Here is a 144,179-nt window from a genome sequence, read left to right as displayed (position 1 = left end):
CAACCAGGCGGTTTTACATAGGAGGATTTGCCCAAGCATTCCCAAGAACAGTGAGCTGGGGGATAATGGCGCCGCAGACACTGCCAGGGAGTGAGGGATAGACAGATATGCAGCTCCAAGGCGGGAACATTTGCGGGAAATGGTGCCCTGGGGCTGGGGCTCCAGATCTAAGCCTTATCCCCTCTGCTGGCAAAACCACCGGGCACTGCGGGCTACTTGTAAAAAAGGTTTAGAGAGAAAACCTGACCTGCACCCATGCCCTGGTGATCTGGTGGGATCGCCTGTACTGCCACAGTGTCCACCGCCAGCGCGTGCGGCCCGCCTCCCACCGGCCGCGCCGGATCGCGATAAAGTGCGGGTCCCGCGAGCGGGACCCACTTACCTCCTCCCGAAGTGCAGCCACGCGATCCAGGAGAGCCCCAGCCGTGTGTGACTAACTTGGAAGAAAACCGGAGCCTCCTGCTGTAGGTACCTGGCAACCAGGGCATGGTAGTGTACAGCGCCGCTGGGGGAGAGATGGAGCTGCAGCAGGCAATGTCTACTGACATCCAGCACAATCTGTGCCTCTGCTGCAGCCCTTGTAGTCTTCTTTTTTCCTCAGAAGCTTTTTCTAGAGCTGCTGTGAGCGGCTCTTCCTGTCACATGCTTGCACTGCAAGCACCAACTACAAACTGAGCTCCTGTGCACGGAGGCGGGCTGATATCGAAGGCGGGGTGATATCGGAGGCAGCGCTATGCATCTTGGGAACAAGGTCAAAGCTTTTGAGCCTGTTGGTGCTTCGGATCAAGATCCTACTCTACACCCCCTATGTCTATCCTTGTGGAGCCCAGTGTACCCCGCAGCAGAAAAAAAAATCCCAGCTGATTTTGCCAACAGAAAACTACCTTACGAACACTCGACCCCTTTGAATTTCTACAAATTTGTCACATTCTATGCTCCCTACCTTCACTCACAGTACCTTACCCCCTTTGAAAAAAATAAGATTTTACTCACCGGTAAATCTATTTCTCGTAGTCCGTAGTGGATGCTGGGACTCCGTAAGGACCATGGGGATTAGCGGCTCCGCAGGAGACTGGGCACAACTAAAGAAAGCTTTAGGACTACCTGGTGTGCACTGGCTCCTCCCACTAAGACCCTCCTCCAGACCTCAGTTAGGATACTGTGCCCAGAAGAGCTGACACAAATAGGAAGGATTTTGAATCTCGGGTAAGACTCATACCAGCCACACCAATCACACCGTATAACTCGTGATACTATACCCAGTTAACAGTATGAAATATAACTGAGCCTCTCAACAGATGGCTCAACAATAACCCTTTAGTTAGGCAATAACTATAAACAAGTATTGCAGACAATCCGCACTTAGGATGGGCGCCCAGCATCCACTACGGACTACGAGAAATAGATTTACCGGTGAGTAAAATCTTATTTTCTCTGACGTCCTAAGTGGATGCTGGGACTCCGTAAGGACCATGGGGATTATACCAAAGCTCCCAAACGGGCGGGAGAGTGCGGATGACTCTGCAGCACCGAATGAGCAAACTCTAGGTCCTCCTCAGCCAGGGTATCAAACTTGTAGACTGTTGCAAAAATGTTTGAACCCGACCAAGTAACAGCTCGGCAAAGTTGTAAAGCCGAGACCCCTCGGGCAGCCGCCCAAGAAGAGCCTACTTTCCTCGTGGAATGGGCTTTTACAGATTTAGGGTGCGGCAGTCCAGCCGCAGCATGTGCAAGTTGAATCGTAGGAGCACCCAGCTTGTTGGGTGCATACAGGATAAATAGCGAGTCAGTTTTCCTGACTCCAGCCGTCCTGGAAACATGTACTTTTCAGGGCCCTGACTACGTCCAGTAACTTGGAATCCTCCAAGTCCCAAGTAGCCGCAGGCACAACAATAGGTTGGTTCACATGAAAAACTGATACCACCTTAGGAAGGAATTGGGAACGAGTCCTCAATTCCGCCTTATCCATATAAAATACAGATAAGGGCTTTTGTATGACAAAGCCGCCAATTCTGATACACGCCTGGCCGACGCCACGGCCCACAGCATGACCACTTTCCACGTGAGGTATTGTAGCTCCACGGATTTAAGTGGCTCAACCCAATGCGACTTCAGGAAATCCAACACCACGTTGAGATCCCACGGTGCCACTTGAGGCACAAACGGGGGCTGACTATGCAGCACTCCCTTAAACTTAACCCAATTTTAGGCCCATAGTCACCTCTGTAGGAAGTGCAGAAATCGACCTAGCTGAAATTTCTCCTTTGGGGCCTTCCTGGCCTCACAGCACGCAACATATTTCCACCATATGCGGTGATAATGGTTTGCGTTCACTTCTTTCCTAGCTTTAAATAGCGTAGGGATAACTTCCTCCGGAATGCCCTTTTCCTTCAGGATCCGGCGTTCAACCGCCATGCCGTCAAACGCAGTCGCGGTATGTCTTGGAACAGACAGGCCCCCTGCTGCAGCAGGTCCTGTCTGAGCGGCAGAGGCCATGGGTCCTCTGAGATCATTTCTTGGAGTTCTGGTTACCAAGCTCTTCTTGGCCAACCCGGAACAATGAGTATAGTTCTTACTCCTCTCCTTCTTATTATTCTCATTACCCTGGGTAAGAGAGGCAGAGAAGGGAACACATACACCGACTGGTACACCCACGGTGTTACCAGAGCGTCCACAGCTATCGCCTGAGGGTCCCTTGACCTGGCGCAATATCTTTGTAGCTTTTTGTTGAGGCGGGACGCCATCATGTCCACCTGTGGCCTTTCCCAACGGCGTACAATCATTTGGAAAACTTCTGGATGAAGTCCCCACTCTCCCGGGTGGAGGTCGTATCTGCTTCTCAGTTGTCCACTCCGGGAATTAACACTGCTGACAGTGCTAACACATGATTTTCCGCCCATCGGAGAATCCTTGTGGCTTCTGCCATCGCCATCCTGCTTCTTGTGCCGCCCTGTCGGTTTACATGAGCGTCCGCCGTGATGTTGTCTGACTGGATCAGCACTGGCCGGTGTTGAAGCAGGGGTCTAGCCTGACTTAGGGCATTGTAAATGGCCCTTAGCTCCAGAATATTTATGTGTAGGGAAGTCTCCTGACTTTTCCATAGCCTTGGAAGTTTCTTCCCTGTGTGACTGCCCCCCAGCCTCGAAGGCTGGCATCCGTGGTCACCAGGACCCAGTCCTGTATGCCGAATCTGCGGCCCCCTAGAAGATGAGCACTCTGCAGCCACCACAACAGCGACACCCTGGCCCTTGGAGACAGGGTTATCCGCCGATGCATCTGAAGATGCGACCCGGACCACTTGTCCAACAGATCCCACTGGAAAATCCTTGCATGGGACCTGGCGAATGGAATTTCTTCGTAAGAAGCTACCATCCTTCCCAGGGCTCGCGTGTATTGATGCACCGACACCTGTATACGTATTAGGAGGTCTCTGTCTAGAGACGACAACTCCTTGGACTTCTCCTCCGGGAGAAACCCTTTTTATCCTGTTCTGTGTCCAGAACCATACCCAGGAACAGTAGACGCGTCGTAGGAACCAGCTGCGACTTTGGAATATTCAGAATCCAGCCGTGCTGTTGTAGCACTTCCCGAGATAGTGCTACTCCGCCGAACAACTGCTCCCTGGACCTCGCCTTTATAAGGAGATCGTCCAAGTACGGGATAATTATTTCGGCCATTACCTTGGTAAATACCTCGGTGCCGGGGACAGACCAACGGCAACGTCTGGAATTGGTAATGACAATCCTGTACCACAATTTTGAGGTACTCCTGGTGAAGAGGGTAAATAGGGACATGCAGGTAAGCATCCTTGATGTCCAGTGATACCATGAAATTCTCCAGGCTTGCAATAATCGCCCTGAGCGATTCCATTTTAAACTTGAACCTTCGTATATAAGTGTTCAAGGCTTTCAATTTTAGAATGGGTCTCACCGAACCGTCTGGTTTCGGTACCACAACATTTTGGAATAGTAACCCCGGCCTTGTTGAAGGAGGGGTACCTTGATTTCACCTGCTGGAAGTACAGCTTGTGAATTGCCCCCAGTACTACCTTTCTCCGAGGGCAGCAGGCAAGGCTGATGTGAGGTAACGGCGAGGGGGAGTCGCCTCGAACTCCAGCCTGTATCCCTGTGATACTATTTGCAGAACCTAGGGATCCACCAGTGGGCAAGCCCACTGATCCCTGAAGTTCCCGAGACGCGCCCCTACCGCACCTGTCTCCACCTGTGGAGCCCCAACGTCATGCGGTGGACTCAGAGGAAGCGGGGGAAGATTTTTGATCCTGGGAACTGACTGCTGGTGCAGCTTTTTCCTTCTTCCCTGGTCTCTGTGCAGAAAGGAAGCGCCTTTGACCCGCTTGCTTTTCTGAAGCCGAAAGGACTGTACCTGAAAATACAGTGCTTTCTTAGGCTGTGAGGAAACCTGAAGTAAAAATTTTTCTTCTCAGCTGTTGCTGTGGATACGAGGTCCCAGAGACCATCCCCAAACAATTCCTCACCCTTATAAGGCAGAATCTCCATGTGCCTTTTATAGGCAGCATCACCTGTCCACTGCCGGGTTTCTAATACCCTCCTGGCAGAATGGACATTGCATTAATTCTGGATGCCAGCCGGCAAATATCCCTCTGTGCATCCTTTATATCTAAGACGACATCTTTAATATGCTCTATGTTAGCAAACTATTATCCCTGTCTGAGAGTATTAATATTATCTGACTGGGTATCAGACCACGCTGCAGCAGCACTATTTATGCTGAGGTAATTGCAGGTCTCAGTATATAACCTGAGTGTGTATATACAGACTTCAGGATAGCCTCCTGCTTTTTATCAGCAGGCTCCTTCAAGGTGGCCGTATCCTAAGACGGCAGTGCCACCTTTTTTGACAAACGTGTGAGCGTCTTATCCACCCTAAGGGATATCTCCCAACGTGACCTATCCTCTGGCAGGAAAGGGTACGCCATCAGTAACTTTTTAGAAATTACCAGTTTCTTATCGGGGGAACCCACGCTACTTTACACACTTCATTCATTCATCTGATGGGGGAACAAAACACTGGCTGCTTTTTCTCCCCAAAAATAAAACCCCTTTTATGTGGTACTTGGGTTCATGTCAGAAATGCGTAACACATTTATCATTGCCGAGATCATGTAACGGATGTTCCTAGTGGATTGTGTATATGTCTCAACCTCGTCGACACTGGAGTCAGACTCCGTGTCGACATCTGTGTCTGCCAACTGAGGTAACGGGCGCTTTTTTGAGCCCCTGATGGCCTTTGAGACGCCTGGGCAGGCGCGGGCTGAGAAGCCGGCTGTCCCACAGCTGTTTTACGTCATCCAGCCTTCTATGTAAGGAGTTGACATTGTCGGTTAATACCTTCCACCTATCCATCCACTCTGGTGTCGGCCCCACAGGGGGCGACATCCCATTTATCGGCCTCTTCTCCACCTCCACGTAACCTTCCTCATCCCACATGTCGACACAGCCGTACCGACACACAGCACACACACAGGGAATGCTCTGACTGAGGACAGGATCCCACAAAGTCCTTTGGGGAGACAGAGAGAGAGTATGCCAGCACACACCAGAACGCTATATAATGCAGGGATTAACACTATAACTGAGTGATTTTTCCCCCAATAGCTGCTTGTATAAACAATATTGCGCCTAAATTTAGTGCCCCCCCTCTCTTTTTAACCCTTTGAGCCTGAAAACTACAGGGGAGAGCCTGGGGAGCCGTCTTCCAGCTGCACTGTGCAGAGAAAATGGCGCCAGTGTGCTGAGGGAGATAGCTCCGCCGCTTTTTTATGGATTCTGGCAGGGGTATTTATCACATATATAGCCTCTGGGGCTATATATTGTGATGATTTTGCCAGGCAAGGTGTTTATATTGCTGCTCAGGGCGCCCCTTCCCCAGCGCCCTGCACGCATCAGTGACCGGAGTGTGAGGTGTGCATGAGGAGCAATGGCGCACAGCTGCAGTGCTGTGCGCTACCTTGGTGAAGACTGAAGTCTTCTGCCGCCGATTTTCCGGAACACTTCTTGCTTCTGGCTCTGTAAGGGGGCCGGCGGCGCGGCTCCGGGACCGAACATCAATGGCCGGTTCCATGCGGTCGATCCCTCTGGAGCTAATAGTGTCCAGTAGCCTAAGAAGCCCAAGCTACCACCAGTTAGGTAGGTTCGCTTCTTCTCCCCTTAGTCCCTCGCTGCAGTGAGTCTGTTGCCAGCAGATCTCACTGTAAAATAAAAAACCTAAAATATACTTTCTTTCTAGGAGCTCAGGAGAGCCCCTAGTGTGCATCCAGCTCAGCCGGGCACAAGAATCTAACTGGGGTCTGGAGGAGGGTCTTAGTGGGAGGAGCCAGTGCACACCAGGTAGTCCTAAAGCTTTCTTTAGTTGTGCCCAGTCTCCTGCGGAGCCGCTAATCCCCATGGTCCTTACGGAGTCCCAGCATCCACTTAGGACGTCAGAGAAATATGTAAAAACTGCACTCTCACCAAAGGCTTAATTTCCCAACTCTATGCCCTCCTACTAGATGCCACCCTTCCCCCTTCCAGACCCCATGAAATTGCTTGGGAACGAGATCTTGGACCTCCCCCAGAAGCTGAGGACTGGGACAACACGCAAAGAGCTCTATTGCAACCAATATCAAAGAGACAGCATACAAGATTTATGATCGTTGATATTACACTCCTGACAGACAAATTCTTTCCTTCTCCAAATTGCTGGAGGGGTTGTGGCTGTAGAGGTACTATGGTCCACATCTGGTGGACCTGCTCGATCATTGCCCCTTTTTGGGATTTAGTTCACGCCCTCTAACTCCCTTCTGGAAACCCCTGTGCTGAAAGATCCTTGAGTCTTTCTACTGTGTTATCCCCCCCCCCCCCTCTCCTGGCCCTTGATACATTTTCTAAAAAAATAAGATTTTAAACCTACCGGTAAATCTTTTTCTCCTAGCCCGTAGAGGATGCTAGGGATTCCGTAAGGACCATGGGGTATAGACGGGCTCCACAGGGGATATGGGCACCTAAAAGAACTTTCTAGTATGGTGTGCACTGGCTCCTCCCTCTATGCCCCTCCTCCAGACCTCAGTTAGAGAACTGTGCCCAGAGGAGATGGTCAACACGAGGAAAGGATTTTGTTAATCTAAGGGCAAGATTCATACCAGCCCACACCAATCATACCATATAAACTGGAATACACATAACCAGTTAACAGTATGAACAAACAACAGTACCGGTCCAAGACAGAGTCTAACTGTAACATAACCCTTATGTAAGCAAAAACTATATACAAGTCTTGCAGATTTTCCGCACTGGGACGGGCGCCCAGCATCCTCTACAGACTAGGAGAAAAAGATTTACCGGTAGGTTTAAAATCTTATTTTCTCTTACGTCCTAGAGGATGCTGGGGACTCCGTAAGGACCATGGGGTTTATACCAAAGCTCCCAATCGGGCGGGAGAGTGCAGATGACTCTGCAGCACCGACTGAGCAAATGTTAGGTCCTCATCAGCCAGGGTATCAAATTAGCAAAAGTGTTTGACCCCGACCAAGTTGCTGCTCGTCAAAGCTGTAATGCCGAGACGCCCCGGGCAGCCACCCAAGAAGAGCCCAACTTCCCAGTGGAATGGGCCTTTACTGAATGCGGTAACGGCAATCCAGCCGTAACATAAGCCTGCTGAATCACGTTACAGATCCAGCGAGCAATAGTCTGCTTCGAAGCAGGCGCGCCAATCTTGTTGGCAGCATACAGGACAAACAATGCATCTGTTTTCCTAATTCTAGCCGTCCTGGCTACATAAATTTTTAAGGCCCTGACTACATCCAGGGACATGGAATCCTCCAAGTCACTCGTAGCCACAGGCACCACAATAGGTTGGTTCATATGAAATAAAGACACCACCTTGGGTAAAAATTGAGGACAAGTCCTCAATTCCGCTCTATCTACGTGAAAAATCAAGTAAGGGCTCTTGTAAGACAAGGCCGCCAATTCTGACACCCGCCTCGCAGATGCCAAGGCTAACAACATGACCACCTTCCAGGTGAGAAATTTCAACTCCACCGTTTGAAGGGGTTCGAACCAGTGTGATTTAAGGAACTGCAACACCACGTTCAGGTCCCATGGTGCCACCGGGGGCACAAAAGGAGGCTGGATGTGTAGTACTCCTTTTACAAACGTCTGGACTTCTGGGAGAGAAGCCAATTCCTTCTGAAAGAATATTGAAAAGGCCGAAATCTGTACTTTAACAGAGCCTAACTTTAGGCCCATATCCACTCCTGTCTGTAGGAAGTGGAGAAAACGACCCAGATGGAAATCTTCCGTAGGAGCATTTTTGGTTTCACACCAAGAGACATATTTCTGCCAGATACGGTGATAATGTTTTACCGTCACCTCCTTCCTAGCCTTTATTAGAGTAGGTATGACCTCCTCCGGAATACCCTTCTACGCTAGGATCCGGCGTTCAACCGCCATGCCATCAAACGTAACCGCGGTAAGTCTTGGAACATGCAGGGCCCCTGCTGTAACAGGTCTTCCTTTAGAGGAAGAGGCCAGGGATCTTCCGTGAGCATCTCCTGAAGATCTGAGTACCAGGCCCTTCGAGGCCAGTCTGGAACAATGAGTATTGTTTGTACTCTTTTTTGATTTATGATCCTCAACACTTTTGTGATGAGAGTAAGAGGAGGAAACACATAGACCGACTGGAATACCCATGGTGTTACCAGAGCGTCTACTGCTATTGCCTGAGGGTCCCGGGACCTGGCACAATACCTCCGAAGCTTCTTGTTGAGGCGTGACGCCATCATGTCTATTTGAGGAACTCCCCAGAGATCCGTTATCTCTGCAGAGACTTCTTGATGAAGTCCCCACTCTCCTGGATGGAGATCGTGTCTGCTGAGGAAGTCTGCTTCCCAGTTGTCCACTCCCGGAATGAAGACAGCTGACAGAGCGCTTACGTGATTTTCCGCCCAGCAAAGAATACTGGTGGCTTCCGCCATCGCGACTCTGCTTCTTGTCCCGCCTTGGCGGTTCACATGAGCCACTGCTGTGACATTGTCTGATTGAATCAGAACCGGTAGGTTGCGCAGAAGAATCTCCGCTTGTCAAAGGCCGTTGTATATGGCCCTTAGCTCCAACACGTTGATGTGTAGACAGGACTCCTGGTCTGACCATAGTCCTTGAAAATTTCTTCCTTGGGTGACTGCTCCCCATCCTCGGAGGCTCGCGTCCGTGGTTACCAGGATCCAGTCCTGAATGCCGAACCTGCGACCCTCTAGAAGGTGAGCACTTTGCAGCCACCATAGAAGAGACACCCTGGCCCTGGGGGACAGTGTTATTTTTTGATGTAATTGTAGATGGGACCCGGACCACTTGTCCAGAAGATCCCATTGAAACGTCCTTGCATGGAACCTGCAGAAGGGAATGGCCTCGTAACTTGCCACCATTTTCCCCAGAACCCAAATGCATTGATGAGTTGACACTCTTTTCGGCTTCAGTAGTTCTCGGACCATGTTCTGGAGGTCTTGGACTTTTTCCAACGGGAGGAAAAATAGGATTTTGGTACTTACCAGGTAAATCCTTTTCTTTGAATCCATAGGGGGCACTGGAGTACTCTTGGGATATGGACGGCTTCCGTAGGAACAGCACTGAATATTTAAATTTAGAACACTCCACCCCTCCATATCCCCGAGTACCTCAGTGTTTTTTACTGAGCCGAACAGGTACTATAGAGAGGTTGACAATGGAGTATTACATATAACATAACGGACAATAACGAAGTTGACACATAACGTTACTGACAACTAAACAGTTGACACCCTAACCAGCACGTGATAATTTGAACCAGTCGGTGAAAGTGTGTTACCATAAGATCCTCAGAACTCACCACAACTAGGTAAAACTGCTCTGGGTGGGCGTCCAGTGCCCCCTATGGATTCAAAGAAAAGGATTTACCTGGTAAGTACCAAAATACTATTTTCTTTTTCATCCACTAGGGGTCACTGGAGTACTCTTGGGACGTACCAAAGCTTCCCCCGTGGGCGGGAGAGCTGTTTGGCACCTGTAACACTAGGCGGCCAAAGCAAGATGCTGATGCCGCAAACGTATCAAACTTGTAAAAGCGCACAAACGTGTGCACTGAAGACCATGTAGCCGCACGACAAAGCTGCGTCGTAGAAGCTCCCCGACCAGCTGCCCATGAAGTTCCCACAGAACGTGTGGAATGAGCGGTTACTGATGTAGGCGGCTGTAACCTAGCATGAAGGTAAGCCTGACGTATGGTCAGTTTTATCCATCTGGATAAGGTTTGTTTAGACGCTGGCCAACCCATCTTGGCAGCATCATAGAGAACAAACAACGTATCCGTCTTACGAACTGAAGACGTTCGGGATACATAAACGCGTAATGCGCGTAAAACATCCAGAGTTCCAGAATGTGCTGTCAACACAGGAACTACTATTGGTTGATTGATGTGAAAAGATGACACTACCTTTGGTAAGAAAGCGGGATTCGTCCGAAGTTCCGCTCTGTCATCATGAAACACCAAATACGGTGACTTGCATGACAAGGCACCCAAATCCGAAACACGCCTTGCCGAAGCTAAGGCTAGAAGAAAAATTGTTTTCCAAGTGAGAAACTTTATATCCACTTGCTGTAAGGGTTCAAAATATGAAGACTGTAAGAAATCTAAAACCAGATTCAAGTCCCATGGCGCTGTAGGTGGAATGAATGGAGGCTGTACTCTGAGGACACCTTGGAGAAAAGTGCGTATAGACGGCAATAGAGCCAATCGTCTTTGAAAGTAAATTGACAAAGCAGATACCTGCACCTTTAGTGTAGATAAACGCAGTCCTCCATCTAACCCTGTTTGTAGAAACAACAAAAGGCGGGATAACTTGAAAGATGATGTCGGAAACTTCCGAGCTTCACACCAACCTATATAGGCACGCCATATTCTGTAATAATGAGCTGCCGTAACCGGCTTCCTAGCTCGTAACATGGTTGGTATAACCGATTCTGGAATGCCCTCTCTTCTTAAGAGGGCGGTCTCAACAGCCACCCCGTCAAACGCAGCCGCGCTAAATCGGGGTAAAGGAACGGACCCTGTTGTAACAGGTCTGGACGTATTGGGAGCGGCCAAGGATCGTCTGCGAGTAGTCCTTGGAGATCCGAGAACCAAGCTCTCCGAGGCCAATGAGGCACCACTAGTATGACTGTGACAGACTCTCTTTTGATCCGTTTTAGCACCAGAGGGAGCAACGGAAACGGTGGAAACAGATACACAAGACTGTACGGCCACGCGACAGTGAGAGCATCCACCGCCACTGCCTTTGGATCTCTCGTTCTGGACACATACTGGAACGTTTGGTGATTGTGTCGAGACGCCATCAGGTCCACCTGAGGATAACCCCATCGCTGGACCAACATGTGAAACACTTCTGGATTTAATGCCCATTCGCCTGGATGAAAATCCCGACGACTGAGATAATCCGCTTCCCAGTTGTCCACTCCCGGAATGAACACGGCCGACAATATCACCTGGTGGCATTCCGCCCAATTGAGGATTCGAGCTACTTCCCGCATTGCCATGCGGCTTCTCGTTCCTCCTTGTTTGTTGATGTATGCGACCGCCGTCGCATTGTCTGACTGCACTTGGACAGGCTGAGAGCGAAGCATGTGCACTGCTTGTCGTAGCGCATTGTAAATTGCGCGGAGTTCCAGGACATTTATAGACAGCAATCTTTCGTGATCCGCCCAGAGACCCTGGAGCTGATAATTTTGAATTACCGCTCCCCAACCTCTGAGACTGGCGTCCGTAGTTAGAATTATCCAATTCCAGCCTCCGAACCGTCTTCCTGCGGTTAAATTGTGTTCCTTGAGCCACCAGAGCAGAGACACTCTTGCCCTTGGCGACAACCTCACCCTGTGGTGAATCTGCAGATGCGAGCCCGACCACTGGGCGAGCACATTCAGTTGAAATGGACGCGAGTGAAATCTTCCAAACTGAAGCGCTTCGAAAGCTGCCACCATTGTGCCTAAGAGGCGAATGCACAAGTGTACAGACACTGTGCGTGGCTTGAGCACTAATTGTACTAGATGGCGTAGAATCTGTACTTTCTGTTGTGGTAGGTAAATTCTTTGATTGACCGTATCGAGAATCATACCTAGGAATTGAAGGCGTTGAGACGGAATTAGATGTGATTTCTTGAAATTGACAATCCAACCGTGGTGAACCAGTACCTCGTACGTTAGTAGCGCATGTTGGAAAAGCATCTGTTGAGACGGAGCTTTGATGAGCAGATCGTCTAAATACGGAACTATTGTCACTCCCAGGGATCTGAGATGAGCTATCATCACAGACATCACTTTGGTGAATACCCGAGGCGCTGACGACAGGCCAAACGGTAGAGCCTGAAACTGGTAATGGTTCTGGCGTATTGCAAACCGTAAGAATTTCTGATGAGGCTGCCACATTGGAATGTGTAAGTACGCATCCTTGAGATCTAGCGCAATCATAAATTCCTTTGGCTCTAAACCCGCAATCACCGAACGCAAAGACTCCATCTTGAATCTGTAGTAAGTTACGTACTGATTGAGACCCTTTAAGTTCAATATTGGTCTGACTGAGCCATCCGGCTTCGGTACCACAAACAGACTGGAATAATAACCCTGACCCTGCTGATGTACAGGGACCGGAATCAAAACTGCTGAATCCAGTAGGGACTGAACAATTTGTAGAACCGCACTCTTGTCGTCCGACAGAGGCAATCCTGTCTTGAAAAACCGCAGAGGCGGAAGACAGTCGAACTCTATTTTGTAACCTTTTAACACTAAATTGCGGATCCACCCATCCGCGGATGTGTGGAACCACGCCAAATGGAACGTCTGAAGGCGTGCTCCCACAATCGGAGAACCGAGATGGGCTGGTAGCCCATCATGCCACTGGTTTGTCGGTAACCTTAGCGTCCTGGCGACTTGTGTTGGTTTGTTGGAAACCACGTCCACGTCTAGCAGGCGTGGCTGTTCCTCTGCCATGTCCTCGAAAGGACTGAGGTCTAAAGGATTTGAACGAAGGTCCAGCGTACCTCCTTCTTGATACCGGTGGAGGCAATGGTAAGAAAACAGACTTACCTCCCGTAGCCTCAGCAATCCATGCATCCAATTCAGGACCAAACAACTTCTTGCCATCGTAAGGCAACGCCTCTATACCACGTTTGACCTCTGCCTCCGCATGATAAGCACGCAGCCAGAGTGCTCTTGGTGCCGTAACTAGCGACGATGAAATACGAGAAGTGAGCTGACAGACGTCAGTAGACGCTGTACAGAGATACTCTACAGCCTCACTCATTTGATTTGCAAGAAGTATCAGGTTTTCATCATGTAAAGCAGATTTGAGTTCTGTAATCCATATTATGAGCGCCTTAGTGACCCAGATGCCAACCAATCCAGGTCTCAGCATCACACCTGCTGCTACATACATGGACTTTAGCATAGTTTCTATCTTGCGATCTGAAGGGTCTTTAAGCGTAGTAGCTGCTGGCACTGGTATGGTTAATTTCTTGGTAAGCTTCGACACTGACGAATCAACTATTGGTGGATTCTCCCATGTACATGTTACCGAGTCTGGAAACGGGTAACTAGACTTAAATCTGCGAGGTATAGAAAACCGTTTATCTGGATTCTGTCGTGTTTCTACTAACATCTGATTAAGAGATTCCGAGACAGGAAAACTTATTGGAGTTTTTTGTCGTTTAGTAAATACGACCTGATCATTTGTGAGAGGCTCCTCAGTTTCAGTAAACTTCAGAGACTGACGTACCGCTCTGATGAGATCATCAATGCCGGAACTGTTAAAATTAGAGATGAGCGGGTTCGGTTTTACTCGGTTCTCAAAACGGCACCTTATTGGCTCACCGATGTCACGTGTTTTGGATAGCCAATAAGAAAAATCCGGATAAAACCGAACTGGCGTTAATTCTGGTGTTAAATCCGAACCCGCTCATCTCTAGTTAAAATCCTCACTATCTGACTCCACTTCGCCCTCCTCACCCTCATCTTGTTCCGTGAGATCTGGCATGGAATCGTCAGAATGCAACATAGCAGAAACTGGAAAATCATAAGACATATGAAATTTATCCCATTTACCCAAAATGGATTTGGACCTTACGCAAGGCTGAGAGGCCTCCGGTAGTTCTGGCGGTCTCACCCTAGACTCAGATCTTGCCGTTTCCCGCTCCTGTCGAGCGGCGGTCAATTCTGATTGTAACCTATCCAGTACATTTACTAACATTTCCCACGGAGGGTTCGGTGAGGAAATTGGCTGTAAAACTGGAGCAGAAATCGTATTCTGAACCGAATCCACAAAACATACTGTACATGTGGTAGATCCATCCGGTAACACACTGCTACAGACTTTACAATTATGCTTTTTAGTTTTTGCTGGTGCCTTACTCATTATGGCGACAGACAATACAATACACAAAAAACAGACACTTGCACGACTCAGTAAAATAGTAGTAAGGTGTCTCTGTATATATATATATATATATATATATATATATATATATATATCTGGCCAAGTGCAGTACACGTGGCCAGTACTATGAAATGTGATCCCAAATTCCCACTAACACCCCTGCGCCTCCGGTGGAGTAGAGATGTAGTACTGGAACGTTCTGGAATCACAGCAGGAAGACACAGGAAGCATGGTTAAAATGGCTGCCATGCATACACTTATAATCACAGTGCAGGTTCTATTCATACTGATATTATAAAACAGCCTGTATAAAATCCCTGCCAGTATAAAACAGCATTATATATATATATATATATATATATATATATATCTGGGTCATACTGCTGATGTTGCTGCTGTCCCTTCTCCCCCGCCCCCCCCCCCCCGCGTCTGCTCCGTTGCGGATGCAGTGCGGGCCGGGCATTGTGGTGCCGCCTGCGGGACCTGGAAGCGGGACTGGGAGCGCGCTGTGAAGCGCTATGATTACCGGGCAGAGCAGCGGTGGCTTGAACAAGCGGCGGCCGGGCTCTGAGAAGCGGCGGCCGGAGCTGGGCGGGCTCTGAGAAGCGGCGGGTGGAACAGCGGGCGGCTTCTGAGACGCGGGGCCGGAGCAGCGGTGGGGCCATGAGAAGCGGCGGCCGGAGCAGCGGGCGGGCTATTAGACACGGCGGCCGGAGCAGCGGCGGCTCCGTCAGCAGAGGGAACGCAGCGGAAGCTGACCGCCCCGCTCACATACCTGCACTTCTTGTGATGAGGCTCCGACGGGGCTTCTCAGTAAGCGCCGGCCAGCCTGCAGGAGATCTGTGTGTGTGGCTGTGAGGGTGCTCTTTTAGAGAGGACCGACACGCCCCTGCTGCTATCAGCAGCTTGCACTATCCCTGACCCTGCCTGTTGGAAGGGGGAAAGGGATGTGTATAAAACATAAAAAATAAATAAAAATGAAATATTCAAAGTAATTGTGGACCCAGCCACAAACGAACTGTTGCTATCGAGCACAGAAAAAACACTGAGGTACTCGGGGATATGGAGGGGTGGAGTGTTCTAAATTTAAATATTCAGTGCTGTTCCTACGGAAGCCGTCCATATCCCAAGAGTACTCCAGTGACCCCTAGTGGATGAAAAAGAAACTTTCTTTTGTTCCGTGTCCAGTATCATGCCAAGGAAGGCTAGTCGAGTTGTCGGAAACCAACTGTGACTTTGGTAGATTGAGAATCCACCCATGTTGCTGAAGCACTCTCTGAGAGAGTGCCACGTTCTCCAGTAATTGCTCTCTTGATCTCGCTTTTATCAGGAGATCGTCCAAGTATGGGATAATTGTGACTCCTCCCTTGCACAGGATCACCATCATTTCCGCCATTATCTTGGTGAAAATCCTCGGGCCGTGGACAGCCTAAACGGCAACGTCTGAAACTGGTAATGACAATCCTGTACCGCGAATCTCAGGTACTCCTGATGAGAGGGATATATGGGGACATGAAGGTAAGCATCCTTTACGTCCAGTGACACCATAAAATCCCCCCCTTCCAAGCAGGCTATCACCGCTCGGAGCGATTCCATCTTGAATTTGAATCTTTTCAGATACAGGTTCAGGGATTTTAGGTTTAAAATGGGCCTGACCGGGGGGCGTGGCCACGGCAGCACAGGAGTAGGAAGCAGATCCCGGGAGCTCCCTGGATTAAACATCCTCCTGTAATATCCTGGCCCCTTTGGTGTGCCTGAATACCCAGCTTTTCTTCCCTACGCTGCAGGGCACCGGCAGGCGATTTCCCCGCTCTCCCCGGGGTCTGTACGGCCGAGGAGACATACTTCCGGATTTGCGGCCTATACCTCCTCCGGATCCCCGGCCTCAATTTTGGAGATTCCCGGCCGTGCTGTGCACGGGGCCTCAGAGACGGGCCGCTGTCGCTGCTGGACGCCGCGGGGCAGTGTGGGGACGACGGCTGGTCACCCTCCTACTTGTGGGCTGCAGATCGGAGCCCTGACCCTTCGGAACGTACCCAGCAAATCCTGGAGGGAAGAAAAGGGCACTGTGTGTGGCGGCCATTTCGTGGATAGCTGCATGTACGGCCCCACTGCTCTGGACTGCTGCTTCCAGTCATAGAGGGAACACTCTCACTTAAAGGCTGCCTGATATGTAACTGGTGAGTGACTTCTACCTCCTGGGATCAAATTACACTTTGACTTCAGTTGCTGTCTTATTTTACATACTAAATAACTGCATCGCTCCTGCTCTCACCTATATTCTGGGACGCTGCCAGTACTTTCTTTTACATTTGCCTACTACTTTGGAGACCAGCTGCGGATGTGTTTCTGCTTATTACAACCCTAAAATTCACTCATTGCTGAAGTCTCCTTCTACGCTTTTGACCTGAGATTATACCGGAGTGTCTGTTAATACCTATTGTCCGTCATGGTTCGGGACGGCCAGCGCACGGCTGCGGCGAAGCTGGAGAAATTTGCCAGACAACCTAACCCACTAAACCAACGGGCCTCGCAGGCCGCTTCGCAGGGGGCCTCTCCGTCCCACTCCTACTCCCCATCTGCAACAGCTGCTGAATCCCCTAACACACCCGCAGCTCCATCTCTTCAACAAGTGCTGGAGGCAATAGCTGGATCGGAACAGCGTCTTTCAGATAAGATGGAGAAAGTGCAGTGTGATCTCTCACTGCTTCGGCAGGACGTCCAGCGCATACGAGAGTGGGAGAGGCAGAAACCCGTGTCTCGAATCTGGAGGATATGTGCGGTCCTATGAAACAATCTATTTCCACGGTAACCCAGCAAGTAACATCCCTTCAATCCAAATTACTAGACATGGAGGGTCGGCTGCGTAGAAATAATGTGCGATTTGTGGGCCTGCCGGAGAAGGAGGAGGGCTCCCAGCCTGAGGTCTTCCTGGAGTCATGGCTTAAGGAACTGTACGGCGCTGAATCCTTCACGGCACAGTTTACGGTGGAGCGTGCACACCGGATACCATCTCGTCCTCTACCTCCTGGCGCCCCTTCATCGCCAAATTTCTGCATTATAAGGACCATGACTCGGTCCTCCGGTTGGGACGCACAAAAGGCCCCCTTACCAGAAACGGGGTTACCGTGTCTGCTTTTCCTGATTTTGCCGCGGAAGTCCAGAAGGATCGAGCCCAGTTTATGCCTATCAAGAGGCGCCTCAGAGACCTGAACGTCTCCTACTCTATGCTATTCCCCTCCCGACTCCGGGTGGTAGCGGACGGGGAAACCAAATTCTTCAATTCCCCTAGAGAGGCGGCCCAATGGCTGGACAGATATGCTCCGGGAGCGCGCCAGATGGCCCCGGATTGAGGCCCTGCACTGTCTAATGATCGGTTGGGACCACCAGAGGCATCTACCCATTGTCCAGGGAGCCCCCCCTTGGCGTTGGTGGCTCAGGACTTTTCTTTTCTTTCTCTTGATCGCTTGACTTTGGTTAAGGGTTTTGTTTAGTATTTAGCCCTTGAGAGATAGAAATGGTAGTTTGGGATTTAAGTATGCCGAAGTTAGGGGTGGTATACGGGGAGGGGGGGAGAGTTCAGCGAACAGCTTGTTGCTGTGCCTTACACAAGTTTTTTTCTTTCTATAGTTTGTTATTTTTCTCATGCTTAAATTTGTTTTGGAGTACATTCATTTTGATGTGGGAAGTATGTCTGATGCATTGGGTACTGTCGATTAAGAATCAGGGATTGAGTAGTATAGCACTGTTATTACCCTCACTAACAATTTCCAGGAATATTCGCTGGACTGTATCTTTAGGTTACTACATAGAATATTACCAGATCTATGGCTAATTTTAAATTTCTGACATGGAATGTTCGAGGTTTAAATAATAAGATAAAGCGTTCCTTAGTATTAACTACACTTCGGAAATATGGCCCGGATGTTGCATGTCTCTGCGAGACTCACTTGGAGGGGAATAGGTTACTGTCACTTAGAAGACCCTGGGTGGGCTGGGCCTATCACGCTTCTCACTCCTCTTCCTCCAGGGGTGTGTCAATCCTGATAAAGAAATCGGTCCAATTTGAGCTGGTATCGGTCAAGACTGACAAATACGGTCGATTTGTGTTCCTTGAATGTAGACTAAGTTCCCAACCCTACTACATACTGGCGGTTTATATCCCCCCCCATTCTCGTACGATGTACTACAGCAAGCCGCTTCATTCATAGCCTCCTCTCCGGACACCCCGGTAATCTGCTTGGGTGACTTTAACAATGTCATGAATTTAGCTTTAGACAGATGGCGCTCTCCGCAGGCTGCTGGGGTCCGCTCTAGTCCTACTAAATTTGCTGATTTTCTGAATAATTTGCAGTGGGTGGATGTGTGGAGAGCTCGGCACCCTACGACTAGACAGTTTTCATGCTTCTCTGGCACGCATGGTTCGTTCTCCAGGATCGATCTGACCCTAATCTCCCCCGTTCTTCTCCCTAGGGTGGTTGACGTCCAGTACGAGGCCCGGGGTATATCTGATCACTCCCCTATGGTGTGGACTCTCGCTATGGTGAGCCAGAGGGGTCAATCTTAAACTGCATCCTTCCTGGCTGCTGCAAATAGGTGACTGCTCTGACCAGGTGACTCAGTGGGAGGGATACTTTACTGACAATGTAGGCTCGGCCCCCGGAACAGTGGTTTGGGATTAATTTAAGGCATTCCTAAGGGGAACGTATATTAGACGTATTTCTGCCCTCAAAATGTCCTGCAGGGAGAGAGAGCGAGTCCTTGAGAGTGACGCCAGGGATTTGGAATCTAGATACTTGGTGGATGGCACCCCTGCGCTGAAGGTACGCTGGCTGGCGGCCCAGTCGGTATGGGTGGCTCATCTGTCTGATAAAAACTCGCGCTCGCTTCTATTTCAGGCTACTAATATTTACATGCAGGGCGATAGGCCAGGTGGCCTGTTGTCTCGATTGGTGCACAGTGACCGCCCAGGTTCTACAATTGCTCAGATGACCGGTAGCGATGGCGCCCTTGTGAACACCACGCCGGAAATTGCGCAGCTATTCCGCTCCTACTATGCTGAGGTCTACAGTTCACAACTGGTAGACTCGACATCAGACCTCTCCGCTTATTTAAGTAATATTCCCCTACCCACACTCCCCCCGGAGGCCTCTGAGATGCTGGAGGCACCCTTAACTCTGGAAGAGGTAACGGCGGCTATTGGCTTGTCTCCCAGCGGCAAGGCACCGGGCTATGACGGCATCCCCTCAGAGGTATACAAGACCCACATTGATTTCTTCGGTCCTAGGCTTCACAACCTGTATTCTGATATTTTTGTTAATGATCAACTTCCCCCCTCTATGGCGGAGGCGATTATTATAGTTATCCCGAAGCCCGGAAAAGACCCTAGATCCCCAGAATCCTATAGACCGATATCATTGATTCCCACTGACGCTAAGATCCTGGCAAAGATTTTAGCAGTTCGACTCAACACCGTAATTACTTCCATTATCCACTCCGACCAGACCGGCTTTATGCCAGGGATGTCCACTTCTATTAACCTACGTAGATTATATACCATTTTACAAATCCCATATGACTTCCCCTCTGACTCGGTAGTGGTCTCACTGGATGCCGCCAAGGCATTTGACAGTATCGAGTGGTCCTATCTATGGGAGGTCATGACAGCTATGGGTTTCGGGCCTAATTTTATAAAATGGATTAAATTGCTTTATCAGCACCCGACTGCCAGGATCTCAGTGAATGGCTATATCTCTCCCTCGTTCCGCCTGTTTCGCGGGACCAGGCAGGGATGTCCTCTGTCCCCAACCTTGTTTGCCCTGGCCATCGAACCCTTGGCCTGTCTAATAAGGTCCCACCCAGGCGTGGAGGGCATTCATACCGGCCCTCGTGAGGATGGGATTGCCCTTTACGCTGACGACATGCTGTTGTTTCTGCAGGATTACACCAGGTCTATGCCTACAGTGTTGCAATTGATTGAGGAGTTCGGTGTATATTCAGGCCTTCATATTAACTGGTCTAAATCCTTCATTATGCCTGTGATTGGCCCCCCCCCTGCTGCTCGTAAAATCTCCCTACCGCTATGTTGGACGGCGAAATTTAAATATCTTGGGATTCAGGTAACCAATGACCCCTCTGACTTTACACCTTTGAACCTTGATCCGATCATGCAACAAATTACTCGTAAATCCAAGACTTGGTGTAAGCTTCCATTGACTGTATCTGGCAGGGTCAGCCTCGTAAAAATGATAATACTACCTAAGATTCTATATGTGGTTCTGCAATCCCCTGTATATATTCATCCATCCTTCTTTAGAAAATTGAATAGTGTCCTGTCTTCTTTAATATGGGCTAGCAAACGTCCTAGAATACAGCTGAACACGCTCACCAGGCTGCGCTGCGACGGAGGTCTGGCCTTGCCAAACTTTCAGATGTACTACTATGCCGCTCAGCTGTCTCATATTAGTGCATGGGTGCAGGATACTGGCGTCACTTCTCTACACTGGGTATTTGTCCAATGCTACTTCCCCGACTTATCCCCCCTGCAGGTGTTGCTGAGTGGGAGCTTGGCCCGGTTCCTCCCTCCTCTTATATACCAAGCCATGAAGGTGTGGCAGGCACTAAAAATTCTTTTGAAATTTGATGGATTGGACCTGGACACCCCCCTCTGGTATTCTAAATGGCTCCCTGAACTGTATGCGCTCGAGGGGAGGGAAGTTTGGGCCCCTAAATCAGTGATTTCCATAAATCACCTTTATACGGATAATACGCTCAAATCCTTCCAACAACTAAAAGATGAGTTTAATTTGCCTAACTCCTATTTTTTTAGATACCTCCAGCTCAGACATGCCTTGCAGTCCCAATTCGCCAATTCCCCCCCTAAAATTATACCATTTCCCATTAAGACCTTTGTAAGTATGCTAGGTCGAGTTAAGATGATTTCCCATGCCTATGGTTATCTACTCGCCAAACTCCATATAGATCCTTTGACACGTCTCCGTGTCAAATGGGAGCAGGATCTGGGCCCCATAGATGAAGAGAACTGGGCCCTTGCTTTGGAAACTCCGTGCACGGTTACCAAATCCATCAGGTATCAACAGATACAATACTTCCTTTTGCATAGAATATATATGACCCCGGCCAGACTGGCCAAATTCGGGACGGGTCGTGTGGGTGACTGCCCTAAGTGTGGGATGACTGCAGGTACTTTTTGGCACCTCATTTGGGATTGTCCGGTGTTGCGGGCTTTCTGGGCGGGGGTCGGATCGATTCTGGGGAACACAGGGGTGGACGAGGCCATGCTTACTCCGCAATTTTGCATCCTGGGAATGGGTAGCTCTGACTTTGTGTCTGTTCCAGAGGGCCTATATGCTCGCAACATATGTGCAATGGCGAAGGTGAGCATTGCGAGACTATGGATGGCCCCTAAGGGCCCTACACTCCCCGCTCTTAAGGCACTAATAAACAACACTGTTTTTAAGGAACGATACATTTATATGAAACATAATGCCTCCGCTAAATTTGAAAAAATCTGGTCTCCATGGCTGGAATCCATATACTCCGTCCCAGACCCTACAACTTAATGGTGATAGGGTTACTAACAGGTCCTGGATTTGCCAAGTTATGATCTTCTAGGGCCATAGGCTTCCCTCTCACCCAATGGGTTGTGAATGAGAGAGTGGCTCTGTGCCCAGCTGGACAGGGTAGGATTTAGAGTGCTAGTATCCCCCAATGCGTCCTCTTCCCCATAATGTTTTTTGTCTCTTTGTTTTTTTATTGTTGGGGTTCTCTGTGTTTGGTTTCTGATTGTTTTCTTCTCTTTTAAAGGGTTTTACTCGGACGGGTTGTCCGTAAGTGTTATATTTGAGGGGGGGGGGGGGGGGGGGGGGAACAAAACAAAGTATAATGTGATTTCATGAATACTAGAGTGTACGGATAATGCAAAATAATGGTGTATGTATAACTGTACATTCCTATGCGCCTATAAGCAAATGACATAGTTTGAAAATAAGTCGAAAGTGAATGCTGTTCCCCGATGAGGACATGTCATTACGTGTTTAATGTGTTCCTGTTATGCAATGTCTGTATGCAAACTACTCTCCTTCGAAATAAAAAAATTTTATTTAAAAAAAATGGGCCTGACCGAACCATCCGGCTTCGGGACCACAAATAGGGTTGAATAATACCCTTTTCCCTGTTGGCTCAGGGGAACCCGGATAATCACTCGCTGTTGACACAACGTTTGAATTGCAGCTAGCACTACTTCCCGCTCTGGAGTAGAAGCTGGTAAGGCAGACTTGAAAAATCGGCGTGGGGGCACCTCTTCGAATTCCAGCTTGTAGCCCTGGGAGACTATTTCTATCACCCAAGGGTCCACGTCTGACTGAACCCAGACTTGGCTGAATAGTCGAAGGCGTGCCCCCACCTGAGCGGACTCCCGCAGGGGAACCCCAGCGTCATGCGGTGGACTTAGCGGAAGCCGGGGACGACTTCTGCTCTTGGGAACCAGCCGCAGCAGGTGTCCTCTTGCCTCTACCCTTACCTCTGGCGAGGAAAGAGGAGCCCCGACCTCTTCTGGATCTATGCGACCGAAAGGACTGCATCTGATATTGTGGGGGTTTCTTTTGCTGTTGGGGAACAAAAGGTAAAAAGGTCGACTTAGCTGTAGAGATCAGTTCCGCGAGGCCGTCCCCAAACAATACATCACCTTTGTAAGGTAAAACCTCCATATGCCTTTTTGAGTCTGCATCCCCCGTCCATTGGCGGATCCACAAGGCTCTTCTTGCCGAAATAGCCATAGCATTGGCTCTTGAACCCAGTAAACCAATGTCTCTTTGAGCGTCCCTCATATATAAGACTGCGTCCTTAATATGAGCTAATGTTAACAAAATTGTATCTCTATCTGGGGTATCAAGGTCAGCTGACAGTGTATCTGTCCAAGCTGCTACTGCACTACATACCCATGCCGACGCAATTACCGGTCTAAGCAAAGTACCAGTATGAGTGTAGATAGACTTTAGTGTAGTCTCTTGCCTGCGGACCGCGGGGTCCTTGAGGGCCGCTGTGTCAGGGGATGGTAGCGCCACCTTCTTGGAAAGGCGTGTTAAGGCTTTGTCCACTGTGGGAGAGGATTCCCAACGTACCCTGTCCTGTGTAGGGAAAGGGTACGCCAGAAGAACCCTTTTGGGAAACTGCAGTTTCTTATCTGAAGTTTCCCAAGCTTTTTCACATAACTCATTAATTTCATGGGAAGGAGGAAAGTTTATAACCTGTTTCTTTCCCTTAAACATGTGTATCCTCGTGTCGGGCACCGAGGGCTCATCAGTGATATGTAACATCTTTTATTGTAATAATCATGCACTGAATACTTTGTCACCCTGGGGTGCAACCAAACTTCATCATAGTCGACACTGGAATCAGAGTCCGTGTCGGTATCTGTGTCCCTTATTTGTGAGAAGGGACGTTTGAGACCCCGACGGGTCCTGTAAGTCGGCACAATCTGTAGATTACCTGCCGACGCTCTGGACTCTGCTTTGTCCAGTCTTTCATGCAGTGAAGCTACACTAGCATCTAACATATGCCACATATTCATCCAATCCTGAGTCGGCACCGCCGACTGAGACACACCACTCATCTGTTCCACCTCCTCTTTGGATAAGCCTTCCGTTTGAGACATGCCGACACATGTACCGATACCCCACACACACACTGGGATATAACTATAAGGGGACAATTCCCCAAAGAAGGCCCTTTGGAGAGACAGAGAGAGAGTATGCCAGCACACACCAGCGCCAACTGACCCAGGGAAAAAAAATTCAGATAGCGCTTTTACTTATAAATGTATACAGAATTCCCCACTCACTGCGCTTTAAATATGTGCCCCCCTCTCTTATTTTCAGCCCTCTGATGCTCAGCAGGGGAGAGTCTGGGGAGCCAGCGTTCTCTGCAGCCTCTGTGGAGAAAATGGCGCTGGTTAGTGCCGAGGGATCAAGCTCCGCCCCCTCGCGCAGCAGGCTTCTGTCCCGCACGATATTTTGAATAAATTGGCGGGGAATCGTAGTTTACTGCCCCGCAGCCTAACTACATGCTTCTTGCCTAAAAACGAGATTTATTGTTGCCCAGAACGCTCCCCCCGCGCCCTGCACCCATCAGTGCCATGTGTGTGTGTAAATGTGGGAGCAATGGCACGCAGCTACCTGCTGCGTGCTTACCTCATGAAGATCTGAAGTCTTCTGCCGCCTGACGTCTTCATATGATCTGTCATACTCACCCGGCTTCTTTTTTCCAGCATCTGTGAGGATGGCGGCGCGGCTCCGGGACGAACCCCAGGGTGAGACCTGTGTTCCGACTCCCTCTGGAGCTAATGGTGTCCAGTAGCCTAAGAAGCAGAGCCCTTAACTCTTAAGAAGTGGGTCTGCTTCTCTCCCCTCAGTCCCACGATGCAGGGAGTCTGTTGCCAGCAGAGCTCCCTGAAAATAAAAAACCTAACAAAATTCTTTTTACAGAAAACTCAGGAAAGCTCCTGTAATGCACCCTATCTCCTCTGGGCACAAGATCTAACTGAGGTCTGGAGGAGGGGCATAGAGGGAGGAGCCAGTTCACACCATACTAGAAAGTTCTTTTAGATGCCCATATCTCATGCGGAGCCCATCTATACCCCATGGTCCTTACGGAGTCCCCAGCATCCTCTAGGACGTAAGAGAAATTGGCAATGCACATCTTAACAGCAGCAAAATCACGGCTTGCTCTAAATTGGGGGGAAAAACTCTCCCCCTCCTCTCTCTGCACTCAAATCCAAATTCTGGCATATTGCAGCAATGGAGAAAATATACGTTATGGTAAGAACTTACCGTTGATAATGGTATTTCTCCTAAGTCCACAGTATCCACAGGATAACAATGGGATATGATGAAGCGACAGCAGATTTGAACCAATCGGTCAAAGCTTTCCGGTTAGCCAAGCCCTGGCCTTCGTCTTTACCAGAGACAGGATGGTACAAAAACAAAGCAAAACAAAAAAAAACACACCTTCGAGGAGGGTACTTCTTGAAGGCAAAAGCAAAACCTAGTGATACCGCTTCCCGCATCAAGGCATCTGTTGTAGACTGCTGCCAGATCTGTGCAAACTGAGGTAGTCGGTCCCCCAGGAGGAGGTCCACACCATCAGGCTGAAGGCTTATCCATTTTACCAACCGGTGCTCTGGTAGCCCAATACATTTTAGTCCTATCATACTTGTATTTGGACTGCCTGCTATCACTTTTACCTTTAGCATTTCCTTGAGACCGAAAGGGCTGAAAAGCCGGAACTTTAGGTTTGAAATTATATGTGGAAGGAAACTTGATCTTCTTGGAGTCTGCTTCTAACTTCAAAATATCTGTCGATTCTTTACCAAAAAGAATATCTCCAGAAAAGGGCAAAGATTCCAAAACCTTCTTTGATTCTGAATCAGCTATCCACGTACGTAGCCAAACTGCTCTGTGAGCAGCTAATGTTGAAGCTGATGCCCTGGAGGCAATAGTACCCATATCCAATGCTACTTCTTCCACGAACATTGCTGCCTGTTTTATATGTGCTATATGGGATTTTTGCTATCTAGATGGTATTCAAAAATCCCCCTCCAATGCATCAGCCCAGGCAGCCACCGTCTTTGCCATCCAAGCTGAAGCCATGGCTGGCGTTAGGACTGCCCCAGAAAGGAAAAAAAAATAGTTTTTAGAAAACCATCCACTCTATCCGTGACATCATTTAATGATGTTGAAGGCAAAGGTAATGTAGATTTTTGCACTAATTGAATCACATGTGTATCTACTTTAGGAGCCACCTTCCTTTTTAAACAATCCCCAGCTGGAAGAGGTTAATTAGAATTCCATTTCATAGAATTCTTAACAGGTGTAGCCCAAGCCTCTTCCATGATTTCAATTAGCTGCTCTGACCCAGGAAACGCCATCTTAACTGTTTTGGGACATTTAAAGGAGGATTTTGGTACTTACCGATAAATCCATTTCTCTGAATCCTCTAGGGGACACTGGAGTCCTATACAGTAGGGGTGTGAAGCAAAATCTAAATTAGCAGTAGGGGTGTGAAGCACAATCTAAATTAGCATTGTCTGCACAGCCGGCTCCTCCCCCTTCACATCCCTCCTCCCTCAGTTTGAAAAATTTGACTGAGAGAATAGGACATGACACTATAGCACATGGCGAGGAACCGAACCGTACAACATATCAAACAGCGGCCAAGAAGTCTTAACCGAAAAAAAGGAACGCTGTTTATACGAACTGTTTTAAAACAAGAACTTAGAACACAGCAGGTTTGACAGCATCGAGGCGGGCGTCCAGTGTCCCCTAGAGGATTCAGAGAAATGGATTTATCGGTAAGTACCAAAATCCTCCTCTCTCTTTCATCCACTAGGGGACACTGGAGTCCTATACAGTAGGGGACGTCCCAAAGTTTTCCCCCAGGGAGGGAGTGCTGTCGGTGGCCTGCAAAACTAAACGTCCGAACTTAGATTCTCCGGATGCAAAAGTATCAAACTTGTATAATCTTGCGAACGTGTGGGCTGAAGACCACGTCGCTGCTCTGCAAAGTTGAGTAGTGGAGGCACCTCTGGCCGCCGCCCACGAGGCACCCACTGATCGGGTAGTATGAGCACCCGTCTGAACCGGAATCTGTTTGCCACATGAAATATAAGCCTGCCGAATGGCAAGTCTAATCCATCTGGACAAAGTCTGCTTAGAGGCCGGCCAACCCCTCTTTGGCCCATCATTAAGAACAAACAAATGGTCCGATTTTCGGAAAGACGACGTAACCTGTACGTATACCCGTAAGGCTCGGACAACATCCAATGACACGTCCTCATCTGTGAGACCCTGGAAAGATGGGACCACTATTGGCTGGTTTACATGAAAACCCGACACCACCTTCGGAAGGAAGTCTGCTCTTGTACGGAGTTCCGCCCTATCCTCATGAAAAACTAAGAAAGGACTCTTACAGGATAAGGCTCCCAACTCAGAAACCCGCCTAGCCGAAGCCAAGGCAAGTAATAACGTGACCTTCCAAGAAATATATTTCAGGTCTGTACTTGTCAACGGCTCAAAAGTCAGTGACTTCAAATATTCTAACACCAAACCTAAGTCCCATGGTGCCGTGGGAGGACAAAAAGGGGGTTGAATCCTCAGAACCCCCTGTAAAAAGGTTTGAATCTCTGGCAAGGATGCTAACCGCTGTTGAAAAAGGATGGAGAGAGCCGAAATCTGAACCTTCAAAGAGCCCAATCTGAGTCCTCCCTCTAGACCGGCCTGAAGGAACAGTAGAAGTCGCGATAAATGGAAGTTTGATGAATTCCATCCCCTTTCCTGACACCAAGCCATGTACCGTCTCCAAATTCTGTAGTAGTGCCTGGCTGTGACCGGCTTCCTAGCGGCAATCATTGTAGGAATGGCCGTTCGTGGGATCCCTCTGTCTCTTAAGATCCGGGTTTCAATAGCCACGCCGTCAAACGTAGCCTGTTTAGGTCGGGGTGCAGGAACGGTCCCTGAGATAGCAGGTCCTCTCTCTGAGGTAACCTCCAAGGATCCTCCGCCAGTAACCCTCGCAGGTCGGTGTACCAACTCCTGCAGGGCCAATCTGGTGCGATTAGAATAACCCACACTCGTTCCCGCTTTACTCTTTTCAGAACCCTGGGTATGAGTGGGAATGGTGGAAATATGTAAACCTTCCTGTAACACCACGGAAGTTTCAATGCGTCCACTCCTTCTGCTGCTGGATCTCGAGTTCTTGACACATATCTGGGCAGTTGATGGTTTTGTCGAGACGCCATTAGGTCCACCTGAGGTAGACCCCATCGTCTCACAATCATGTTGAAAATCCGTGGATGAAGGCACCACTCCCCCGGATGCATGTCCTGGCGACTGAGGTAATCTGCTTCCCAGTTCTCCACACCTGGAATGAACACTGCGGAGAGAATGATGTCTCGTCCTTCTGCCCACAACAAGATCTTTGTGGCCTCCTTTAACGCCATCCTGCTCTTTGTTCCTCCTTGACTGTTTATGTAAGCCGTCGTCGTGACATTGTCTGACTGAATCCTGATGTTTTGATTCATGACTAGGTCTTCTGCTAAGAGAAGGGCATTGTAGACTGCTCTTAGTTCGAGGATGTTTATGGGTAATTTGCTTTCCTGTAGCGTCCATCGTCCCTGAAACTGATGGTCGTCTAGGACGGCCCCCCAACCTCTGAGACTGGCGTCCGTCGTCAAGATCTTCCAATCCCAAATGCCGCATTTCTTGCCGGCTGAAAGGTTCTTGTGTAAAGACCACCATATCAAGGAGACCTTACTTGTGGTTGAAGTCGAATTTTCCGATGGAGAAGCCAGTGTGAGCCTGCTCCCTGAGCAATGAGGTTAAATTGGAATGGTCGTGAATGAAGTCTGCCGTACTGGAGGGCTTCGAACGACGCCACCATCTTCCCGAGAAGTTGCACACAGAGGTGCAGAGAAACGGTCTGCGTGCTCAGTACCTGAGCCACCAATCTCTGTAGGTCCTGTACCTTGTTCTCTGGTAGGAACACACGTAATAGGACCGTGTCCAAGATGAGACCGAGGAATTGAATCCGTTGAGTCGGTATGAGGTTGGACTTTTTGAAGTTTACAATCCATCCATGTTGAATTAGAAATTGATGGGATGTCTGGACATCCTCGAGCAGTCGATTCTGAGATGGAGCTTTGATCAGTAAATCGTCCAGATAAGGTATAATCGTGACCCCCAACAGTCTCAGTCCTGCCACCATGATCTTTGTGAAAATTCTTGGGGCTGACGCTAGACCGAACGGCAAGGCCCGGAATTTGTAGTGCTCCGCCACCAGTGCGAACCGTAAGTAAGCCTGGTAAGGAGTCCAGATTGGGATATGCAGATATGCATCCTTTATGTCCATGGATACCATGAATTCGCTTGGTTCTAAGCCTGCAATAACCGATTGGATTGATTCCATCTTGAATTTGTAGACTCTTAAAAACTGGTTGAAAACTTTTAAATTGAGAATTGGTCTGACCGTCCCGTCTGGTTTTGGCACGACAAAAAGATTGGAATAGAACCCTGTTCCTCTCTGAGAAGCGGGAACCAGAATAATGACCTCTGCTTGCAGCAATTTTTGAATTGCTGCCCGTAGTGCCCTTGCTTTTTGAGGGCACTGAGGCAATCCTGTTGTAAAAAACTGACCGTGAGGCCTCTGTTGAAATTCCAGTTTGTATCCCTGAGAGATCAAGTTGTTCACCCAAAGCTCTGGTGAGGTTTTGGCCCAGATGTCCTGAAAACCTTCCAGTCGGCCGCCCACCAAGGGGGACCCCAGGTGAGCTGGGAGGCCGTCATGCCACGGTCTTGTCAGCAGGTTTATCCTGCTTTCTGGTTGCTGCTTGCGAGCGGCCTCTACCTCTGCCCCCGCGTGCCTGTGTACCGAAACCCCTACCTCGGGCTCGAAAGGACTGTGATCTAAATGACGTAAACGATGGTCCCGAATAACCTCTCCTAGTTTGTGGAGCAGTTCTCGTATACGGAGTAGGCAGAAAAGTGGACTTCCCCGCTGTAGCCTGCGAAATCCACTTGTCTAATTCCGGTCCGAACAGCATTTCACCCCCAAAGGGGATGGATTCTACCGCCTTCTTGGTCTCAGAGTCACCCTGCCATTCTCTGAGCCATAAAATCCTCCTAGCCGATATGGCCGATGCAGATATGCGCGATGCTATTCTGCTAATATCCTTAGAAGCTTGATACAAGTACGATGCAGATTCTCGAATGTGTTCCGCCAGTTGGGTAATCTCTTCTAAGCTATTTTCCTCCTCAATAGCTTGTACAATACGCCCGGACCATGCACCCATGGCCTTGTTGACCCAAGCACAGACTATCGCAGGTCTCTGCGCTGCACCAGCTGCAACAAAAATTGACTTTAACGCAGTATCAACCTTACGGTCTGACGCATCCTTTAAAGTGGTCACGTTAGGAATTGGTAAAATTGTCTTTTTTGACAACCTTCCTAGGGAAGCATCCACTACCGGCGGAGTCTCCCACTTGTCCATTATACCCTTAGGTAGGGGATAAGTTACTTGAAAACGTTTCGGAAATTGAAACCGTTTGTCAGGTTGTTTCCAAGCCTCCTCTATCTGAGATTGGAGGGATTTAGGAATAGGAAACACTGCTGAACGCGGCTTCTGGGATTCGAACAAATCGAAGTCCTCCGGCTCCCGTATTTGCTCGTCCTTAAAACTTAGGATCTCTTTTACCGCTTCAATTAAGGAGTCCAGACCTGAGATTGCAGAGTCCTCCTCTGGAAAGTCGGCGTCTAGGTTAGGTTCAATTAACTCACCTTCCTCCGTATCAGGAGGAAAACTCTCTTCCTCCTCTGATTCTTGTACCATAGGGAGAGTTCTTTTAACCGCTTTGCGCACACTCGTTTCTACGGGTGCGGGCGGCGTTAACCTGATGAGGAATTCCTCCATCGTCTTTGAGAATCCCGCAGCCCATTCTGATTGCTGCTTGCGCGACTCAGCCATCTCTATTGAGATTCTATTAGCCAGGTTGTCTTCCCATACCTTGGCCAGAGCACTGCTCCCGGGTGGAGCGTCCTTGTCTAAGCAGGAGTCGCACACCCCGGAGCTGCCAACCCGCGTGCTCTTCTTGTTACATTTCGTACAAACATAACAGGTCTTGGAGGTCTTGGCCGCCTTAGACATGCTGTTTAGAAAACCCTATACTAGGGTAGCCCGCCGCACTTTCACCCTTTAAACTAGGAAGAGAAAGACTGGGAGATGACGGAAGCGAAGGTATTGGATCCGGCTGGAATTACCTGTCCTTTTCGTATATAAAAGGAGCAGGTCAATAACTTTACTTAAATTAACCTTAATAAAAAATTAAAGAAAAAAAAAAAAAAAATTAAAACACCAGCCGACACTCAATTCTCACACCCCAACTGTAATCAGCTACGATGTTAGAGTTGGTATTCGCTTGCTTCCGTGTATTTTCTGCAGGATCTTTGAAATAGAAGTCCCTTGAAAATATAAATAGTAAAGTTGATTACTTTTCAGGAGATCCTCATCTGTATATATATTTTTCACCAGCAGAGGGAGCAGTTACCTAATGATCTCCCTGCTATTTTCTACTATGCACTATGCAGTCAGTGCAGCAGGGGGAGCTAGTTCTTTCTTAAACAACTTCCCTTATGTTATCTACTGGGGTGAGGGGGGAGGTTATTACCTCAGCCTGGCGCCATAATCAGTACACTTGTCCCCACCAATGTCTTGCAAGACTTTTGCAAATATATCTATATACTGCTGTTAAAGGAACCCTAGCCATTAGGCTATACGAGTTCCACTTGCTGCTGCCTCGGATGTACCTTTATACCAGTCCCCTTCCGCTGGCCGGCGCGCGCCGAGTACACTCTCTGGCGCTCTGTGCAGACACTATTTTGGCGCGCTCCGGACCCGCTGTCCGGCGCGCGCCTGGACAGCTTCCCGCAGCGGCGCCCAAGCTCCACTTCGGCTGTCAGCTCTCTCGCTGTGCAGCGCGCCGCTCTGCCGTCCCTCCCTGCTCACAGGGAGGAAAGGCCAAGTCCCGCGCCGCACTCTGCTCCCGCCGCTGTAACTGCTGTGAGGGACTATTTATACCGAAGTCAGCATTACAGTTAGCTATTACAGGAGGCAGCTCCTGTACAGTGAGAGGCAGCTTACAACAGAGATCATTACAGGATCTCAGCAGATAGCCCAGTCTGTGACATTTCTGGTCTCTCCCTGCTCACTATAAAATAAATAAAAATACATTGAGGGACCCTAACTCTTCCTTCTACCAGTACTCACTGTTAGAAGTCTTGGAGGATCTCCTGTGGAGAGAGGCAGGTCCCTTCAATAGGGATCTTTGTCTCTCTGATATTAGGCAGCCTTGTCCCCCTTTTATTAGGGTTACGCAGCCCCTTTTAGTATCTCTTGTCAGGAGCTCTGTGCTCCCACGTGCTTCACCTCAAGCACAATTTTTCAAACTGAGGGAGGAGGGATGTGAAGGGGGAGGAGCCGGCTGTGCAGACAATACTAATTTAGATTGTGCCACACCTCCGGTTCAAGGCTTCACACCCCTACTGTATAGGACTCCAGTGTCCCCTAGTGGATGAAAGAGAAATACAGGTGCCTTGGTTTATAACACAGGCTCTGCTGAATCCTCTAAGGCAGAGGTTCCCAAACTGTGTGCCGTGGCTCCCTGGGGTGCCCTGGGTTGGTGGTCCAGGACCAATTCAAATTATTAATGGTCAATATAATAGGCAAAACCAGTGCTGGTGGCTGCCAGTCATAAAATATGTGGCCAAACAGAAGCAAATCTTGTCCCTCACCACACAACTGACCCTAAGGATGACATATAAACGCGATCTACTTAATGTAAGATTTCTTTCTAAATTTCTCAATAAGTTTTGGCCTAGGGGTGCCGTGAAAAAAATTCTGATATACTAGGGCGCCGTGATTCAAAAAAGTTTGGAAACCACTGCTCTAAGGATAGAATGGCTTTCATTGATTTAAATAACTCAGCTATATCCACTGAGCTAAGACTTTCCTCCTCATCTTCGTATGCCGAAGTAGAATTGAGCTTTCATCCTCCAATGAATCCTCATCTGAACCATGTGTAGCCTGTGAGGATGAAGATTTACTTATCACTAGCTTATCAGCCTGTTTCTTTTGAGAGGCTGCTGCTGGAAGTGACACAAGAGAAGGTGGGAAGCTGCATATAAGGATTAATCGTGTAACCTATCCCCGGTACAGGAGTTGGAGGAATTATCCGATCAGCTATACTGGATAAAGTATGTGCAAACATAGCCCAAGGTGGATCAACCTGCACCTGAATCTGCCTTGTATTTTTCAAGAACCCCTGGTGAAAGCTAAAACAATTTGCACATAAACCATCCTGAACCAAATCCTGAGAGGATAAACACAGCTTTGCAAGACAAACATTATATGAGTGTTGGTGTTGCTGTGAGTGTACCTTCCTCACCTTTGCCGCTCTTAGACATGATAAATCATCAACACTTCCACAATGTACTACACAATTTGTGACTGTAATCACTTTAAGCTTTTTAAAGTGACATATAATCCAACCCTACCCATGCACCAGCAGCATTGAAGATCGGAATAGAACAAAACTGACAGAATATAGTAAAATCAGCAATCACACTAGTAGTCAGTCACATGTTATACATTAGTATAATAAGCAATATGAGCACATCATCAACTACATTTGAAGTATGTAGGATAACATATTACTGAATCATGTTTAAACAGATCTACCGTGTTCAGACGCTTTTCTAAAGAAACCGTAAACGTATACAGACTTATATGCAATAGGCACTTATCTAACTATTCATACTCAAAAAGGTAGAGACTAGTGCTGTATTACCCGTACTCAGAGTGGGATACAGGGAGACTCACCTCACTTCCAGGACCAATCAATATGTTAGCGAACGCCGAGTGGATTCAGACGCTACTAGTGTACACTGCCGCTCCATGAACCTATAGTAAACACAGACGCACCAGTCACACAGCCGCTTATGCTGCAACTGGGTCCCCTTCGTGTACAGCATCTAAGACGGTGGTAGGAAACAGTTCATGGCGGGAGACTCGGAGGAAACTGGTCATGAACCGGGGGAAGGGGGGTTCGGCGGCCAGGAGAGCGTCTGACTCAACCCTAGGGATCGCGGCCTCATACTATTCCTGGTGCCTATGATCCTTAAGGCCTAGCACTGGTGCACCCGAGGTGGCAGCCACGTCAGCGACTGTTTGGTAGTCTCCTCCCAAAACAGTGCGGCTGTCTCTGTATTCCCCTTCTAAGCGGTACTGATGCCTTACCTCCTACCCGTGCTCCGGCCACAGCCTGGTAACATCAGCTGGACCTGCTAGTATATCCGACACAGACGCCCGCTGAAACAGCACTGTACTCGTGGGTAAGCGATGTCGCGACCCAGCGGAGAGTTGTTGGAGCGACTCTAAAGGTACATATAAGACGCTTTTTAGAAAGATCACTCAAGAAAATATAGTAAGACTATAAAAATAAAATAAAGCTTAGGGCTGCTAAAAACCAGCAGCCCTCTGACCATGGTCTGGCTCCTGCCGCACCAAACAAAAAAACGATTTGCCTGAGTCAGGGATATATGGACGGGCCCGTTGCATGCTGGTAGGCCGAGAAGCTTTGACAGATTGGTGAAAATCCGCTGTCGCTTCATCATATCCCAATGTTATCCTGTGGATAACCTGTGGACCCTGCCTGAGAAAGGGCTTATTTGGCATGACTGCAGCAAAGATTTATGAGGACACATCTGTATGTAATAACTGCACGCACATACATACTGTACATAGTGAAGAGATTTAGAACTCCCCCAGGAGAATAACCAAAAATGGTACAAAAGGTAAGTGGTACACTGACAGAAGTTTAAAAAATGTTTAAAAAAACCACCCATACATTTCAGCCTTTTCAGGGAACAAATAGGTTAAAGCTGTCTGTAGGGATGAATAGAGGCGTGTCTGCACTACGAAGAACCGCCAGTGGACTACTGATGACTGGATGGTATTCTGGAAAAAGTTATCAAAATGTAAACAAAAAAAATTGGTTTGTCATGCAGGGTTTTTGCACGCGATTAAGTTGGGAAAAAGATATTCATTGTAAGGGATTAACTAAGCGGCAGCTTGTATAAACAGAGGTGAAATTAAAAGGTACAACGGTCATTAGGAAAGACCTAAAAAATTTAATTACAAACAAAACCCCCCACATTAACTATTTAATCTCTTCAATATTACAACCTCATACAGACTGTGGGTTATTCATTTTCTTTTTTTGCTTTGGTTTTGGCGTTTGAGGGGCTTTTTGGGCAGATTTTGTGAGTTTCAGGATAGATTTGCCAGGTGCTTTCTTGGGAGTCTTTTTAAGAATGCTGCGTCTGGCTGCAGAGTTCTCCTCAGTCTCCTTCCTCAGTGGTTTCACACGGAGCTCTTTTTTATGCTTGCTTGCAATTTCGCTCTCATTCTTGTCACTGTCAATTATTTTGCGCTTCTGAGCTGAAGGTTTTGGAGTGGACTCTGTAAACCCTTTTCTTTTTTCACCTGCTTTCCACTTTTCTGCTGGTGATTTTATGGTGCCCAATTTCTGTAAAAGAATAAAAACATTTTTTTTTTTTTTAATTATTGACAAAGCCTTCCAAATGGGTGGGATGGGTGCAAGGCTGAAGAACTTTGCACACCACAAAACACAGCTAAAGACACATACATAAATCAACTGGGGGGAGAGGGCACAAGAGAAGGTCACTTACAATCAGAACATTTGAGTAAAAGAAAAGGCATGACAGCTATCAATGAAGGAAGCAAAAAAAAAAAAAAAGGACCATGAGAATATATAATAGAAAATTTCCATATTGGCCGTACACATAAGTACGGGACTAAATATTGTTTCATCCTTAATTTGCATAGCACTAGGTCACTAGCAAAGTCTTCTGTCAGCCTTGCAGCAAGACCGGCTGGAAGCAGTTGCTAGTGACATGCGGAAGCGCACAGCCACTGGTACACACTGACCGATGTAGGAGACAAGTCGTGCCGACACAGCAGATCATGCAGACAACGCGCTATTGTGTATCTGGCTTAAAAAAAAAGCAGGATATGGACCAAGCTTTCCTCTCAGCAAAAACTCAGAAATTAGCAAAACAAGAAAACAATGACTCACAGTACAAGACAATGTAAGACAAGTACATGGTATTTAAACATTTCTGTAACAGCAGACAGGACGCTGAAATAAGCATCAAGGTAGCAAAAACAGAGGGTTAGGTTCCATTGTAGGGAGTATGAAGCAGAAGATAGTCTAAGTAAGAGAAGGAAAAGCACATGAAGGAAGAGGACCCTGCTCGTGAGAGGTTACATCCTGAATGACGATTAATATAAAAGATGAAGGCTTTTGTAAGCCCACAGTGCAGGTTCTTTAAGGGTCTTACAGAACAACCAGATGATGTGGCTAATGGAACATCAATCAGACAGAGAACGCAGATTCCATAGAAGGTTATTAAATTGCTAAGTGTATACACAACTAATTGTACTTCACGCAGCTGGAAAAACTAGTGCAGTCAGTAGGAATGGACAAATGAAACCAGAAAATACAGCACCTTCCTGACAGTCTCCACATACCAAATGGAATCAGAGGAAGTAATCAATCTCCCCTACCCAATTGACCACTTTATGGTCTTGCCACATTCCAACATAAATCAGTAATTATTTATGCAGTACCTGCAAAAATGACCCCTTTATTCTTCACGTTTCCAGAAAACAGGATATTGGTACTTACCGATAATTTCCTTTCTCCAATTCCATGGGGAACACTCGCGTTACGCTGGGGTATAGAAAGGTGATGAGTGAAGCCTTACACTTTAAATATTCCTAAGAATATAAGTTGGCTCCTCCCCCTCGCCTTTAAGATTAACAAAGTCCGAGCGCAATCCGAGAGCAGAGTAAAGTCACAGGAGTGAAGAGAAAAGGAGACCCAGGACGCCAGCTTCCGGGGTCAGGAGAACCCAATTCCAAATGCCAAATTGGCAACCCACCCTGAGGTGGTTGGCGTTCACCCACAAAAGCAGGGAGAGGCAGATTTATGGGGAAAGACAACAAATCTGAAGGTGGGACCCCATCCACTGGGACACTAAGATCAACTAAAAAATCCCAGAATGGAACCTGCCGAACTGAATGGCCTTGAAGGAGTCCAATATCTTGCCCAGCAGGCAAATGCAGAGGTAAACAGACACGGTCCAGTTGATTCTCAAAAGAGGTCTATGTCCTGGAGTGCCTGAACCTTGCCTGGAGGGAGAAACATACTGCAAGAAAGTGTTAAAAATCATGCCCAGAAACTGAATTTACTGAGACAGCACCAAACTGGACTTCTTAAAATCCACCCGTGAGTAATGAGAACATGATGCGTCAAAGTGACCTGACTCCTCATGCCTCTGCTGACATATCATTAATGAGAAGGTTGTCGAGGTAAGGCACAATGGTCACTACCAGATATGGCAGGTGAGCAAGCATCACCTTGGACAGAAAATATTGAGACCAATAGCATATGATCTAGTAGCAAATCAGTGTAATGTGTAAGGCCTCTTGCATATGGTTCTAGATATATTTACAATCGGGGGTGGGGGTGGGGGGGGGGGTGGAAGGGATATGCAAACACTGATACAATGATATGAGCAAGATAAAGAGCAAGAGAAGATGAAGTGTCAAAATACAAAGAAAACCGCTTTTAATAGTATTGTTCTATCAAATTTCGTTAAAATAGCAAAAATAAGTTAAAAAAATAAATAAATAATGTTTAAAAAAAAAAAAAAAAAGGAGGATTTTGGTACTTACCGATAAATCCGTTTCTCTTAATCCTCTAGGGGACACTGGAACAGTCTTATACAGTAGGGGTGTGAAGCTTGCAACCGGAGGTGTGGCACAATCTAAAATTAGCATTGTCTGCACAGCCGGCTCCTCCCCCTTCACATCCCTCCTCCCTCAGTTTGAAAAATTTGACTGAGAGAATAGGACATGATACTAGAGCACCTGGCGAGGAACCGAACCATAACATATCGAACAGCGTCCAAGAACTCTTAACCGAAAACTAACGCTGTTTGCACGAACTGTCTTAACAAGAACTTTGAACACAGCAGGTTGACAGCACCGAGGCGGGCGTCCAGTGTCCCCTAGAGGATTCAGAGAAATGGATTTATCAGTAAGTACCAAAATCCTCTTTTCTCTTTCATCCACTAGGGGACACTGGAACAGTCTTATACAGTAGGGGACGTCCCAAAGTTATCCCCCAGGGAGGGAGTGCTGCCGGTGGCCTGCAAAACTAAACGTCCGAACTTAGAGTCTCCGGACGCAAAAGGTATCAAACTTGTAAAATTACGCGAACGTGTGGGCTGAGGACCACGTCGCCGCTCTGCAAAGTTGAGTAGTGGAAGCACCTCTGGCAGCCGCCCATGAGGCACCCACTGATCGGGTGGTATGAGCACCCGTCTGAACCAGAACCTGTTTACCACAGGAAAGATAAGCTTGCCGAAAGGCTAATCCATCTAGACCAGGCTTGTCCAACCCGCGGCCCGCGGGCCGCATGCGGCCCAGGTCGGCTACTAATGCGGCCCAGTGCAATTTTTTATTTTTTAAGAAATTCTGAAGCTTCAAGTTACCCTGCCGGCGCTTGCGGCCGGGGCACGTCACAACGGTGACGCCAGCGCGCTTCACCCGCCCCATCCATTTTTTTTTTTTTTGCAGAGTACAGACACCACATGTGAAGCTGAGCCGGCCCCAGCAGGCTGTCAGCACATCCTGATTGGATTGCTGCCTCTGGGACCAGCACCAGCTCACGCCCTCTCCGCTGTCAGTCACAGTGTAGCCCTCCTCCGCTGCATAGCGGCACACGTGACTGAGCAGCAAGAGAGTAGAGGAGCCCAGCGGAGAAATTGGTTCTACAAGAACTCGCAAGTGAGCCGGGGGGGGTGTCTGAAGTCCGTGGCCGCGCCGCTGTACAGTGTCCGGGAGGGAGGGGGGGGGGGGGGGGGGGAGAGAATCGGGATCTGAAGTCCATGGCCGTGGCCCGCGCCGCTGTACAGTGTCCCGGGAGGGGGGGGGGGGGGGGGGGGAGAGAGAGGAAGTCTGAACCGCTGTACAGTGTCGGGGGAAGGGAGGGTCTGGTCTGAAGTCCAGCGCCACGCTGCAATACAGTGTCCGGGGGGTTTCTTGGGAGCTGGAATGGACTTGATGTCCAGCGCTGCAGCAGTAAAATGAGGCCGGCAGTGTCTAAACTCCACAGTACAGATTGGTTCGGGGGGAGGGGGTAACGAGGATGAAGTCAGGTGCCACTGCAGTACAACGTGTCCGGGAGGGGGGGCAGCACGGAGCTCAGCCCAGCGGGAGAATTTGTGGGCCCTTGAAGAAGCACAGTGTGGAGGGGGGGGGGGGGGGGGAGGGAGAGGAGGGGGGGGGGGAGGGAGAGGAGGAGGAGAGGAAGAGGACTACAGAGTGCGTGTGGGGGGGATGCATTGGTGGCTGAGAAACAATGTCAAACATCTCACTAACTTCATGTCCAAGTAAGTTTAATATGTTAACTATGTTTTCTATGGTATTTTTGGATGATCAGGTATCGTTACTGTTATTTTATTTTATGTGCGGCCCAAACCAAATTTTCATCTTCTAATGTGGCCCAGGGAAGGTGAAAGGTTGGACACCCCTGATCTAGACAAAGAATGCTTATATGTTGGCCAACCCTTCTTTGGCTCATCAGATAGAACAAACAAATGGTCCGACTTTCTGAAGGACGACGTAACTTGTACGCATACTCGTAAAGCTCGGACAACATCCAAGGACACGTCCCCATCTGCGAAAACCTGGAAAGATGGGACCACAACTGGCTGGTTAACGTGAAACCCAAAATACACCCTAGGAAGGAAATCTGCTTTTGTACGGAGTTCTGCCCTATCCTCATGAAAAATTAAAAAGGAGGTAGCAGCTCGGCATAGTTACAAGGCCGAGACTCCATGGAAGAGCCCACTGATCTTGTAGAGTTGGCCTTCAGAGACCTAGGAACAGGTAAGGCTGCAGACACATATGCCTGTTGGATAGTAAGCCTAATCCAATGAGCAATGGACTGCTTTGAAGCAGGGCAACCCATTTTCTGCGCATCATAATGCACGAACAAGGAATCAGTTTTTCTGACCAGAGCTGTGTGCTTAACATAGATCTTCAAGGCACGCACAGCATCCAATGCTACCGGAGGAGCAGAAATGTCAGAACTGGCCGGAACCACAATAGGTTGATTTAGGGGAAACGCGGAGACAACCTTCAGCAGGAACGGATGTCTAGCCCAGAGCTCCGCTCTATCCTCGTAAAAGACGAAGTACCGACACGATAAAGCCCCCAGTTCTGAGACACGTCGAGCAGAAGCCAGGGTCAGTAACATCACAGTCTTCCACGTGAGGTACTTGTCTTCTACAGTCAGCAGAGGTTTAAACCAGGAGGACTGTAGAAATGCCAACACTACATCCAAATCCCAGGGTGCCATAGGCGGCACATAAGGTGGTTGTATGTGGAGTACCCTTTGCAAGAAGGTCTGACCTTCTAGCAACACAGCCAATTTCTTCTGGAAGATAATTGAGGGATGAAATCTGGACCTTAATGGAACCCAGACGTAAGCCCTTATCCACCCCAGCCTGCAGGAAACGTAAGAAACGTCCCAAGTGAACTGCAGGCGGATACGTGCGTTCCTCACACCAAGAGACATCTTCTCCAGATATGAAGATAGTGTTTTGACATCACAGGTTTCCTGGCCTGAACCATGGTAGCAATAACTTTCTTGGATAGGCCCTTGTGAGCTAGGATGTTTCGCTCAACCTCCATGCCGTCAAAACGAAGTCACCGTAAGTCCAGGAAGACGAACGGTCCTTGTTGAAGAAGGTCGCTTCTTAGTGGTAGAGATCAAGGGTCTTTGACGGACATGTCCAGAATATCCGTGTACCACGCCCTCCGAGGCCAAATCCGGGGCAATCACAATTGCCTAGACACCTTGATTCCTGATTCATTTTAGCACCCTTGGGAGCAATGGAATCGGAGGAAACAGGTAGACCAGCCGGTAAGGCCAAGGCGATGCCAGTGCATCCACTGCCTTCACCTGAGGGTCCCTGGACCGTAAGCAATACCAGTGAAGTTTCTTGTTGAGACGAGAAGCCATCATGCCTATTTGTGGGCAACCCCACCGGTCTCCGACCTGCTGGAATACCAGATGGTGGAGCCCCCACTCCCCCGTGTGGAGATCGTGATGACTCAGGAAGTCCGCCTCCCAGTTGTCCACACCCGGAATGAAGATAGCCGACATTGCTCTTGCATTTCTTTCCGCCCAGAGGAGTATCTTTGACAACTCTCGCATGCAGGCTCTGCTTTTTGTTCCTCATTGATGACCGATATACGCCACTGCCGTGGCATTGTTAGACTACACCTGGATTGCGTGATCCTTGAGCAGAGGAGGAGAGGCCTGAAGCAAAGCATTGTAGATCGCCCGAAGTTCCAGAATGTTGATCAAATGGAGGGCCTCGTGGGTTGACCACCTGCCCTGGAACTGCGCCCCTTGTGTGACAGCTCCCCATCCCCGTAGACTTGCATCAGTCGTGGGGAGGGTCCAATCCTGAATCCCGAAACTCCGGCCTTCCAGGAGATTGGAGAACTGTACCCTCCACAGAAGGGAAATCCGAATCATCCGGTGCATCTGTAGATGCGATGCGGACCACTTGCTCAGGAGATCCATCTGAAACATTCTGGCATGGAACCTCCCATACTGGATCACCTCGTATGAGGTAACCATCTTTCCCAACAATTGTATGCAAAGATGGACGGACACTCGAGTAGGTCCGAGCACCATGCGGACCATCTCCTGAAGTGTATTAGCCTTGTACTCCTGCAGAAACACTTTCTGGACCACAGTATCCAGCAACATCCCCAGGAACAAGAGCCTCTGAGTTGGCTCCAGGTGGGACTTCCGTAAGTTGAGGATCCACCCATGGTCCAACAGAAGATGGATAGTGCGGTCGATATGGAGCAACAAAAGCTCTTTGGATCGTGCTTTTATCAGAAAATCGTCCAGATAAGGGACAACATTGACCTGCTGGACCTGGAGTTGGAACATCATCTCAGCAATCACCTTCGTGAATACCCTCAGGGCTGTGGACAGGCCGAAGGACAGTGCCTGGAATTGGAAGTGATTGTCCAGAAGGGCAAACCGCAGGTACGCCTGATGAGGCGGCCAAATCGGAATATGGAGGTAGGCGTCCTTGATGTCCAAGGAGACCATAAATTCCTGTTCTTCCAGGCCCGCAATCACTGCTCGCAGGGATTCCATCTTCTACTTGAACACCTTCAAATAAGAATTCAAGGATTTTAGATTTAAAATAGGTCTGACCGAACCATCCGGTTACGTAACCACAAACAGGTTTGAGTAAAACCCCATACCGCATTGCGGTAATGGTACTGGAACAAAGACGTAGGACTGGAACAACTTTCGGATGGCCTGTTGCAACATAACCTGCATATCCTCCATAGCTGGTAAGCTTGATTTGCAAAATTGTTGGGGAGGAGTACTGTCGAACTCCAGCTTGTAGCCCTAAGAAACGAGATCTCTGACCCAGGTATCCTGGCAGGAAGTCGCCCAGATGCGGCTGAAGTGACGCAGTCGAGCTCCCACCTCAAAATCCCCTCGGGGTGGGCACCGTCATGCTGAGGACTTGGCGACGCAGAACCGGTGGACTGTCCCTGAGAGCTGGTGCTTGCAGGTTTTCTGGACTTACCTCTGGTACCTCTAGTTGGACTGGAGGCACCTCGGGCCTTAGATCGAAATCTGTGAGACAGAAAGGACTGGACAGATGGCCGCGGATAGGAGCGTCTCACTGGCGGGGCACCAGACGGGAGAAACGTGGATTTCCCAGCCGTAACTTTGGAAATCCAGGTATCCAATTCAACCACAAAGAGCCATTCCCCCAAAAAGGGGAGGGATTCCACACTATGTTTGGATTCCGCGTCCGCTATCCACTGACGCAATCACATGGCCCTACGCGCCGACACTGCCATGGCAGAAGTCTGAGCATTAATGTTGCCCATCTCCTTGAGAGAATCACAGAGAACACGTGTAGTGTCCTGAATGTGTTTTAGGAGGGTTACCATAGTAACTGAGGGCATATCCCCCGAGAGGCTCCCCTGAATTTGAGTGGCCCAGGAATGAATGGCATGGGTCATCCAGCAACCCGCAATGACTGGCCTTTGTGATATACTGGCTGCCGTGTATATAGACTTTAGGGTAGTCTATCTTCCTATCCCCAGATCCTTCATGGTAAAGGAGCCCGGGGCAGGCAGCACCACTTTTTTAGATAGGCGAGAGACTGATACATCCACCCCAGGGGATTCCTCACAAAATTTTCAACCTTCAGGAGCAAATGGGAAAGTGCGCAAAAACCTTTTGGACACTTGCTATTTTTTGTCTGGATTTTTCCAGGCCTGTTTGCATAGGTCATCTAACTCTGCAGAATCAGGGAAAGTGACATTAGGCTTGTTTTGTACAAAGAAAAGCAACTGCTGTGACGCAGAATCCTCTAAAGGGAGCTATAACACGTTCCTTATAGCCAGAATTAGGGGTTCAATACCCTGAGCAGAAACGGCATCCCCACTAACGGGATACAGGTCATCCCCATCCTCCTGTATATCAGCATCTGTATCAGAGAGTAGAGCAGGTAACACATGCTTCTGTGGACCTGCATAAGAGAGCGGGGGGTGGGGGGATTGTGCATCTGCCCTAGCTGCTAAATCTGCAACAGCTTGTCGTAGTAGCCGAGTCTTCTGCACATTAGCAGTGAGCTGGGATGACATATCTGGCATGATAGTCTTAAGAGACCCTAACCATGGGGGCTCTGGTCCCTCTCCCCCAGCCCCTTCACTGATTTGTGAAGACTGACTGCATTGTACACATGAAACAAAATCAGTAAATAATGGAGAATCTAGTGTGAAATACACTGCACAGCTTGTGCTTACCCATGTTTCACAGTAAGCACAAAACATACACAATGTTATATTGCGAGCCTGCACTACTGTATGAGAGAGAGAGAGAGAGAGAGAGAGAGAGAGAGAGAGAGAGAGAGAGAGAGAGAGAGAGAGAGAGAGAGAGAGAGAGAAGACACCAGCACACCCCGAACTGCACAGTCCCAGTGAGGCTGTCAGCTCTCTATAATACAGTAAACACTAACAATTTTTATCCTAAATAGGATCCAGGTAGTGTACACAAGCGGCTCTCCTCCTTTGCTACACTCCGCACCAGATATCCAGCGTGGCTGTAGTGAACCGCTGAACAACAACCCATCAGGATGGTGGTCCTGCAGCGGGGAAGCTGCTCTGCACCTCGTAAGGCCGGTGACCGCCCCTCCCCCCAAGGTGCAGGTATGCTGCTGCTTAAACAGCATACCGAAAATAACAAACAGAAAAAAAGAAATTGAAGAAAATACTCTCCTGAGGGCACTTTTTTCTAAACTGCCTGTGGGAGGGGGCATAGAGGGGAGGAGCCAGCACACCCAGTTGAAGAAATTTAAAGTGCACTGGCTCCTTTGGACCCCGTCTATACCCCATTGTACTAGATTCCCCAATATCCCTTATGGATGCTAGCAAAAACGGGTTAAGAGCAAGTAAGCGTCTGGACTATTTTTTTTTTTTTAATACTAATGTTTCCGGATCACTCAACTGAATAGGCAAAAGTGTCTAAAAGCATTTTTCCCCCCAGAAAAAGCAAAGTCTCCTGAGACTCCGTTATGTCAGAATCTGAAAGCTTAAGTACCTAGCGGACAGCCCTAATAAGGGACTCAATCCCTTGGGTATCCCATGAATCCATCTGTGGGGGAAGACGCCTCATCTAGATCGGGATCCTCCTCAACTTCCCCTTCCTCCTCCTAATAAAAGGATTAATCTCCTGTCTGGAGGACCGAAGGGAGTTGCCTCTTATGGAACAGTCACCTAGCTGAACTATACGACCTTCTAGACGAAGATTCCATCATGACTAAACCCTGGGCCCAAGCTGGTTCCGATATCTGAGAAGATGGCAGAGATCCTGCAGCGACACTTTCTGGGAAGCAATCCCCTTATCTAAAAGGGCTGGAACTGAAGTAGCCTTTTCAGCCATCTATGACTAGGGAGGGCAGGGGAGGTTATATATACATACACTATATATATATATATATATATATATATATATATATATATATATATATATATATATATATATATATACATACATATATACATACACATACATATATACATATATATATACATACATATACATACACATACATATATATACACACACACACAACCCCCACACACTTAAGAGTGCAAAACAGTGAGCTCATGGGTATCAGTAATGACAATGTAGAAAATACAGTACAGATGAAACAAGGTAGCACAGAGAGCTACCCCTACTAATTTAACAGAGGCTGCAGCCCAGCACTCCTACAGCTTCACAACACCACAGTATAACTCAAAGACCCTGCTGTATTGCAGAATGAGCGCTGGTCAGCTAAACAGCTGTCCTCAGGGAGCTGCTGTAGTGCTGCATGTGTGGAGTCAAAATGCAGATGTGCACAAGAGAAAGAGAGAAGAAAGACCGCCTCCCTTCTGGGCTTCCAGGTTGGCGGGCCAACTGAGTACTTCCAAATGGCAGAGGAAACCCCCAGCCACTGTCGCCTGAGCAGGGGCACCCTTTTGACTGTTGGCCTTGCTCACTAAGAGAGGGTACTCACTTGTTTTAATAGCAATCAATTATTGAAGCCAGGATGAGGTTTTATAACATAGCTGGCCTGCATAATGATTTCTGCAGTACAGGGGTGATTACACCAGTGTACACTCTGCTTTCAGATGGGAGTACCCAAGAGTCTAAAGTTGCCAGCATACTTTTAATGATCTACCCTCATTTCTTGCTTTTAAAAACTTTAGTATAGTTCTCCCAGCATAGTGTGGGGTATAAGGACATCTTCGCAAACTTGCACAATGATGTATTAAAGTCCTGCAGCCTAACGGGCACCAAACATCATCAACTATTACAGGGAACTTTTTAGGTAAGGGACACTCGTTAGAAACCCTCAGTGTTCAGGACTCCTAGCAGTTAAGCTAACTGAAGAAAATATTTAATAAAAACCATGAAACCACTTCCTGTGCCAAGGACACCTAAACTAAAACATTAAGTTCCCTACAAAGATACGAGCATCCTGAAATTCTTCCACCTGTTGGGAGTGTACTATATACCCCAAAACTGGGGATAAGGAATAACATTGCTTAAAAGTGCACTAAAATCAAAGCAACAAATCTTCATGGGGTTCATGTAACAGAACAACCAATGGTACTTGCCTTCTTTCTGTCTTTCTTTTTACTAGTTGGCTCCTCAATAGGAACCAGCAGAGGAATCTCATCATCTTCATTCTGCTGTTTGGGAGAAGTCACGGATTCTTCTCCATCATTTGCTACAGCTTCATGTGCGTCTCCAGTGACAGCAGTTACTGGCTTGTTGTCTTTAGCGGATTTCTTCTTCGGCTTCTTTTTATAAGGCTATGGTAAAGTAGAGACACAAAAAAAAAAAAAAAGTTACCATCACTGTACAAATACCCAATATGTGATCATCATGAAAAATCTATTATATAATGCCCTTAAATTCTGTCTCCACAGTTGTGCACTACAGTTGCAAAAGGTCCCTGGCAGTTGTAGAGACACAGACAACTTGCCTGCCCCACATGACTCGATGCCACCTCCTCCATGAGGATTGAGCCGGCTCTCCGTGTCCGGAAGGCACACCTGCCTCTGTGACATGTTCCCCCGCCCGACACAGGGACTTGGACTGGCTCCCCATCCTGAAGCCCCACGTTTCTCTGTGCCGTGTTCCTCCGCCCATCACAGGGAATGGGCCAGTTCACTATCCTGAATGAGTGTGTGAGATGGACGACCAATATAAACTGGACATGAGACAATTGTATGTATTTAGAGAAATTACTTTACATCGGAGATCTGGGTTGCGACTGCAGCCAACTCTGCATCAGCGCAATGCATCAACTACTTAACCTCACAATCCCCTGTAGCATCTTGCCAAAGACTGCACCATTCAGACAACAGATCTAGCACTACTAGGCTGCAGGCCCTATAATTCAGATCGGAAAATTATTTTTCTTCTTGTTGCCCCAAGATCATGACATACCTTCCAGATGTCCCTCTTTAGGGTGTGATGTACAAACTTCCATTAATTTGCCATCTTCAAAACAAATGTGGCTTCTTCGTTTACAAGAGCTTCCATTTAGTATATTTGAACTTACTGTTCATTTGTAATCAAATATACATTCATTGTAACTACTGTATCATTGACACTGCAGTTACCCTGTTCACATTTCAGCAAAGTACATGATTTCAACACTATCGGGGTAATCAATTAGGTCTGATTTTATTTCACCTAAGCGAAAAATTCAGCAGGAGCAAAAAAAAAAAAAAAAAAAAAAAAGAAGGTGGATCAGCGAATCCACGTTTTCTCAACAGCGCCGGAGAAAATGTGGGCGTTTTCCGCTGATTTTGAGGCATTTTTTGCCAATGCCTTTTCACACAAAAAGAAAAAAAGTGAAAAGGCACCGGCAAAAATTCCTTTAAAACGGGCCTCAATTGAATAGGCAGGAGCAAATTCACTAGCTCCGAGATTACTGGAGCTAATCGAATACCCCCCTAGGGGCAGATTCAATTGTAGCGCGTGCCACCTGCTGGCCGTCTGAAGGAATGGCGGGCTTCTATCGAAGCTGTTCAATTGTTACTCCGACAGACAACCATTAGCCGAGGCAGACAAAATTGTGTTAAAAAATTCGTAGTGCCCATTCAGCCTTTTTATGGGTCTATAAAGAATTAATCCATATGGTGCTTGACAGTACAAATCAGTTTAAAACATTATAAAGAGAAGCACAAAATAAGTGAATCTCCCAGGGGTTTAGTAAAAAATAAAATACATCAGTAAACAAAACAAAAAAAAAAAAATACATGCAGCTTTAAAACATACAACTGAGGCTAGAACCAGTTAAAGTATCTGGTGTCAAAGTCGAAAAATATCCTGATACATATGCCTTGTACTAACCCCTCATGCACATGCCCGCTGCACGTGCACACGCTCTGCCGTGCGTGCATATATCCGCAATTTGCGTAAGATCGCTCCGGCGATCACGCGCGGTGTATGCGCATTTACGGTAGAGTTTGTAAGCGTCTAGCGTGCGACTCGATCATAGCATATTTAACTCATATAGCGTATATTGTAGTGAATATTCCCCTTAACAATGTCAGCAAGTATGTTTAGTTTAAACGGTTCTTGGACAGAGAGATTCCTCTTTGCATGATAGGAAGGGTCAGATAAAGGTTGAAAGGTGGTGTCTAGTATCCAGCTGTAGAGTATTTTAATAGTAACATTTCAGTGTTGGTTAGGAAGAGATTGCTCGCTCCTGCGTATAGTTATGTACAAAAGTAGTTTATAGACATTTACTGTATTTGCTGTTCATTATCCATGCGGGGGGAATCCAGAGGATACCACCCACTACAGCAGTTGGGGAGAGACACAGCCCACCTGTTCGAACCCACCTATGACCTTTTGTTATAATGCAGAGACACATTCCTGTGTCCAATGAACCATGAGATTATAGGGACCATTGTATTGTTACTGTATGCTGTGTATATAAAGACCACCATTGCCTGTCCAGTCACTCACTCTCTCTGCAAGGTTTTCACATTGAAGGCTGAGGGCTAGATCCAGGACGCGCTTGCGAATCATTCCCACGTGTGTAAGTTCTCTGTAGCCATTTTGTTATCCATCGTGTTTGCCATTTATGTTCCATTTTGTTATCCTCTGTGTTTGCCATTTGTTCTCATTGTGTACTCTTCCTGTTTGCTTGTGTTTGCGATCATTCGCTGTTCTTATTATTCCTTGTTATTCTGTTTAGATTTTGATGTTAGTTTTGTAGTGTATAAGCTGTACTGTTTTTCCCCTTTTTACTCTAAAAGAATTATCCACGAGGGTGTTAGAGCCTAAGTGGTTTTTAAATCCAAACCAGGTCTTGTGTTTTCAGTAGTTACTGTAAAGGGTTTTCTGAGCGTCTCAATCGCTCAAACAGCTTTTCATATTATCAAGGTTAATAAGCATTACATCGTTAGAGTATTTCATTGCCAAGGTTTAAAGTGTAAGCATACCCTTTCGGTGTGTTGTTACTAAGGGTTACTGTGTAACATACCGTGAGCGCACGTGTCGCTCGTGCGTCGCGCCCACGGCCTAGCGTCTGCTACGCTAAGTGCATACCCTTACGGTGCTCAGTGCGCCAATAGCGTACGTAGTCCATAATAGAATATAGCTTAATGTTTATAGGAAATAACTGACTTTATCACTGGTTACTATATATTCATACTGAATGTCACAATATATTGCAATTATGTTTAAAGACTTATTTCATATGATACAAATTACCTCCAATGTAATTCAGAACTGTGGAGGCTCCAGTCGTAGTGCATGGCTGAAAATGCTGAATAATTCGGGCAAACATGTGATATGATTTGTGACACCCACTGTGGTGTATTAAGGTAAGTGGAGGTCTACTTTCAGTAATGTGTGCGCCGGGTCCAGCGCTCCAATAGGAAAGGAACCCCCAATTAGATTACCACAGTGGATCTATGGTAGATTGGCCACATACAGCCAGTTGCGGGTGCCGCTGAAGATGCGGTGCAGTTGCCGGACACGCTGTAGATCAGAGGGCGGCAGCAGACTTGCAGCAGGGAGCGGGTGCGTCCGCAGCCGGAGTTTGAATCACGCTGTGGGCACTGCTGTTTGATGTCTCTGTGAGAAAGTGAATCCATGCAGCAGAGGAAATGTGTTGTATTTATGCGAAAAGGAGGCTTTCCAAATTTTCCTCCAAAATGAGTCCAGGCTATAGTAGTCACGCTGTTAGGCTAGCAAAAGGTGGTAGCACTTCACAAATGAATGAGCCTGTATCCTTAACGCGTTTCAACGCCAGCAGGGCATCTTTTTCAAAAGGCAGGTTCTAGCCGCTTTGCGTGGCTAAACCTGGAGCTGACGGGCACCTTAATTAGCAATGGGTGTCTAATCAGAGCAACAATTGAATAGCTCTGATAGATTCCTATTGCTAAAGATGCCCAGCAGGGGGCACAACAACTGAACCAGCCCCTTAGAGCTGTATTCAAGTAGCTGCAGTAGTTTACTACAGCTAATGGATTTGCCGGGGTCTAAATCTATCCAATCAGCCCTGATACCTAGCATTTATGGGAGACTATGCTTTGTGTGCCAGAACATAATCACCGATAACAAGTCCTCAGAGCCATGATAACATGGATCAGGATACTTATCCCGGATCCCATGAATTACGCCCAAAAACCGGGTAATTTTTTTGGCCGTTCAATTTATTTTCTTTTTAAATATATACATATAATTGGATAGCCCGATGATGACCATTGGGCTAAAATTGCGATAATAGCTCTTTTATTAGGTCAAAGAAGTACAGCATGCAATTGGATATACCTCTTAAATACAGTAAACTGAAAACACAACAAGTAATAAGTAAACAGTAAACAAATAGAAAAAAAAATAAGATTTTAAACCTACCGGTAAATCTATTCTCCTAGTCCGTAGACGATGCTGGGGACTCCGTAAGGACCATGGGGTATAGAAGGGCTCCGCAGGATAGGGCACCTAAAAAGAACTTCGACTATGGGTGTGCACTGGCTCCTCCCTCTATGCCCCTCCTCCAGACCTCAGTTAGAGAACTGTGCCCAGAGGAGATGGACAATACAAGGCAGGATTTAGAAATCCAAGGGCAAGATTCATACCAGTCCACACCAATCATACCATGTAACCTGGAACATACATAACCAGTTAACAGTATGAACAAACTACAACAGTAACGGTCCAAGACCGATGTCAACTGTAACATAACCCTTATGTAAGCAACAACTATATACAAGTCTTGCAGAGTTTCCGCACTGGGACGGGCGCCCAGCATCCTCTACGGACTAGGAGAAAAAGATTTACCGGTAGGTTTAAAATCTTATTTTCTCTTACGTCCTAGAGGATGCTGGGGACTCCGTAAAGACCATGGGGTTTATACCAAAGCATCCAATCGGGCGGGAGAGTGCGGACGACTCTGCAGCACCGACTGAGCAAACGCTAGGTCCTCATCAGCCAGGGTATCATACTTGTAGAATTTAGCAAAGGTGTTTGACCCCGACCACGTCGCCGCTCGGCAAAGTTGTAAAGCCGAGACGCCTCGGGCAGCCGCCCAAGAAGAGCCCACCTTCCTAGTGGAATGGGCCTTAACCGAATTTGGTAACGGCAATCCAGCCGTAGAGTGAGCCTGCTGAATCGTATTACAGATCCAGCGAGCAATAGTCTGCTTTGAAGCAGGAGCGCCAATCTTATTGGCCGCATACAGGACAAACAGAGCCTCTGTTTTCCTAATTCTAGCCGTCGTGGCTACATAAATTTTTAAGGCCCTGACTACGTCCAGGGATCTGGAATCCTCCAGGTCACCGGTAGCCACAGGCACCACTATAGGTTGATTCATATGGAACGACGAAACCACTTTAGGCAAAAATTGCAGACGTGTCCTCAATTCAGCTCGATCCACATGAAAAATCAAGTAGGGGCTCTTGTGTGATAGAGCCGCCAATTCTGACACTCGCCTTGCTGATGCTAAGGCCAACAACATTACCACCTTCCAGGTAAGAAATTTCAACTCAACCTTGTTAAGCGGTTCAAACCAGTGTGATTTTAGGAACTGCAACACCACGTTCAGGTCCCATGGTGCCACTGGAGGCACAAAAGGGGGCTGGATGTGCAGCACTCCCTTTACGAACGTCTGGACTTCTGGAAGAGAAGCCAATTCCTTCTGAAAGAAAATCGAGAGGGCCGAAATCTGTACCTTAACAGAGCCTAATTTCAGGCCCATATCCACTCCTGTCTGTAGGAAATGGAGAAGACGACCCAAATGAAAATCTTCCGTAGGTGCATTCTTGGTCTCACACCAAGACACATACTTTCACCAGATACGGTGATAATGTTTTATCGTCACCTCCTTCCTATCCTTTATTAAAGTAGGGATGACCTCTTCCGGAATCCCCTTTTTTGCTAGGATTCGGAGTTCAACCGCCATGCCGTCAAACATAACTGCGGTAAGTCTTGAAATACACAGGGCCCCTGCTGCAACAGGTCTTCCCTCAGAGGAAGAGGCCAGGGGTCTCCTGTGAGCATCTCTTGTAGTTCCGAGTACCAAGATCTTCGAGGCCAGTCTGGGACAACGAGTATCGTCTGTACTCTTCTTCGTCTTATGATCCTCAACACTTTCGTGATGAGAGGAAGAGGAGGGAACACGTAGACCGATTCGAACACCCACGGTGTTACCAGTGCGTCTACTGCTACTGCCTGAGGGTCCCGAGACCTGGCGCAATACCTCCGAAGTTTTTTGTTGAGGCGTGACGCAATCATGTCTATTTGAGGAGTTCCCCAAAGACGTGTTACGTCTGCAAAGACTTCTTGATGAAGTCCCCACTCTCCTGGATGGAGATCGTGTCTGCTGAGGAAGTCTGCTTCCCAGTTGTCCACTCCCGGAATGAAGACAGCCGACAGAGCGCTTACATAATTTTCCGCCCAGCAAAGGATCCTTGTGGCTTCCGCCATCGCAACTCTGCTTCTCGTCCCGCCTTGGCGGTTCACATGAGCCACTGCTGTGACATTGTCTGATTGAATCAGAACCGGTAGGTTTCGAAGAAAACTCTCCGCTTCTCGAAGGCTGTTGTAAATGGCCCTGAGTTCCAACACACTGATGTGTAGACAGGACTCCTGGTCTGACCAAAGACCCTGAAAATGTCTTCCTTGTGTGACCGCTCCCCATCCTCGGACGCTCGCGTCCGTGGTAACCAGGATCCAGTCCTGAATTCCGAACCGGCGACCCTCCAGCAGGTGAGCACTTTGCAACCACCACAGGAGGGACACTCTGGTTCCTGGGGACAGAGTTATTTTCCGATGTAAATGTAGATGGGACCCGGACCACTTGTCCAGAAGGTCCCATTGAAAAGTCCTTGCATGGAACCTTCCGAAGGGAATGGCCTCGTAGGCCGCCACCATTTTCCCCAGAACTCAAGTGCATTGGTGAACTGACACCCTTTTCGGTTTTAGCAGGTCTATGACCATGTTCTGGATGTCTTGGGCTTTCTCTATTGGGAGGAAGACCTTCATTTGTTCCGTATCCAGTATCATACCTAGGACGGTAGTCGAGTTGTCTGGATCAACTGTGACTTCGGTAAATTTAGAATCCAACCGTGTTGCTGGAGCACTCTCAGAGAGAGCGCCACACTGCTCAGCAATTTCTCTCTTGACCTCGCTTTTATCAGGAGATCGTCCAAGTATGGGATAATTGTGACTCCATGCTTGCGCAGGACCACCATCATTTCCGCCATTATCTTGGTGAAAATCCTCGGGGCCGTGGAAAGTCCAAACGGCAACGTCTGAAATTGGTAATGACAATCCTGTACAGCGAATCTCAGTTATTCCTGATGGGGGGCATATATGGGGACATGAAGGTACGCATCCTTTATGTCCAGAGACACCATAAACTCCCCCTCCTCCAAGTTGGCTATTATTGCTCTGAGAGATTCCATTTTGAATTTGAATCTTTTTATGTACAAGTTTAGGGATTTCAGATTCAAAATCGGTCTGACCGTACCGTCCGGTTTCGGGACCACAAATAGGGTTGAATAGTAACCTCTTCCCTGCTGGTGCAGGGGAACCTTGATTATCACTTGCTGTATACACAGCGTTTGAATTGCAGCTAACACTACATCCCGTTCCGATGTGGAAGCTGGTAGGGCCGATTTGAAAAATCGGCGCGGGGCACCTCCTCGAATTCCAATTTGTAACCCTGGGAAACTATTTCCAACACCCAGGTCCGAACTGACCCAGGCCTGACTGAAAAGTCGAAGACGTGCCCCCACCGGTGCGGACTCCCTCATGGGAGTCCCAGCGTCATGCTGTGGGTTTTGGAGCAGCCGGGGAGGACTTTTGTTCCTGGGCACCTGACGAAGAAGGTGCTCTCTTGCCTCTGCCCTTACCTCTGGCGAGGAAAGAGGATCCCCGACCTCTTTTGGACTTGTGCGACCGAAAGGACTGCATCTGATAGGGTGTTGCTTTCTTTTGCTGTTGGGGAATATATGGTAAAAAATTTGATTTACCTGCTGTAGCTGTGGAAACCAGATCCGTCAGCCCATCCCCAAACAATACATCACCCTTATAGGGTAGTACTTCCATATGTTTTTTTGGAATCCGCATCACCTGTCCATTGGCGAGTCCATAAAGATCTTTTCGCTGAGATAGACATGGCATTGGCCCTAGACGCTAGCAAACCAATGTCCCTTTGAGCATCCCTCATAAATAAGACTGCGTCTTTTATATGGGCTAGAGTTAGGAATATAGTATCCTTATCCATAGTATCAAATTGATCTGTCAGCTCATCTGTCCAAGCTGCAATTGCGCTACACACCCATGCCGACGCAATCGTCGGTCTTAACACAGCACCCGTATGAGAATAAATACCCTTTAAGGTAGTTTCTTGCCTGCGATCTGCAGGGTCCTTAAGGGCCGCTGTGTCAGGAGACTGTAGCGCCACTTTCTTGTACAAGCGCGTCAGGGCCTTGTCCACAGTGGGGGGTGATTCCCAAATCTCCCTGTCCTGCTTAGGGAAAGGGTAAGCCATCAAAATTCTTTTGGGGATCTGCGGTCTCTTATCCGGAGTCTCCCAAGCTTTTCCAAAGAACTCATTTAATTCAGGATATGCGGGAAAATTAATAATCTGTTTCTTTTCCTTAAACATGTGTACCCTTGTGTCGGGGACCGAGGGTTCATCCACAATATGCAACACATCCCTTATTGCCACAATCATACACTGAATGGTTTTAGTCACCCTAGGGTGCAATTTTACTTCGTCATAGTCGACACTGGAATCAGAATCCGTGTCGGTAGTAGTGTCTTGCGTTAAGGGACGCTTTTGAGACCCCGACGGGCCCTGTGAGTCGGTCCAATCTGAGGATTGACCGCCTAATGTCCCCCCTAAACCAGCCTTATCAAGCCTTTTATGTAAAGATGCCACACTTGCATGCAACGTATGCCACATGTCCATCCAATCTGGAGTCGGCACAACCGACGGGGACACCACTCATTTGCTCCACCTCCTCCTTGGAGAAGCCTTCCGCCTCAGACATGTCGACACACACGTACCGACACCCCACACACACAGGGAGTTACCTATAAGGGGACAAAACCCCAACCAGGCCCTTAGGAGAGACAGAGAGTATGCCAGCACACACCCAGCGCTTAAAAACACTGGAATATATGACCAGACAGCGCTGTTATATGTATATAATTGTAATCTCCACTCACTGCGTCGCCAAAGTGCCCCCCTCCTCTTTTTCCCAGCCTGTGAAGCTCAGCAGGGGAGAGAACAGGGAGCCAGTGTTTCCTCATGCAGTCTCTGTGGAGAAAATGGCGCTGGTTAGTGCTGAGGATCAAGCCCAGCCCACCCGACGGCGGGCTTCGGTCCCATCAATTTTCTATAGAAAAATGGCGGGGGTTACCGGATTTACTGTGCCACAGCCTAATCCATGCTAATCAATGCCAAATATGAGGAATATTGCTGCCCAGGGCGCCCCCCCCTGCGCCCTGCACCCTTCAGTGCCTGCTTGTGTGTGAGAGACTAGGAGCAATGGCACGCAGCTTACCTCATGAAGATCTGATGTCTTCTGCCGCCTGAAGTCTTCTTTGCCTTCTCATACTCACCCGGCTTCTATCTTCGGCATCTGTGAGGACGACGGCGGCGCGGCTCCGGGACGAACCCCAGGTGAGACCGGTGTTCCGACTCCCTCTGGAGCTAATGGTGTCCAGTAGCCTTAGAAGTAGTGCCCAACTTAACAAGCCAGCTCTGCTTCTCTCTCCTCGGTCCCACGATGCAGGGAGCCTGTTGCTAACAGGACTCCCTGAAAAAAAAAAAACTAACAAAATTATTTTTCCACAGAAAACTCTGGAGAGCTCTCTGCAGTGCACCCATTCTACTCTGGACACAAGATCTAACTGAGGTCTGGAGGAAGGGCATAGAGGGAGGAGCCAGTGCACACCCATAGTCAAAGTTCTTTTTAGGTGCCCTATCTCCTGCGGAGCCCGTCTATACCCCATGGTCCTTACGGAGTACCCAGCATCCTCTAGGACGTAAGAGAAAAAAAGTTTTTTGTGGTCAACAACTTCAAAAAATGTTAACTGGTTAAAACATGCTCACTTACTTTCTTTACCATTGCCTTCACCATTTTTAGTTCTTCCAGGCTATCAAAGGAAGAGTTGAAGACTGGAAGAGCCACAGAAGTCTGGGTTTTCAAATGTAGAACTTTAATGTTTTTCCATTTCTGAAAGAATGGAAAAAACTGGGTAAGAGCCCAAAACATTAAGCATCCCCTCCAAAACATTAAGCATCCCCGTCCGTCACTGGCATTGATGACGCCACTTAATATTTATATAGCACCTACATATTACTAAAAGCTTTGTGGAAAATATTTACCCTTTCACACCAGCTCGTCCCAGTTGAATTTACAATTGATATTTCTATGTGTACACACGGTGAGATTCGGACTTAACCGATTCTCACTGTGCGACGGGGGGCCGGGTCGGCACTTAGCCAGTATCGCAAGCACATAATGAGTGTGCTTGCGATCCTGGTACTGTGCGATTTTGGCTAAGTGTCAATCTTGACTATCTCTTCTATAGAGATAGTCGAGATTGACTTGCCTGCACAGTCTATTTTTTCTGCCGATGCCGACCGCGCGTGGCCGCGCATCGGCATCGGATCGGGATCGCAAGGTGACTGTCACCTTGCGATCTGCACTATCTTTTCTTCCGATTCGGACTATATAGTCAGAATCGGAAGAAAAGATCTCACCGTGTGTACACACCTTTAGACAAATACGCACAAGTGTGAGAAGAAACAGAAGCACTCTGAACACAGAATCTAGACACAGTGGCCTGGTTGGAACCAAACGAATAAATGCAACAACGCTAACCACTGTGCCACAGTAACGCACACTTCTCTTAAGAAAAAGGTAGGTAACCTTAATTCCATTGTTTCGGGGTTAAATTATTAAACAAAAAGTATTAATTACGTCACTATCCGAGGGACACAAGCAGTATTTGAGGAACCCTTAAATATAAAACAAGTGCTTATGTTCCACATGTCATAGTACACTTTTCCGTGGTCGCTCCCATAGGTGGTGTCAAACAATTAGCGCTATCCTAAATATTTACTCTAACATTCAATATAGATATCAGAATATGCTACCACTAGAAATTACTATTTGCTCCTACAAGGCTTTACATTTATTTTGTCTAAAAAGAGGATTTTGGTACTTACCGATAAATCCATTTCTCTGAATCCTCTAGGGGACACTGGAGTCCTATACAGTAAGGGGTGTGAAGCCTTGAACCGGAGGTGTGGCACAATCTTAAATTAGCATTATTGTCTGCACAGCCGGCTCCTCCCCCTTCACATCCCTCATCCCTCAGTTTGAAAAATTTGACTGAGAGAATAGGACATGACACTATAGCCCATGGCGAGGAACCGAACCGTACAACATATCAAACAGCGGCCAAGAAGTCTTAACCGAATAACTAACGCTGCTTGCAGGAACTGTTTTAACACGAACTTTGAACACAGCAGGTTGACAGCACCGAGGCGGGCGTCCAGTGTCCCCTAGAGGATTCAGAGAAATGGATTTATCGGTAAGTACCAAAATCCTCTTTTCTCTTTCATCCACTAGGGGACACTGGAGTCCTATACAGTAGGGGACGTCCCAAAGTTTTCCCCCAGGGAGGGAGTGCTGTCGGTGGCCTGCAAAACTAAACGTCCGAACTTAGATTCTCCGGACGCAAAAGTATCAAACTTGTAAAATTTCGCGAACGTGTGGGCTGAAGACCACGTTGCCGCTCTGCAAAGTTGAGTAGTGGAAGCACCTCTGGCAGCCGCCCACGAGGCACCCACTGATCGGGTAGTATGAGCACCCGTCTGAACCGGCACCTCTTTGCCACAGGAAATATAAGCCTGCCGAATGGCAAGTCTAATCCATCTGGACAAAGTCTGCTTAGAGGCCGGCCAACCCTTCTTTGGCCCATCATAAAGAACAAACAAATGGTCCGACTTTCTGAAAGATGACGTAACCTGTACGTATACCCGTAAAGCTCGGACAACATCCAATGACACGTCCTCATCTGTGAGACCCTGGAAAGATGGGACCACTATTGGCTGGTTTACATGAAACCCCGACGCCACCTTCGGAAGGAAGTCTGCTCTTGTACGGAGTTCCGCCCTATCCTCATGAAAAACTAAGAAAGGACTCTTACAGGATAAGGCTCCCAACTCGGAAACCCGCCTAGCCGAAGCCAAGGCAAATAATAACTTGACCTTCCAAGAAAGATATTTCAGGTCTGTACTTGTCAACGGCTCAAAAACCGGTGACTTCAAATATTCGAACACCAAACCTAAGTCCCATGGTGCCGTGGGAGGACGAAAAGGGGGTTGAATCCTCAGAACCCCCTGTAAAAAGGTTTGAATCTCTGGCAAGGATGCTAGCCGCTGTTGAAAAAGAATGGAGAGAGCCGAAATCTGAACCTTCAAAGAGCCCAATCTGAGTCCTCCCTCTAGACCGGCCTGAAGGAACAGTAGAAGTCGCGATAAATGGAAGTTTGATGAATTCCATCCCCGTTCCTGACACCAAGCCATGTACCGTCTCCAGATCCTGTAGTAGTGCCTGGCTGTGACCGGCTTCCTAGCGGCAATCATTGTAGGAATGGCCGTTCGTGGGATCCCTCTGTTTCTTAAGATCCGGGTTTCAATAGCCACGCCGTCAAACGCAGCCTGTTTAGGTCGGGGTGCAGGAACGGTCCCTGAGATAGCAGGTCCTCTCTCTGAGGTAACCTCCAAGGATCTTCCGCAAGTAACCCTCGCAGGTCGGTGTACCAACTCCTGCGGGCCAATCTGGTGCGATTAGAATAACCCACACTCGTTCCCGCTTTATTCTTTTCAGAACCCTGGGTATGAGTGGGAATGGTGGAAATATGTAAACCCTTCTGTAACACCACGGAAGTGTTAATGCGTCCACTCCTTCTGCTGCTGGGTCTCGCGTTCTTAACACATATCTGGGCAGTTGATGGTTTTGTCGAGACGCCATTAGGTCCACCTGAGGTAGACCCCATCTTCTCACAATCATGTTGAAAATCCGTGGATGAAGGCACCACTCCCCCGGATGCATGTCCTGGCGACTGAGGTAATCTGCTTCCCAGTTCTACACACCTGGAATGAACACTGCAGAGAGAATGATGTCTCTTCTTTCTGCCCACAACAATATCTTTGTGGCCTCCTTTAACGCCATCCTGCTCTTTGTTCCTCCTTGACGGTTTATGTAAGCCGTCGTCGTGACATTGTCTGACTGAATCCTGATGTTCTGATTCATGACTAGGTCTTCTGCTAAGAGAAGGGCATTGTAGACTGCTCTTAGTTCGAGGATATTTATGGGTAATTTGCTTTCCTGTAGCGTCCACCGTCCCTGAAACTGATGGTCGTCTAGGACGGCTCCCCAACCTCTGAGACTGGCGTCAGTCGTCAAGATCTTCCAATCCCAAATGCCGCATTTCTTGCCGGCTGTAAGGTTCTTGTGTAAAGACCACCATATCAAGGAGACCCGTACTTGTGGTTGAAGTCGAATTCTCCGATGGAGAAGCCAGTGCGAGCCTGCTCCCTGAGCAATGAGGTTCATTTGGAATGGTCGGGAATGAAGTCTGCCGTACTGGAGAGCTTCGAACGACGCCACCATCTTCCCGAGAAGTTGCACACAGAGGTGCAGAGAAACGGTCTGCGTCCTCAGTACCTGAGCCACTAATCTCTGTAGGTCCTGTACCTTGTTCTCTGGTAGGAACACACGTAATAGGACCGTGTCCAAGATGAGACCGAGGAATTGAATCCGCTGAGTCGGTATGAGGTTGGACTTTTGGAAATTGACAATCCATCCATGTTGAATTAGAAATTGATGGGATGTCTGAACATCCTTGAGCAGTCGATTCTGAGATGGAGCTTTGATCAGTAAATCGTCCAGATAAGGTATAATCGTGACCCCCAACAGTCTCAGTCCTGCCACCATGATCTTCGTGAAAATTCTTGGGGCTGACGCTAGACAGAAACGGCAAGGCCCGGAATTGGTAGTGCTCCGCCACCAGTGCGAACCGTAAGTAAGCCTGGTGAGGAGACCAGATTGGGATATGCAGATATGCATCCTTTATGTCCATGGATACCATGAACTCGCTTGGTTCTAAGCCTGCAATAACGGATTGGATTGATTCCATCTTGAATCTGTAGACTCTTAAAAACTGGTTGAAAACTTTTAAATTGAGTATTGGTCTGACCGTCCCGTCTGGTTTTGGCACGACAAAAAGATTGGAATAGAACCCCGTTCCTTTCTGAGAAGCGAGAACCGGAATAATGACCTCTGCTTGTAGTAATTTTTGAATTGCTGACCGTAGTGCCCTTGCTTTTTAAGGGCACTGAGGCAATCCTGTTGTAAAAAAATTGACTGTGAGGCCTCTGTTGAAATTCCAGTTTGTATCCCTGAGAGATTAAGTTGTTCACCCAAAGCTCTTGTGAGGTTTTGGCCCAGATGTCCTGAAAACCTTCCAGTCGGCCTCCCACCAAGGGGGACCCCAGGTGAGCTGGGAGGCCGTCATGCCACGGTCTTGTCAGCAGGTTTATCCTGCTTTCTGGTTGCTGCTTGCGAGCGGCCTCTACCTCTGCCCCCGCGTGCTTGTGCACCGAACCCCCTACCTCGGGCTCGAAAGGACTGATCTAAATGAAGTAAACGATGGTCCCGAATAACCTCTCCTAGTCTGTGGAGCGGTTCTCGTATAAGGAGTAGGCAGAAAAGTGGACTTCCCCGCTGTAGCCTGCGAAATCCACTTGTTCAATTCTGGTCCGAACAGCATGTCACCCCCAAAGGGAATGGATTCTACCGCTTTCTTGGTGTCAGAGTCACCTTGCCATTCTCTGAGCCATAAAATCCTTCTAGCTGATATGGCCGATGCAGATATGCGCGATGCTATTCTGCCAATATCCTTAGAAGCTTGACACAAATATGAAGCAGATTCTCGAATGTGTTCCGCCAGCTGTGTAATCTCTTATAAGCTATTTTCCTCCTCAATAGCTTGTACAATACGGCCGGACCATGCACCCATGGCCTTGTTGACCCAAGCACAGATGATCGCAGGTCTCTGCGCTGCACCTGCTGCTACAAACATTGATTTTAACGCCGTGTCAACTTTTCTGTCGGACGCATCTTTTAAAGTAGTTACGTTAGGAATTGGCAAGATTGTCTTAGAAACATAGAAACATAGAATTTGTCGGCAGATAAGAACCACTTGGCCCATCTAGTCTGCCCCTTTTTTTTTTTTTTATATTATTTTTTTTTTATCACTAACCTTATTTGATCCTTATTTCTTTGTAAGGATATCCTTATGTCTATCCCATGCATGTTTAAATTGCTCTACTGTCTTAGCCTCTACCACCTCTGATGGGAGGCTATTCCACTTGTCCACTACCCTTTCTGTGAAATAATTTTTCCGCAAATTTCCCCTGAACCTCCCCCCCTCCAGTCTCAGTGCATGTCCTCGTGTCCTATTGCTTCTCTTCATTTGGAGAATGTTTCCCTCCTGGACTTTGTTAAAACCCTTCATATATTTGAAAGTTTCTATCATGTCCCCCCTTTCCCTTCTCTGCTCCAAACTATACATATTGAGATTTCTTAGTCTTTCTGGGTATGTTTTGTGATGTAGGCCATGCACCATTTTAGTTGCCCTCCTTTGTACAGTTTCTAATGTATTAATATCCTTTTGAAGATATGGCCTCCAGAACTGAATACAGTATTCTAGATGAGGCCGTACCAATGACCTATACAGTGGCATTATTACTTCTTTCTTTCTGCTGCTGATTCCTCTCCCAATGCAGCCAAGCATCTGACTAGCCTTCCTCATTGCCTTGTTACATTGCTTACCTGCTTTTAAGTCATCTGAAATAGTGACTCCTAGATCCCTTTCCTCCTCAGTAGTTTTCAGTATAGTGCCATTAATACTGTATTTAGCTTTAGGATTTTTGAGACCCAAGTGCATGATTTTGCATTTTTGGGCATTAAACTGTAATTGCCAGACTCTTGACCATTTCTCTAGTCTACTTAGATCCTCAATCATTTGTTTTACCCCACCTGGTGTGTCTACCCTGTTGCATACCTTTGTGTCATCTGCAAAAAGGCATACTTTCCCTTTAATGCCATTTGCAATGTCACCAATAAAGATATTAAAAAGCACTGGTCCAAGTACAGATCCCTGGGGTACTCCACTGGTAACATTTCCCTCCTGTGAATGCACTCCATTTACCACAACTCTCTGTTTTCTATCCTTCAACCATTATTTAGCAGTCTGCGATGTGGAACTGTATCAAAAGCCTTACTAAAGTCTAGATAAGCTATATCCATGGCTCCACCTTTATCCATCACTTTAGTCACACAATCAAAAAAGTCAATAAGATTTGTTTGACATGATCTCCCCCCAGTGAATCCATGCTGTTTGGGATCCAGTAAATTGCCGGATTTGAGATGATCTACAACTCTTTCTTTTAAGAGTGTTTCCATCAATTTCCCTACTACTGATGTAAGACTCACTGGTCTGTAGTTGTTTGCCTCTTCCTTGCTTCCACTTTTGTGCAGTGGGACTACGTTTGCTCTTTTCCAGTCCCCTGGAATTTCTCCTGTAGCTAATGACTGGTTGAATAATTCTGTCAATGGTGCTACCAGCACCTCTTTAAGTTCTTTTAGTATCCTTGGATGTATCCCATCTGGCCCCATAGATTTGTCCACTTTCAGCTTTGAGAGTTCTGTTAGGACCTTCTCCTCTGTAAATGTACTTGTTTCATTTTCCTGAATATCCCTGCAACTTAACTGTGGCCCCTTCCCCTCTCTTTCAGTAGTAAATACTGAGCAAAAATAATCATTAAGATGATCTGCTATTAAATTGTCTCCTTCAACAAGACTCCCAGTGTCCGTCTTTAGTTTTATAATTCCGCCTTTTGTTTTTCTCTTTTCGCTTATATACCTAAAAAAAGTTTTGCCTCCTTTACCCACTGACTGGGCCATTTTCTCCTCAGCTTGTGCCTTTGCACATCTGATTACCTTCTTTGCCTCCTTCTGTCTAACAAGATATATTTTTTTGTCTTCATTATTTTGTGTCTGCTTATATTTCCTAAAAGCCATCTTTTTTGCTCTCACAATATTTGCTACTTCTTTTTCAAACCACACTGGCTTCCTTTTCCTTGTGTTTTTCCTAACAGTTTTGATACAAAGGTCTGTTGCCTTCAATATTGCACATTTGAATGTTTTCCACCTCTCCTGCACTGTTTCCAAGTTCCTCCACTCTGCCAAAGAATCGCTTACACATTTTCCCATCCCTACAAAATCTTCTTCGACAATCTACCTAGTGAAGCATCCACTACCGGTGGAGACTCCCACTTGTCCATTACACCCTTAGGTAGGGGGTAAGTTACCTGAAAACGTTACGGAAATTGAAAACGTTTGTCCGGTTGTTTCCAAGCCTCCTCCATCTGAGATTGGAGGGATTTAGGAATGGGGAACGCTGCTGAACGCGGTTTCTGGGATTCAAACAGATCAAAATCTTCTGGCTCCCGGACTTCCTCTTCCTTAAAACTTAGGATGTCCTTTACTGCGTCAATTAAGGAATCCAGACCCGAGATCGCCGAGTCTTCTTCAGGAAAATCGGCATCTAGGTTGGGTTCAATTAACTCACCTTCTTCCGTATCCAGAAGAAAACACTCTTCCTCCTCAGATTCTGGTATAATAGGAAGAGTTCTTTTAACAGCTTTGCGCACAGTCGTCTCAGCGTGTGCGGGCGGCGTTAACTTGATGAGAAATTCCTTCATTGTCTTTGAGAATCCCGCAGCCCATTCCGATTGCTGTTTGCGGGATTCTGCCATTTCCTTGGAGATTCTATTAGCAAGGTTGTCCTCCCATGCCTTAGCTAGAGCACTGCTCCCAGGTGGAGCGTCCTTGTCTAAGCAGGAGTCGCACACCCCGTGCTCTTCTTGTTACATTTCGTACAAACATAGCAGGTCTTTGAGGTCTTGGTAGCCTTAGACATGTTTTTTTTTTTTTTTTTAAACCCCTTATCAGGGTATTACACAGCGCTTTCACCCTTTAAACTAGGAAGAGAAAGACTGGGAGATGACGGAAGCGAAGGTATTGGATCCGGCTGGAATTAACTGTCCCCTTTTTTTATAAAAGGAACAGGCCAAAAGTAAATAAAAATAAAACACCAGCCGACTCGCAAACCTCACACCCCAACTGTAAATCAGCTACGATGTTAGAGTTGGCTTGCTTCTGTGTATTTTCTCCGGGATCTTTGAAAGAGACGTCCCTTGAAAATATAATTTGTAAAGTTTGTTACTTTTCAGGAGATCCTCATTGTAAATATACATTTCACCAGCAGAGGGAGCTGTTGTCTAACTCTCTCTCTACTATCTTAATGCCTGCACTATCCAGGCCGTGCAGCAGGGGGAGTTAATTCCTTTATCCTTAAACTTTCCCCTGTGTACACTACTGGAGGGGGAGGACCCGTCCCTCACCTCAGCCTGGCGCCAAAGCGAAGCAACATGGCCCCCATTGCTTAAGTTCATATAAAAAAACTGGCCTGCTGCACTGTTATTCACATTTATGTTTATTTCTTACTGGCCGCTATACAGCCCGCTCGGGACCCGCCGGCTGGTGCGCGCGAAGGGTCTGTCTCCCCTAGCGGCGCCTGTGCTCTTCTCCGCCGCCCGTGGTTCTCTGTAGTTATGCAGCGCGCCCTGGAGCCGCCGGCTGGCGCGCGCGAGGGTCCGCCTGCCGTAGCGGCGCCCGTGCTTCCTCTCCGGCCGTGGGTCTCTATACTGTGTAGTGCCGCTTGCCGTCCCCCCTTGCTCACAGGGAAGACAGACTGATTTTCGCGCCGCACTAAGGGTCCCACGCGCCGCTTTTTTTTTTATAGCAAGCTATACTAGAGGGTTTAGAGAGATTCTTTTTCTACATAAATAAAGAAAAACAAAACAAAACAAAAAACTTTTAGTACTGGAAGACCCTAGCCTAAGCCTGTACCAGTACTCACTCTTAGTTGAATATTGAGGATCTCCTGTGGAGAGATGCAGGTCCCTTCATTAGGGATCTTTGTCTCTCTGCTATCAGGCAGCTTTGTTCCCCCTTTTATTAGGGTTACGCAGCCCCTTTTAGATTTTCAGTCAGGAGCTCAGTGCTCCACGCTGTTGTGCCTCCAGCACAATTTTTCAAACTGAGGGATGAGGGATGTGAAGGGGGAGGAGCCAGCTGTGCAGACAATGCTAATTTAAGATTGTGCCACACCTCCGGTTCAAGGCTTCACACCCCTTACTGTATAGGACTCCAGTGTCCCCTAGTGGATGAAAGAGAAATAACAATGTTATTCCTGGTGAAAATCAGAATGTTACCAGACTTTGACATGATGGAACGGTTTTCATGGTCTCTCAGCAATAACTATGTCAGTGGTTCTCAAACTCTGTCCTCAGGACCCCAAACAGGTCATGTTTTCCAGGTCATCTAGCAGGTGCACAGGTGTGTTCATTACTAGCTGACACGCTTTAAAAGATCCACAGGTGGAGCCAATTATTTCACTTGCGTTTCTGTTAGGAGACCAGGAAAATACACACTGTTTGGGGTCCTGAGGACAGAGTTTGAGAACCTATGAACTATGTTATACACAAGATGTACGCACCATTGGAAACTTCTCAGCCAAGGCTTGAGCAACGGTGAGTGTGTTTTCAACAATATCAGCAACTTCCATGCCAGTATGACCCACACGTACTGTGCTGCAAAGTGAGAAAATAAAAGCGAGAAGCAATGAGATTGACTTGTCAATATCTGATAGGCAGCACTACTTTATTTCCAAATAACTCACTAGCAGCAGCCTTTGTTGGTTATATGAAGCTGTGTGCCCTGGATATAGCGATTCAATTCAGTAGCCAGGTGCTTGCTCTTCAGATTCACAGATTGGGGCTCTCTGGAAAACCAAGAATTGCACACTGGTTATAAGAAATTGCTTCCTTAAGGTACAATTTAAAGTATATTGTTAATTTGCAATACATCAGAAATGTACCAAAGGTTGTTTCCTGTTAAGAAAAAGCTGTATTATTAGGGTACAAAATATGTTGACGGTACCACCTATAAGACTGCATAAACTGTAGGAATAACGCTTTCACAACGCTGCTCATATCGGACAAAAAACATAGGTTACATCCCTCATAAATGTTTATATAAAGGTTTATTAGATTAACTCCTTAGATCATCTTTTTCCCCTTCAATCTTCATTTTCTGTTCAGTATGAGCTGTAATTACCAGCTACCTGTTTCAGGATGTCACTCACCTCTTTTCCTTGTAGAAATGTTTTCCTATAAGGGATGGCAGTAGTCTGCGGATTCTATCGTCAGAGAGAAAAAGGTCATGATTGCTCAGCAAACGGCGCTTTGCTTCGAAAGGCTTATACTCCTTTTTCAGTTTTTTAAGAGGAATGACCTGTAACACCACATCCAATAAGCATATTAAATTAAAGCTTACTTTTGATTAACTCTCAAAAACAAACAAATGGGAGGGATTCAATTCAATGCAATGTTATGCTATGCAGGGTATCACTGCAATTTGCATCTTTGTGCACAAATCAGCCACATCAAGATTCCCTCCAGCCCTCTATAGGGGGATGCCATTGAATTTCCCCCAAGTACTGTAGTAAAGGATTGTTGCAATTACATAGTACCTCCAAAGCACGTAGGGTTAAAATGTTAAACAGTGCAAAAGGAAAAACAAGTACACCCCATCATTAAAGTCACCCATCTATATTATCCCCATTTGCTGCTGAGCACTAGTAGGACTCACCATCCGCATATACCTAAAAACTGCAGATGACAAGTCTCACTCGTCATCCACAGCAAAATGGCTTGCACCAACCTACCTTCCTCCCAACTGGCCCTCCGAGTACAGGGTTACAGGTGCCAATCCCAAACCCATAACATCGGCATGCTTGTCTCTTTTTTCCCCTTTCTTCAAATACTTCCCAAATCTCTGGCAATATTGTAAGGGGGGTGGGGGGTGCATTTTAAGCTTCTCTGTCACCCAGACAGATTAAGGCACCATGAACAATAACAAGCAAACAATAACTTTTTCCACATACTGATAGGTTGTTTCATTTTTAAAATAGTAGGCCTTGTTGGGCTACCATATTCCTCCCACCGAAAAAAACGTAAAAATCCTGAAAACCTGCTTTCATCTATTTTGGAATGGTGGATTATTGGTGAATAAAGAACGTAAAAAAAAAATAAAAAAAGGTAAAACAAAATAAAAAAAACCCATCATGTTTGCTTTTGATTCCCTTTCTTGAAATTTCAATAAAAAAATACTTATTGGCCATTTGGGTTAAAGTTTATGGATGTGTTAGAATGAGTAAAAATGCCAACGGCATTTTCTGAAAATGCTAAATGGGTATATTCAATTGAAGTCGGATCCATAGTTCCGACCAGGGCTATTCAAATGGCCATCTCAACCTGTGCCACATCCTCCTGCATATGCTGTGCTTTAACCGCTGCTCTCCCCCGTCTCCTCATCTCCTCCTCTCAGCTCCCTCATCTCAATCTGACTTTTTTTTTTTAAGTTGGATTGAGATGGTCGGAAAGGGGGCCAAAACGGATTTGGCCCCGTTTCCAACAGAAGCGCGCGGATCAGCAGCTAATCCGCCGAACCACGTGCTTTCCGACAAGCCGAATTCCCCAACTTGTCGGATAATTTTGGGATACATTGAACAGGTCGGAACCTCTTCCAACCTAAAAAAGTAGAAAAATTCCGTCTTTCCGATAGACGGCAGATCTCAAATTCAAATGAATATACCCCTATATGTATCATGTTTTATATAAATGTTTTAGCAACCTGTTTTTATACCAGTAATACATTTTCAGGTATTCAACTTGATGTCAGTTTCCTGAACATTTTATAACTTATTGTGTAACATTGAGTGACCATTTGCAAAAAATAAGATTTTACTCACCGGTAAATCTATTTCTCGTAGTCCGTAGTGGATGCTGGGGACTCCGTAAGGACCATGGGAATAGACAGGCTCCGCAGGAGACTGGGCACTCTAAGAAAGAATTAGTACTACTGGTGTGCACTGGCTCCTCCCTCTATGCCCCTCCTCCAGACCTCAGTTAAGGAAACTGTGCCCGGAAGAGCTGACATTACAAGGAAAGGATTTTGGAATCCAGGGTAAGACTCATACCAGCCACACCAATCACACCGTATAACTTGTGATAACTTACCCAGTTAACAGTATGAACAACAACAGAGCATCAGACAACCTGATGCAAACATAACATAACCCTTAGTTAAGCAATAACTTTATACAAGTATTGCAGAAGAAGTCCGCACTTGGGACGGGCGCCCAGCATCCACTACGGACTACGAGAAATAGATTTACCGGTGAGTAAAATCTTATTTTCTCTAACGTCCTAGTGGATGCTGGGGGCTCCGTAAGGACCATGGGGATTATACCAAAGCTCCCAAACGGGCGGGAGAGTGCGGATGACTCTGCAGCACCGAATGGGCAAACACAAGGTCCTCCTCAGCCAGGGTATCAAACTTGTAGAACTTTGCAAAGGTGTTTGAACCCGACCAAGTAGCTGCTCGGCAAAGTTGTAATGCTGAGACCCCTCGGGCAGCCGCCCAAGAAGAGCCCACTTTCCTTGTGGAATGGGCTTTCACTGATTTTGGATGCGGCAAACCAGCCGCAGAATGAGCCTGCTGAATCGTGTTACAGATCCAGCGAGCAATAGTCTGCTTTGAAGCAGGAGCACCCAGCTTGTTGGATGCATACAGGATAAACAGCGAGTCAGTTTTCCTGACTCCAGCCGTCCTGGCTACATAAATCTTCAAAGCCCTGACTACATCAAGCAACTTGGAGTCCTCCAAGTCACGAGTAGCCACAGGCACCACAATAGGTTGGTTCAAATGAAAAGATGACACCACCTTCGGCAGAAATTGCGGACGAGTCCGTAATTCTGCCCTGTCCATATGGAAAACCAGATAGGGGCTTTTACATGACAAAGCAGCCAATTCTGACACACGCCTAGCCGAAGCTAAGGCCAATAGCATGACCACTTTCCACGTGAGATACTTTAGCTCCACGGTCGTAAGTGGCTCAAACCAGTGAGATTTCAGGAAACTCAACACCACGTTAAGATCCCAAGGTTCCACTGGTGGCACAAAAGGGGGCTGAATATGCAGCACTCCCTTTACAAACGTCTGAACTTCAGGAAGCGAAGCCAGTTCCTTTTAAAAGAAAATGGATAGGGCCGAAATCTGGACCTTTATGGACCCTAATTTTAAGCCCATAGTCACTCCTGACTGTAGGAAGTGCAGGAACCGGCCCAGCTGGAATTCCTCTGTAGGGGCCTTCCTGGCCTCACACCAAGCAACATATTTTCGCCATATACGGTGATAATGTTTTGCTGTCACGTCCTTCCTAGCCTTTATCAGCGTAGGAATAACTTCATCCGGAATGCCTTTCTCCGCTAGGATCCGGCGTTCAACCGCCATGCCGTCAAACGCAGCCGCGGTAAGTCTTGGAACAGACAGGGCCCCTGTTGCAACAGATCCTGTCTGAGAGGCAGAGGCCATATGTCCTCTGTGAGCATTTCTTACAGTTCCGGGTACCAAGTCCTTCTTGGCCAATCCGGAACAATGAGTATTGTTCTCACTCCTCTTTTTCTTACGATTCTCAGCACCTTGGGTATGAGAGGAAGAGGAGGAAACACATAGACCGACTGGAACACCCACGGTGTTACTAGTGCGTCCACAGCTATCGCCTGAGGGTCTCTTGACCTGGCGCAATACCTTTGTAGCTTTTTGTTGAGGCGGGATGCCATCATGTCCACCTGTGGCAGTTCCCATCGATTTGTAATCTGTGTGAAGACTTCTTGATGAAGTCCCCACTCACCCGGGTGGAGGTCGTGCCTGCTGAGGAAGTCTGCTTCCCAGTTGTCCACTCCCGGAATGAACACTGCTGACAGTGCTTGCACGTGATTTTCCGCCCAAAGACGAATCCTGGTGGCTTCCGCCATCGCTACCCTGCTTCTTGTGCTGCCCTGGCGGTTTACATGAGCCACTACGGTGATGTTGTCTGACTGAATCAGCACCGGTTGGTTGCGAAGCAGAGGCTCCGCTTGACTCAGGGCGTTGTATATGGCCCTTAGTTCCAGGATATTGATGTGCAGACAAGCCTCCTGACTTGACCACAGCCCTTGGAAGTTTCTTCCCTGAGTGACTGCCCCCCATCCTCGGAGGCTTGCATCCGTGGTCACCAGGACCCAGTCCTGTATGCCGAACCTGCGGCCCTCGAGAAGGTGAGCACTCTGCAGCCACCACAGAAGAGACACCCTGGCCCTGGGGGATAGGGTGATCAGCCGATGCATCTGAAGATGCGATCCGGACCACTTGTCCAACAGATCCCACTGAAAGGTCCTCGCATGAAACCTGCCGAAGGGAATGGCTTCGTATGACGCCACCATCTTTCCCAGGACTCGCGTGCAGTGATGCACAGACACCTGTTTTGGTTTTAAGAGTTCTCTGACCAGAGTCACGAGCTCCTGAGCCTTCTCCGCCGGGAGAAACACCTTTTTCTGGTCCGTGTCCAGAATCATGCCCAGGAAGGGCAGACGAGTCGTAGGGATCAGCTGCGACTTTGGAATATTCAAAATCCAGCCGTGCTGTTGCAACACTTCCTGAGAGTGCGCTACACTGATCAGCAACTGCTCTCTGGACCTCGCCTTTATGAGGAGATCGTGCAAGTATGGGATAACTGACACCCTACTTTTGGAAGAGCACCATCATTTCCGCCATTACCTTGGTAAATATTCTCGGTGCCGTGGAGAGACCAAACGGCAACGTCTGGAATTGGTAATGACAGTCCTGTACCACAAATCTGAGGTACTCCTAATGAGGTGGATAAATGGGGACATGCAGGTAAGCATCCTTTATGTCCAGAGACACCATAAAATCCCCCTCTTCCAGGCTTGCAATGACCGCTCTGAGCGATTCCATCTTGAACCTTTTCAGGTAAATGTTCAGGGATTTTAAATTCAATATGGGTCTGACCGAACCGTCCGGTTTCGGAACCACAAACATTGTGGAATAGTAACCCCTTCCCTGTTGAGGGAGGGGAACCTGTACCACCACCTGCTGGAAATATAATTTGTGAATTGCCGCTAACACTACTTCCCTTTCTATGGGGGAAGCAGGCAGGGCTGATTTTAGGTAACGGTGAGGGGGCATCACTTCGAATTCCAGCTTGTATCCCTGAGACACAATCTGTATAGCCCAGGGATCCACCTGTGAGCGAACCCACTGGTGGCTGAATTTTCGGAGACGCGCCCCCACCGCTCCCGGCTCCACCTGTGGAGCCCCAGCGTCATGCGGTGGATTTAGTGGAAGCCGGGGAGGACTTCTGTTCCTGGGAACTAGCTGTATGGTGTAGCTTCTTTCCTCTACCCCTGCCTCAGGCAAGAAAGGACGCACCTCTGACTTTCTTGCCTTTTTGTGATCGAAAAGGACTGCATTTGGTAATACGGTGCTTTCTTAGGCTGTGAGGGAATATATGGCAAAAAATTTGACTTCCCAGCTGTAGCTGTGGAAACTAGGTCCGAGAGACCGTCCCCAAACAATTCCTCACCCTTGTAGGGTAAAACCTCCATGTGCTTTTTAGAGTCGGCATCGCCTGTCCATTGCCGAGTCCACAGGACCCTTCTGGCAGAAAATAAGAATTTACTTACCGATAATTCTATTTCTCATAGTCCGTAGTGGATGCTGGGGACTCCGAAAGGACCATGGGGAATAGCAGCTCCGCAGGAGACTGGGCACAAAAGTAAAAAGCTTTAGGACTACCTGGTGTGCACTGGCTCCTCCCCCTATGACCCTCCTCCAAGCCTCAGTTAGGATACTGTGCCCGGACGAGCGTACACAATAAGGAAGGATTTTGAATCCCGGGTAAGACTCATACCAGCCACACCAATCACACCGTACAACTTGTGATCTGAACCCAGTTAACAGCATGATAACAGAAGGAGCCTCTGAAAAGATGGCTCACAACAACAATAACCCGATTTTTGTAACAATAACTATGTACAAGTAATGCAGACAATCCGCACTTGGGATGGGCGCCCAGCATCCACTACGGACTATGAGAAATAGAATTATCGGTAAGTACATTCTTATTTTCTCTAACGTCCTAGTGGATGCTGGGGACTCCGAAAGGACCATGGGGATTATACCAAAGCTCCCAAACGGGCGGGAGAGTGCGGATGACTCTGCAGCACCGAATGAGAGAACTCCAGGTCCTCCTCAGCCAGGGTATCAAATTTGTAGAATTTAGCAAACGTGTTTGCCCCTGACCAAGTAGCTGCTCAGCAAAGCTGTAAAGCCGAGACCCCTCGGGCAGCCGCCCAAGATGAGCCCACTTTCCGTGTGGAATGGGCTTTTACAGATTTTGGCTGTGGCAGGCCTGCCACAGAATGTGCAAGCTGAATTGTACTACAAATCCAACGAGCAATTGTCTGCTTAGAAGCAGGAGCACCCAGCTTGTTGGGTGCATACAGGATAAACAGCGAGTCAGATTTTCTGACTCCAGCCGTCCTGGAAACATATTTTCAGGGCCCTGACTACGTCCAGCAACTTGGAATCCTCCAAGTCCCTAGTAGCCACAGGCACCACAATAGGCTGGTTTAAGTGAAATGCTGAAACCACCTTAGGGAGAAATTGAGGACGAGTCCTCAATTCTGCCCTGTCCGTATGAAAAATTAGGTAAGGGCTTTTATAGGATAAAGCCGCCAATTCTGAGACACGCCTGGCTGAAGCCAGGGCTAACAGCATTACCACTTTCCATGTGAGATATTTTAAGTCCACAGTGGTGAGTGGTTCAAACCAATGTGATTTTAGGAATCCCAAAACTGCATTGAGATCCCAAGGTGCCACTGGAGGCACAAAAGGAGGCTGTATATGCAGTACTCCCTTGACAAACGTCTGAACTTCAGGAACAGAAGCTAGTTCTTTTTGGAAGAATATTGACAGGGCCGAAATTTGAACCTTAATGGACCCTAATTTGAGGCCCATAGACAGTCCTGTTTGCAGGAAATGCAGGAATCGACCCAGTTGAAATTCCTCTGTAGGGGCCTTCCTGGCCTCGCACCACGCAACATATTTACGCCAAATACGGTGATAATGTTGTACGGTCACATCCTTCCTGGCTTTGATCAGGGTAGGGATGACTTCATCCGGAATGCCTTTTTCCTTCAGGATCCGGCGTTCAACCGCCATGCCGTCAAACGCAGCCGCGGTAAGTCTTGGAACAGACATGGTCCCTGCTGGAGCAGGTCCTTTCTTAGAGGTAGAGGCCACGGGTCTTCCGTGAGCATCTCTTGAATTTCCGGGTACCAAGTCCTTCTTGGCCAATCCGGAGCCACGAGTATAGTCTTTACTCCTCTCCTTCTTATGATTCTCAGTACTTTTGGTATGAGAGGAAGAGGAGGGAACACATACACTGACTGGTACACCCACGGTGTTACCAGAGCGTCCACAGCTATTGCCTGAGGGTCCCTTGACCTGGCGCAATAGCTGTCCAGTTTTTTGTTGAGGCGGGACGCCATCATGTCCACCTTTGGTTTTTCCCAACGGTTCACAATCATGTGGAAGACTTCTGGGTGAAGTCCCCACTCCCCCGGGTGAAGATCGTGTCTGCTGAGGAAGTCTGCTTCCCAGTTGTCCACTCCCGGAATGAACACTGCTGACAGTGCTATCACATGATTTTCCGCCCAGCGAAGAATCCTTGCCACTTCCGTCATTGCCCTCCTGCTTCTTGTGCCGCCCTGTCTGTTTACGTGGGCGACTGCCGTGATGTTGTCCGACTGGATCAACACCGGCTGACCCTGAAGCAGAGGTCTTGCCTGACTTAGGGCATTGTAAATGGCCCTTAGTTCCAGGATATTTATGTGAAGTGACGTTTCCATGCTTGACCACAAGCCCTGGAAATGTCTTCCCTGTGTGACTGCTCCCCAGCCTCTCAGGCTGGCATCCGTGGTCACCAGGACCCAATCCTGAATGCCGAATCTGCGGCCCTCTAGGAGATGAGCACTCTGTAACCACCACAGGAGAGACACCCTTGTCCTTGGAGACAGGGTTATCCGCTGATGCATTTGAAGATGCGATCCGGACCATTTGTCCAGCAGATCCCACTGAAAAGTTCTTGCGTGGAATCTGCCGAATGGAATCGCTTCGTAAGAAGCCACCATCTTTCCCAGGACCCTTGTGCATTGATGTACTGACACTTGGCCTGGTCTTAGGAGGTTCCTGACTAGGTCGGATAACTCCCTGGCTTTCTCTTCCGGGAGAAACACCTTTTTCTGTACTGTGTCCAGAATCATTCCTAGGAACAGCAGACGTGTCGTCGGAATCAGCTGCGATTTTGGAATCCATCCGTGCTGTCGTAGTACTACTTGAGATAGTGCTACTCCGACCTCTAACTGTTCTCTGGACCTTGCCCTTATCAGGAGATCGTCCAAGTAAGGGATAATAAAGACGCCTTTTCTTCGAAGAAGAATCATCATTTCGGCCATTACCTTGGTAAAGACCCGGGGTGCCGTGGACAATCCAAACGGCAGCGTCTGAAACTGATAGTGACAGTTCTGTACCACAAACCTGAGGTACCCTTGGTGAGAAGGGCAAATTGGGACATGGAGGTAAGCATCCTTGATGTCCAGAGACACCATATCCTTGATGTCCAGAGACACCCTTCTTCCAGGTTCGCTATCACTGCTCTGAGTGACTCCATCTTGAACTTGAACCTTTTTATGTAAGTGTTCAAGGATTTCAGATTTAAAATGGGTCTCACCGAGCCGTCCGGCTTCGGTACCACAAACAGCGTGGAATAATACCCCTTTCCCTGTTGTAGGAGGGGTACCTTGATTATCACTTGCTGGGAATACAGCTTGTGAATGGCTTCCAATACCGCCTCCCTGTCGGGGGGAGACGTTGGTAAAGCAGACTTCAGGAACCGGCGAGGGGGAGACGTCTCGAATTCCAATTTGTACCCCTGAGATACTACCTGCAGGATCCAGGGGTCCACTTGCGAGTGAGCCCACTGGGCGCTGAAATTCTTGAGACGGGCCCCCACCGTGCCTGAGTCCGCTTGTAAGGCCCCAGCGTCATGCTGAGGACTTGGCAGAAGCGGGGGAGGGCTTCTGTTCGTGGGAAGAGGCTGTCTGCTGCAGTCTTTTTCCCCTTCCTCTGCCCCGGGGCAGATATGAGTGGCCTTTTGCCCGCTTGCCCTTATGGGGACGAAAGGACTGAGCCTGAAAAGACGGTATCTTTTTCTGCTGCGAGGTGACTTGGGGTAAAAAGGTGGATTTCCCAGCCGTTGCCGTGGCCACCAGGTCCGATAGACCGACCCCAAATAACTCCTCCCCTTTATACGGCAATACTTCCATATGCCGTTTGGAATCCGCATCACCTGACCACTGTCGCGTCCATAACCCTCTTCTGGCAGAAATGGACATCGCACTTACTCTTGATGCCAGAGTGCAAATATCCCTCTGTGCATCACGCATATATAGAAATGCATCCTTTAAATGCTCTATAGTCAATAATATATTGTCCCTGTCCAGGGTATCAATATTTTCAGTCAGGGAATCCGACCAAGCCACCCCAGCACTGCACATCCAGGCTGAGGCGATTGCTGGTCGTAGTATAATACCAGTATGTGTGTATATACTTTTTAGGATATTTTCCAGCTTCCTATCAGCTGGTTCCTTGAGGGCGGCCGTATCAGGAGACGGTAACGCCACTTGTTTTGATAAGCGTGTGAGCGCCTTATCCACTCTAGGGGGTGTTTCCCAACGCGCCCTAACCTCTGGCGGGAAAGGGTATAATGGCAATAATTTTTTAGAAATTAGCAGTTTTTTATCGGGGGAAACCCACGCTTCATCACACACCTCATTTAATTCATCTGATTCAGGAAAAACTACGGGTAGTTTTTTCACACCCCACATAATACCCTTTTTTGTGGTACTTGTAGTATCAGAAATGTTCAAAACCTCCTTCATTGCCGTGATCATGTAACGTGTGGCCCTACTGGAAAATACGTTTCTTTCCTCACCGTCGACACTGGAGTCAGTGTCCGTGTCTGTATCGACCTGAGGTAACGGGCGTTTTATAGCCTCTGACGGTGTTTGAGACGCCTGTACAGGTATTAACTGATTTGCCGGCTGTCTCATGTCGTCAACAGTCTTTTGTAAAGTGCCGACACTATCACGTAATTCTTTCCATAAGACCATCCAGTCAGGTGTCGACTCCCTAGGGGGTGACATCACTAACACAGGCAATTGCTCCGCCTCTACACCATTTTCCTCCTCATACATGTCGACACAACGTACCGACACACAGCACACACACAGGGAATGTTCTGATAGAGGACAGGACCCCACTAGCCCTTTGGTGAGACAGAGGGAGAGTTTGCCAGCACACACCAGAGCGCTATATATATATATATATATACAGGGATAACATTATATAAGTGTTTTTCCCTAATATAGCTGCTGTATATATTTATATGCCAATTTAGTGCCCCCCCTCTCTTGTTTTACCCTGTTTCTGTAGTGCAGGACTGCAGGGGAGAGTCAGGGAGCCTTCCTCCAACGGAGCTGTGAGGAAAAAATGGCGCCAGTGTGCTGGGGAGATAGGCTCCGCCCCCTTCTCGGCGGCCTTTCTCCCGCTTTTTTCTGGAAAAATTGGCAGGGGTTAAATGCATCCATATAGCCCAGGAGCTATATGTGATGTATTTTTTGCCAAAAAAAGGTGTTTTATTGCGTCTCAGGGCGCCCCCCCCAGCGCCCTGCACCCTCAGTGACCGGAGTGTGAAGTGTGCTGAGAGCAATGGCGCACAGCTGCGCTGCTGTGCGCTACCTTATTGAAGACAGGACGTCTTCTGCCGCCGATTTTCCGGACCTCTTCAGTCTTCTGGCTCTGTAAGGGGGCCGGCGGCGCGGCTCTGGGACCCATCCATGGCTGGGCCTGTGATCGTCCCTCTGGAGCTAATGTCCAGTAGCCTAAGAAGCCCAATCCACTCTGCACGCAGGTGAGTTCGCTTCTTCTCCCCTTAGTCCCTCGGTGCAGTGAGCCTGTTGCCAGCAGGTCTCACTGAAAATAAAAAACCTAAAACTAAACTTTTCACGAAGCAGCTCAGGAGAGCCCCTTAGCCTGCACCCGTCTCGTTCGGGCACAAAAATCTAACTGAGGCTTGGAGGAGGGTCATAGGGGGAGGATCCAGTGCACACCAGGTAGTCCTAAAGCTTTTTACTTTTGTGCCCAGTCTCCTGCGGAGCCGCTATTCCCCATGGTCCTTTCGGAGTCCCCAGCATCCACTAGGACGTTAGAGAAATCGACATTGCATTTATTCTAGAGCCCAGTAGGCAAATGTCCCTTTGGGCATCCCTCATATATAGGACAGCGTCTTTTATATGCCCCAGGGTCAGTAAAATAGTATCCTTGTCCAAAGTATCCAGTTCCTCAGACAGTGTATCTGTCCATGCTGCTACAGCACTACACATCCAGGCCGACGCAATTGCCGGCCACAGTATGGTACCTGAATGTGTATAAACAGACTTCAGGATACCTTCCTGCTTCCTATCCGCAGGATCCTTTAGGGAGGCCGTATCCTGTGACGGCAGGGCCACCTTCTTAGATAAGCGTGTCAGAGCTTTGTCTACCCTAGGGGAGGATTCCCAGCGCATCCTGTCCGTTGGCGGGAAGGGGTACGCCATAAGTAACCTTTTGGAAATCAGTACTTTCCTATCAGGAGAATCCCAAGCTTTTTCACATAACTCATTTAACTCATGTGAAGGGGGAAAAGTCACCTCTTGCTTTTTCTCTCCAAACATATTAACCCTCTTGTCAGGGACAGGGTTTACCTCTGATATGTGCAATACATCCTTCATAGCTACAATCATGTAGCGGATGGCTTTAGCCATTTTAGGCTGCAATTTTGCATCATCGCCATCGACACTGGAGTCAGAATCCGTGTCAATATCTGTGTCAACAATATGGGATAGTGGGCGCTTCTGAGACCCTGACGGCCTCTGCGCTGTAGGATCAGGCATGGGCTGAGACCCCGACTGTCCCAAGGCTTCAGCTTTATCCAACCTTTTATGCAAGGAGTTTACATTATCATTTAACACCTTCCACATATCCATCCAATCAGGTGTCGGCGGGGACACCTCATTCATCTGCACCTGCTCTGCCTCCACATAGCCCTCCTCGTCAAACATGTCGACACAAACGTACCAACACACACACACACACACACACAGGGAATGCTCTATATGAGGACAGGACCCCCACAAGGCCTTTTGGAGACAGAGAGAGAGTATGCCAGCACACACCCCAGCGCTATATAACCCAGGAATCACACAGTAACTTAGTGTTTACCCAGTAGCTGCTGTATATATGATTATTGTGCTAAATTTATGTGCCCCCCTTCTCTTTTTACCCTCTTTCTACCGTGAGTCTGCAGGGGAGAGCCTGGGGAGCTTCCTCTCAGCGGAGCTGTGGAGAGAAAATGGCGCTGGTAAGTGCTGAGGAAGAAGCCCCGCCCCCTCAGCGGCGGGCTTCTGTCGCGCGATTTGGTGTAAAAAATGGCGGGGGCTCATGCATATATACAGTGCCCAGCTGTATATATGCTGCTTTTGCCAGGAGGTACTCAATTGCTGCCCAGGGCCCTCCCCCCTGCACCCTACAGTGACCGGAGTGTGTGGGTTAGTGTGGGCGCAATGGCGCACAGCTGCAGTGCTGTGCGCTACCTCATGTGAAGACAGGAGTCTTCTGCCGCCGATTTTGACGTCTTCTTGCTTCATCCGCCGGCTTCTGGCTCTGCAAGGGGGACGGCGGCGCGGCTCCGGGAACGGACGACCAAGGTTAAGTTCCTGTGTTCGAACCCTCTGGAGCTAATGGTGTCCAGTAGCCTAAGAAGCGCAACCTAGCCGCAGTTAGTAGGTTTGCTTCTCTCCCCTCAGTCCCACGTAGCAGAGAGTCTGTTGCCAGCAGAAGCTCTCTGAAAATAAAAAAACCTAACTAAAATACTTTCTTAATAGCAAGCTCAGGAGAGCTCACTAAAATGCACCCAGCTCCTTCCGGGCACAGATTCAAACTGGAGGAGGGGCATAGAGGGAGGAGCCAGTGCACACCAGTAGTACTAATTCTTTCTTAGAGTGCCCAGTCTCCTGCGGAGCCCATCTATTGCCATGGTCCTTACGGAGTCCCCAGCATCCACTAGGACGTTATACTTTTCTCTATTACTGTTATGTTAACTGAATAGCGCACCTGAGGTAACTGTTTCCACACATATACACACACAATTCAAATAGTTTGAAACTCATGTTTCCAGTAATATTTAAAATACAAAATGTTAAAATAGGATTTTAAATTACCTACTAGTAAATCCTTTTCTCGTATTCCGTAGAGGATGCTGGGGTCCACATTAGTACCATGGGGTATTACGGGTCCACTAGGAGCCACTGGCACTTTAAGAGTGTGGGCTGGCTCCTCCCTCTATGCCCCTCCTACCAGACTGTCTAGAAACTGTACTCGAGGAGACAGACAACTTAGAGAAAAGTATTTTACACAGATAGTGGCGATATTCACACCAGCTCACACAAACAAGGCAAACCAAGCTATCTAGCTTGAAAACTCAGCAACAGCTGAACAAGATTACTGAACCAAGTAATAACGCAGTACTTAAAGAACGCAATACTGAACCAAGTAACCACCGCAGGATAACGAAGCGCTGGGCGGGCACCCAGCATCCTCTATGGACTACGAGAAAAGGATTTACTGGCAGGTAATTAAAATCATATTTTCTCTTATGTCCTACAGGATGCTGGGGCCCACATTAGTACCATGGGGATGTACCAAAGCTCCCAGATCGGGAGGGAGAGCGCAGAGGCTCCTGCAGAACTGACTGACCACATTTTAGGTCCTCAGTGGCCAAAGTATCAAACTTGTAGAACTTAGCAAAATTGTTCAACCCAGACCAAGTAGCCGCTCAGCAAAGCTGTAAAGCCGAGACACCCCGGGCAGCCGCCCAGGAAGAACCCACTTTACAAATAGAGTGGGCCTTAACAGATTTTGGACATGACAATCCTGCCGTCGAATACACATGCTGGATAGTGAACCTGATCCAGCGGGAGATCATCTGCTTAGAAGCAGGATACCATTTTCTTGGGATCATACAGGACAAACAGAGAGTTTGACTTTCTGCGACTACCAGTTCTCTTCACATTAATTTTCAGAGTCCTTACAACATCCAAGGACTTTGATGGAATTAAGGAGTCAGTAGCAACTGGCACCACAATAGGTTGATTGATCTGAAAAACCGACACAACCTTTGGAAGGAAGTGCTGAAGTGCCCGGAACTCAGCTCTATCTTCATGGAAGATCAAGTAGGGACTTTTACAAGACAAAGCCCCCAACTCCGACGCACGTCTATCAGAAGCTAAGGCCAACAGAGTGACAACCTTCCACGTGAGAAACTTGACCTCAACCTCCTGTAGAGGCTTGAACCAATCCAAATGGAGGAACTGCAACACCACTTTAAGATCCCATAGCGCCGTAGGCGGCACAAAGGGAGGCTGGATGTGCAGAACCCCTTTCAAGAAAGTCTGAACCTCAGGGAGGGAAGCCAGTTGTTTCTGGAAGAAAATGCATAAGGCCGAAATCTGGATCATTACGGATCCCAACCTCAGGCCCATATCCACACCTGCTTGTAGGAAGAGGAAAAATCGTCCCAGTTGAAACTCCACCGTAGGAAACTTCTTGGATTCACACCAAGATACATACCATTTCCAAATGCGATGGTAATGTTACTCCTTTTCTAGCCTGTATCAGTGTAGGAATTACCTTGTTCGGAATGCCCTTCTGAGCTAGTATCTGGCGTTCAACCTCCATGCCGTCAAACGTAGCCGCGGCGCAGTAAGTCTTAATAGGCGAACGGCCCCTGTTGCAGCAGGCCCTCCCGAAGAGGGAGGGGCCTCGGGTCTTCCAGCAGTAGACCCAGAAGATTCGCGTGCCAAGCCCTTCTTGACCAATCCGGAGCGATGAGGATTGCCTGAACTCTTGTTCTCCTTATGAGCTTTAGGATCCTTGGAATGAGTGGAAGGAACACGTACACCGGCTGGAACACCCACGGAGTCACCAGGGCGTCCACCGCCACTGCTTGCGGGTCTCTTGACCTTAAACAATACCTCCAAAGCTTCTTGTTGAGACAGGAGGCCATCATGTCTATTTGAGGTACACCCCAAAGATTTGTCACCTCCGTGAACACCTCCGGATGGAGGCCCCACTCTCCTGGATGGAGATCGTGTCTGCTGAGAAAGTCTGCTTCCCAGTTGTCAACTCCCGGAATGAAAATTGCTGACAGCGCCAACATGCGCTTTTCTGCCCAGAGGATGATTCTCGTTACATCTGACATTGCAGCTCTGCTTTTCGTTCCGCTCTGTCGGTTTATGTAGGCCACAGTCGTTACATTGTCCGACTGCACTTGAATGGCCCGATCTCGCAGAAGATGTGCCGCTTCGAGAAGACCATTGTACACGGCTCTTCGCTCCAGAATGTTTATTGGAAGACTGGATTCCAGACTTAACCACCTTCCCTGGAATGTTTCCCCTTGAGTGACTGCGCCCCATCCCCTGAGACTTGCATCCATGGTTAGAAGGATCCAGTCCTGAATCCCGAACCTGCGGCCCTCCAGAAGGTGATGCATTTGCAGCCCCCAGAGGAGTGAAATCCTTGCTTTCGGCGACAGATGTATCCTCTGGTGCATATGTAGATGAGAACCCAAACCACTTGTCTAGGAGGTCCAGTTGGAAGGATCGAGCATGAAACCTGCCGTACTGTAGAGCCTCGTAGAAGGCAACCATCTTTCCCAGAAGGCAATTGCACTGATGAACAGATACCCAGGCAGGCTTCAAGACATCCCGGACCATCGATTGTATCACCAACGCTTTACCCACCGGTGGAAACACCCTCTGCACTTCCGTGTTGAGGATCATCCCCAGGAAAGAATCTCCTCGTCGGTTCCAAATGTGACTTCGGAAGGTTCATGATCCAACCATGTTCCCTGAGCAGACGAGTCGTGAGAGCAATGGACTGCAACAACATCTCCCTGGACGATGTCTTTATCAGCAGATCGTCCAGATATGGAATTATGTTCACTCCCTGTCCACGGAGAACCATCACCTCTGCAATTACCTTGGTGAACACCCTCGGTGCTGTGGAGAGCCTGAATGGCAGTGCCTGAAACGGATAGTGACCGTCTAACAGTGCAATTCTGAGATAAGCCAAATCGGGATGTGGAGGTATGCATCCTTGATATCCAGGGATACCAGAAACTCTCCCTCCTCCAGACCTAAAATCACCGCTCTCAGAGACTCCATTTTGAACTCACTCAAATAAAGGTATAACGATTTCAAGTTCAAAATCGGTCTGACCGAACCATCCGGTTTCGGTACCACGAAAAGGTTTGAATAGTAACCCATGTGTTGCATATGAGGTGGAACTGGTACAATGACCGCTGACTTTTCCAATTTTCGGATGGATTCCTGTAGGATAGCCCTGTGTCAGTTAAGCTGGCAAGCCTGATTTGAAGAATCGGTGAGGCGGGAGTTATTGAAACTCCAGTCTGTACCCCTGGGACACAATATCCTGTACCCAGGGACCCATGCCGGACGACACCCAGACGTGGCTGAAACATCTGAGTCTCGCACCCACCAACCCATTCTCTAGGCTGCGCGGTCCACCGTCATGCTAAGGATTTTCAGGAACCAGAAGCAGGCTTCTAGTCCTGGGAGCCTGCAGGAGCAGGCTTCTTGGGTTTTGCCCGACCACCTCTAAAGAAAGTGGTAGGAGGCTTGGACTTTCGTCTTAGCCGTCCGAAAGGACTGCAATGCCAAGGAAGAGAAGATGAGAAGTGTATCTTCGTAGAAGGAGCAGCTAAAAATGTGACTTACCCGTGGCAGACCATTGGCATAGCCAGAGTCCCCTGCGACTCCACCATGAAACCCGCAGAATCCTGTATGTTACATAAAAACAGTTCAATGTCACTTCTATCCATTGTATCTAAGTCTTCTAGTAACGTGCCACTTTACTATAGCTTTAGAAATCCATGTACAGGCAATAGTAGGCCGTAACGCCACCCCTGAAGCAGTGTACATGGATTTGAGCGTAGTGTCAATTTTACGATCAGCCAGTTATTTTACCGTGGTAGATCCAGGAACAGGTAACACTACCTTTTTTGAAAGCCTGTAAACAGATCTACATGGGCGGGTTTTCCCATTTTTTTCTATCCTCCTCAGGGTAGGGAAAAGCAACCAGAACCCTCTTGGGAATCTGGACTTTTTCTCTGGGGTTTCCCAGGATTTTTCAAATAAAGCTTTTAATTCTTTAGACGCAGGGAAGGTTAGCAAGGCTTTCTTATTGTCTGTGAAGCAAGCCTCCTCAACCTGCTCAGGTGGTGTGTCAGTAATGTTTAATACATCTCTAATGGCCTCAATCATGAGCTGCACCCCCTTTGAAAGGGATGCCACCCCCCTCAGCACATCCCCATCACCGTCTGCCGTGTCAGAGTCGCTATCTGTGTCGGCTTGCATAATCTGGGAAATTGCACATTTCTTTGGGTATATGCTAGAGGCTTTAGAAGGAATAGGAACAGAACCTGACCAAACTGCCATAGAATTCTTTAAAACCTGAGTTTCAGACTCAGTAAGAGCCACCCTAGTAGCAATCTGAGAGATCATTCCCTTAATTGAAATCAGCCATTCTGGCTCAGAGATAGAAGCCCGAGACAAGACAAGATATTCCTGGGTACAGGGAATGGATTCCTCTGCAGCATAAGACACAGAGTCCCTAGACATAGTTATGTGAGAGAGCATAAGCCCACACACACACAGGGAGAGTCACAGTCTCTCCCCCCCCCCCCCCCCCCAAGTACCTTCAGAGAAACAGAGCTTGGAGCCAGCTCATACACAGCGCTCAATTAGGCAGTTGTAAACAAAATACCTGGCGCTGACTGTGTACCCTTAATAGACAACACAGTAATTTACAGCTTCCCCCCCCACTTCTACAACCCCCTGGTGCCACACAGGATAGTTGTAGTCATGTGGAGGGACAGCACTCCCAGTCAGCGTCTCTGTAGCTGCATCTGCAGGGAGAAAATGGCACTGGAAGCCGCTGGGTCCGCTCTGAGGAGAAGCTCCGCCCCTTGAACATGGCGCATCTTCCCGCACTTTCAATTCTTTATACTGGCCTGAGGTATCGCTGGCAGTGTTACCGGGGTCCCTGACAGCCTTGAGTGACCAGTGTAGGGTGTCTGCACTGGCTCAGGGCGCCCCTCATAGCGCCGCACTGCATACCGCTGAGCTCTCCGGAGCGCAGTTAGTATTGCGCTCCTACCCTGTTGCCGCCATTCACACTAGCTCCCCGCTTGTTGGGTCGCCGGTGACTCACTCGCCACCGAAATCTTCTGGCTGTTAAGGGGTGGCGACATGCTGCGGGAGTTAGCGGTCACCTCGGGCGGCTAACAATCATCACCCTCAGGAGCTCAGTGTCCTGTCAGCGAAGATGGTGGCCTTTAACCTCTCAGGGTTGGACACTACTCTCCCCGTAAGTCCCTCGAAGCAGGGAGGCTGTTGCCAGCAGCCTCCCTGTGCCTAACTCAAAGAAAAATAATAAAACTAGAAAAACCTCCTATGGAGCTCCCCTAGCTGTGACCGGCTCCTCCGGGCATATTTTCTAAACTGAGTCTGGTAGGAGGGGCATAGAGGCAGGAGCCAGCCCACACTATCATTCTTAAAGTGCCAGTGGCTCCTAGTGGACCCGTCTATACCCATGGTACTAATGTGGACCCCAGCATCCTCTAGGACGTAACAGAAATAACGCTTCCCTACATATTATAGCTTTTATATCAGATTTGTACCAGAATGCACTTCAGTACTTACCTCAGTTATCTGTGTAACTCCATGCTGACTGAGCAATTTTTTGTAGAACTTTTCTGTCTGTTCAGCATTCATGTTTGGCTCATCTTTGGTGAAGAGACAAACTTCACTTGTACTAGGTCTAATTCCATGAGGAAGCGGACTGTAGGTGAAGAAAACCAATACATATTTAGTACACAGGGATACGTCAACAGTTTACCATACTACAGCTTATCTAAGCATGTTGTGCGACAGACGGGAGACCAGGTTCGTCTGGAATTTGGTAGATTACTAAAAATGAACACCTTCCCCCCCTCAAGCCTTAAAGCAGCCCACACTGATGCCCGGGGCACTTTGATTTGGCAAATATGACCAGCTCAAGGCATTTGTCAAAGTTAAGCCGAGTACACACTAGACCATGGGTCTTCAACCTGTGGCCCTTCAGCTGCTGTGGAACTAACATCCCAGCTTGTCCTGCCATGGTTTTGCTATTATGACCTGCTAAAACTGAGGCAGGGCATGCTAGGATGTGTAGTTTCACAGCAGCTGGAGTGCTGCAGGTTGAAGACCCATGCATATGATATGTCGTCTGATCGGACCAACATATCGAGAACATTGTTTAGTGTGTACCTGCTATGTTGCTGACGAGGCGCACTCCTGAGTATAGTCATCAACTTCCTGCATCGGCCCTACATGCCGATGCCGTGCTGGGTTCATATCGTTAAGTGTGTACCCAGCATTATACTAGTTCACCCAGGACATAAGACAGTATAAGATGTTTTTTTTAGCAGGCGGGTGTCTATGTTCCTATTTCGTAGTTACAGAGCAAAACATAGCAAACCATTTACATGACAAAAAGACAAGTCTGATGACCAAGGTAAAAGACAGTGTATGCTTGAGATATGCATTCACATTATATGGCGATGATCAGGATGCTGCGAGAGGAGTTTCACTTCACACATTAGTGAACACCTTTTGTTTATAAATGCTTTTGAGAGAAACAAATACACAGAGCTCATGTCTGGATCATATATCATAAATGTGGGTTTTGGGTTACAGAAATATGGAATTAAGAATTACAATCACAGCAATATGTATATTATGAAATAATAAAATCTCTTAGATTGGATGCACTTGTATATACTATGCTCCAAACTTGTGTTGCCTTGCAGGGACCAGTTAGTATACTGAATGTAAAAACCATTAGCACGGCTTATAAACAAGTGCTGTGGTGAGAAGTCTAAACAGATCATTAGGTCATTTGTCAAAAAAAGCTTGGAGATTTGACAAGGAAGGATTACACACTGCCTGGATTCTAGTGACCTGTAACTTAAGTCTGACAGCATACTGCATGATGATTACATGGTGGCTGCTGGTGCTGTAGTTACATTGCATAGCTGCAGATTGTGTTGGAGACAGTAATTTTCCAACCTGAGTTTGAGATGCAGCAGCATGAAATACATCACCATAGGCTGTAACAGACATTAGCATTGGTTGAGCAATGCCCTCTGACCATTACGGGGAGGCAACATAGATTCTGGGCAAATAGAATACCATTGTAAAAGAAAAAAGTGGAATTAGTCTTACTGCGTTTTCCAAGTAAATAATTTAATAATGAATAAACCGTAGATATAGGAGCTTACATTCTGATGGTTTGTGCGCGAGTTGGAATTTTCCATACAGTAACCATTAAGGATACCTGGTCATGTTCATTTAAAAGCAAAGAATTAGCCTTCTTTGTTTTCTGATACGCAAAAAGAGCCTGTATTGCCTTCTTAACCTGAAAAATAAAGAGCAAAAAACAAGTCAAGAACATTACTTTAATAACATTAGCTTCTACTACTCTCATGGAAAGGACACTAGAAGACTTAGGGCCTAATTCAGACTTGACCACTGTGCGGCAAATTTGCACATTTTTTCTATACTGTGCAGTCTGTGTGTAGCCCAGGACTTACTCATACAGTGCGATCCAAACAGGCTGATCAGGGCCGGAGCGGACGTCACACACACTCACAGAGAACGCTTGGTAACGCCTGCGTTTTTCCTGACACTCCCAGTAAATGGCCAGTTACCACCCACAAACGGCTTCCTCTTGTAAATCACCTTGCGATCGAAATTATCGCACCATCCTGTCACTGTTTGGCCTCGCGCTTCCTCTTTGCGATGCATGCGCAGTCATTCGATACAGCAGTGACCAGGTCTGAATCGGGCCCTTAGTTAAGCCATAAGATATATGAAGCCAACATTAGTATCATTTTATTGAAATACATAAACCAAAACTATGGACTTCTAGTGAATGTTCCAGAAATCTATTAACTGCCAAGTTGCATGCACAATGTTCGAACAGTAACTGAGAATACAGTACATTGGGAGTAATGGCGCTTTGATAAAACAACTGGCTTATCTGAGTAATAGGGTTACAGGCTCCTAGGTAAAAGAAATGCGCTGAACACAACTGGGGATTTCAACATAGGGAAATAAACAAAGAACTGCATGTCTGATGCTATACTTTCCAATGTGTTTTTGCTTTAATCACATTTGAAGAGTAAGCTTCTGTTTGCACTGAAGCGCGATTGATTATTCTACACATCTATTTTTTGTTAAAGCTACATTGGAAAGTCAGGAGATGACTGAAAATAGCAAAACACCTTTAGAACACATTCATTTATTAAACAAAGAAAAAAGGGGAAAAAATAATTTAATGAAACATGGTGAGGGCAAGAGACTGAATGAACAGTCATAACTTTGGGGGCATTCACTTGCACACAATGTGCAGCCAGACATAGCCACAATACCCAGCTGTGGTCATACTGGCCAATAACAGAAGTGCCAACATCTATGCAGGCAGACATGCACTGCTCCGGAATGATGTCAGGTAATTGAACTCACACCCATCTGCTCCTAGACAACGAAAGTGTTTCATTGAAATATAGCAGACTTTTGGAGAAACAAACCTCAGTTACAAACAAAGTAAACAGTAGTTGAAGCCTGTCAGCTAAATAGCATGCATAAAGGCACAAGGATAGATAGATAGATAGATAGATAGATAGATAGACTTAAGTGCTCACTAGACTGTCTTCATATGGCCATATATTCTTAGCTTCATTATTAAGTCTGTAACGTGACCTTTGATCTAGTACCAGAAGCACAAACAGATACGTGTTATATTCCTTCAGTAGGAAACTCAAAGGGATTCAGTTAACTGCAAAGTTATGTGTAAATGTTTGCATATATTATTCATAAGTTATTATTGTGAACAGTATATCTATATGAGAAGGTGGGTAATGCATGACATTTACTCAACAACACAGGTGTACACCTAGGAGTATTTTTATTGCCTAGGCAAATTCTGGTAGCTACCAAAAGGTAATTTTTGTCTTGCATGCAGGTAAACTGTATAGGCCTTGATGGTAGGATTAGAAGGGAAAGTGTGACCTATAAATTGTATTTTCTTGTTATATTACAATCTTTGTAATATTGTACTATCATTACTATTAAATATTGTCACATCCATTTAAAACACAAGAAAGCAGAGTACAGTGTTACTATTTTATCCATTAAAGAGAAATATTACTAGCTGTCCCAAGCAAGCCCTGTATTGTATAATACATAACACCTTGAGTTAAGCTTGGGTGGAGTCACTGGGTATCAATAGTTTAGTAGTGCATAGCATACCTATATTATACGTAACAAAGGGTTACAAAGTGGTGCCTCTATGGAGAACACCACACTAATCTACTTCATATTGTGGAACAACCAATACTTACTGAAACAACTATATCATTACTACATATACCTGTGCTCGGGTTTTCCCATTTCCCCTCTTTAGACTATATTTCATTAATGTTGTTTCAGATTTCTATATTCCTTTACGTGCTATAGTTCTTAAAACACTGCCTGTATGATCCTTCCCTGTTTTGTGGAATTGAGAAAATGTGCTATTTTTGACAGCGCTCGTGGAGACATTCTTCCTTTTATTCTATTTACAGTGCTGTGCATTAAAACAAATACTATGGGGGATATTCAATTACCAGCACCACTGCGGGTGTAAAAGTATCGCCGGGGGGCTATCTAATTAGCCCTGATAAGCCGGCGTGTGCCGTGGCTAATCAGGGATTTTGTTTCACCTGCCTCCGGCAGGCGAAGCAGAATCCCAGATGACAGCCCGTTTTCACCCAAAAACGGGGCTATTTCACCCGGAAAAAACACAGGTTTCACTGAACCTGTGTATTTTGGGGTGAAAATGCACTTTTTAACGGCCGGTCAAATCGAATAGGCCGACCACAAAACCCTAAGAAACATCAGGAGTTTTTACTCCCGGTGTCTCCTCGGGGGCTAATTGAATATCCCCCATAAGGGGTCTATTTATTAAGCCTTGGACAGAGAGAAGGTGGATGGAAATAAAGTACCAGCCAATCAGCTCCTAACTGCCATGTTACAGGCTGGGCTTGAAAAATTATGACAGGAGCTGGTTGGCTGCTACTTTATATCCTCCACTTTACCTCCATCCAAGGTTAAGTAAATACACCCCTATATAAGCATGACAACAGCTATATAATAAGAGCGGCAATAGGCCATCACATGCACTGGAGAGCTGCAGCACATGTTAAGGGAGATATAGGTCAGAGCGGAGACAGGCAGCAGATACAGGCTGCTCATATACAACTAATATCCAGAAGCAGGCAGAGGCAGCGACCGGCAGCACGCACAGAGTCACGGCATGCACGGCCCTCTACACGCCTGACCAACTCGCCCGTCACCGAGCAGCGCGGCCGCCTCTCAGCGGGGATGGTGAGCGTGTAATGCGCGATGTAGGGTCTCACCTGTGCGCTGTCCAGGCTATGCCGCACGCTATCCGCCATCTTCCGCCCTACACGTGTAGCTTCTGGGGACGGAGAGACACACTGCGCATGCGGACACTTCCTATCTCACCAAGAACAACTTTATTAAGTGTCTCTAGTAACACACACATCGTTCTGGTGTCGACAAGGAAGTGACGGACAAGCGTGTCTCAGGCAGCATAGTGCTCCTCTCTCACTGGTTGTGTCTATTTTCCGTTCGTGGCAAGGACCCGGATGTGACATCAAGTGAGGGCGTAAAATCCTTTCCGCCCTTACATCCTGTTAATATTTTTTCCGCTCTCTGCTGTATCCCCCTCTTGGTAGATGCTAGATTCAAGTGGCCTAGGGGACCTTTTACGTCAGGGGGAGGAGCCACGATACAAGGGGAGAGGAGCTAGGCCAGCAGGATAGTTCCTCTACTATCCACGCCACCAACTATTACCTTTAGTAACCAGGTGGCGAGCCACCGAGCCCGAAGCGTGGCGAGCATACTTTTCGGGTACCCTGTTCAGCCGTAGCTCCTTCCCCTGGTGACGTGTCTCCTCCCCTAGTGACGTCAGAAGGTCCCTTCTCCCACTTGGATTTAGAACCAACCGTATCCTCTTGGGCTCCTTTGCGCCAGCTTCCAGAGTCAGTCTGCAAACTTGTTTGCAGCAGCTGTGCGAAAATATGCAAATGTTGCTGCGGTGTGTATATGAGTATGTAGACACCCATTGGCGTAAGTAGTCCTAGTATAGTTGAGCAGTATGGCTGCATGAAGTAAGACGCCGGAGACGTTGCAGCTGCACAAGAGATCAAAACTGCAGCGTCAAATACACACTTAAAATGGTTATTACATGCCTGCATTTCTGCTGATATTCCCTGTTACCTCCACAGTTGCAACTTACTAACTGCTACTTCCGTTACAAGACCATCGCAAAATATATGCATCGACTTACGGGGATCATTCCGAGTTGTTCGCTCGTTATTTTTTTTCGCTACGGAGCGATTAGTCGCAAACTGCGCATGCGCAATGTTCGCAGTGCGCTTGCGCCAAGTAAATTAGCACAAAAGTTTGGTATTTTACTCACGGCCTAACGAAGATTTTTCATCGTTTTGGTGATCGGAGTGTGATTGACAGGAAGTGCGTGTTTCTGGGCGGCTACTTGCCGTTTTATGGGAGTATGCGGAAAAACGCTGGCATTTCTGGGAAAAATGCGTGAGTGTCTGAAGAAACGGGGGAGTGTCTGGGCGAACGCTGGGTGTGTTTGTGACGTCAAACCAGGAACGAAACGGCCTGAACTGATCGCAGTGTAGGAGTAAGTCTCGAGCTACTCAGAAACTGCTTAGAAATTTCTATTCGCAATTCTTCTAATCTTTCGTTCGCAATTCTGCTAAGCTAAGATACACTCCCAGAGGGCGGCGGCTTAGCGTGTGCAATGCTGCTAAAAGCAGCTAACAAGCGAACAACTCGGAATGAGGGCCTACATGCACATACCCTCCAACATGATTTAAGAGGAAACCAGTACAAATCCGGAAAAGGGACGTGGCCACTGGTATAGTGGGTGTGGCCATGCAAAGCAGTAGACAAGGGAGATGCTGAAAATCAGTGCACAGCCCTTTTTGGCCGGTACAGACCTTAAATAAAATGGTACTCAACCGGCCAAAAAGGTACAGTTGGAGGGTATGCATGCATGTACACTGACAATAATTGCTCAACTGCTAAACAAAAAAACATTTGGCTTTAGTATATCTCTGAATCAAGCCCATTGAATGGCCAGAGAAAGCGGGGATAGAATCCAGGCGCATAGTTGTGGCATTTGGGCGGAGCAGTCCCACAGCCCAGTAGACTGTGGTCCATATGCACTCACTGACAGCCACTGATGTGCGGTGAGGTCAGAGGCTGGGGAGGCACAAATTGTGGAGGCTCTCAGTGGCAGGAGCCTGTCTCACCCCGTACACAATTTAACTCTTATGTCCCTGCACTACAGCCATGCAAACACAGGGAGAACATACATACAATAATTGCCAGGTCACAGCCATCACCCTAGTGTTGTGAGTAAACTGGTGTGGTGAGATGCCCGCCATTGGCCCCTCACCTACAGAAAGACAGCTGGCCTGGTGCAGCAGGTTACACAGGGCAATACAATCATCAGTGATATTGTCAGCAGCACCTGGGGAGGGAGAGACCTCAATACAGATGTCACACACACACACACACACACACACACACACACACACAGTCCTGTCCCCATACTCACTACAAATTATACACACTCGCACACACACAGTCCTGTCCCCATACTCACTACAAATTACACACACACACACAGTCCTGTCCCCACACTCACTACAGATTACACCAGGGGTGGCCAACCAGTCAAAGGCAAAGAGCCAGAAAAGATCTGTAGTCAAGGGCAAGAGCCAGTATCATGCGCGCGCCGAAGGTGCGCGCACAAAAATGGGGGTGTGGCCTAGTTTTCACAAAGCCACACCCCATTTTGTGCGCACACCTTTCGTTATGACGTTTGTAGGAGTATGACCTTGTGTCATAACTCCGTTTTTAGTCATGTTGTACAGTGCCAAATACATATAATGCCCCAGTACAGTGTCACATACATATAAAAATGACAAAAAATGGGTGCCTCCACACTGCCAGAAACATGTCCCCACAGTGCCACATACACATGTCCCCACAGTGCCAGATACATATATGCCCCACAGTGCCACATACACATATGTCCCCACAGTGCCAGATACATATATGCCCCACAGTGCCACATACACATATGTCCCCACAGTGCCAGATACATATATGCCCCAAAGTGCCAGATACATATATGCCCCACAGTGCCAGATACATATATGCCTCACAGTGCCAGATACACATGACACCCCAGTGCCAGATATACATGTCCCCCCAGTGCCAGATATGTCCCCAGTGCCAGATATATATGTCCCCACAGTGCCAGCTATGCCCCTAGTGCCAGATATATATGTCCCCAAAGTGCCAGCTATGCCCCCCAATGCAGGGTCCCCACAGTGCCAGATATGCCCCCAGTGCCAGATATACATGTCCCCACACAGTGCCAGCTATACATTTCCCCCCAGTGCCAGCTATGCCCCCAGTGCCAGATATACTTGTCCCCACAGTGCCAGCTATGCCCCCAGTGCCAGATATATATATGTCCTCAGTGCCAGCTATGCCCCTAGTGCCAGATATATATGTACTCACATTGCCAGCTATGCCCCTAGTGCCAGATATTTATGTCCCCACAGTGCCAGCTATGCCCCCAATGCAGGGTCCCCACAGTGCCAGATATGCCCCCCAGTGTCAGATATACATGTCCTCCAAGTGCCAGATATATATGTCCCCACAGTGCCAGCTATGCCCCCAATGCCAGTGTCCCCCACAGTGCCAGATATGCCCCCCAGTGCCAGATATACATGTTTCCCAAGTGCCAGCTATGACCCCAGTGCCAGGTATACATGTCCTCACAGTGCCAGCAATGCCCCCAGTGCCAGATATACACCGCTGCCCTGGCCCCCCCACCCCCGTGCTGCTCACCGCGCTGCTGCTGTCTGTGAGGGGAGGGGAGCGCAGCGTGCGCCTCTCCTGCCCCTCACTCTCCGGCGGCGGCTGTGTCACGCTTCAATTAGGCGCCGCTCCGTGAGCCAATCAAAGCAGTCCTGTCCCCACACTCACTACATATTACACGCACACTCACTACAGATTACACACACACATAGTCCTGTCCCCACACTCACTACAGATTACACACACACACACAAAGTCCTGTCCACACACACACACACACACACACACACACACATAGTCCTGTCCCCACACTCACTACAGATCACACACACGCAGTCCTGTCCCCACACTCACTACAGATTACACACACACACACACACACACACACAAAGTCCTGTCCCCACACTCACTACAGATTACACACACACACACACACACACACACACACACACACACAGTCCTGACCCCACACTCACTACAGATTATACACACACAGTCCCGTCCCCACACTCACTACATATTACACACACACACAGTCCTGTCCCCACACTCACTACAAATGTTACACACATACACACAGAGTCCAGGTTCTGGCTGCTAGTCAGCCCAGTCACCGTGCACGGGCGGCTGCTGCTGGCACTGCGGGTCCCCACATTCCTCCTCCCCTGCCGTGCTGCTCAGTCCGGTGTCTGTCTTCCTTCACTTCCTGGATTGGTCACATGACCAATCAGAGCTGTCCGTCAGAGCTCAACCCCCACTGTGAGGCATGCCTCCCATTCCTCTGTTCTATGCGGTCTGATTGGCCGCTGTGTAGCCCCACCCATCTGTACAGGCAGTCTACGACAGTGTGAGAGATGAGTCTGAGCTGCAGCTGCCTCATCTCTATCTCTCCCTGTAATTGAAGGAGCCCTGCAAATCTGGTATGTTTTATCTATAAAGATGATTGCATTAGTACAAAGAAGATGCTTTTACTGTAAGTTATAAATATCTTCTTTGTGTTCTTCCAATCATTTTCATAGTGAGAACTCTGAGCATGATAGGGAGCATGACAGGTGGGAGACACCTGAGTGGGTGGTAAGCAGTGGCGGAACTTACAGCGTTGCACCGGGGCCCAGCCGCACGGAGGGGCCCAGAGCCGCCGGCATTAAAAGGAGTCACATAGACTCATTGTATGCCGACGCCAGACCCTCACCCGCTGCCATTGTCCGCTCCCGGCTCTCCTGCTATTAATAAGTGGTAGTCTAGCTGGAGAGGGAGGAGGGGACGTTCTTCCCTCTCCTACCCCCTCTATCGAGCGTCTCCTTCCGTTTCCGCCCTGGGCCCACAAACTTACCAGTGGCGTGCGGGCCATGGACGTCAATCACCGTTGCTAATAAGGGTGAGGAGTGGACGCTCTCCCCTCTCCAGCACCTCAGCCTCACAGAAGTGCTGCTGCTGCTGCTGGCACTGAGTGGCGTTCCCCTCCGATGGGGAAGGAGGGGCCGCTCTCTCAAGTCCCTCCCCACCCCGGTCAGTGCAGCAGTAGCACCTGAGTATACAATAGTCTGTCCGGAGGGGGAAGAGGGGCAGCTATCTCAGCACTTCCCGTTTACGGTTTATATTCGGCCCCCCCTCGGCTTCCTTTCACTCTCTCTGTTTTTGGGCGCCGGGGATCTGACAGCGTCACACATGTAACCATCCACGGAGCCTACTGTCATAATGGGAGGGAAGGAGGAGCCGCAGATCATACCCTGTGAGGTGTGTGTGACTGGCACAGAGTCAGCCATTTCCCTGCACAGCAGCAGCCCCTGGTAAGAAATTGATGGATTATCATTTACATGGTTTTTTTTTTTATGTGCATATGTGACTGTAAACACAAATATGTTTATTAATCTGTATTTTAAAAAAAAAAAGGTTTTCTATGCAGCGTCGCTTGTGGGTGTCAGTGGCAGAATTTGTTTGTTTTTTTAGTTCGTAAAAGTGCTTGGTTGCATCTCCTGTCTCTTTCTATTTTGGCATCATTGCCACCTGTTAGGGATCTCCCTTATTCCATTTCCACACACCTCATTAGTGAGAGCCTATGCACAATTCAGATCATGGGGCCGGACGTAATGCAGTGCGAGACGGCCGGAGCTTTTTTTTTTTTAAAGTAGCAAATAAACCAGTTTAGTTTTGCCTTGTAAACAATTGCCACTTGGAAAAAAAAAAAAACGTAAAAGTTTGTCCGGAATCTCGGAGCTCCGACCGTCTCGCACTGCATTATGTCCGGTCCCATGGGTTGAATGTATAGCCCTTGTCGCTAATAAAGATTGAGCTATCTATCTTATAGTAAGCTTGCGAGCAGGGCCCTCCTACCTCTATTGCTATATGTTATTACCCAGTATTGTTTTATTACTGTTTCCAACTGTAAAGCTCAACGGAATTTGGTGCACTATATAAGAAACTGTTAATAAATAATATACATATACAGGTTGAGTATCCCTTATCCAAAATGCTTGGGACCAGAGGTATTTTGGATATCGGATTTTTCTGTATTTTGGAATAATTGCATACCATAATGAGATATCATGGTGATGGGACCTAAATATAAGCACAGAATGCATTTATGTTACATATACACCTTATACACACAGCCTGAAGGTCATTTTAGACAATATTTTGTATAACTTTGTGCATTAAACAAAGTGTGTGTACATTCACACAATTCATTTATGTTTCATATACATCTTATACACACAGCCTAAAGGTCATTTAATACAATATTTTTAATAACTTTGTGTATTAAACAAAGCTTGTGTACATTGAGCCATCAAAAAACAAAGGTTTCACTATCTCAGTCTCACTCAAAAAAGTCCGTATTTCGGAATATTTGGATATGGGATACTCAACCTGTATTCCTAAAATAAACAGGGCGCAGATAGCGCATTATCACTTTTAAAAACGGAATACTTTTAGGAGTCCGACACTGAGGCCAGTGCCGGAGTCTGATGTGAGAGAACTTTGGGGCAGATGTAAGAACGTGCGCTAAGTACTGCTTTCTCCGCTTCTCCCTGATGTAAGAACCGGCTGTCAGCGTAGTTTTAACGAATGCACACATAGCTGAGGACTGTAACGTATCCCGCGTTGTGTGCATAGGAAGGCGAACCATACCTAATGTATGATGGGGACACTGTGCTTTTTGCCACGTTATACCTCCCTGCACGCTTTGCCTACCCCTGCTTAAAATGATATTGCACTATCTGCGCCCCCTGTTTATTTTAGGATCTTATGCTGCCCTTGGGGAAGGGTAAAGAGGGGAGCAGCGACGGCTGCAGTAAATACTGGACTGACTTAAATAAGGATTTAGTTGTTGTTTATGGTGCCTCAAGGGATCCACATTACAGAGTACATAAACAAATGAGCAAAACAAGAAAAAAAATTTGAGACAAGTACAAGGTATATACAGAAAACCAAAGGTTAGGTGCCCTAATATAATTCCTCTTCTATGCCTCTCTCTCCATCTCCACCCTCTCTGTCCCCCCCCGTCCCCCCTCTCTTTCTCTGTCTCTCTGTTCCCCTGCACTTTTCTTCTTTCCTCTTCACCACTCTCTCCTTCCCTCCATCTCCCCTCTCTCTTTCTGTGTACCCCCTCTCCCCCCACTCTCTCCATCTCCCCCTCTCTGTGTCTATCTCTCTCAGTCTCTGCTTCACTCTCTCTCTGCCCCCTCTCTCTCCTTCTCCACTGTGCTCTCTCTCTGTTGCACTGCACCTCGCTTCCTTCCGCTTCACCACCCTCTCTCTCCCCACATATATCCCTCCTTCCCTCTCTCGCCCCTCTCTCCTATTCCCTAATATAATTTATCTTCTATCCCTTTCTCTCTGTCTCCCCCCTCTGTCTCTCTCTCTGTCTCCGCCCCCTCACTCTCTCCCTCTGTGTTTCTCTCTCTGTTCCCCTGAACCTTTCTTCCTTCCTCTTCACCACTTTCTCTCTCCTTCCCTCTGTCTCCCCTTCTCTCGCTGTCTATCCCTTCTCTCTCTCTTCGTCTACCCCCTCTCTGTCTCTCTCCGTCTCTGTTTCTCTCTCTGCCCCCCCTCTCTCCGCTCCTCTCTCTCCCTCCATCTCCTGTCTCTTTCACTCTGTTCCACTGCACCTCTCTTCCTTCCTCTTCACCCCTCTCCCCCCCATATCTCCCTCCCTTACTCTCCGCTTTCCTAACATAATTCCTTTAGTAAATTCTTCCACTACAGTATCACTATCTTTCCTCAGCTCTCATGTTAAAGCCACATGTTTTTTTTTTCTGCCTGTCTCCCCTACTGATACTTTACCTCCATGTCCCAGTAAACCCTTTCCCACCCACAGAGACCTCTCATACCCTCTGCCTCTCCTCTTCAACTTCTCCAGTTACCCTCTCCCTGTCATCCTCTCCATCCTCCAATACCTCTACCTGGCTTCTCCCTCTCACCCTTTTCCAGTCACCGATTGCATCTTCATTTCACTAACTCTTCATCTCCCTGTCGTCCTCTGCCTCATCCGCATCATCCTCTGCTCCTCCCTGCCACCCTGTACCTCTCCCTGATACTCACTGTCTTGTGGCATATTGTGAACTTGGGGTGGACGAGGGGGGCCCAAAGCATAGTTTTGCACCTGGGCCCACCATTCACAAGTTCCGCCACTGGTGGCAAGTAAGACAGTATGGAAAACACTGGCACATGGATGGCTTATAGTAGGTAGGGAAGGGGTGGAAGGGGATATAAAAGTGGGCCTGGAGCAGTGGGAACATTGTATTCAACTGGGAGATGTGGAGACGTTACAGTGGTCAGGAAGGAGTGGAACAATAGGATGGGATGGAAGTACATTAGGGCAGGTCATAGAACAGTTGTCCAGATATGGTGATCAAAGCAGTTACTCTTCTTTCCTTCAACCCTCAGAAGTAAGGTCATGTCCCTTCATTGGTGCACCACTACCCTTCAGTGGGCCATTGTATTTCCCTGGTGGGTCCTTCATGTCCCAGTCTGACACTGGGTGGAGGCCATTTCTATCCCTCAGGCCTAGTGTTGTCTCTGTTTTCTTTAATAAGCAATGCTTGTAAAGTTCAGTACAAAAAACAAACACAAATCCCTGGCGCTAAATATAATCACCTATTATGCTTGGTTAATTAAAATCCTCTAATTTGTTAAGCAGCTCCCAGTGACACCACTGTAGTGTCAAGAAATTAAAACAAAAAATATAAGATATTTAAAATATCAAAAGGAGCGCTAGTAATGGTTAAATGAATAATTTATTAGTTACACCTAAAAAGATATAACCAGTAAAATCAACACAACATAGTACAATATAAAAGTTGACACATATAACATGCAATATTATAGCACACATATAAATGGCAGTTTTAACTAAAGTGCAATATAACAGATCACCCAGAGACATTTATATGTGTGCTATAATATTGCATGTTATATGTGTCAACTTTTATATTTACTATGTTGTGTTGATTTTACTGGTTATATTTTCAATATCTTATATTTTTTGTAAAGGTTAGTGTCTGGAGATTTAAAATTGGGAAGAATCATAAATTTCAAAGCCGCAATGCACCCAATCCACAACACTTACATAGGGGGTCATTCCGAGTTGTTCGCTCGGTAAAAATCTTCGCATCGCAGCGATTTACCGCTTAATGCGCAATGTCCGCACTGCGACTGCGCCAAGTAAATTTGCTATGCACTTAGGAATTTTACTCACGGCATTTTCATCGTTCTGGCGATCGTAATGTGATTGACAGGAAATGGGTGTTACTGGGCGGAAACAGGCCGTTTTATGGGCGTGTGGGAAAAAACGCTACTGTTTCCGGAAAAAACGCAGGAGTGGCCGGAGAAACGGGGGAGTGTCTGGGCGAACGCTGGGTGTGTTTGTGACGTCAAACCAGGAACGACAAGCACTGAAATGATCGCAGATGCCGAGTAAGTCTGGAGCTACTCAGAAACTGCTACGAGGTGTGTAATCGCAATATTGCGAATACATCGTTCGCAATTTTAAGATGCTAAGATTCACTCCCAGTAGGCGGCGGGGCTTAGCATGAGCAAATCTGCAAAAATCCGCTTGCGAGCGAACAACTCGGAATGACCCCCATAGTTACATACAGTAGCGGCTCTTGCCACGGGCAAGCAGTAATTTTGCCCGGGGCGCCGCTGTCCCGGGGGCGCTGCCGCCGTGGCAAGAGCCGCTGTTAACTAGGATGGCGGCGGTGGTTTTGAAAAGGTCCTCTCCGCGAAGGGAATCTAAACACGCAGCGAGGTATCGTCTAGTTTCCCTTCGCGGAGAGGACCTTTCTGTGCAGCGCTATGGGAGAGACGTCATGACGTCTCTCCCATAGATCAGAGGAGCTGCGCCGGCGGCGGAGACAGAGTGCAGTGGTCGGGAACGGGGCTGGTAAGTATTTTTTTATTTTTTTTTACCAAGTGCACAACTAATGTGGGCACAGTGGCAGGGGGCACACTAAGGGGGGCACAACTTCTGGGGGCACAGCTGCAGGGGGCTCAAGTAATGGGGGCACAGCTGCATGGGGCACACTAAGGGGGGCACAACTACTGGGGCCACAACTAATGGGGGCACAGCTGCAGGGGGACACAAAGGGGGGCACAACTACTGGGGCCACAACTAATGAAGGGCACAACTACTGGTGCCACAACTAATGGGGGCACAGCTGCAGGGGGCACAACTACTGGTGCCACAACTAATGGGGGCACAGCTGCAGGGGGCACAACTACTGGGGGCACAGCTACTGGATCAACAACTAATGGGGGCAACAACTACAGGGGGCATAACAGCTACTGGGGGCACAGCTGCAGGGGGCATAACAGCTACTGGGGGCATAACAGCTGCAGGGGGCACAACAGCTGCAGGGGGCACAACAGCTACTGTGGGCACAGCTCTACAGGGTGCACAACGCTACAGGGGGCAAAACTTCAGGGAGCAAAACTGACCATGCCCCTTTTGTTTGCAGCCACGCCCTCATTTTGGCATCTCGGGGGGGGGGGGCGCCAAAGGAAACTTTCGCCCTAAGCGCCACAAGGTCTAGAACCGGCCCTGGTTACATAGTGAGGTTGTAAAGAGGCAAGATGCCCATCGGGTTCAACCTGTATTTCTCATACATACTAGAGGATGCTGGGGTCACTTCAAGAACCATGGGGTATAGACGGGACCCGCAGGAGACATGGGCACTTTAATACTTTCAAATGGTGTGACCTGGCTCCTCCCTCTATGCCCCTCCTCCAGACTCCAGTTTAGAATTGTGCCCAGTGAGACTGGATGCACTCTGAGGAGCTCTACCGAGTTTCTCGGAAAAAGACTTTTGTTAGGTTTTTTATTTTCAGGCTTCATGGGACTTAGGGGAGAGAAGTCAGACCTACTTCTAGTGAGTTTAAAGGCTCTGCTTCTTTGGCTACAGGACACCATTAGCTCCTGAGGGTTTGGAACACTAGGTACGCCTAGGGGTTCATTCCCAGAGCCCGCCGTCACCCTCCTTGCAGAGCCCGAAGTCAGAAGACAGGTGAGTAGAAGAAGCAAAGAAGACTTCAGTGACGGCTTCTGAGGTACCGCACAGCCATGCTCCCACACACAGAGGCACTCCAGGGTGCAGGGCGCGGGCGCCCTGGGCAGCATGTATACCTCAATTATAAGACTGGCAACAGGGGACATAGGTGCTGGGGCACTGTCCTAACCCCCGCCAGTATAAAAGTTTTAACTAAAATAGCGGAACTGAAGCGCGCCATTGCGGGGGCGGGGCTTAGCCCTCACAGCCAGCGCCATTTTCTATTGCAGTACACTGGTCCTTCCTCACACTGCTGAATGTATCAGGGTGCAAGGGTGCAAAACGGGGGGGCACAGTCAAATGGTGCAATATATGTGTAATATAAAAGCGCTGCAGGTTTGGGGGCATTCTATAATGTTCACAACTGTTAATTAAGCGCTGTATTATGAGCTGGCAAACTCTATCTGTGTCTCTCTGACATGTTGGGTACACATGTCGGCATGTCTGAGGCGGAGTGCTTCCCACAAATGGCCGTGGGAGTGACCCTGTCGGCACGGCCGATTCCTGATACATGTGTGTCAACATGTAAGTGGATGGATGGTTTTTTCCCAAGTGAAAACTATATTGGGGACACAGACGCGGGTGGGTGGCCCTGTCGGCACCTCTGATATATTACTGGGTAAAAAATTGCATATTAATGTGATGCATATCAGAAAGGGCTATGTATATACCATACTTGCCTACTTTTGAAAAATTGTTTCTGGGAGATTGTAGGAATTAGCAGAATGCGCCGCACAGAATGCACCAATGAGGGGGCATGTCATGTTCCACCCAAAGGGCGTCTCTAGTTCCACCTTTACATACAAACACACTGATGATATAATGGGGGATATTCAATTGTTTGAAAAGTCAGTTGGGTGTCTTTTTCCCCCTATCAAATAGACAGGAAAAAAACAGACACCCAACCAACTTTTCAAACATTTGAAATCCCCCCCTATGTGTCCAGTGCAATAAAGCTGTCACAAAACTTTGAATAGCCGGATATTCAACACTGCTTTCACATACAGGTATATTCGTCGTATTGTCTGTTATAAGGCTGCAGAAGAGATAAACTCCTAAGTATCAGAGTATTTTAAGTGCATGAATACGCCAGAGGTGCTATTTATATAGAGCGGAAGGTATCGATCCTGCATTCACATATCAGTGCCCTAATTGTGCTGGTCATACAACAAGTGTGTGGTATGACAAGACTCATCTTAGAGAAGATTCAAACTAAGATTCCTATACTGCTACCCAGAAGTGTAACGGGTCAATTGCGCCAAGGGCAAGTAAAATAATGTTGCCCCTTGAAAAGATGTCTTGTGTTCTGGTCCCCCTTGTATTTTCTGTATAACACCCATTTATTCCTCATAGTGACCCCTCTGTCAGCATATTCCCCGTAGTGACCCCTTTGTCAGCATAGAGACCCCCCCTGCCAGCATATTCCCCATAATGACCCCTTTGTCAGCATATTCCCCGTAGTGACCCCTTTGTCAGCATAGTGACCCCTCTGCCAGCATATTCCCCATAATGACCCCCTTGTCAGCATACTCCCCATAATGACCCCCTTGTCAGCATATTCCCCATAATGACCCCCTTGTCAGCATATTCCCCATAATGACCCCCTTGTCAGCATATTTCCCGTAGTGACCCCTTTGTCAGCATAGTGACCCCTCTGCCAGCATATTCCCATAATGGCCCCCTTCTCAGCATAGAGACCCCCTGCCAGCATATTACCCATAGTGACCCCCTTCTCAGCATAGAGACCCCCTGCCAGCATATTCCCCATAGTGACCCCCTTGTCAGGATAGAGACCCCCCTGCCAGCATATTCCCCATAGTGACCCTCTTGTCAGCATAGAGACCCCCCTGCCAGCATATTCCCCATAGTGACTCACTTGTCAGCATAGAGACCCCCCTGCCAGCATATTCCCCATAGTGACCCCCTTGTCAGCATAGAGACCCCCTGCCAGCATATTCCCCATAGTGACCCCCTTCTCAGCATAGAGACCCCCTGCCAGCATATCCCGTTGTGACCCCCTTAGCTGTATTTTGTCTATAATTAACAAAAAGGGAGGTAATCTGCGCACTGGGGTGGTTTTACTGTATGGGATGTGCTGCTAGTCAAAAGGGTGTCCTTGCCCTTTGGTTCAATATGGATATCTGGTTTTCACCTGACTGCGCTCATCCCCTACAGTTTGAGTACTCGTGAAATGATGCAAATGGATACTTATATAAAGGTGTGTTTTACTTTCATATGTATCAAATATGACACTCAATATAATGAAACAGTGCAGATAAATATTGTTGAACATGAAAAAGGTGGTAATCACAATGTGTGCTCCACGGGGAGCACCTGTTTAACTCAGTCCTTTAATCACTCAAATTGGTGATTAAATCCTTTAGGTTCTTGGCGTGTGTGTTCTGACACAAAGGCCAATGGGCTGGAAAAAAATATATAAATGTAATGATTAAATCTGGCTGTGTTGCTTTAAAAGTCAAATGTAGATTTTCCAGTGGAAATGTCTCTAGTCCTGACCGGACTGTGTGGGCTTTAAAAATCTGTCTTTAGTAATTGGATTCATATAGTTGCAGAGGACGGCGTCCCGTACCTCTGCGTGTGGAAGTCAGGTATTCGTGCACTATCGTTGCGGCCGTACTTGTAAGATGTACAGGTGCGGGGGGCAGCGGGAACCTCCTGGCAGCTCCGGACAGACTCGTCCCTCAGCTCGCGCACCCGCTCTCCGGTTCGTCCTGTTAGGGATCTCCCCGTGTGCCTGCGCCGCTCGCTGGGTTGGTCGTGTTCGCGTGGGGGGGAGCTCAGCCGCAGGATCTAAACAGAGCCTGTGGCAGTGTTGCACCTCCCCACAACGGAGTACTCACCTGTGTGGTCCTCCTGCTGCCCGTCCGTCTGTACTGCTTACCGATGTCTGCACCGTAGGTCCGAGGGTCTCACAGCACTCTCCTGTCCTCCAATGGTTTGATGTCTCTTAGTCGTCTCCTCCAACGCGTTTCAACCGGATCGGTCTTCCTCTGGGAGTTTTTGCAGTGTTCTGATAGTGGTGGATGTTAAAATGGCTTGCGGGCGGGACCAGCATCAGTTCCTCCTTTGTTCCACTGATTTGATTGGTGGTTGAGGTTGTCAGTATTGGATGTTAAATTGGCTTGCGGGCGGGACCAGCATCAGTTCCTCCTTTGTTCCACTGATTTGATTGGTGGTTGAGGTTGTCAGTATTGCAGGGGGCAGATCACATGTTCCTGCAATCTGTCCCATTTGTAAGTTTCAGAAACAGGGAAAGTATGAAAACATGGCAATGCAAATGAAATTCCTTTTTTTTTTTTTTTTTTTTTTTTTTTGGTGGTTAAGGTTGTTAGTATTGCAGGGGGCAGATCACATGTTCCTGCAATCTGTCCCATTTGTGAGTTTCAGAAACAGGGAAAGTCTGAAAACATGGCAATGCAAATGAAGTTCACTTTTGTTTTTTGTTTTTTGATTGGTGGTTGAGGTTGTTAGTATTGCAGGGGGCAGATCACATGTTCCTGCAATCTGTCCCATTTGTGAGTTTCAGAAACAGGGAAAGTCTGAAAACATGGCAATGCAAATGAAGTTCCTTTTTTTTTTTTGCATTGCCATGTTTTCAGACTTTCCCTGTTTCTGAAACTCACAAATGGGACAGATTGCAGGAACATGTGATCTGCCCCCTGCAATACTAACAACCTCAACCACCAATCAAAAAACAAAAAACAAAAGTGAACTTCATTTGCATTGCCATGTTTTCAGACTTTCCCTGTTTCTGAAACTCACAAATGGGACAGATTGCAGGAACATGTGATCTGCCCCCTGCAATACTAACAACCTTAACCACCAAAAAAAAAAAAAAAAAAAAAAAGGAATTTCATTTGCATTGCCATGTTTTCATACTTTCCCTGTTTCTGAAACTTACAAATGGGACAGATTGCAGGAACATGTGATCTGCCCCCTGCAATACTGACAACCTCAACCACCAATCAAATCAGTGGAACAAAGGAGGAACTGATGCTGGTCCCGCCCGCAAGCCAATTTAACATCCAATACTGACAACCTCAACCACCAATCAAATCAGTGGAACAAAGGAGGAACTGATGCTGGTCCCGCCCGCAAGCCATTTTAACATCCACCACTATCAGAACACTGCAAAAACTCCCAGAGGAAGACCGATCCGGTTGAAACGCGTTGGAGGAGACGACTAAGAGACATCAAACCATTGGAGGACAGGAGAGTGCTGTGAGACCCTCGGACCTACGGTGCAGACATCGGTAAGCAGTACAGACGGACGGGCAGCAGGAGGACCACACAGGTGAGTACTCCGTTGTGGGGAGGTGCAACACTGCCACAGGCTCTGTTTAGATCCTGCGGCTGAGCTCCCCCCCACGCGAACACGACCAACCCAGCGAGCGGCGCAGGCACACGGGGAGATCCCTAACAGGACGAACCGGAGAGCGGGTGCGCGAGCTGAGGGACGAGTCTGTCCGGAGCTGCCAGGAGGTTCCCGCTGCCCCCCGCACCTGTACATCTTACAAGTACGGCCGCAACGATAGTGCACGAATACCTGACTTCCACACGCAGAGGTACGGGACGCCGTCCTCTGCAACTATATGAATCCAATTACTAAAGACAGATTTTTAAAGCCCACACAGTCCGGTCAGGACTAGAGACATTTCCACTGGAAAATCTACATTTGACTTTTAAAGCAACACAGCCAGATTTAATCATTACATTTATATATTTTTTTCCAGCCCATTGGCCTTTGTGTCAGAACACACACGCCAAGAACCTAAAGGATTTAATCACCAATTTGAGTGATTAAAGGACTGAGTTAAACAGGTGCTCCCCGTGGAGCACACATTGTGATTACCACCTTTTTCATGTTCAACAATATTTATCTGCACTGTTTCATTATATTGAGTGTCATATTTGATACATATGAAAGTAAAACACACCTTTATATAAGTATCCATTTGCATCATTTCACGAGTACTCAAACTGTAGGGGATGAGCGCAGTCAGGTGAAAACCAGATATCCGTATTTTGTCTATAGTTTCCCCCCTTGCTTGCTTTTGTCCTATAGTGCCCCCCTCATCTTTATTATGGCTACTGAGCCTCCTCCTCCTGACCTGTATGTTCCTAACAGGGCTCCCATTCCCCTAATCCTCCTGTTAGTGCCCCCAGTAGTTACTCACCATAGTTGGAATGCCTCCTTTCTCTCCTCCCTCTGCAGTCTCGGCTCCTCTCTGACAGGCAGCATGACTCATCAGCACTTCCTGATGCTGCCGGGGGATGAGTCACTGCTGCAACTTTTCACCCGGGGAGTCGCCTCTACTCTATGCCTTCCTCCTTGTGTGCCTCCCGCGGGTGGCCCTGGAGCCCGTCCTGCCATTGCTGCTCACATGTGCTCTGAGTGCTGGGCTGCCGGCCACAGCTTGTGTGACGCAGGGGCCGGCCTTTAAGGATTTGACACCAGGCATCATTAAGTCTCCAGTGCAGGCGCCGCCCCCCGACATGTACAGTAAGGACCCACGCATGCGCAATCTGGATTTTCGGTAGACACGTAAAACCGGGAGGTCTGGTGAGGTTTGCGGGGCAGCGGGAGGCTCATTGAAAAAACGGGAGCCTCCCGCCAAATGCGGGAGGGTAGGCAAGCCTGGTATATACGTATATATATATATATATATATATATATATATATAGAACAGCAGGATGGCGGCACTCAGAGTCTTAGTACTCACGTAAGTTGCTGAGAAACTTTTATTAAGGCATCAACGTTTTGGGTAAGCACCCGTCGTCAGGATAGCATAACAACAAATAACACATCTTAACACATTTATATACCTAAGCATACCTTCATTAGACCTCCTGACCGGTTACAGCTGGGCGCCGCAGTATCAGATTCCGACCACCGTGCGAGCGTACAACGCGAACGCTGCTCCGTCCCGCTCCGTGACGTCATCCGTGTGCGTCCTCCCAGTCCGTCCGGCCCGGCGTCATCAGGTTGTTTCCATAGTAACTGATACATAAACAAAGATAAAGTAGGACAAAAGACATTAACGGTTAAAAACAAGATTAAAACATGTTACAATCAGTAACTTCTAATGATGATAAGCTGTTACTGTGCATTGATCATTATTTTAATATCGTTACCTCTAAACTTGTAAGTTCTGCCAAATACTTCTATAAGGGATTTGTTTTAACCCTATACCTGAACTATTGGTAACGAAAATTATCAAAAAACTTAAGAAGGTTTAGATGACTGCTAAGTTACATGAAACACTTCAGGCCTAAGGTGTCATTAAGTCCCTTAGGGGCTATAGTATCCAATTGGAAAATCCATCTACTTTCCAATTGGAGTAGCGCTTTTCCTCGATTACCTCCCCTAATGTTAGCTGGTACATGATCGATCAATTTAGATCGCAAACTGGCTATACTATGTTTGGCCTGAGCGAAATGTCGCGCTACGGGTTGATCGCTGTCCCCTAACTCTATGGCTGCCCTGATGGCGGATCTGTGTCCTGCCATCCGTTCCCTAAATTGTCGTTCGGTTTTGCCGATATAACTCAGTCCACATGGACAAGTTAAGATATATATGACGAATTTAGTGGTACACGTCAATGCGTGTCTGATTGTATATTTTTTTCCTGAGTGGGGGTGGTTGAACGTACTGCCTGGTATAAGTGACCTGCAGGTGGTACATCCTAGGCAGCGATAACATCCTGCCCTCTGTGTCAAAAAATGTGTTTGTGATTTCTTCTTTAAGGTGGTGACATCCCTCTTAATTAAACGATCACCCAAATTCCAGCCTCTACTATAGCAAGAAAGGAGGCGTGTATCTTTGAGTGAAGGTAGGTTTTTATCTGTATTGATTATGGGCCAAAATTTTTTTGCTACTTTGTTGGTAAGTTGGCTTCTAGTATTATATCTATTTACCCAAGGCACGAAAGGTATTTCTGTGGATGTTTCTCTAATGGTTTTAAGTGCATCTTCCCTAGGGATAGCTAATACTTTGTCCCTAGTCTTCTCCAATTCTTTACGGGGGTACCCTCTCTCCGTAAACTTATTAACCATCTCAGACAAAGCTTGTATAGTTTCCTCTGGGTCACTAGTAATTCTCCTTACTCGTAACATCTGCGAGTAAGGGAGGCCATTTCGAAGCGCTTGTGGGTGAAAACTGTCATGTTTAAGGATGGTATTCCTATCAGTTTCCTTCACATGTAATGCTGTACTTATTCTCCCTGATTGGAGTGAAATTTTTACATCCAGGAAATTGATGACCGTTGGTGAAATATTATACGTGAGTTGGACTGCATGTCCTGTGCTGTTGTGGGTAGTTAGTAAAGTGATTAACGATAATTCATCACCCACCCAAATCAACAGAAGATCATCTATAAACCTCACATATAGTGGTAAATATGTCATAACTTCAGGCTTAGACAATAATAACTGTTGTTCAACCATAATCATGAAGGCGTTTGCGTACGATGGGGCCACATTCGACCCCATCGCACACCCCGCCAGTTGTACATAAAATCGGGCATCATACATGAAATAATTTCGGGTAAGTACTAAGTTAAGAAGTTGTAAAAATAAATGTACCGGAGGCCCTTTGTAATGTGGATTATCTGTAATCAACAATTCCACTGCTCTTAACCCATCTAAATGTGGAAAACATGTATACAGACTATTGACGTCTGCGCTGCATAGTAGTGTCCCGGGGGGAGGGGTCCCAGACTCTGAATTTTTAACAATAAATCTGTCGTATCTTTAAGATAAGTAGTAGAATTCTGAACACATGGGTTTAGAAGGGAATCTAAATACACTGATATAGGTTGGTAGAGAGAGCCCCGGGCTGATATGATGGGTCTGCCCGGGGGCCTCTCCAACCGTTTATGTATTTTAGGTACTGTATAGTAAATTGGTACCACTGGGAATTCTACTGTAAGCGCTTTGGCTACTTCAGGAATGATATACGATTGTGAGACTGCTGTCGATAAAATCGAGTCTATTTCTGATTTATAACTCATCGTTGGATCACTCGATAATAGCTCATAAGTGTTAGTGTCAGCAAGTTGTCGTAGACATTCAGCGTCATAGTCCTCAAGGGATTGTACCACAACCGCTCCTCCCTTGTCAGCTTTACGAATGACAATGTCAGTGCGTTTACTTAACTTGCTGACTGTCTCCAGTTCTCCTTTGGACATGTTATTTCTAGATGGTTTTTCATATTGGGATGCTGTGCCTAGTTGCTCCATCAATCGAGTAAATGTCCTAATTGATGGATTGGCACTGATTGGGTCAAACGTTGATCTGGGTTGCAGCTTCTTTAAATTCTTAGGTAATGCTGCTTCTGTGGGATTATTGATCGATGGCGGTGTTCCCTTGAAGTGCTCTTTGAGTCTCAGAGTGCGATTGAGTTTGTAAGTGTCCACTTTCCACTGAAAGCTATCAAACTTTGTAGTGGGGATATACGAGAGGCCTTTGGAAAGGACGTCATATTCTTGATTTGTTAATGGAGTTGAAGATAGATTAAATACTTTATCTACTTTCTGCGCGGCGGTCTGCCTCTTGTTCTGCCTCGCGTTTTGTCTCCCCCTCCGCGTTTTTCTTTTACCGGGCCTGTATTGGTTACCTGAGTGGCAACCCCTAAAGGGTGGTGTTGGCCCGTCGAGGTGGATGGTTGAGGCTCGGATTCACTAGCCGATGTACTCGTATCTTCCCGTTGCGGTCGGTCGAAATATTGGCGTCGGTGTCTAGGTAAGGTATTACTTCTTGGCTTATTGCTCATAGTATTCAGCCACGAATACACCTGATGCCTTTGGTAATCCACTTGGACTTTCTTATATTTTTCCCTCTTAAATTTTATTAATTCATTTTTATGTTGTTCCACCTGTGTTGTTAGTTTGTTAAGCCAATCTTCACTGGTGTCTTGTGTGAAGCTGGCCTTATGTTGGAGCTCAAATGTAGTCAGTTTCTCCTTAGTAGTATTTAGTTCCCGGGTGGACTCTTCAATGACTGCCAGTATCAAGTCCATAGAACATTTGTTCAGGATTGATATCCACTTACGGCAAAAGGGAACTGAGTAGCGTCCAATCGTGGGCATATTTCGAATTCTAAATCCTCGTGGGATTAATTTTTCCCTATAATAGTCAGACAGTGTGATGGCGTGGTATTTAAAATCAAGCTCTCTTTTTTTCAAGTTAAACCACTCTTTAAACAATTCCTCATGGGTCAGAGTTCCTGTGTTATCCACAAATTTCTCTGTGCAGAGAATGGCTTCAGCCTCTGAATCAGTATAACTGAACTGATCCTGTGTATCCATTTCCATCAGTTGCTGAGCCATGTCTGTGGTGTCCATGTCCCTTGCAGTCATATTGGATTTAAACAACACTCAGCGTGGTGTTATTCGTGTAAAAACTCCAATGCAAAGTAATGCTTGATATGCTGTCGGTTTGAAACTTCACTGTGCCATGATAGAGAAGTAGAGTAGCAAGCTCAGCCTTCCCAATACACATAAATGAGATCATCCGGCACTAGTATTTAAAAGTTTGTATTTGCTCCGGTGCCCTCCATAAGGAAATGATCCTCAATACAGAACAGCAGGATGGCGGCACTCAGAGTCTTAGTACTCACGTAAGTTGCTGAGAAACTTTTATTAAGGCATCAACGTTTCGGGTAAGCACTGATTCAGAGGCTGAAGCCATTCTCTGCCCACGATTGGACGCTACTCAGTTCCCTTTTGCCGTAAGTGGATATCAATCCTGAACAAACCTTACCTAGACACCGACGCCAATATTTCGACCGACCGCAACGGGAAGATACGAGTACATCGGCTAGTGAATCCGAGCCTCAACCATCCACCTCGACGGGCCAACACCACCCTTTAGGGGTTGCCACTCAGGTAACCAATACAGGCCCGGTAAAAGAAAAACGCGGAGGGGGAGACAAAACGCGAGGCAGAACAAGAGGCAGACCGCCGCGCAGAAAGTAGATAAAGTATTTAATCTATCTTCAACTCCATTAACAAATCAAGAATATGACGTCCTTTCCAAAGGCCTCTCGTATATCCCCACTACAAAGTTTGATAGCTTTCAGTGGAAAGTGGACACTTACAAACTCAATCGCACTCTGAGACTCAAAGAGCACTTCAAGGGAACACCGCCATCGATCAATAATCCCACAGAAGCAGCATTACCTAAGAATTTAAAGAAGCTGCAACCCAGATCAACGTTTGACCCAATCAGTGCCAATCCATCAATTAGGACATTTACTCGATTGATGGAGCAACTAGGCACAGCATCCCAATATGAAAAACCATCTAGAAATAACATGTCCAAAGGAGAACTGGAGACAGTCAGCAAGTTAAGTAAACGCACTGACATTGTCATTCGTAAAGCTGACAAGGGAGGAGCGGTTGTGGTACAATCCCTTGAGGACTATGACGCTGAATGTCTACGACAACTTGCTGACACTAACACTTATGAGCTATTATCAAGTGATCCAACGATGAGTTATAAATCAGAAATAGACTCGATTTTATCGACAGCAGTGTCACAATCGTATATCATTCCTGAAGTAGCCAAAGCGCTTACAGTAGAATTCCCAGTGGTACCAATTTACTATACAATACCTAAAATACATAAACGGTTGGAGAGGCCCCCGGGCAGACCCATCATATCAGCCCGGGGCTCTCTCTACCAACCTATATCAGTGTATTTAGATTCCCTTCTAAACCCATGTGTTCAGAATTCTACTACTTATCTTAAAGATACGACAGATTTATTGTTAAAAATTCAGAGTCTGGGACCCCTCCCCCCGGGACACTACTATGCAGCGCAGACGTCAATAGTCTGTATACATGTTTTCCACATTTAGATGGGTTAAGAGCAGTGGAATTGTTGATTACAGATAATCCACATTACAAAGGGCCTCCGGTACATTTATTTTTACAACTTCTTAACTTAGTACTTACCCGAAATTATTTCATGTATGATGCCCGATTTTATGTACAACTGGCGGGGTGTGCGATGGGATCGAATGTGGCCCCATCGTACGCAAACGCCTTCATGATTATGGTTGAACAACAGTTATTATTGTCTAAGCCTGAAGTTATGACATATTTACCACTATATGTGAGGTTTATAGATGATCTTCTGTTGATTTGGGTGGGTGATGAATTATCGTTAATCACTTTACTAACTACCCACAACAGCACAGGACATGCAGTCCAACTCACGTATAATATTTCACCAACGGTCATCAATTTCCTGGATGTAAAAATTTCACTCCAATCAGGGAGAATAAGTACAGCATTACATGTGAAGGAAACTGATAGGAATACCATCCTTAAACATGACAGTTTTCACCCACAAGCGCTTCGAAATGGCCTCCCTTACTCGCAGATGTTACGAGTAAGGAGAATTACTAGTGACCCAGAGGAAACTATACAAGCTTTGTCTGAGATGGTTAATAAGTTTACGGAGAGAGGGTACCCCCGTAAAGAATTGGAGGAGACTAGGGACAAAGTATTAGCTATCCCTAGGGAAGATGCACTTAAAACCATTAGAGAAACATCCACAGAAATACCTTTCGTGCCTTGGGTAAATAGATATAATACTAGAAGCCAACTTACCAACAAAGTAGCAAAAAATTTTTGGCCCATAATCAATACAGATAAAAACCTACCTTCACTCAAAGATACACGCCTCCTTTCTTGCTATAGTAGAGGCTGGAATTTGGGTGATCGTTTAATTAAGAGGGATGTCACCACCTTAAAGAAGAAATCACAAACACATTTTTTGACACAGAGGGCAGGATGTTATCGCTGCCTAGGATGTACCACCTGCAGGTCACTTATACCAGGCAGTACGTTCAACCACCCCCACTCAGGAAAAAAATATACAATCAGACACGCATTGACGTGTACCACTAAATTCGTCATATATATCTTAACTTGTCCATGTGGACTGAGTTATATCGGCAAAACCGAACGACAATTTAGGGAACGGATGGCAGGACACAGATCCGCCATCAGGGCAGCCATAGAGTTAGGGGACAGCGATCAACCCGTAGCGCGACATTTCGCTCAGGCCAAACATAGTATAGCCAGTTTGCGATCTAAATTGATCGATCATGTACCAGCTAACATTAGGGGAGGTAATCGAGGAAAAGCGCTACTCCAATTGGAAAGTAGATGGATTTTCCAATTGGATACTATAGCCCCTAAGGGACTTAATGACACCTTAGGCCTGAAGTGTTTCATGTAACTTAGCAGTCATCTAAACCTTCTTAAGTTTTTTGATAATTTTCGTTACCAATAGTTCAGGTATAGGGTTAAAACAAATCCCTTATAGAAGTATTTGGCAGAACTTACAAGTTTAGAGGTAACGATATTAAAATAATGATCAATGCACAGTAACAGCTTATCATCATTAGAAGTTACTGATTGTAACATGTTTTAATCTTGTTTTTAACCGTTAATGTCTTTTGTCCTACTTTATCTTTGTTTATGTATCAGTTACTATGGAAACAACCTGATGACGCCGGGCCGGACGGACTGGGAGGACGCACACGGATGACGTCACGGAGCGGGACGGAGCAGCGTTCGCGTTGTACGCTCGCACGGTGGTCGGAATCTGATACTGCGGCGCCCAGCTGTAACCGGTCAGGAGGTCTAATGAAGGTATGCTTAGGTATATAAATGTGTTAAGATGTGTTATTTGTTGTTATGCTATCCTGACGTCGGGTGCTTACCCGAAACGTTGATGCCTTAATAAAAGTTTCTCAGCAACTTACGTGAGTACTAAGACTCTGAGTGCCGCCATCCTGCTGTTCTGTATTTAGGATCATTTCCTTATGGAGGGCACCGGAGCAAATACAAACTTTCAAATACTAGTGCCGGATGATCTCATTTATGCATATATATATATATATATATATATATATATATATATATAGTAAGGTTGAATAAATCGGTGTAAGAGACACAGGAATATCTATGGATGTCTTGTTCATACCTTTGTTTCCCTCAGACCCCTCGGGGTCGCAAACAGGTTATTTTGCCCAGTTACTACTCCCTTATACCGACACAGATGCTAATTCCTGCGTGGACCATAATGCTTTCTGATGAGATCCAAATAAGAAAAAAAAAAAGGAGCATTTAGTACATGATTAGTACATAATAAGGACGTATTAACGTCACTGTGGACCCTGCTGTTCCGAACAAAGGGGTCTATGTGTGTATATGTATATATATTTGTATGTGTATATATATATATATATATATATATATATATATAGAGTCACATGCCAAACACTCAAGATGAGGGTTAAGACAGAACCAGCACTCTGCGTGATTTTTCAAGATAAATTTTACTCCAAGCAGTGTTTCCAAACAACGGTAATCACATCGACATCAGCATAAGGAACAAAGGCATATACTCATCACTGGTAACATCCCAAACAGCCGTTTTCGGTGAACAACCTTCCTCAGGGGAATAACCATGCATATGATCTAGCTGCCATGTGAAAAAAGTGCTTGTGTGCCGTGCAACTATTGCATCAGTTGTGAGCTTCTTATGTATGCTCACAATATCATACTCACCACCAGCACCTGGAGTCCAATGCCGCCATCAGGGACCCATCAGCTCATCAAACACGTTTCCCGGGGCGCAGGCCGTGGAACGCACGCCGGTTATCACGTGACCGGAAGTCCCGGCACGTGGAACGCAGGGTGCGTGTCACACGGCGGAAGTGTCCCCAGTCCGTGCAGAGCAGGTCGACAATGGTTCCCCAGGCAACATAAAGCGTCCACCAAGGTTCTGGTGGCGATGACTGGAATACAGCAGCAATGAAATAACCATGTGATGCAAGATTAGTTAAAGAATAACATAATTATGAGCATGTATTGATAACGACGTTAGATGTAACTAACGGTAACAAAGTTAATTAAGTGTGTTATGTTAGAGAATGCTCATAATAATGTAAAGGTGTAAAGAAAAAAGAAAAGATTATAAAGAAAATGAAGAGTGATGCAGCAAACATGAGGGATACTTATTGAAAACTGTAAGTGTAGAAACACAGAGATACACAACAAGAGCATTAGTTTACAAAACGTCAAGAAAATTGGACACACTAATCACTGTGTCCTCCATCAAATAGAGGGATCCATCAGACTACTGCACCATAACACAACTATCAATAGGACATTAGGGCATCATAGGATCCAACGAATCACTGCATCCTACAGGAAGGGTACCATAGAGAACTCTTCGTTAAGCCCATGTGGCGTCATGGAGTCCATCTGATAGATCCAACGACATTCCTGCTGAAGTAGCAGTCTGTGTCTATCCCCTCCTCTCCTCAAGGGGGGTACATGATCAATCGGCATGTAGGTGAAGTCACTCATCTTGTGTCCAGCAATGACAAAGTGCTTAGCAACAGGGGGTGTGATGGCAGTACACCCCCTGTTGCTAAGCACTTTGTCATTGCTGGACACAAGATGAGTGACTTCACCTACATGCCGATTGATCATGTACCCCCCTTGAGGAGAGGAGGGGATAGACACAGACTGCTACTTCAGCAGGAATGTCGTTGGATCTATCAGATGGACTCCATGACGCCACATGGGCTTAACGAAGAGTTCTCTATGGTACCCTTCCTGTAGGATGCAGTGATTCGTTGGATCCTATGATGCCCTAATGTCCTATTGATAGTTGTGTTATGGTGCAGTAGTCTGATGGATCCCTCTATTTGATGGAGGACACAGTGATTAGTGTGTCCAATTTTCTTGACGTTTTGTAAACTAATGCTCTTGTTGTGTATCTCTGTGTTTCTACACTTACAGTTTTCAATAAGTATCCCTCATGTTTGCTGCATCACTCTTCATTTTCTTTATAATCTTTTCTTTTTTCTTTACACCTTTACATTATTATGAGCATTCTCTAACATAACACACTTAATTAACTTTGTTACCGTTAGTTACATCTAACGTCGTTATCAATACATGCTCATAATTATGTTATTCTTTAACTAATCTTGCATCACATGGTTATTTCATTGCTGCTGTATTCCAGTCATCGCCACCAGAACCTTGGTGGACGCTTTATGTTGCCTGGGGAACCATTGTCGACCTGCTCTGCACGGACTGGGGACACTTCCGCCGTGTGACACGCACCCTGCGTTCCACGTGCCGGGACTTCCGGTCACGTGATAACCGGCGTGCGTTCCACGGCCTGCGCCCCGGGAAACGTGTTTGATGAGCTGATGGGTCCCTGATGGCGGCATTGGACTCCAGGTGCTGGTGGTGAGTATGATATTGTGAGCATACATAAGAAGCTCACAACTGATGCAATAGTTGCACGGCACACAAGCACTTTTTTCACATGGCAGCTAGATCATATGCATGGTTATTCCCCTGAGGAAGGTTGTTCACCGAAAACGGCTGTTTGGGATGTTACCAGTGATGAGTATATGCCTTTGTTCCTTATGCTGATGTCGATGTGATTACCGTTGTTTGGAAACACTGCTTGGAGTAAAATTTATCTTGAAAAATCACGCAGAGTGCTGGTTCTGTCTTAACCCTCATCTTGAGTGTTTGGCATGTGACTCTATCCATGAATTTAACCGGACACCTGCTTTTTAATTAATGGAGAGTGTCAGTGCGGCTTCCCGGGACTTTGTTCTGTGACTTTGCTATATATATATATATATATATATATATATATATATGTATTTACATGTTTATATACAGGTTGAGTATCCCATATCCAAATATCCGAAATACGGAATATTCCGAAATACGGACTTTTTTGAGCGAGAGTGAGATAGTGAAACTTTTGTTTTCTGATGGCTCAATGTACACAAACTTTGTTTAATACACACAGTTATTAAAATATTGTATTAAATGACCTTCAGACTGTGTATATAAGGTGTATATGAAACATAAATGAATTGTGTGAATGTAGACACACTTTGTTTAATGCACAAAGTTATAAAAAATATTGGCTAAAATGACCTTCAGGCTGTGTGTATAAGGTGTATATGTAACATAAATGCATTCTGTGCTTAGATTTAGGTCCCATCACCATGATATCTCATTATAGTATGCAATTATTCCAAAATACGGAAAAATCCGATATCCAAAATACCTCTGGTCCCAAGCATTTTGGATAAGGGATACTCAACCTGTATATATATTTATAATACTGCTGAAGTAACATTCTTCATTCTCATGTGCTGAACGCTCTGTTCAAGAAGGTCTGGGTCAGCCCTGACAAGATGATTTCAAATCCTCAAGAGGATTCCGATTGTTTATTCTTTTCCCGCCTCGGATAGAATAAAGTGGGTGTCACCCCCTGTTCTACACGGGGCCCTGTCACAAAGCCAGCAGATCATATATAGGAAGCTTTCGTTATGTTCTAGTTATGTGTCCACTCGTACGTCAGACCTGGCCATTACATGCGCATAGGGAGTAGTAGTAGTATTAAAAAAATGGTCGGTTGCCTGGTCATCAGTTATAGATACCCTGGGGAGAGATGGGATACTCCTTACGTTGGGTCGTATCAAGGATGCTGCAGCATGCTTTCGTGTGACTACAAGGGATAGAGGACTCTTGGGTTCGCGGGCCGATTCCATGGAGGTTTCGGCTAGGAGGGCGTTGTGTATTCACCAATGGAATGTTGAGGCTGACTCCGAGAAGATATGGAGTCTCTTCCCGATGAAGGTGAAGCCCGGTTCTGTGACGACCTAATTAATTTGATCTCGGCAGATGCCGCGGGTAAGTCTACCTTCTGGGCCTATGTTCCCTCACAACGGATGATGACGCATAATTGTCAGATGCAGTCATGTCAGCCCGATAGATACGGATTCCCCCTTCTTTCTTTGCAGGTAGAGGAAGGAGAAAAGGGAAGAGGTCAGCAGCCTCTTCAAGGTCACAGGAGCAGAAATCATCCTCTGTTTCTGCCAGATCCACCGCATGACGCTGGGACTCTCTTGCGGGAGCCCACACCGGTGAGGTCACGTCTAAAACTTTTCAGTCGGTCCTGGAAAGGACTTGGACCCGTGGGTTTTACGAATAGTGTCACAAGGGTGCATACTGGAGTTTCCAGGCGTTTTCCCTCACCAATTTTTCATTATTACCGATTCTGCCCCGGACGGGGAGGGAGTATGCGACGCAACACAAGAGTTGTGTCAGTATCAGGTCATGGTGTCCCCTGTCACAATAGGGAGAAGACTGTTATTCAAGCCTCTTCGTGCTCCCATAGCCAGACGGCTAGGTCAGACCAATCCTAAATCTGACATCCCTTAATTTCTATTTAAAGAAATTAAAATCCAATCTAAAAAAGAATAAAGGAGGTCTAATTACATTTTTCTCCGCATTAGATTTACCTGAGGTTTGCTATTCAAGATGGTCATTACCAATTTCACCAGGGTGATGGCAGTAATGATGGTTCTCCTTCTTTAGTTCGGAGTCACGTTTATCCCGTTCGGAGTCACATTTATCCCGTACGGGGACGATCTCCTGATAACGACGAGACCAGTTGTTGCAAAACGTTGCACTCTCCCTGACAGTTCTTCAACTACAGGGTTAGCTCCTGAACTTACCAGAATCACTAATGGCCCACCGACGCGGTTGTCGGTTATGGGAATAATACTAGATACTACAGAGAGTTTTTTCTTCCAGTGGAAAAGGATCTGGAGATCCAGAGTCTGGTCATACGAATTCCAATACCAGTTGGAGTGTCAATCCATCAATACATTAGAAAAGATGGTTGCGGCCTACAAGGCCGTTCAGTTGGCAGGTTCCTTGCCAAGGTGTTCTAGTGGGTCCTGTTGGACGAGGGGTCCGGTTCCCACCTACACATACACGGGAAGATAATCCTATTGTCAGGATTTCGCTCCTGTGGTGGCTCCACACCTCGCACTTACTAGAGGGACGTAGGTTCGGGGTCAGGACTGGGTCCTGGTATCCACGGATGCAAGACTCCGAGGCTGGGGAGCTGTCAGTCAAGGTAAAAGCTTCCAAGAAAAATGCTAAAGTGGGGAAGCCTGCCTTCATATGAATATGCTGGAATTGAGAGCCATTTACGACGGCCTTCAGCAGGCGGTACATCTTCTTCAAGATCACCCCATGCAGATCCAGTTGGATAAGGTAACAGCAAAAAGCAGAGCGGAAATGGCAGGGTTACAAAGATCCTCCTCTGGGCAGAAAAATATGTAAGGGCTCTGTCGGCAATTTTCATTCCGGTGGACAACTGGGAAGCATGGTTCCTCAGCAGACACGATCTCTGTCTGGGAGAGTGGGACCTCCACCAAGAAGTCTTTGCAGAGGTGACAAGTCTTTGGGGAGTTCCTCCAGTAGACAGGATGACTTCTCGTCTCAACGAGAAACTTCAGAAAAATTGTTCCAGGTCAAGAGACCCTCAGGCAATAGCAGTAGATGCTCTTGTAACCCAGTGGCTACACCGGTCAGTGTATTACTTCTACTTCCATTGATCCCAAAAGTTCTCGGGATAATAAGAAGAACAAGGGTTCGGGCAATTTTCTCTGCCCCAGACTGGCCAAGGAGGGCTTGGTGCTCAGATCTTCAGGAGTTGCTCATTAAAAGATCCTGGGCCTTTTCCTCTTTGCGAGGACCTACTACGGTAGGTACCAGGCGTGTACCTTGACTTGCCGCGGCTACATTTGACGGCATGACTGTCCAGTGCCGAATCCTACCCCGAAAGGGTATTCCCAAGGAAGTCATCCCCACTCTTGTTCAGGCCAGGAAAGGAGTAACGTCTAGACATTACCACAGTTTTTGGAGAAAATATATGTCTTGGTTTCAACGGAAGTGTTTCAGTTAAGGGGTTTTCTCCGTTTCCTACAGGCTGGGGGAAATGCAGACTGCAGTTGGACTCCATTATGGTCCAGTTTTCAGCATTGGAAATTTTCTTTCTGAAACTATTAGATTCCCTTCCGGAAGTTCAGTTTGCGTGAAAGACGTGTTGCACGTCCAACTTTTATTTGTCCCTTCAGTGGCACCTTGGGATCGTCATGTGGTATTGCAGTTCCTTCAATCACATTGGTTTGAACCTTTACAGAAGGTGTAGTTGAAATTCATCACTTGGAAAGTGGTCATCCTATTGGCCTTGGCATCTGCAAGGCAGATGTCTGAGTTAGCGGTCTTGTCTCTCAAGAGCCCTTAGTTGATCTTCCTGGAAGATAGAGCTGAATTGAGAACACGTCAGCAATTTCTACCAAAGGTGGTTTCCTCTGTCCACATCGACCAACCTATTGTGGTGCCTGTGGCTACTGACGCCTTTGCTCAGTCAAAATCTCTGGATGTGGTCAGAGTGTTGAAGATTTATGTCGCCAGAACGGCTCAGATTAGGAAAACAGAGGCTCTGTTTGTGCTGTATGCTCCCAACAAGGTTGGGTGTCCTGCTTCCAAGCAGATCATTGCATGCTGGATCCGGAACACCATTCAGCACGCTCATTCCACGGCTGGATTGCCGTTACCGATAATCATGAAAGCCCTTTCTACTAAATAGATGGGCTCATCCTGGGCGGCTGTCCGGGGGGTCTCGGCCTGGCAACTTTGCCGTGCAGCTACTTGGTTGGGGTCAAACACATTTTGCAAAGTTCTACAAGTTTGACATCTTGGCCGATGAAGACCTTAAGTTGGTCAATCGGTGTTGCAGAGTCATCCGCACTCTCCCGCCCGTTCTAGAGCTTTGGTATAAACCCCATGGTTCTTGAAGTCACCCCAGCATCCTCTAGGACGTATGAGAAAATAGGATTTTAATACCTACCGGTAAATCCTTTTCTCTTAGTCCGTAGAGGATGCTGGGCGCCCGTCCCAGTGCGTACTGTATCTGCAGTTATTGGTTGTGGTTACACACAGGTTGTGTTACGATTTTTGTCAGCATATTGCTGCACATTCTTCATGCCGTTGGCTTGTGTTCTGTTGAGTGCCACATTCTGCGGCATGCTTGAGGTGTGAGCTGGTAAGATGCTCACCGTGGTTTAACAATAAATCCTTTCCTCAAAATGTCCGTCGCCCTGGGCACAGTTCCTTAAACTGGAGTCTGGAGGAGGGGCATAGAGGGAGGAGCCAGGTCACACCATTTGAAAGTCTTAAAGTGCCCATGTCTCCTGGAGATCCCGTCTATACCCCATGGTTCTTGAAGTGACCCCAGCATCCTCTACGGACTAAGAGAAAAGGATTTACCGGTAGGTATTAAAATCCTATTTTTGTGATAAGCTGTTCATATTATAATGCACCTGCTGAAGTAATGGTTTAGTACCAATTGACAACAATTATTCTTACCACTCCCAGATTAATGTCACTATGTTAAATGCTATAACCCTGGATACTTTTTCCTGTCAGAAATTTGTCCAATCGGTTTTTAAATGCATTTACAGAGTCTGCCATTATTACCTTCTCCAGCAGGGAGTTCCACATTTTTATTGCCCTTACCGTGAAGAACCCTTTCCTACATTGTGTACAGAATTTTCTCTCCTCTAGGCTCAGCGAGTGCCCACGTGTCCTATATAGAGATCTTTTTTTTTTTTTTTATGTATTTATTGAGAAGGAATACTTAATAAGAGTACAAGTCGTAAGTCATAATGCTTAAAAGAACATTAACCACTGCAATGTACAGAAATCGTCAAAAGAAGAGCAAAACAAAAAGTTTGAAATATCATAAACAGGGTTATGAGGGCCATCAACCATACAGTTCAATTATTAAGATGCAATATCAGTCAGACAATTTAAAAGGGTGGTGAGCCTAGGGTGAGAGATTCCGTATTATACCATGTTGTTAATCTAACTACTTTGCGCACATAGTCCTTGGTGGTAGTGGGCAGCGTGAGCAGGTAGGGCAACCAAATGGCAAAGAATTTCGGGGAACGGGACTCTACGTCTAGGGAACAATCTACCCAATCCATTTGATAGAGGTAGGTTAGTCGTGATAACATGAGGGAAAGGGGGATCCATACAGTTCCAAAAAGCCCAAACCATAGTAATGTTGAAAGAAATATGAAGTTCCACATTAATGTATGTTTGGACTGCAGTCCAGAATGTTTGCACCCCTGGGCACGCCCAGAGACAATGAATAATATCGGCTTCAGGGGAATTGCATTTAAACCATAGATAATTATCAGATACACCAGTAAGGAACCGGAGTCTGGGGGTGTAATACGCTCTATGTAGTATTTTGAAATGCATCTCTGCATAGGAAGATGAAACTAATTGTTTATTTAGTACGCTACACCACCGAATCACTGTTAGAAGATCAGTGTCAGGGATAGTGTCTGTCCATTTGGCCATCCCAGTTGTGAGCTTAGATAGATCCAACCTCCGCCTAGTATGAGAATAAATTAAAGAAGTGTTATATGGGGCTCCTGGGCACCGCCGCACCAGGCCATCTAGCGGAAAAGTGAGATCAGGGGATCGTAGTCGCGATAATTTGCTAGTAATAAAGCTGCGGACTTGAAAATAGGGAAAAAGAGGAAAATTAAGACTGGGGTATTTTTCTTTTAGTTGGGATAAAGTCAAGATCGCTGAGCATTCCACATTCAAAAATTGATATAATAAAGAAAGGCCCTGGAGATGCCAACCACGAACAATCTCATTATCCTTTCCACCCTGAAATTGTGGGTTACACAATAGAGGCTGAAATAAGGAATCCGTCAGGGAAAGGCCTAAGCGTTTCCTAAGTATACGGCAAGCCGTACATGGAGCATATAACAATGGGTTGTGGAGTCGGTCATGTTGAGGAGGGTCATTGGCGAAATGCAATATATGTACCAAAGTGCGCTGAGGTGAGAAAGCTTGTTCCAAAGCTCAATTAACAAAGTTGTCACCATTCCCTATCCAATCCAGAGCATATCTATAATTGGAGGCTACAGAGTAGTCCTCAGGACAAGGGAGATTGACTCCACCAAGTGACAGGGGTTGTTTTAATTTGAAAAGTGCTATGCGGGGACGTTTGTTTGCCCAAATAAATTTAGTAAGGGCTTTGTTAATAGTATGGACATCTCGTTTGGACAATAGAAATGGGAGCATCTGGATCGGATAAAGTAGTCGAGGGAAGGAGACCATCTTATATAGATGGCACCTGCCTAAATAAGAGATAGGAAGGTGTTGCCATTTCAAAAAATCATCCATCGTTTGAGTGATGTGGTGAGAGAAATTTACAGTGTATTGGTCAGTGAGGATTGGCGGGATGCGTAGGCCTAAATATTTTCTCTAACGTCCTAGTGGATGCTGGGGACTCCGTCAGGACCATGGGGGATTAGCGGCTCCGCAGGAGACAGGGCACAAAAAGTAAGCTTTTAGGATCACATGGTGTGTACTGGCTCCTCCCCCTATGACCCTCCTCCAAGCCCCAGTTAGGTTTTTGTGCCCGTCCGAGCAGGGTGCAATCTAGGTGGCTCTCTTAAAGAGTTGCTTAGAAAAAGTTTTTAGGTTCTTTATTTTCAGTGAGTCCTGCTGGCAACAGGCTCACTGCATCGAGGGACTTAGGGGAGAGAAGTGAACTCACCTGCGTGCAGGATGGATTGGCTTCTTAGGCTACTGGACACCATTAGCTCCAGAGGGAGTCGGAACACAGGTCTCGCCCTGGGGTTCGTCCCGGAGCCGCGCCGCCGACCCCCCTTGCAGATGCTGAAGATTGAAGAGGTCCGGAACCAGGCGGCAGAAGACTTTCAGTCTTCATCAGGTAGTGCACAGCACTGCAGCTGTGCGCCATTGTTGTCAGCACACTTCACACAGCGGTCACGGAGGGTGCAGGGCGCGGGGGGGGGCGCCCTGGGCAGCAATGTATAATACCTGTATGGCGAAAAATACATCACATATAGCCCTTGAGGCTATATGGATGTATTTAACCCCTGCCAGATATCACAGACTCCGGAGAAGAAGCCCGCCGAAAAGGGGGCGGGGCCTATTCTCCTCAGCACACAGCGCCATTTTCCCTCACAGAAATGCTGGTGGGAAGGTTCCCATGCTCTCCCCTGCACTGCACTACAGAAACAGGGTTAAAACAGAGTGGGGGGGCACTGATTTGGCGATATGAATATATATTAAAATGCTATAAGGGAGGAACACTTATATAAAGGTTGTCCCTGTATAATTATAGCGTTTTGGTGTGTGCTGGCAAACTCTCCCTCTGTCTCCCCAAAGGGCTAGTGGGTCCTGTCCTCTATCAGAGCATTCCCTATGTGTGTGCTGTATGTCGGTACGTGTGTGTCGACATGTATGAGGAAAATGTTGGTGAGGAGGCGGAGCAAATTGCCTGTAATGGTGATGTCACTCTCTAGGGAGTCGACACCGGAATGGATGGCTTAATTATGGAATTACGTGATAATGTCAACACGCTGCAAGCCGGTTGACGACATGAGACGGCCGGCGAACAAATTAGTACCTGTCCAGGCGTCTCAAACACCGTCAGGGGCTGTAAAACGCCCATTTACCTCAGTCGGTCGACACAGACCCAGACACGGACACTGATTTCAGTGTCGACGGTGAAGAAACAAACGTATTTTCCTTTAGGGCCACACGTTAAGGGCAATGAAGGAGGTGTTACATATTTCTGATACTACAAGTACCACAAAAAAGGGTATTATGTGGGATGTGAAAAAACTACCTGTAGTTTTTCCTGAATCAGATAAATTAAATGAAGTGTGTGAGATGCGTGGGTTTCCCCCGATAGAAAATTATTGGCGGTATACCCTTTCCCGCCAGAAGTTAGGGCGCGTTGGGAAACACCCCTTAGGGTGGATAAGGCGCTCACATGCTTATCAGAACAAGTGGCGGTACCATCTACAGATAGGGCCGTACTTAAGGAGCCAGCTGATAGGAGGCTGGAAAATATCCTAAAAAGTATACACACACATGCTGGTGTTATACTGCGACCAGCGATCGCCTCAGCCTGGATGTGCAGAGCTGAGGTGGCTTGGTCGGATTCCCTGACTAAAAATATTGATACCCTTGACAGGGACAGTATTTTATTGACTATAAGAGCATTTAAAGGATGCATTTCTATATATGCGAGATGCGCAGAGGGATATTTGCACTCTGGCATCAAGAGTAAATGCGATGTCCATATCTGCAAGAAGATGTTTATGGACACGACAGTGGTCAGGTGATGCAGATTCCAAACGGCACAAAGATGTATTGCCGTATAAAGGGGAGGAATTATTTGGGGTCGGTCCATGGGACCTGGTGGCCACGGCAACTGCTGGAAAATCCACCGTTTTTTACCCTAAGTCACATCTCTGCAGAAAAAGACACCGTCTTTTCAGCCTCAGTCCTTTCGTCCCTATAAGAGTCATATCTGCCCAGGGATAGAGGAAAGGGAAGAAGACTGCAGCAGGCAGCCCATTCCCAGGAACAGAAGCCCTCCACCGCTTCTACCAAGTTCTCAGCATGACGCTGGGACCGTACAGGACCCCTGGATCCTACAAGTAGTATCCAAGGGGTACAGATTGGAATGTCGAGACGTTTCCCCCTCGCAGGTTCCTGTAGTCTGCTGTACCAATGTCTCCCTCCGACAGGGAGGCAGTATTGAAAACAATTCACAAGCTGTATTCCCAGCAGGTGATAATAAAATTACCCCTCCTACAACAAGGAAAGGGGTATTATTCCACACTATATGGTGGTACTGAAGCCAGAAGGCTAGGTGAGACCTATTCTAAATCTGAAATATTTGAACACTTACAAAGGTTCAAATCCAGATGCAGTCACTCAGAGCAGTGATAGCGAACCGGGAAGAAGGGGACTATATGGTGTCCCGGGACATCAGGGATGCTTACCTCCATGTCCCAAAATTTGCCTTTCTCACCAAGGGTACCTCAGGTTCGTGGTACAGAACTGTCACTATCAGTTTCAGACGATGCCGTTGGATTGTCCAAGGCACCCCGGGTCCTTACCAAGGTAATGACCGAAATGAGGATTCGTCTTCAAAGAAAATGGACGACCTCCTGATAAGAACAAGGTCCAGAGAACAGTTGGAGGTCGGAGTAGAACTATCTCAAGTAGTTCTACGACAGCACGGGTGGATTCTAAATATTCCAAAACCGCAGTTGTTCCGACGACACGTCTGCTGGTCCTAGGGATGATTCTGGACACAGTCCAGAAAAAGGTGTTTCTCCCAGAGGAGAAAGCCAGGGAGTTATCCGAGCTAATCGGGATCCTCCTAAAACCAGGAAAAGTGTCAGTGCATCATTGCACAAGAGTCCTGGTAAAAATGGTGGCTTATTACGAAGCGATTCCATTCGGCAGATTTCACGCAAGAACTCTTCAGTGGGATCTGCTGGACAAATGGTCCGGATCGCATCTTCAGATGCATCAGCGGATAACCCTATATCCAAGGACAAGGGTGTCTCTCCTGTGGTGATTACAGAGTGCTCATCTTCTAGAGGGCCGCAGATTCGGCATTCAGGATTGGATGCTGGTGACCACGGAGGCCAGCCTGAGAGGCTGGGGAGCAGTCACACAGGGAAAAAATTTCCAGGGAGTGTGATCAAGTCTGGAGAATTCTCTCCACATAAATATACTGGAGCTAAGAGCAAATTTATAATGCTCTAAGCTTAGCAAGACCTCTGCTTCAAGGTCAGCCGGTATTGATCCAGTGGGATAACATCACGGCAGTCGCCCACGTAAACAGAAAGGGCGGCACAAGAAGCAGGAGGGCAGTGGCAAAACTGCAAGGATTTTTCGCTAGGCGGAAAATCATGTGATAGCACTGTAAGCAGTGTTCATTCCGGGAGTGGACGACTGGGAAGCAGACTTCCTCAGCAGGCACGACCTTCACCCGGGAGAGTGGGAACTTCATCGGGAAGTTTTCCGCATGATTGTGAACCGTTGGGAAAGACCAAAGGTGGACATGATGGCGTCCCGCCCGAACAAAAAACGGGACAGGTATTGCGCCAGGTCACGAGACCTTCAGGCGATAGCTGTGGACGTCCTGGTAACACCGTGGGTGTAACAGTCGGTGTATGTGTTCCCTCCTCTGCTTCTCATAACCAAGGTATTGAGAATTATAAGACGTAGAGGAGTAAGAACTATACTCGTGGCTCCGGATTGGCCAAGAGGGACTTGGTACCCGGAACTTCAAGAGATGCTCACAGAGGACTAATGGCCTCGGGAGCTAAGAAGGGACTTGCTTCAGCAAGTACCATGTCTGTTCCAAGACTTACCGCGGCTGCGTTTGACGGCATGGCGGTTGAACGCCGGATCCTAAGGGAAAAGGCATTTCGGAAGAGGTCATACCTACCCTGGTCAAAGCCAGGAAGGAGGTGACCGCACAACGTTATCACCACATGTGGTGAAAATATGTTGCGTGGGTGAGGCCAGGAAGGCCCCACGAAGAAATTTCAACTAGGTCGATTTCTGCACTTCCTGCAAACAGGAGTGTCTATGAGCCTCAAATTGGGGTCCATTAAGGTTCAAGTTTCGGCCCTGTAGATTTTCTTCCAGAAAGAATTGGCTTCGGTTCCTGAAGTCCAGAAGTTTGTCAAGGGAGTATTGCATATACAGCCCCTTTTGTGCCTCCAGTGGCACCGTGGGATCTCAACGTAGTGTTGGGATTCCTCAAATCATATTGGTTTGAACCGCTCAAATCTGTGGATTTGAAATATCTCACATGGAAAGTGACCATGCTGTTGGCCCTGGCCTCGGCCAGGCGATTGTCAGAATTGGCGGCTTTGTCTTACAAAAGCCCATATTTAATTTTCCATTCGGACAGGGCAGAACTGCGGACTTGTCCCCAGTTTCTTCCTAAGGTGGTGTCAGCGTTTCACCTGAAACAACCTATTGTGGTGCCTGCGGCTACTAGGGACTTGGAGGACTCCAGGTTGCTAGACGTTGTCAGGGCCCTGAAAATATATATATATATATATATATATATATATATAATTCCAGGACGGCTGGAGTCAGAAAGTCTGACTTGCTGTTTATATTGTATGCACCCAAAAAGCTGGGTGCTCCTGCTTCTAAGCAGACTATTGCTCGTTGGATTTGTAGTACAATTCAGCTTGCACATTCTGTGGCAGGCCTGCCACAGCCAAAATCTGTAAATGCCCATTCCACAAGGAAGGTGGGCTCATCTTGGGCGGCTGCCCGAGGGGTCTCGGCTTTACAACTTTGCCGAGCAGCTACGTGGTCAGGGGGGAACACGTTTGTAAAATTCTACAAATTTGATACCCTGGCTGAGGAGGACCTGGAGTTTCTCTCATTCGGTGCTGCAGAGTCATCCGCACTCTCCCGCCCGTTTGGGAGCTTTGGTATAATCCCCATGGTCCTGACGGAGTCCCCAGCATCCACTAGGACGTTAGAGAAAATAAGATTTTACTTACCGATAAATCTATTTCTCGTAGTCCGTAGTGGATGCTGGGCGCCCATCCCAAGTGCGGATTGTCTGCATTACTTGTACATAATTATTGTTACAAAAATCGGGTTGTTATTGTTGTGGGCCATCTTTTCAGAGGCTCCTTCGTTGTTATCATACTGTTAACTGGGTTCAAATCACAGGTTGTACGGTGTGCTTGGTGTGGCTGGTATGAGTCTTACCCGGGATTCAAGATCCTTCCTTATTGTGTACGCTCGTCCGGGCACAGTACCTAACTGAGGCTTGGAGGAGGGTCATAGGGGGAGGAGCCAGTACACACCATGTGATCCTAAAAGCTTACTTTTTGTGCCCTGTCTCCTGCGGAGCCGCTAATCCCCCATGGTCCTGACGGAGTCCCCAGCATCCACTACGGACTACGAGAAATAGATTTATCGGTAAGTAAAATCTTATTTTAAGTATTGGCAAGCCCATTTAAAGGGGAACGTGGTACCCCAATCCAGAGTAGCCTCTTCTCCCAATGCTAGCGCCTCTGTCTTATCAAAATTAATGAGGAATCCTGAAATTAAATTAAACTCATGTAGTGTGGCTAGTAATGATGGAAATGCCTGTCTGGGGTCAGAAAAATATAATAAAAGGTCATCAACAAAAGCAGAAATCTTGACATCATTGTGACCTACCATAATACCTTGCCAAGTGGGATCTTGTATAAAATTACGTATCAACGGGTCAAGGGCCAGATTGAATAGCAGGGGGGAGAGAGGGCAGCCCTGGCGCGTTCCTCTACCCAACGTAAAAGCAGATGAGTTTAGTCCATTTATAGTTAAATGTGCCTGGGGTAGTGCATACAACATTCTAAATAGATGTATGAATTCCACGCCAAATTGCTGAACATGTAGAATACGAAGTAAATGAGACCAGGAGACGCGGTCAAATGCCTTATCGGCGTCGCAACTTACAATGAGAGCTTTTGGGCAGGCAGATTGTTGTGTACTAGACATTACTGCAATCAACGTACGAATATTATGAACTGAGGTTCTACCTTTGACAAACCCTGTTTGGGCAGGATGTAAGACCCTGTTCAATATAGGCTGAAGTCGTGTTGCAATCAGTTTTGTAAAAAGCTTCAAATCCTGATTCAACAATGAAATAGGTCGATAAGACTGAGTATATCGGGGATCTGTTCCCGGTTTCGGAAACAACACAATTCTGGGCTTCGCTAAATCCAATAGGAGGAGGTTTACCCTCCAACAATGCATTAAAAAGAGATAACAGATGGGGTAGTAGATGGGGGGCAAGGATTCGATAATATTCCGCTCCAAATCCGTCCGGGCCAGGAGACTTGCCGTTTTGTACAGATTTCATGTAGTAATCAAGGACAACAATTCCAATTCCGTGGCCGGTTTCGTTAAGGATTTTCTTTCCTCTTCCGTTAAGACGGGCAAGTTTGCTCTCTCAAGGAATTGCATTCCTAAAGTCGGATGATCCAAGGGAGCTTCATAAAGAGTTTTATAATATTGTAAAAAGGCCTCAGAAATTGAGGGTGTATCAAAAATAACTGCAGACGAATCAGTAATTAGATGAGGGATACGAGAAGGAGCGGAGTACGATCGAACCAGATTCGCCAATAATTTTCCGGACTTATTTCCCCCCTCGAAAAAATCTATTCCGTTGGAAATCATATGAAAAGTTCGCCCGCTTAGTGTACAATGAGTCGTACAGCTGTTTAGCAGCAAGATAAGTCATAAGTCTTGGTCAGATTACAAGCAAGGTCATGTAATTGGGTAGCGAGTAGCTTGCGTCTCCTGGAAACATACTCCATGATATGGCCTCGATACAGAGATCTTTTAATAAACAAATCCCCTGCTAACTGCTTGTAATGACCCTTTACATATTTTAAGATATTAATAATGTCTCCTCTTAGACGCCGCTTTTCTAGTGTATACATATTTAACCTAGTAAGCCTTACCTCGTATTCCAGTGTCTCTAACCCTTTAATCAATTTAGTAGCTCGCCTTTCAACTCTTTCTAGTTCCCCCATATCTTTTTTATAATATGGTGCCCAAAATTGAACACAATATTCCAGGTGCAGGCGTACCAATGATTTGTACAGTGGCAGGATTACATCCTCGTCCCTTGTCTCAATGCCCCGTTTTATGCATGCGAGCACTTTACTTGCCTTTTTTGCAGCATTTTGACATTGTGTACTGTTAAGCCTATTATCTATGAGCACCCCCAAATCTTTTTCCACCACAGTTACCCCTATATTTTCCCCATTTAGAGTGTACGATGCATGTGTGTTTTTTTGTCCCAAAATGCATATCTTTGCATTTTTCTATATTGAACCTCATTCCCCCATTTAGAAAGTCCAGGCTTCAAGTTTAAATGTCATTTTGTAGAGACTCCACGTCGCTATCTGAATTAATTACCTTACACAGTTTAGTATCATCTGCAAAGATTGACACTGTGCTTTTCAGGACAATTCCGAGATAGTTGATAAATATATTGAACAGTAGCGGGCCAAGGATGGACCCTTGTGGTATTCCACTGACTACTGATGCTCAGCTGGAGAACATCCCGTTGACCACTACTCGTTGTACTCTGTTATCCAGCCAATTACCTATCTATGTACAAATAGTATATCCTAGACCAAGTTCCCTTAATTTGATGATCAGTCTCCTGTGAGGCACTGTATCGAAGACTTTTGCAAAATCTAAATACACCACATCCACTGCTTTACCCTTGTCAAGATTCACGCTCACTTCCTCGTAGCAGCTAATTAAGTTAGTTTGACATGATTTGTCCCTTACAAACCCATGCTGACTTTTGCTAATAATCTTATTAAACTGCAGGTAATCCGCTATGCTATCCCTCAAGATACCTTCCAATACTGTACCCACTATAGAGGTTAAACTAACTGGTCTATAGTTACCAGGATTATTTTTAGTTCCCTTTTTAAATAAAGGCACTACCTCAGCTATGTGCCAATCCTTAGGTACCCTGCCTGATCTGATTGAACTATGGAAAATCAAGTGTAGGGATTTTGTTAGCTGTGACCTAAGCTCCATAATAACCCTTGGATGAAAACTATCTGGGCCTGGTGATTTATTAATCTTTATTTTGCTTAGTCTCTCCAGGACTACTTCCTCACTTAAACAAGCATCAAGCCAAGAGTCATTACCTTCACAATCGTTATGCACTGCTCTCGCTGTCTGGTCCTCCCTGGTGAATACTGAGGGAAAAAATGTGTTCAGTATTTCCGCTTTTATTTTATCATCGTTTATCAAAGCTCCCAATTCATCTTTTATTGGGCTACGTACTCCTTCTTTAACCTTTTACTGTTTATGTATTTATAAAACTTAGTAGGCTTGGTTTTACTCTCTATAGCGATTTGCTTTACGTTTACAATTTTAGCTGCCCTTATTACTTTTTATTGCATTCCTTATAATGCTGGAATGACTCCTCCCCTCCATTAGATTTAAATGTTGATAATGTCAAATATTACCTTAAAACATAAAGCTATACACTATTACCGTGGAGCCGCTATGGCCGCTAGACTTATTACACACGCTACGGACTAAGTACGCTATTTGCGTACTGAGTACCGTATGGATACGCACTTAGCGTATCAGACGCTGTGCCGTGGGCACGACGCACACGCGGCACATACGCACACAGAGTAATATACTGTAAACCTTATTAATGAAAACAGTGTAAGGATGTGCTTATACTTTAAACCTTAAATAGCACTGGCGATACAAAGTATCCGCAGTGCATACACCTTAACAATGCAGGTTAATCTAAAACAGGTTAAACAGGTTAATCTACTTTAAAAGCCCAGACAGGAAAGTGAAAACACAACACTGTTTGTGGTAAACCACTGGGCTCTAACACCACAGTGGATTATTCAGAGAAAAGGGGTAAACAGATACAAGTTATACACTACAGGCTAACAAGGAAATCTAAACAGAATAATAGAGAATAATGGCTACAGAGAATATACATACGTGGGGATTCGTTCGCAAGCGCGTCCTGGACCAGTCCTCAGCTATCAGGGAGAAAGCCTTCAGAGTCTTGTGTGCTGGCCAGGCAACAGTGGTCTTTTTATACACAACATACATTCACAATACAATGGTCACTGTAATCACATTGTTCATTGGACACAGGGATGTGTCTCTACATTACAGCAAAGGTCATAGGTGGATTTGAACAGGTAGGCGATGTCCTTTCCCATCTGCTCTGGTGGGAGGTATCCTCAGGATTCCCGCCGCATGTGTAATTTACAGCAAATACAGTTAATGTTCATAATCTACTTCTGTACATAACTATACGCAGGAGCAAGCGATCTTTTCCTAACTAACACCGGAATGTTTCCCTTAAAATACCCTACAGCTGGATACTAGACATCACCTACCAACCTTTGTCTGACCCTTCCTATCATGCAAAGACGAATCTCTCTGTCCAGGAACTGTTTAAATTAACATTACTCGCTGACATGATCTAAGGGAACTATATCTACAAAATGCACTATTTGGGTTAAATATGCTGCGTTCGAGTCGCACGCTACACACTCACAAACTCCGCCGTAAATACACATATCATGCGCACGAGTCGCTGGAGCGTCCATTACGCAACTTGCGGGTATGTGTACGCACGGGGGACCGGGTGCACGAGCAGCGCGCATGTGCATGAGGGGTTAGTACAATGGATATGTATAACAATATTTTTCGACTTTGACAGTCGACCCTTTGGCAGTCAACAATAACTGCCACAATCTAAACATTTAAGCAGAAAAATATACAATACATATGAAATACCTATATATGATTGGGTGGAGGGAGGAGAGGAGTAGGCGAGAAATGTATGTCCTAGTGGGATAGTAAAAGCATGTATGTATGAACTTCATGTCTGGGGGGGCATGTATCATCGTGCCGTACATGTTCTAGATAAGCTTCGAGGTATTGCGAAGTATACATTAAATCCTTCTTATCCCGTATTAAGGGTCTGTAAGTGGGCCAACAAACACTACCGAGCTCTTTTCGGCTTCTTGTTCCAACAAATGGGGTGCACATTAGTTGCTGATACATGGAGGGGGGAAAACCATGTGAATGCTAATATATGTATCTATGTCACCTGTCGACTATGTGTGTCACTACCTGAAGGTTGTAGAGATGAAGATAAGACATGTGTCACAAATACATTCACATAATAATGTGTGCAATTGTCCTTGGGTGTCTGTTGAAGTCTTATCCGGATAGGTGTATCCTTGCTGTGGGTGATAATCAAAGTCTTTCAAGTGTCCATAAAAAGTCTTTAAAGTCTCTAAAGTGTCTCTCAAAGTCTGTAGAAATGTCCATCAAAGTCTGTAGTCTTCTTCCGAATGGATGTCTTTTTGCTTGGGAGAAAAACAAAGGAGAAACGGGTGAAAGAAACGGACCGTGGAATCACGTTTTATCACAACATTGTCTCAATTGATGGGTCATAAATTAAACCAGTTTGTGTAACAATGCCCTCGCTCCTTAAACTAATCACTTTGGTACTGCGCTTGCACCGCATTAAAATCCGAACACATCTAAATATCAAACCAATCATTATGACAACTCCCAGGATACAAAGGAGAAACTTTCCTACATTCACGATAACATTTTGAGCCCATTCTCCTAAACCTGAGAACCAATTGCGTGGGTTCAACCATGAAACCCAGCCGGTCAGTTCATTACTCACAGCAGTCAGGGTAAGGTTGTGTATCCTTCGGAACTCCCACTTCAACTGCAAGATATCGTCCATCTTTTGATCTATGACCTCGGTGGGGTCATCAGTGCTGTTTGTAATATAAGTACAGCATTTCACACCATACTGAGTTGCTAGGGTGACACAATACCCGCCTGTCACCGCTGTGATGTAATTGAGAACCATCCTGTGCTGGATCAGTTCCGTTTTGTAAGCTTGCAATTTCCTCCCAGTATACCTGAAGGTGTCATCATACATCTCGGTGATATTGTCTATCAGGTTCGCTAGCGCATGAATATACCTATAATTTATAATTCCTCTGGCGGTATGGGTGATATCTAGCGCGAGTAGGAATTGAATCCCGGTGGATTCGTGGATCAAATCAGAGGCTGCGTGCTCTGTCCTATCTATAAAGTGTCTCTTAACAATGTGTTCGTAGTGAGTGTGAGTGTAAGGAGCTTGAGCATTGCAGTGAACGTCTTTCAATGGTCATTACTTCTGGCAACACTCTTCCAATGTAACACAATCCCTCTGAGTTTGGGGCAAGCCACTTATACGCCTTCTTCCCGCATATGAAATATGCATCATCGGGGAGAAAATATGGGACAGAATATGACATCACCATATTGCAAACCTTCCAGGTGAAAAATCCTATCCCTAACTCTCTAATTTGTTCAGTACACGTATCAGGCTGTATGATATGCGCACAGTATCCTGGAGATACTTCTCCAACCCGCATGGTCCTACTTCCTAGAGTGTGCCTATACCGAAAATATCTCCCACCGTCGGCTATCTGGCGTATAAGTTCTGGGTCTATGGGAATTCTATCGGCTCTCTGTGAAAATGCCATGGTTTGGTTATTCCATGTCACTTCCCAATTTCCCGGCTTTCGGGGATTGGAAATGTTGAAACATATTAAGGACCTATCCACATGATATTGGTGGAGCTTCAAACTAGGAGGCCTAGAAATATTAAATTTCTTGTCCACCGGTCTCCCACCCCTTAATTCAAGTACCTCATCTAGTGTTAAAGGGTACGGTACTAATCCTGACTTGCTCTGACCTTGAGGTACTTGTGAGCACACCCAGCATTCCGTTTGGTTTAAAACCTTACCCACTAATGAGTGATAGTCACTCAATGGATTACGGTCCATGTTGATATTAAGGCTGGACTGACATCTCTGGATGCACCCGTCCTCAACTATGTTTTCACAATTCCTACAGATACAATTCTCCTCAGCTAACAATCCTTCACAGTGTCTCCTAGTGTCATGACTACTAGATCGTTTTCTGATACTCGCCTTTGCTCGGTGACTGTGTTGCTCTTGGAATTATACTAATCCGTCCTTGTCATCAGAACCCATTCCAGATCCTTTCTCGACCTCTCTGGTACTCTCACCGAAATAGACTGCTCTGGTCAACAACAGGGTCAACAGGAAAACCCGGAACACAGTCTCTTGGGGAAAGTCCATCTTGCAGGAGGAGAAAGAAAGAGTGGTAATGGGAGGTAAAGAAAATAATAGAAGGGAAAGAAAACTGGTACGATAACCGCCTCTAGTCTTTTTGTTCTCCTTGCTCAGATGCCGTCTCAACAGTGCTGCCTCTCAGTCTTCCCGAAACGGACACTCCAGTGACACTTTCCGAGTTAGCGACTTTTCTGTAGGGAGCATAAATCTTGCATTACCATGTGTTTAACTGTTGTGTGAAATACCATCCGTAGAACATGAAAAAACAAAAAGAGAGAGAATAAAAAAATAAAAAAAAATTGTCAGGTTTCCGTTCACCTTCAGGCTGTCACACCAACATGTCTATCGGTATCTCTGCACAGTCTTCCCCCACCAGTATTTCCACTCTCCACCCTCTGTGCATGGCCAGGCACAATGATGCTGGTGAGATATACCCGGGTTGGGCAGACCTCTGAAAAGACCGAGTAGACATATGACGTTTGAGCTGTAGTTCTGTCGGTGAACGTCAGAGATGAAGAGGAAACATTTAAAGATAAATCACAGAGTTTTCCTGGCCGCCCCTGTATCCACAAGGAATGACCTACCAATTACATCAACTTGGGACCTCAGGTTTACTTCCAAGGTTCGCAATTAATTTCACTAGCTGTAGACTACAGGTGCGGCCCAAAATTTTTCCTATATGATCACTGATTCCAATTACGTTCGTCATAACTTTGCTCGTTTTCTTGTCTAGGGGGTCGATATACCTTATGTGGGTCTCTAAATCTGCAACTCTGTGCAATATGTCCTTCCTTATGGCAGTTATAACATTTTACTACATACAACTTACCATCAGGGGTCTGGGGTTTAGGCTGATGTGGCTTTGTTGTAAGGGCCTGTATACTTACTGTCATCAGCTTATCCCCCTGTGAGTCCCTGTGTTTAATGATGTTCTGATCATGCTCAATAGCGGACTCTCTTAACGCAGCCACCGAGATACCTCTCCAGCTAGGTTGGGTGGTTTGTACCCTGGTTCTCAACACTTCCTTTAACCCGTCCATTAATACGGACACTGCTACCTCCCTATGGTGCACATTATCCTTAATGTCTTCGATCCCAGTAAATCTAGCCATTTCCTGCAGTGCTCGATGGAAATAGTCAGAATCCGTTTCACCTTCTTTTTGTCTAATGGAGAAGATTTTGTTCCACTTGACAACAGTTGGGAAATATATTCCTAACTGCAGATTGATCTGTATTACGTTCTCCTGATTGTACTCATCAGTGAGAGGTACTTCTGCATCTAATTTACAGTCCGCAATGAATTTCACAGGGTCAATATTGGAGGGTAAACATGCCCGTAGCACTGTCCGACAATCTTTGTTATTGGGTTCAGTGGCGTTACCTAGTTCTCTAATAAACCTCTGACATGCGGCTAGGGATCGGGAAATTCCTGGGATCGGGAAATTCAGACATAATTGTCCTCAATTCTGTCCGGGACCAGGGGCAATGCATAGCAATGTTCCTGACGGGAGTGATTCCCTGAGCGTCAGTTTTTCCATTGGGGACTGCGATCACCCTCACAGGATTCAGTTCAATTACACCATTTTGTGTTGACTCTACAATGTGAGGTGCAATGGTTTCTGCATAATGTACAGTACCGTACTTACCTGTGGACACGACCTCACCTGTCCCTCCACTAGGGGCCTTTGCTACTGCTCTTACTGGTTGGGCCGTGCCCACTTGAGTATCTTGTATGGTGGCTGCTAGAGAGAGTGCCGATATTGTGCTGGGCTCATCCTCTTGGTCGCAGTCCTGAGGGAAGTTTAGGATGGGATACAACTTGCACGGGTTAGCATTAGCATTAATACATTTATCTACTTTACTCTTATCGTCATTAATACATTTATTAAGTGCACTCTTATCATAAACCAGTATGCCATTCTCTGTAGCCATTTTCTCCCCTGTAATGTACGGTGGTGGTGGTGCAGTTGCTATCAGTTTCCTGCTAGGGTTGGAACCAGCTGCTTGAGCTAATCCCCGTTGTATCTCACCCTCCTGTTGCCATAACTGTAAACAATCATAATGTCTAATCCTTTGTTTTCCGGATTTTATCAGACATATCCTTCTCCTTAAATTTTGCAATACCTCAGGATTAAAACTGCCTACCTTAGGGAACGGTTCCCTATTTTCCACAGTTATACGCTCCCATTCATTGCATAAAACCTCTGTGTGAGATCCATATTTCTCACACATTATGTACCTCGCTGACCCTTTAGGCCGCGGAATTTCAACCTGAACCCTGGTTGATCGTCCCTTACTTGAGCAACTGGCCCCCATATTTGCAGGTATTACTCTATTGGCTATTCCTGCAAAAACCAAAATACTCAATATAAGGCAACGGTGAAAGATCTCCGAGCGCTCTCACTCACTCTCGCCACGTTGGCCAATAGACCCACACACTGTTCCTAGCGCTGGTCGTACCCAACGTAGGGCCCTGCATAACCGCTATTTACTGAGAGCGTGTGGGAGTATGCTACCCCTCCCAGTAAATATCAGTTGTTGGAGATTTCCTGAGTGAACAGCGAAACTCCCTTAAAATAAAAAAACCTGTTACACAAATCACGTCTGCGTGTACAATTAGCGTCTATGATCCCGCGATTTTATGCAAATGGCGTAATGGGTAGCAAGTTGAACTAACTATTGCACACACTAATGCGCGGTACAGTCGCACTGCGTATAAGTAACCATTACTTATCCGCCGGACGACCAACGGAATCGGTTGTTTAGGCTGCGAAACCTCAGCCGGAGCGTATTCTCTAAACGGGCCTATATGGGTACTACGCAAACTCTCGGGGCTGCGCTCTCACCGATGACCTTTCTCAGGCCACGGTTTTCAGAGCTTCGCTTGACTTAGTCAGCGGATTTCTGACTTCGCTGACCTCTTGGTCTGCTGTTAAACTTGCTACCTTGCTCCTTTGTACCTTATACAATGTTAAACGTGAGACAGCCAATCTCACGCCACCAAGTGTTCACTCCACTGGTGTACTCCTACGGGATCCCGACTTCTGGATTCACAAAACCTTTATTTGCACACTCACGCTCGTTCACTCATATACACTTTGATTTTTCTGTACAGAAAATTAACTTTCATTCAGGTGAAACAGCCTAGTCCCAGAGGTGATGCAATAAGAGAAGGTTCTTTTAAACTAAATTTTGGAAACTGAACAAATTTGTGCTATTATCGCGTGGCTACCGTATCGCCTAAACTAAAACAATGCTATCGTGCTATTTGTATTAAGTGGGCGTATCTGTATCTGTACGCACGTTGCGTAAAATACGCCACGTGTGTAGGCCTTTGCGTTGCTGTCCGAGACACGTGTACAAAGGCCGGATACTTCCGCAGTAATACAAATACCACACTTCTTATAAATGTAAACGATATTTAACTATAATCGCTTACCAACACCACACAGTATCTCCTGTATAAACCTTTATAACTAGGTCAGGCTGCGTGTGTGTTTTACACTTACTCCCTTAAATATTACTCTATATTTTTAACTAAAGAGCAACAAATTTCTCAGCACGTAATCAATAATCAATGCTAATGGCAACAAGCGAGTAGATATGCAAAATACACAAATAAAATACAGGTGTGTGCGTGTGTTACGTGTGTTGCGTGCGCAGTTGGCACCAAACAGAAATTTAACAGATTTAAAAAAACAATAGCTTTACGTTCTTACCTTTCGGATCCCACCAGCATCCCTACAAACCATGCGGAGCAGACGCTTATCTAATCAGCACCAGTGTATCCCCGACCAAGAAAAGGCTAACAGGGGATACTACCTTCCCGCCCTTTGCTGATAGATAAAGTCTGCCTTGTCCTGCTAGGCTGCGGATATGAGGAGGACCGGACGATGCCCTCAATTGATAATGTCAAATATTACCTTAAAACATAAAGCTATACACTATTACCGTGGAGCCGCTAGACTTATTACACACGCTACGGACTAAGTACGCTATTTGCGTACTGAGTACCGTATGGATACGCACTTAGCGTATCAGACGCTGTGCCGTGGGCACGACGCACACGCGGCACGTACGCACACAGAGTAATATACTGTAAACCTTATTAATGAAAACAGTGTAAGGATGTGCTTATACTTTAAACCTTAAATAGCACTGGCGATACAAAGTATCCGCAGTGCATACACCTTAACAATGCAGGTTAATCTAAAACAGGTTAAACAGGTTAATCTACTTTAAAAGCCCAGGCAGGAAAGTGAAAACACAACACTGTTTGTGGTAAACCACTGGGCTCTAACACCACAGTGGATTATTCAGAGAAAAGGGGTAAACAGATACAAGTTATACACTACAGGCTAACAAGGAAATCTAAACATAATAATAGAGAATAATGGCTACAGAGAATATACATACGTGGGGAATCGTTCGCAAGCGCATCCTGGACCAGTCCTCAGCTATCAGGGAGAAAGCCTTCAGAGTCTTGTGTGCTGGCCAGGCAACAGTGGTCTTTTTATACACAACATACATTCACAATACAATGGTCACTGTAATCACATTGTTCATTGGACACAGGGATGTGTCTCTACATTACAGCAAAGGTCATAGGTGGATTTGAACAGGTAGGCGATGTCCTTTCCCAACTGCTCTGGTGGGAGGTATCCTCAGGATTCCCGCCGCATGTGTAATTTACAGCAAATACAGTTAATGTTCATAATCTACTTCTGTACATAACTATACGCAGGAGCAAGCGATCTTTTCCTAACTAACACCGGAATGTTTCCCTTAAAATACCCTACAGCTAGATACTAGACATCACCTACCAACCTTTGTCTGACCCTTCCTATCATGCAAAGACGAATGTCTCTGTCCAGGAACTGTTTAAATTAACATTACTCGCTGACATGATCTAAGGGAACTATATCTACAAAATGCACTATTTGGGTTAAATATGCTGCGTTCGAGTCGCACGCTACACGCTCACAAACTCCGCCGTAAATACACATATCATGCGCACGAGTCGCTGGAGTGTCTCTTACGCAACTTGCGGGTATGTGTGCACACGGGGGACCGGGTGCACGAGCAGCGCGCATGTGCATGAGGGGTTAGTACAATGGATATGTATAACAATATTTTTTGACTTTGACAATGTTTTGAAAGCACGCCTCTTTTTAGCCATTGCTTCTTTGACCTCCTTATTAAGCCACATTGGTTTGTTTTTAGTACTTCTGCGTTTACTGCTCATGGGAAAGAATTTGTGAATATTGAGATCAAGCAACCCTTTTAAAGCATCCCACATTTCCGTTGTGTCCTTACCATAAAACAAAACTTCACAGTCAATGTCGTTTAGTGCCTGTCTCAGCATATTGAAGTTAGCTTTTCTAAAGTTAAATGTTTTAGTTGTTCCCTTATAGCTATGGGGGCCAATTTAGCACAGCTACGATCACTTACACTGACACGCGGGGGGACGCCCAGCACAGGGCTAGTCCACCCCGCGTGTCAGCGCGGCCCATCTCCCGCACAAGTACAAAAGCAGCGTACAGCGGCGATGCTTTTGTACTTGAAGAGTAACTCCCCAGCTAGTGCAGCTCCTGCGGCTGGCCGGGAGTTACTCATCACTGCCCGGGTCGAAGCAGCTGCGTGTGACGTCATGCAGCCGCTGCGGCCCACCCCCGCACGGTCCGCCCACAAAACGGCGCCATGCCGCCCAGCGACTGCCTCTTCCTGTCAATCAGGCAGAGGTGATCGCTAGGCAACGACAACCGTCAGCTGTCAGCCATGCGCCAGCGCATGCACAGTGCTGACCTGATCGCTGCGCTGCGATGAACTGCAGCGAGCGATCAGGTCAGAATGACCCCCTATGTTTCTTGAAACTGATGTCGAATGTGATCATATAGTGGTCACTGTTTCCCAAAGTCTCCCCAACTTGAGTGTTTGATATAATGTCCACATTATTGGTAATAACTAGGTCCAGAATAGTTTTACCTCTAGTTGGGTCCTCGACTAATTGAGTCAAGTATTGATCCTTTGATGTATTTAAGAACCTGCTGCTCCTAGTTTTTACACATGAATTGTTACTTGTTTAAATCAGGATAGTTAAAATCCCCTAACACTAGGATGTCCCCCATTCCCGCAGCTTTTTCAACCTGGTGTAATAGTTGTTCCTCATCATGTACGCTAATATTCGGTTGCTTGTAGCATGTGCCAATGACTAGTTTCTTTGCCTCTGTGCCCCCACTTGTGATCTCAACCCATAGTGACTCCACGTTATCTCCTTCTCCCTCTATTAGGTTTGGTTTTAGATATGGTTTAACAAAGAGACATACCCCTCCTCCCCTTTTGGTAGCCCTGTACCTCCTGAAAAGAGAATATCCCTCCTGAAAAGAGAATATCCCTTCCCGAAAAGTGAATATCCCTCCAAAAAGAGAATATCCCTCATCCATTCATCCATTCTAAAGCCAATTGTGAGATTTTACGTAAAAGGGGAGAATTATTAGCGGATACGAAGTCAACGACTTTTGGGTGATCTGGACTAAGGCTTCTATCCTGCCAGGCATACATATATTGATCTTTCAAAGATTGTAATAAAGTTGGGGGAAAGTTAATAGGGAGCACCTCTGTTTTTAAGTTATTCAACTTATAGAAGGATACCCTGGACTATTCTTCCAAGACCACATGTAGGCCCTGTAGGGACTGGGCCGGTTCAACAAGGGTTAGGAGAACATCGTCCGTGAACAAATGACCTTCCAAAGAGTACTGGGCTCGTTACAGACTCAGTGGACCTTATTTTCTCAGCCAAAGGTTCTACTGCGAAAGCAAAAACCAAGGGGGGTAAGGGGCAGTCCTGGTGAGTACAATTTGTGATCTGAAAGGTCGATGAAAGCATCCCATTCACAAATACACGGGCTGATGAGTAGGAGTATAATGCAGATATGGAGGACTGAGCCATACCGCTAATTCCAAATCTACGTAGAACCGCATGCATATATTCCCAGTGTAATCAATAAAATGTCTTCTCTACATCCACTTAAAACAGCAATAGCGGCACATCCAGAACAGTGTTAACCCTTCTGGTATTATCGGGCAATTGCCTACCCAGCACAAATCCAACCTGGTCCTAATGACTAAGGGATGGGAGCAAGGGGTTAATTCTATTCACAATAAGCTTAGCATATATTTTGACATCCGTATTTTGTAAACGATTGGGCGGTAATTGGACATGAGGGTAGGATTCTTACCGTATTTCAGAAACGTTACTATTCGAGCCTCCAACATCTTTGCAGGAAAGGACCCACAAGATGAGGCATTATTAAAGACTGACGCTAATACAGAAACCAAGGATTTCTTATACATTTATAAAATTTGTTGGTATAGCCATCAATGCCTTGCCCAATGGCAGGGAGTCTATAACTAGTCCTATTTCCTAATAAGACCATGGTCGCTCAAGGAACTGAAGAGTTTCTAAATCCATTGAGGGAATGTCAATGTCTTTTAGGAAGGCATCAATAGCCTCGTTTGCTGGTTGTGGGGTTGAAGGATCTCCATTCAGGTTGTAGAGAGCGTAATAAAAACTAGCAAAGGCGTCAGCAATTGCCGAAGGGTCTTACACTTAAAGTTGCTTGAATTGAGAATAGCCTTCACACATTCTTTTGCTACTTTCCCTCTTAATTTTCTGGTCAACATCCTGCTTGCTCTATCCCCTTGTATGTAAAATGTTTGTTTTAGTTTGAATAAGTTCTTATATACCTCTTTTAGGGCCAGAATATTCCATTCGTCCCGGACTTTGAGGAGTTCACAATAGATTTTCTTGTTGGACGGGGAGGCTTTAAGTTGACACTCTATGTCTGCTAGGTGCATTTCGATGTCTGCCTGGTGCTTGAGGGATAGTCAATGGATTCAAGCTGCTGCTTGGATAGCAGGGCCTCTGACCACCGCTTTGAGGGTGGGTAAAATGAGAGGTATCTGCTAGGTTATTAGTGTCTAAACACAGGGTGGGATATGGATTGCTGTGCCTCAAAATCAGAGAGGATGTGCTTGCCAAGGGGCCAGGGACTGGGTGGAGTTTTGACTGAGGTAAGGTCCCAACATAAAAAAGGGCTGTATGATCCGAACATGAGACTGGGAGGATAGAATCCCTCTTTACCTGTTGTAGAGTTCATTTGTCTGAAAAGGCTAGGTCAATTCTTGAGCCATGGACTGGGGAGTAAAAAGTATAACCCCTGCAGGCCGGGTTCTCGGCTCTCCAAATATCAAATAAGCCATAATCGTGGTGGACTTGCCTAAAGCCATGGGAATGGTCACGAACCGGCAGAGCTCAAATGATGCGTTGAGCTGAGGTTCTATAAATGTGCCTGATTCAGACCTGATCCCTGTTGTGCGATTTCGCAAGGCAGCCGATTATCGATCAACTGCGCATGCGTACGAA

The 144,179-nt window shown here is 46.8% G+C and overlaps 1 protein-coding gene across 4 annotated transcripts; it reads right to left on the bottom strand.

The window, feature by feature from the left end:
- Positions 1-35,205: 35,205 nt before the first annotated feature.
- Positions 35,206-104,260, bottom strand: RSL1D1 (ribosomal L1 domain containing 1). 4 transcript variants are annotated; one of them, XM_063934352.1, is made up of 9 exons: positions 104,124-104,260; positions 86,960-87,096; positions 85,341-85,479; positions 66,638-66,786; positions 66,173-66,274; positions 65,990-66,083; positions 56,401-56,520; positions 46,414-46,611; positions 35,206-35,623 (listed from the first exon to the last, which is right to left on the bottom strand). In XM_063934352.1, exons 2-9 carry the CDS (start codon positions 87,004-87,006, stop codon positions 35,282-35,284), a joined length of 1,191 nt encoding a protein of 396 aa, XP_063790422.1. In that variant the 5' UTR covers positions 87,007-87,096; positions 104,124-104,260; the 3' UTR covers positions 35,206-35,281. The 4 variants fall into 4 exon arrangements, with proteins under 4 accessions (XP_063790422.1, XP_063790423.1, XP_063790421.1 ...); XM_063934353.1 differs by lacking the exon at positions 104,124-104,260 and adding an exon at positions 103,812-103,830; XM_063934351.1 differs by lacking the exon at positions 104,124-104,260 and adding an exon at positions 90,140-90,375.
- Between the last annotated feature and the right edge of the window lie 39,919 nt (positions 104,261-144,179).

The sequence above is a fragment of the Pseudophryne corroboree genome, chromosome 7 (genome assembly GCF_028390025.1).
Source record: "Pseudophryne corroboree isolate aPseCor3 chromosome 7, aPseCor3.hap2, whole genome shotgun sequence".
NCBI classification, from domain to species: Eukaryota; Metazoa; Chordata; class Amphibia; order Anura; family Myobatrachidae; genus Pseudophryne; species Pseudophryne corroboree.
The sequence above is the reverse complement of the archived record's forward strand: the minus strand, read 5'-3'. Positions and strand labels throughout refer to the sequence as shown.

What these genes read in the sequence shown, in the direction of transcription:
- RSL1D1 (XM_063934350.1), bottom strand. Translation starts at nt 87,485, where the DNA reads ATGCATCGCAAAGAGGAAGCGCGAGGCCAAACAGTGACAGGATGGTGC. An exon ending in GCGATAATTTCGATCGCAAG is followed by an intron (nt 87,097 to 87,419) that starts GTGATTTACAAG and finishes TTTATTTTTCAG; the next exon opens with GTTAAGAAGGCAATACAGGC. An exon ending in AAAAGAAAGACAGAAAGAAG is followed by an intron (nt 35,624 to 46,413) that starts GCAAGTACCATT and finishes ATTCTTTTACAG; the next exon opens with AAATTGGGCACCATAAAATC.